This window comes from Dasypus novemcinctus, chromosome 8 (genome assembly GCF_030445035.2).
Source record: "Dasypus novemcinctus isolate mDasNov1 chromosome 8, mDasNov1.1.hap2, whole genome shotgun sequence".
Taxonomy (NCBI): Eukaryota; Metazoa; Chordata; class Mammalia; order Cingulata; family Dasypodidae; genus Dasypus; species Dasypus novemcinctus.
Genome location: NC_080680.1, coordinates 37679118 through 37823296, shown reverse-complemented (window position 1 = coordinate 37823296; position 144179 = coordinate 37679118). Strand labels below are relative to the sequence as shown.

The 144179-nt window shown below is 39.8% G+C and overlaps 1 protein-coding gene across 2 annotated transcripts; it reads right to left on the bottom strand.

Annotated features, from left to right (window-relative positions):
* Nucleotides 1–51630: 51630 nt before the first annotated feature.
* Nucleotides 51631–133344, bottom strand: CEMIP2 (cell migration inducing hyaluronidase 2). 2 transcript variants are annotated; one of them, XM_058301673.1, is made up of 24 exons: nt 133182–133344; nt 114992–115334; nt 108452–108592; nt 107122–107683; nt 103259–103428; nt 97369–97557; nt 95658–95827; nt 93831–94040; nt 93304–93509; nt 93094–93163; nt 90255–90383; nt 87414–87502; nt 80318–80449; nt 79123–79158; nt 78255–78410; nt 75156–75333; nt 72749–72964; nt 68948–69156; nt 64939–65121; nt 62348–62567; nt 59185–59283; nt 56268–56422; nt 53943–54046; nt 51631–53626 (listed from the first exon to the last, which is right to left on the bottom strand). In XM_058301673.1, exons 2-24 carry the CDS (start codon nt 115320–115322, stop codon nt 53430–53432), a joined length of 4152 nt encoding a protein of 1383 aa, XP_058157656.1. In that variant the 5' UTR covers nt 115323–115334; nt 133182–133344; the 3' UTR covers nt 51631–53429. The 2 variants fall into 2 exon arrangements, with proteins under 2 accessions (XP_058157656.1, XP_004464997.2); XM_004464940.5 differs by lacking the exon at nt 133182–133344 and adding an exon at nt 132136–132682.
* Between the last annotated feature and the right edge of the window lie 10835 nt (nt 133345–144179).

Here is a 144179-nt window from a genome sequence, read left to right as displayed (position 1 = left end):
AAGGGGAAATTTTAGGATGTATATGTATTACTAGAATAAATTTTTTAAAAATAGGATTTTACAACACGGTGAAACTTATGTAGGTAATAGTACAATTATAAAAATATTCTTTTGTGAATGGTAACAAACATGCCATACTAATGTAAGGTGTTAATGATAGGGTGGTATATGGGAACTCTGAAATTTATATATGATTTTTCTGTAAACCTACAACTTCTTTAATTAAAAAATAAGAATAATCTGAGAAAGAAAGAGTGAGAACATGGTGATTTAAGACATTCCCTGAAAAAACCTCCCCAGAAATTCAATGACTAAAAGGACAAATTTCACTAGTTTAGAATTCTAGTAGACAGTAGAGGCTGGAGAAGGACTCCACAAACACTGAATTGAAGGAAAAAAAAAAAGATCAGGCCTGTTCCCATGACCCTCCCCCTCACTCAGTCCCTGCAGTTGGGAGTTGCTCAGAGGCAGCAACCCAGACCCCTCCCACCGTGGACCCTGACCATAGAGCCACTCACAGTGGCGAGTGAGATCCCCACACATACCCAGGAACAGGAACCCAAATCCACAGAGACCCTGGATGGAAAAATAAGCTGCTTAGGAGTGCCACATACAAAAGTGCTCCCCGGAGGAATTTCTTAAAAAGAGACCACGGTAAAATGACTGGCAAGTGGTGTACTCATTCTACCCAGTTTCTTTTGACTGGACCACCTAAAGGCAAAACAGACTTTTCTGGAGTGACCCACATTTCTGGATTTACCCTATCTGGCTCCATGGGGCAGGATACAATAATGGGGAAGAAATCAGAGACAGAAAAGCCTCACAGAGAAAAATAGCAAGAGAGGGGTAAAACTGAGCTACTCTAAGACAGGAGGGTCCCAGAACCAAAAAGTGTAAGGAAAACAAGGCAATGAGTGAAGGAGAAAATTTAAACAAATTATATAACTGGGGAGAAAATTGTACACAAAAACAAACAACAGATCAAAATTCCTGAAGAAGGAACAGAGGAAAAGCAGCTTTCTCCCCTAAATGTGAAACAATTGCACAAAAAGAACAGTCATAAAAATTTTATCATATATTCAGGGCAAGAACCAAATGAAGAAAAGCTGAGAAAAACTGATCAGTTAAACATAGGCTATTCTAGAGATCTGGAATAAATTGGACCAAGCATCAAAGAAGAGCCTTTACCCTAAACTAATCAACAATAAAACTCTAGACAAGGGAGAAACTGACCTTCAAAGTTAATTCATCAAGATAACCAGATGCCTAGACATCAACAAAAAATTATAAGCCATACTAAGAAACAGGAAGTTATGGCTCAGACAAGGGAACAAATCAAAAGTTCAGAGGAGACACAGAATTTGGAAGAACTACCCAAAGAAATTCAAACAACTCTTCTAAATCAATTCAAGGAAATGAAGGAAAACATGGATAAAGAGATAAAGGTTATTATGAAGACAATATGTGAGCATTAAAAAAAAATTTGAAAGTATAAAAAGAAATTTCTCATAACAGAAATCATGGAGATGAAAGGCAAAATAGTAAAGATTAAAAAATATACTAGAAGGTTTTATGTATGTTCATGTATGAATGATACACTTCAATAAAATTATTTTCAATTTTTTTTTTTAATTTTAAAAAATATACTAGAGGCAACAGCAGACTTGAACAGGCAGAAGAAAGAACCAGCAAACTAGAAGCCAGGACAATTGAAATCACACAGTCAGAAGAACAAATAGAGAAAAGAATAGAAAAAAAAAAATTGAGCAATGCCTCAGGGATTTGAATGACAGCATGAAGTTCACAAACTTACATGCCATGGGTGTCCCAGAAGAAGAGAAGGGAAAGGGGACATAAAAAATGTCTGAGGAAATAATGGCTGAAAATTTCCCAACTCTTTTGAAATACATAAATATACATGTCCAAGAAGTATGACATATTCCAAACAAAATAAATCCTAATAGATTCACTCTGAGACACATTAATAAGAATGCCAAATGCCAAAGATAAAGAGAGAATTCTGAAAGCAACAAGAGAAAAATGATTCATTATAAGGGATCTTCAATAAGACCAAGTGCCAATTTCTTATTGGAAACCATGGAGGCAGAAAGGCAGCGATGATATGTTTAAGGTACTGAAAGAGAATAACTGCCAGCCAAAATCTCTCTCTTTTTTCCCAACCAAATGGTCCTTCAAAAGTGAGGGAGAGGGAAACGGACTTTGGCCCAGTGGTTGGGGCGTCCGTCTACCACATGAGAGGTCTGCAGTTCAAACCCCGGGCCTCCTTGACCCGTGTGGAGCTGGCCATGCGCAGTGCTGATGCGCGCAAGGAGTGCCCTGCCACACAGGGGTGTCCCCCGCGTAGGGGAGCCCCACGCGCAAGGAGTGCACCTCTAAAGGAGAGCCGCCCAGCGCGAGAGAAAGTGCAGCCTGCCCAGGAATGGCGCCGCCCACAATTCCCGTGCCGCTGACGACAACAGAAGCGGACAAAGAAACAAGACGCAGCAAATAGACACCAAGAACAGACAACCAGGGGAGGGGAGGGGAATTAAATAAATAATAAATCTTAAAAAAAAAAAAGTGAGGGAGAGTTTTAAATATTCACAGATAAACTGAAACTTAGAGAATTCACTAACAAAAGACTTTCCCTACAAGAATTACTAAAGGGAGTTTTGCAGGTTGAAAGGAAAAGACAGGAGAGGGTGACTTGGAGTACTGTGAAGATTATCAGTAAGGGTAACTAAAAGGGTAAATGCAAAATCTAGTAGTATTATATCCACAATATGCAATTCTACTCTTTAATTTCTTTAAGAGTCAGAATATAATTGAACAAAAAAAGGCATATTTCCTGAGAATGGACATGGAAAATATAAAGTGGCAAAGTGAGACATACACAACATAAAGAACGTAAACAGGGATGGAAGAGCAGAGACCATGCATGCTACTGAAGTTAATTTGGTATCTTTTCAAATTAGTAGGTTATAGGTATAAGTTGCATAATATAAATCCCAGAGTAAACACAATGAAAATATTTTTAAAATGTACAGAAAGAGAGATGAGAAAGAGATCAGTCAAAAACATCACAAAAGATAAAACTGTACAGACTAAAGGAAAAGAGACCAAAAAAAAAGGATATGACATGAAAAAACAAAGGACAAAATAGCTGAAGTATTGCCTTCTAGATAAAACATCTAGCAGAAGATCAATAAGGAAACAGAGAACTTGAAAAATATGATAAATGAACTGGATTTAATAGATACATTCAGAGATTAGCACACCAAAAAAGCAGGATGCACATTATTCTTAAGTACATTCTCCAGAATAGAACACATGTTGGGACACAAAACAAGTCTCAATAAATTTTAAAAGATTAAAATTATACAAAGCATTTTCCTAACCATAATGGAATGAAGCTGGAAATCAGTAACAGGTAGAAAACTGGAAAATCTATAAATGTATGGAAGTTAAAAAATATATTCTTAAACAATCAGTGGGTCAAAGAAGAAATTGCAAGAGAAATCCATAAATATCTTGAGATGAATGAAAATGAGAACACAACATATCAAAACCAACAATATGCAGTGAAGGCAGTACTAACAGGGAAATTTATAGCCATAAACACATTAAAAAAGAAGAGCTTAAATCAACATCCTAACTACACCCTGGAGAAACTAGACAAAAACAGCAAACTAATTCCAAAGCAAACACAAGTAAAGAAATAACAAAGATTAGAGCAGAAATAAATGTAATTGAGACTAAAAAAACAATAAAGAGAATAAACAAAACAAAAACTTGGTTTTTTGAAAAGATCAAAGTATTAGACAGCCAAAGGGGTGCTAAAGCACATTCTACACAAGAGAGATGTGGATCTCGTGATTTATGCAAATGCTTTACAATTGTTGGAGTAGCTGCAGCAACAATTTCATGGATTTCCTTTGCTTTTCTCCTTACATACTTTACAGTCGATTCATTAATGCCATAAGGACAGCTAACTGCAGTTGTGGTTTGCCTGTATAAGGCATATCTAACAACTCCACATTTTCCTTCAAGTTCATCACTTTCCTCTGTTTCTTGGGAGCACTTTCCAAACCACTAGGAACACTACATCTGAGACCCATGATTTTAATAGAATTTATGGTGTTTAAACAACACAAGATACAAGAATCTCGAGATGCAAAGATCATTGTGAGATCCCCACAAGATGCTACACGAGAGATTGCCATTAACATGCTTGACATCCACAAACACTGCATAGAATTTTACTACAAATTTAATTTTAAGAAAAATTTGTGTAGCTGTTCATTTATGTTATTGAACAGTAAAATACACACTGTAAAGGTAATATACCTAACAGCATATATGTTTTGTGCATTTATGAGTTACTAAACTTTTTAAGAAGATATCTCTATATCTCTAGACTTTGTGTGTCATCTGTGGCTTCCACAAAACTCCCAAAAAATTCCCATTTAATTTCTTATGCTGACCCATAATGTATTGAAACTGCAATGGAGAAAGTCCTGATGTGGAAGAGATAAATGTACAACAAAAGAAAATTACAGACCAATATTTCTTATGAATATAGATGGAAAAATCAACAAGATACTTGCAAATTGAATCCAACAGCACAAATGGGTTTTATCCCGGGAATGCAAGGGCAGGTCAACAAAAGAAAGCATTAATGTTAGTGTAATGCATCACATTAATAAAGGAAAAGACATGTGATAATCTTGATTAACACAGAAAAGGCATTTGACAAAATCCAGAATCCTGTCTTGATAAAAACACTTAGAAAAATAGGAACAGAAAGAAACTTCCTCAACATGATAAAGAGTATGTGTGAAAAACCCATATTTAACACCATACTCAATGGTGAAAGACTGAAAGCTTTCCCTCTAAGATCTGGAACAAGACAAGGGTACCCACTGTCACCACTGTTACTCAATATTGTACTGGAAGTTCTAGTCATAGCAGGTAGACAAGGAAAAGACACTGACATTGGAAAGGAAAGAGTAAAATTACACTATTTGCAAATGACATGATCCTATCTGTAGAAAGTCCTGAGAAATCTACAACAAAACTATTAGAGCTAATATATGAATTCAACAGTTTTTATTCATTCGTAATGAGAAATCTGAGGATATAAAGAAAAATTCCATTTTTAACAGGAACTAAAAGAATCAAATATCTAGGAATAAATTTAACCCAGGATGTAAAGGATTATACACAGAAAACTATAAAACATTGCTAAAAGAAATCAAAGAAGACCAAACTAAATAAATGGAAGGATATTCCAATTTCATGGATTGGAAGACTAAATATTGTTATGATCTCAATTCTGCCCTAAATCATTTACAGATTCAACACAATCCTAATCAAAATTCCAATAACCTACTTTGCAGAAATGGAAAAGCCAATTTTCTATTTTATTTGGAAGGGTAAGAAGTCCTGAATAGACAAAACATCTTGAAAAAGAATGAAGCTAGAGGCCTCATATTTCTTGACTTTAAAACATATTACAAAACCACAGTAGTCACAACAGCATGGTACTGGCACAGGGATCGATATATTGATCAATGGAATGACATTGAGACCTCAGAAATAAACCCTCACATCTATGGCCAACTGATTCTTCTCCCTCCTCCCCTCACACTGCTGTTTTTGTTGTCTGTGTACATTCGATGTGTGATCTTCAGTATCTATTTCTCTTTTTGTCTTCTCTTCTCATTTTTTCTCCTCTGAGATTCACCTGGATTCGATCCTGGGCACCTCTGATGTAGAGAGAGGTTCCCTGTCTCCTGCACCACCTTGGTTCCTGGTTTCTGCTGTGCTTCACTTTGACTCTTCCATTTGTCTCTCTTTTGTTGCATCATCAGCTTGCTGAGTGACTCACTTGCATGGGCATGGGCTCACTGTGTAGACACTCAGCTCACTGTGTGGCCACAGGCTTGCCACACAGGCACTCACATGGGCACTCAGCTCACCACACAGGCACTCACAGGGTCGCTCAGCTCACCGCACGGGCACTTGGCTCACCATGCAGGCACTCAGCTCACTACACAGGCACTGGCTTGCCACGGAGGCACGCTTTCATGTTTTCCTTTTTACCAGGAGGTCCCAGGGATGGAACTCAGGTCCTCCTATATGGTAGGCAGAAGCCCTATCACTTGAGCCACATCGTCTTCTCCCAACTGATTTTTGACAAGGCTATCAAGTCCATGCAATTGGAAAGGATAGTCTCTTCAACAAATGGTTCTCGGAGAATTGAATATCTGTATGCAAAAGACTGAAAAAGGACCCTTATTTCACACCAGATACAAAAATTAACTCAAAATGGCTCAATGACTTATATATAAAACCAGGACTACAAAACCCCTTAGGAGAAAACGTAGGGAAGCACCTTCACAATCTTGTGTTTGACAATGGTTTCTTAGACCTTACACCAAAAACACAAGCAACAAAAGAAAAAATAGATAAATGGGACCTCCTCAAAATCAAATACCCTGTGAAAAGACAACCTACAAAATGAGACAAAATATCTGCAAACTGAAAACCACATATCCAATAAGTGTTTAATATCCAAGATATATAAAGAAATCCTATAACAACAACATAAAGACAAACAACCCAATTAAAAAATGGGCAAAAGTCTTGAATAAACATTTCTCCAAAGATGATATACAAATGGCTAAAAAGCACATGAAAAGATGTTCAATATTACTATTGGGGAAATGCAAATCAAAACCACAGTGAGATATTATTTCACACTCACTACAATGGTTACTTTTTTTTTTTAAGTAAACTACAGATATTGGAGAGGATGTGGAGAAATAAGAACATTCATTCATTGATGGTGGAATTGTAAAATCATACAACCACTATGGAAGACAGTTTAGAAGTTTACTAGGTATATGCTGAGAACAATAGAAGCAGGAACTCGAACAGATTTGCACAACAATGTTCATAGCAGCAAGCAGCATTATACACAATTGCCAAAAGGTGGAAGCAACATAAGTGTCTGTCAACCAATGAATGGATAAACAAAATATGGTGTATGTGTATATACATATATATATATATATGTGGTGGAATATTATTTAGCCTTAAAAAGGAATGAAGTCCTGATGCATACGACAACATGCACGAACCTCGAGGACATTATGCTGAGTGAAATAAACCAGACACAAAAGGAAAAATACTGTATCATCCCACTGATATGAACTAATTAAAATAAGCAAACTTATAGAGTTAGAATCTAGAATACAGGTTACCGAGGTCTGGATTGGGAGTAGAGAATTGGGATTTGCTTAATTTATACAGAATTTCTATTCATGTTGACTGTAAAGGTTTGGAAATGGATGGTGGTGATGGTAGCACATTATTGTGAGTGTAATTAACAGCATGGAATTACATATATGGATGTGGTTAAACGAGGAAACTAAGTCATATATGTTACTAGAATAAAAATTAAAAGATAAAACAGGACTGTATAACACAGTGAACCCTATTGTAGACAATGACAATGGATGATAGGTAGCATAAGAATGTTCTTTCATGAATTATAACAAATGTAGGACACTAATACAAGGTGTTAGTAATAGGGTATTATATGAGGGAGAAATGCACTTACTTTAAACTACAGACATAGTTAATAGTACTATTTTATAATCTTTCATTAACGTAACAGAGGTACCACACTAATGCAAAGTGTGAACAATGGGGGAGGAGTATATGGGAACACTGTATTTTTTACATGACTTTTCTGTAAATCTACAACTTCTTTAATTAAAAAATATAGTTTGTGGTGCTCCATGCCAGAGCCACCCTCCAGGCCATGGTTTGGGTGCTGTGGCTTCAGCCGTGGGGACCTCGGTCACAGAGTGAGGACCTGGCAGGCTAAAGGGCAGTAGTGCTTCTGGACCCAGCACAGCACCACCGACTGCCCTCGGCCTTCCACATGCTTCTCTCCTCTGGCCTCACGCTCCCACTCCCCATCCTGCGGCACCCCAGGCCTGGCTTCTCTGTGCCCACTCGTGCTTCTGGCCCTTCCAGAATAAGCGATCCCCTGTGGAGCAGTGCGGATCATCCCTGACCCAGATCAGGGCCCCACTCCCAAACTCTGGTCCTCCCCTTCTGGGTGAGAATCTTCCAGGTGCTGCGCAGCAGTGGCAGTGTCCTGCACTGGACCCAGGTGTCCCCACGTGTCCCCGCAGGTCCCTGTGACCATGGAGTTGATCCCCAGCAAATGAATCCACCTGAGGAAAACTGTGATGACCTGGCCCCTGAAGATGCTCTTGTCTGACCTCACTCCATGGTGGCCTCGGCAGAGCCCTTGGTGGCAAACTTAATGTAGGCATAGCCCTTGGGGTGTCTAAAGAAATGATCACTTAGGATAGTGATGTGGTGGATGTCCCTGCAGTGGTTAGTAGAACTCCAGCTCCAAGGCTGTGCCCCATAGTCCACGCTGCCCACTAGATGGATCTGTGGTCAGCATCCACCTTCTCCAGAGTCCCAGGGAAAAGGCAGCCCACCTCAGAGCTCAGCAGCTACCTGGCCAGCGCCAACCCAGGCCGTGCTCATCCTCCTCCACTGATGAGCAGCTCCCCTGACCTCAGCCTCAGATTGTGGGCTTTGAGATCCAGATCAGCTCACTTGCAAAATAAAGTCAGTGAGAAAATCTGTACTTGGAGCTTCTGAAAGAGGTGAGGAGCAAGAAGTCATTGGGAGGTGAATGGTAACGGCTGAGTAATTGGAATGTCTCTATCTTATCCTGCTTAGCAAATTAGAACTGCTTGAGAAGTTATAGTCATTGACTGATGATTGTCTGGGTCTTGGAATGAACATAATATGACCAAGCAAATATGGTAGCAGCAAAATCCTCCTGTAAAAGGACATTGTTGTTGCTGAGTTATGAATGATAGGAGAACCTGGTGACTGACTAACTTCTTTGGTTGAATTTTCGTATGACACAGAGCTTTTCTCTTTTGCATGACCACAGACTTGCCATTGGCCATTCTGGATATCAGGATTTGGCAAACACTCATCTAATCAAATGTCCTATTGCCTAAGAAACACCTGAACTCTGGAGTTGTGAAGCAGCTTATCCTAGGTCACACAATTGACTAGTTGCCCAGCTATATCAGCAGTTCAAATGTCTCAACTCTGTTTAGTAATCTTGCTCCTATACTGCACCGCTTCTGTAATGTGCCAAGATATAATTGACAGAAAGAGATGTGAATATGTTAATTCATTTGCACTCTCAGAGCCAAAGTATCTGCTCTTTGGTGGTCTAGAGTAAACATATCTTTAAATAATTTGGGGATTTTGAGGGCAGACCCAAGTTAAGATTTAAAGGCCAATGGACCTTGTTGGTAATATCATAGAAACAGGTGGCACATACGTTGATAGCAGGGCTGTGTTTTGGGGACTTCCCTTGCTTTTTCCAGCTACAAGAGGCTACCCACATTCCCAGACTTGTGTTACCCTTCCTCTAGCTTTAAAATCAACAACATTGTATTTCTCTGACCATTTTTTTTTAGTTACATCTCCCTCTAACTCTCTTCTACTCCCTCTTCCAATTTTAAGGAACTAGTGATTCCATTGGGCTGACCTAGATAATCCAGGATAATCTTCCATATCAAAGTCTTTAAGCTTAATCACATCTGCAAAGTCCTTTTGCCATGTAAGATAAATATTCTTACTGATTCTGGGGGTTAGGATGTGGAATCTTTGGGAAGGGGGTCATTGTTATATCTACCCCAAGTGATAGTGGTTAATATTACAGAAAATTATTTGGGTCTCTGGTCATGCATTTAAAAATGACTATTTACATATGGTTTAAAATTTAAATAATTAACTTAAAATTTTAGTACCCTACCAACTGATATCATTCTCCAGAAGTTACCACTTGGTTTTTAGTTATTCTGGTAATTACCTCCACATTTCCAAATAAGTCATAAATAATGCTATTTCTTTATTTATCAACCCCAGGCATTTTCTAGTAATGTCTTGCTAATGTAAAGCAGTCAGTCCTTCTCAAATACCTTCCAAAGAAAGGGAGTACAGGAAGCAAATTTGTCAAGGCTTGCAAGAATGAAAAGTTCTTTATCATTCCCTCTCACACAATTAATGGTTTGGCTGAAAAGTGCTTCCTACAGAGCTTTGAAAACATTGCTTCTAATATTTGGTATTGCTAATAAAACAGCCAAAAAAAGGAAAAAATTATATAATGAAAAATAATAATAGGATATATTTCACAAGCCTGTGAATTGGGTGTTTTAAGTGAGGTTATCATGTAAATTGTTTCACATAGTGCCTAGAACATAGAATCTCTCTGTAAATTCTGGCTTCTACTGTAAAAAAAAAAAAAAGTATCATCAATTGTAACAAATGTCTCACACCAATGCAAGGTATTGGTGGTGGGGTGTACTATGGGAATCCTGTATTTTATGCATGATTGTTCTACAAATCCACACCTTCTCTAATAAAAAAATTTTTAAAGAAGAGTGAGGCTAGAAGACATGATGAATAATGAAAAGTATTAGATCAGTGGAGTAGAAGAATTTGTAGGGCATGAACAAGTGAGCCAGTAGACCAGGCGCTGGTTAGACTCGCTATTTTGATTGCTTTCAACTCATGCCTTCTTCCTTGTATTCACTGCGATTAACTTAAGCTTTTTTTCTATGTAAATAATTTGACTTCCAGCAGTGTGTACTCTCCTTGTTGTTTCTAATTTATGTATAAGTTTTGTAATGATAGCATTTTGGTTCTTAATTTGTTCTCTAGCTCAGAAATCTTTTTCATTTCTTTGTTATTTTTTCCCCATGCCCTCTTTAACTTCCTATTTTATAGATTCCCTTTCTTAATAAGCTATCTTATCACACAAAATGGAAATGTGGACTGAACTATTTATTTGTGTTTTCCCTGCTATATTCCCTCTATTTCCTTATTTCCCTCCATTCCTTCCTTCCTTCCTTCTAATCTGCCTTCTTTCCTTCTCTCTTCCTTTCTTCCTTTCTTCCTTTCTTCCTTCTTTCCTTCTAGTCTTCCTTTTCTCCTTTCCTTCCTTTCTCCCTCCCGTATTCCTTCCCTTCCTACCTTTCCCTTCCTTCCCTACCTTCTTTCCAATTTTTCTTCCTCTTTTCCTTCTTTCCTTTCTCTCTCCCTCCATCCCTCCTTTTCTCCTTCCTTTCTTCCATCCCTCCCTCCTTCCTTCTTTCCATCCCTCCATTCCTTTTCTTACACAAGCTCAAGGTAGGTAGCTCTAGCAGAACTTCTCTTAGATCTGATGTAATGCAAGCCAGTTTCTGACACCCTTTGCAACTCTTCTGAGACTGCATTGTTTTCTCCTCTGAACTGAAGGTCAAAAGATGAATATTAGGTTAGATTCACTTGTCTATAGTCTATGATGCAAAGGAGAGGTGAGAAAGTTCCCCTGGGGCTCTAGGTAGCCTTAGTTTGAAGATAAGGGTTCTACTATTTCTTCTGAGATCTTCCTGATATCCTGTATTAGAGTTCACACATCACCTAGTTATGGGTGCTATCCTCCTACAACTGTTCCTGTGAGGGGAAAGTACCCACAGTATTCAAATTATTGCCCAATTTATTGTGAAGCTCTGAAAAACACAACTCTGGAAGTCTTTCCTTTCTCTCCTAAGATTCTGTGATGGTAGTTAAGGATTTCTCTTTACTTTTCCCTAAGCTGCCTACTCACCTCCTTGGTGAGCTTCTCCATAAATTTGGAGATATTTTTAAGAATTTTTCTGGACTTTGTGGGCCTAGCCTCTCTCCCTGGGCTGCTTCAGGATGGTGGGAGTGGGCTAGAAGCCATGCTAAACTCAGCACAATAGAGTCTTTAGAGTCTTTCTTTGATTACCAGGCTTTCACAGAGAAATAAATGATAACCATTTCCTGGTTTGATTGCTACCGGTGAATTTACTGCTGGTTTTTACTGTTGTTTTACTGCTGGTTTATTTGTTGTTGATGAACAGAGACTCTTTTTATCCTCTTTCATTGTGCTATATAACTGGGTGAGCACCAAAAATGAAGTTTCTGCCTTCAAGGAGCTAACATTTTAATGAAGGGATACAGATACAACAAATAAACATGCAAGTGTCAAAGTACTTCAGGGGAATTAAAATGTAAGGAAAACAACATTTTTGTATGGATGTCTTACCAATTTTAACTTTGTTACTCTCTGGATCTTTTATTTATAGGAATCCAGCCCTAGAAAAGAACACATTCCTTTTGATCAACATGTTAAAACTTTCAGTGAGGTTGCTCTTAAATGAGTTGTGATATAACATTTAATAGAAAGTCTGTTATATGGGATTGTTATGATGGCAATGACAGGTCAGACATACCAGTGCTGTAAACTGGCTCTGGGGAGGTGAGGGAATCTGATTTATAGCATTTGCCAATTTCTGTGGTGTAAACGCTTATACCATGCTGATTTCAAACTCATAATGATTTGATAACCACCTTCAAAAGTCCTGAATATTTAACAATGAACTCTTGTGAGCCAATTCAAGACAATGAAAGCCCAGCCTTCTAGCCTGTGACCACTAGGGCTGCTGCTTTGGAACCCAAGCTCCAGGTCCCATTCTCAAAGTGGCTTTGAGCAAGTTCCTTAATCTCTCTTAGTTCCAATATTTTCATTTTTATACAATGATCAGTGAGACCTACCTCAAAGAAATTTGTGAAGGTTTAATCTGCCAATGTTGTAAAGCACTTGGCAGAATGCATGGCACATATTATTAGTTCATCAAATCCTCCTAATTCATCAGTGGTGGAGAAAAATGGTGCCCACTGGGACATGGAGACTGATATGACAAGAGGCAGGAGATTTATTGAGAAGCATAGCAGTTTGATATGGTTATGAATTCCAAAAATAGATATTGGATTATGTTTGTAATCTGATCTGTAACCTGGGCATGATTGAGTTACGATTAGGGTGTTGAGTCTCCACCCTTCGGTGGGTGGGGACTCACAGATAAAAGGCATAGTAAAGAATAGAGTTGGGGGTTCTTAATGTTGGAGTTTTAATGCTGGGGGAGTTTGATGATGAAGTCTTAAGCTGGAACCCCGGGGAAAGAGACAGAACTGTTCGCCTGATAGTCTATGACTGATCTTATGCAGAGAGGCAAAGCCTAGATAGCCTCATAGTCTACAGCTGTCCTTGTGGAGAAAATAGGAGCTGAGCCCAAAAGGAACCCAGGAAGCCTGAACCCTCGCAGATGTCGGCAGCCATCTTGCTCCAACACATAAAAATAGACTTTGGTAAAGGAAGTAATTTATGCTTTATGGCCTGGTGTCTGTAAGCTCCTACCCCAAATAAATACCCTTTATAAAAACCAACCACTTTCTGGTATTTTGCATCAGGACCCCTTTGACTAATATATCTCCCAATGGAAGGTATCTGAAGAATAGACTCAGCCAGCTTCTAGAAAAGGGGGATTTGAATTTATATAGTACATTCCTAGGTGGGGAAATGATAGTCAGTGGGAGGGGGTTGAAGGTCCGAGTGAGGTGCAGGGGCCATTAGAAGCCCTAGAAGTGAAAACTGTCCCTTGTATGGCTAGAGGGTATTTGATTAGAGAGTTAGGTTTTCTTGGAAAGCTGGAGGTACAGGCGTTCCTTTGATCTGCATAGAGTGAAGGTCTCTAACTCCCTGTACTCCCATTTCCACGTGGTTTCTTTGTTCAATCTTCGGGGAAGTGGCGTGCTTTCAAACACATAGGCTTACAGGGGGGCTTGTCTTTCCTCGATGCATGTCAGGGGGAACTGAGTCACAGCTTGTTAATTATTGCAAACCTAGTGAGAGGAAACCTCTGACAATCAAAGACCTACATCAGGGGTAGGTGAGGATTATAACGTGATCTCTGAAACCAAAGGTTTTGAGGAGCCTCAAAATAAATGAAGACAGGTGTCTGCACTCAGTCTCTATATGACTCAGTTGTGAGATTACATTTCCACTGTCTCCTACACTTTTTATCCCACATATACATTTCCACTTTAAGTAATTATAATGCCCAGTAGTGAAAATTGTCTCCTACTTTAGTCCCAACTTCCTGGGGAGTTCTCACAAGTTATACTGGCTCCTAGCCCTGCTACTTCCTCATTTGGAAAAGGAAGTTCATTGTCAGCACTCACACCCACAGACCACACAAGGAAACTTTCCATGGTAGGTAGCATTAAGTAAAAATATTTACCTCCTTCCATTGCCTCTGGCCCACTATTATATGTGACCTTGCCAATCCCTTTCCCCTAAGGCTCCCAAGGAGGATGGAAACGTTCCTTCACGGTGGTTCCAGCTTGTCCAAGAACTGATGACCAGGTGGAAAACACAGTATTGTCTGGAGAGCCAAGTTCTGTCCCCTAAGGAAATAGCCCACTCCTTGGGAGGCAGAGAACACTGAGTTTCCTGGCTTATACAAAGACTTCAGTTTTCTCATCAGTCAACTCAGCATTATAATTATATATACTTCATAGTGTTATGTAAAGAGTAATTGAGACAATGCCTTTAAAATGCTCAGCGTAGTATCTGACACATAGAATATGCTCAAAGTGTCAGCTAAAATTATTATTATTATTATTATTATTATTATTAAATATACCTAAGGATATATTTCTAGTCTTTGAGAGCCTTGCCTCTGACTTTCTGAAGACATGGGCCCTGTAATAAATCTCAAGCTCACTAGACAGGACTTTTTTCCTTGCATTGCTACAGTTTAATGTATCCAAAAGACCTTTTATGGTCGTCTCTGCCATTGTGTCCGGCAGGAATTTTTTTGTGTGGTTTTGCTTAGATGTCTGTTTTGACTGTTAAAAAAAAACTGATTCAAGATTTATTTCTTCAACAAACATTTATGTAAAACTTTATTGAGAAATCTTTTTACCATATTTATATTATTTCCCTTTTGACATTATTTTTTAAATGTGGACTGAGAAGGAGCTAGTGCTGGAGAATTGGCTATGGGAAGAGTTCTTAGTGAAGGCTGGATCCACTTATTCATTCCACAGATATTACTGAGCACATGTTTCATATCTATATGTGTAAAACATTACTCTAGGGATGGAGGCAGCCGAAAACAAAATACACAGAACTCAGAGACTATGCGGAAGATTACAGGCAGGTAAACTGGCTATAAAAATACAGTGTTATAAGTGTGAGATACAAGAATTCATATGGTGTTACAGGAAAATCTACTGGTCAAAATAAGCTAAATTGAGAAAGGCATATAATAGGGCAGAATTATTGCACTTTGGAAGTGACTACTGAGTGACTGCGGTATAGTCAGTCAAGTAAACAAAGGGACAAGGAAATCCCAGGTAGAGGGAACAACATATACATACACACAAAACCATGAGAGAGACTGGTATGCTCAGGGAACCCTACATAGTTTGATTTGTTGAAAAATAGAAGCAAGGTGGAAAACTTCCAGAGTTAAGTCCTCATGTGCCAGGTCAATTGTTTATATTACATTATGACGTGAATTGGCATAATCAAAGGATTTTAATCAGGGGAGTAAAGTGACTAGATGATGCTTTGAGCCATTACTCTCGTAGGGATGTGGCAAAGATACTTAAAGGTGAGCAAGCCTAAAGGTGGGCTGACCAAGTAGTAAGAGAACGCAGCAAGCAAAGAATGAAGAGAGTCTAAACTAAAGCCGTAGCAGTGGGGATATGCAGAGAAGTATTTGGCTACAATAAATGTGAAGTAGCCAAATCAGTAGCTATTAGTGACCAAATACACATGGTAGATATGGGGGAAGAAGAGTCAAGAATAACCCTTAAATGCTTGGCTTAGTCATACAGACAGATTATGGTAGCATTCACTGCTAGGAAACACAGGAGGAAGAATAGACTTAAGGGGTTAAATAATTATCAATTTTAGGTGTCTTAGGTTTAATTGTCTGTGAAATGTCCAAATCAAACGAAATGTTTAGGAGCACTGTGATATTTCAATTTTAGTATTTAAGAGATAGGTCTAGGCTGGATATAGGTGGTAGTCGAAGCCATACACTTGTTGAGGGCAAATATAATGAGAAGATAACAAAAAGCAAGGAGAGAATATCAATATTGAAGAAGAGAGGTGAAAACAGAAAGCTTGAGACAAAGAAAATTAAAGAATAGAAACCATAGTAATACTTGTGTTGAAGGCTCAGTTCAGGTGCCATCTTCTCTAGAAAATCCTTTTATGGTATCTCCTGGCCTCACCTCCACTAACTGCTTTACTTTTTGCTCTTAAGCATAGTCAGTCCAGCATCCACAAAATTATATTGAAACACCATTTACTTGTTTCCTTCTTCCCCTCCACTCCACCCAAGCCCCAGCCTATAAAATCCTCAAGGCAAGGACCAAATTTTACTCATCTCTACATCTCAAGCACCTAGAATGATTCTGGGCCCATTGTATCTGGTCCATCAATTAAATGCTAGAAAAAAATTGAAATCAAGGAAGAAGAGATTCAAGTAAGAGGAAATGATCAGCGTCAATTGATTTTTGAAAAGGGTGTCAAGTTCGCTCAATGCTAAAAGAAGAGTTTCTGCAACAAATGGTGCTGGGAAAACTGGATATCCTCCATATGCAAAAGAATGAAGATGGACCCCTACCTAACACCATACATAAAAATTAACTCAAAACAGATCAAAGACTTAAGTATAAGAACCAAAACTATAAAACTCATAGAAAAATGCATAGGGAAACATTTTCAGGACTATGGGTTAGGCAACAGTTTCTTAGACTTCATAAGAAAAGCATAAGCAACAAAAGAAAAAATAAATAGAACCTCATCAAAATTATACTTTTGTGCCTCTGAAGATTTTATCATGAAAGTGAAGTGACAATCTACAGAATGGGAGAAAATATTTGGAAACCATATCTCTGATGAGAGTTTAACATCCAGAATATATAAAGAACTCCTAAAGGTAAACAGCCCAAATTAAAAATGGACAAGTGTCTGTAAACCAAAAAATGGAGAAACAAATTGGGGTGTATACACACAATGGAATATTATGCAGCTGTAAGAAGAATGAAGTCATGAAGAATATGACAACATGGATGAACTGGAGGACATTATGTTCAGTGATACAAGCCAGATACAAAAGGACAAATACAGTATATTTGAGTTATTATGAACTAAATATACTTTGTAAACTCATTGAATTAATAACTAGAATATAGGTCACCAGAAAATAGCATGAGGTTAGAGAATGGAAAGTTGAGGGTTAATCTGTGAAGAACTGGCAAAAAAGGTTGTTTATAAATCTTTGGAAATGAATAGAAATGGTGAAAATATGTCATAACCATTGTAACTAGCAGAGCTACTATATGGATGTGACAGTGGTTGAAAGGGAAAGTCTATGGCCATCTATATTAGTAAAAGAAAAGCTAAAAAATATAATATGGGACTGTATAGCATACCAAAACCTCTTGTGAAATATGAATATGGGTAAAATTGCATATATAAAACTGTTTTTCTTTGAAACTGAACAAATGCATGTTAGTGTTACAAGATGTTACTATCAGGTAACTATCAGGTTACTGTCAGGTAAAAATACAACCAAAGCATGATATGGACAGTGGTGTATAGTAATATATTAATAATCTTCCATTAAGGGTAAAAAAAAAAGGAAATATACTAAGTGAAAGAAACAATAGTTACTAAACATTGTTTGATTCCATCTATACAAAATGTAAATACAAATAAATAGATGGAAACAGAATACCGGCTATGGACAGCAGGGGAAGCATAGAGAGGTTGAGAGGTGAGTTTTAAGGAGTAGAGTTTTTGTTTGTATTTTTGTTTATTATTATTATTATTATTGGAATATTGAAAATGCTCTAATAATGATTGAAGTGATAAATGCACAACCATGTGATTATACCAAATACCATTGATTATACACTTTGGATGGATTGTACACTTTGTTACTATATTTCAAAAAAATTGATTAACAAAAATAAATTGGCAGAGAGGGACAATGAAATGATTAAGGACGTTTATCATAAAATACTTTTTGGACTCTAATCTAAGAGATTTGTGAAGGCTGCAGAAAATTCTTGTACTAATGAAGTCTTTCTTCTTTTAGGAATGTTTCCAAGCTTGAAATAATTTTCTTGAAGTTAACATGTATCATCATATTGCAAACTCCAAGATTAGAAATATTTGAGTGGTCTGGGCCCTGTACTAAAATACTTCATTGAAACTATAAAACATATATATTACTTGTAACTTACGTAATTTTGTTTTCATTATTCAATATATTTTACATTCAGTGAAAATTGTTTGGATATCATGAGTTTGAGTGGAATTTATCAAATTTTTCCCATTAAAATTAATGGGAAATTTTTTCTTCATTTAATGGATTTTCATTTAGCAACAGGGGAGCAGGTGGTGTACCTCAGTGGTTCAGCACCTGCTTCCTCTGTACAAGCTCACGGGTTCAATCCCTTGTACATCCTAAAAAAGAAAGAAAAGGGGAAGAAAACAACGCACGAAATCATTTACCACCAGAGTTTTCAGAAAAGAGTTTAACCTGTTAAGGTGTCGATGTACTGGAAAGAAGAGGATAACAGAAAGTCAAGAGGGATATTTTTAAAGACAGAAGCTAGTTAAGCATAATTATATACCACAGGGACAAAAACGAGTAGGAGAGAATGAAGATAAAGGAGTCAGAGGGAATTACTAATCAAGTGATATTCTGAGAAAGAAAAATGAAAAGGAATCCAGAACCCAGTGGACAGATTAACATAGAATGAGGGGCATTTTTCTTGAAGAAACTTGAGGTGAATGGAGGGAATAAAGGCTGCAAATTCAGAACAGTGGGTCAGGAAGAAGAGGAAGAAAAGTTCAGGGAGGAACGCTTAGTTTCCCAGCTCTGACGACAAATACCACTCGATGGGTTGCCTTAACTGGAATTTTATTGGCTCCCGGTTTTGAGACTAGCAGGCTTTCTTCCTCCGGGGCCAGTAGCCTACCAGTGCTGGCCTACTGCAGTCAGGGTTCCGAGGCTGGAAGCCCTGCCGCGGGGCACATGGCCACGTCCTCTCCTTTCTCTTCCGGCTTTCGTAGACTTCTGGCTTCTGGCCCCTCCCCTAGATTTCTTTCACTCTGGCTTTCCCGTTTCTTTGTCTTTACAAGGCCTCCTCGGGTGACCCACATAAAAACCCAAGCTCAGTCATTTGGGCCACAATTTAATTTAAAACAACATCATTAAGAGATCCTATTTATTGTGTGTTCACACCCTCAGGAATGAGAACCACTATAAAGAACATACCAACATCAGGGTACATAATTTACCACAAATGCCTGCTCTCTTCTGTTTCCCAGATTAAATGGTAAATGGCATCATCTGCTGAGAGTTTCAGGTACTGCCCAGGGAGACTGGTAAAGGTATGTGTAGCAGCTGTGGACAAGCAAAAAGTTGCTAAATAGAAATGTGCAAAAATGTTACTGGAACAATGCTGGCACAATGTTTCTAATAGCAGAAAACTACCTCCATATAGCCCGGGTACCTGGAGTTATATATATTTCCATGACATCTATATGAATATACATAGACCTGATTTTTGGAGGGTAATGGGAAGTATATATTACATGAGAAAAAATAACACGTTTTTCATTTATTTATTTATCCATATTCTATTATCTGAATAAGAATGCATGCTGGCTTATTCTTTTAAAATCCAAGTGTCCAAATAGCCAGGTACCCACCACCTATGTTCAACAAAATATTAGATTTTGCTATATTTTCATCCAGATCCTTTTGTTTTAAGAAGTAAATATGAAAAGGTTGGAGCCTTTTAGTACCACTTCCTGATCCCACTCTATCCCTCTCTCCCCAGAAGTGAGTAGTGTCTCAGACTACCCTCTACGTTTTCATACTTTATCACCGAGCTATATTATCCATTAGTAATGTTTATATTTACTTTACACCAGAGTGTCTGGTTAAGTATATTACATGGACTACATATAGTATTGTTTTGAATGTTTTAAATATTTAAATAAATGGTATCGTACCGTACATAATATTCAACAATTTGCTTTTTTTCACTCTACTTTTTGTTTCTGAGATTTATCCATGTTAATACATGTAATAGGAAAAATTAGATTTAGTGCTATACTTCTAAGTTAGTGCTAAAATCATTGATTAATGTTACTGGGTAAAAAAAACACACTTTTGCAGAGAGGAAAGCTTTCAATTACTCATTCTAAATTTAACTAAACAGTTTTTATATAGTTTGTATTAGGTAAAACAAGATCAAAATGATATCATAGTTTATTCTTGTAAGTACAAAACACAATTCTTTATTCAGTTTCCTAAAACAAACATTCATTGTCTCAAGTTTATAAGTTAACAATATTTGTACACTAGCTATTAAACTTCTGAATGTTATAGGGAAGTTCTTTGCTCTTTTTGGTAAACAAGCTTATATAAAATAATTTTATGAAGACAAAATACAAAAGAAGCATAGTTTAACTTAAAATTTATGATAAACACCAATTGAAGTATTCGCCAACCTTCTGCATTATCTTTCTAATATAAAGAAAGAGCAATGACTAAGCCAATATTTTGGATTCTCAAAAAACATGTATATACTGACTGCCACTGTAAACAGTACTCAAGCAGGGGAGCTCCTGAGGGCTCTAGAGCCATCTGGACACTATAGGCAGGGCAGATAACCCCAATTAATTGGCACCTCTTTAGTGGGCCTTGCCTTGGAGTATGATAACCTGTCTCCCCAATGTATTAGAGCTAGATTTATTTATAATTTTCCTACACATGGTTCATCTGCCCCATTTATTTGAACCTGTAATTAGCACTATGCACAGTAAATATATGTCCCAGACACTTAAATCTTCAGTCTGTTCATATGCCTGTTGAGCCCTGAATTTCAGCAGAGTTGCAGCCAACACCTACTCTCCGGTTCATTGGCCTTGCCCAGGACAACTAACAAAAGAATGATGATGGACAACATCCATCCCAAAAAACAGAGAGTATCTACAACTGCAAGCAAGACAGTACTAACCACTTGCCCCATGGGATCTAAGCTCTGTCTCAATCAGAAGCAGAGTGGGCACAACCATCCAAAATTCCTCAAGATTGAGGAATGAACAAACCTAAGGGCGGAATGCAACTATGGTCTAAAGTAGACTTATTAGTATTCTAATAATGGAAGAACTTGTAACATTGATATAGACAGTGGTCCCCAGAGGTTCTAAGGGGAGGGAGAGGGAAAAATCAGTATAACATGGGGCAATTTTTGGACATTGGAATTGTTTTGCATAACACTGCAGTGATGGATACAAGCCATTATACATTTTGTCAAAACCTATAAAACTGTGCAGTGCAAAGTGTAAATTATAATGTAACCAAGAGACCATGGTCAGTAGCAGTCCTTCAGTATATGTTCATAAATTGTAACAAGTGTACCACAAGAATGAAAGATGTTGTTAACGGGAGAAAGTATGGGAGGGGGATGGATGGGGAATATGAGAATCCCCTATATTTTCAATGTCACATTTACGAATTCTAATGCTCCTTTAAAAATAAAGAAGAAATTCCAAAAAACACTTATACCAGTAACTTTGTTAGAGTTCATTAAATATTACTGAAATGTGTGACTGATAACTTTAACAATAATTTTAATGAGGCTGATTCAAAGTATTTGGGGTTAATGTTATGTAATATATAGAACATTATAGAATCTATTTATAGAAGTTTTAGTCCCATAACAGCAATTCATTTTAATTCATCGTGGTATTCCATTATATGGAGATCTACATTTTTATCCACTTCCTAACAATAGAGACTAGGTTCTTTCCAGTTTTTTCTTTTTTCAAGTAATGCTGCAAGAACATCTGTGTACACATGTGAGACTCTCTTTATGCTTGAAGGTGGGTGGAATCTCTTGTTTTCTCCCTTTCCAGCCAGTCTCCCAAGTTTGAGCCTCCCTGAGCCCCAAGGCCTGATGATGACTCACAACGATCTCTCTTCTCCCATGTGCTGGGTGCTGTTGCAGATGTTGAAGACCTGCCACCCTGTGGGGCCAGGTTCAGGTTCTAGTCATGAACTTGTCCAGGCTCTTCCTTTCCTGAGCACAAAGCTTCATAGATGTAATAGCCCTAACAAACGATCATCACCAGCTTTCCAGCCTTCTTTCCTAAGCAGGAGATGCTCACTCCAGCCTATAATTTCAGGATGCCCTTGGCTGCTTTCAGATCTACAGTCCAGCAGGTTCAGCACCAAGCCACACTATCCATAGCTCTGTGTTTTTGTTGTGTTTCTGGCTCATGAAGATGTTAATCTTTTTATTAAAATAATTACTGCTATTATTTTCTTTTTTGATACTTCTTTGCGTTTAAAGCAAAGGTGGAGCTTCAAAGAATAAATTCATAATGCAGCCTTGACAAGTCCTGACAAGCAATCTACTTTCTCAAGTTTTCAGGACCCGGGAAGTTAAACAGTGCGATGTATAATAATCAAGTCAGCAGCTATATGAACAATGAAATGTCCCCTTATAAATAGTTCTTTTAAAAGATAAGACAATGATTCTCACTATAATTCTTTGTGAAGTTCCTTCATAACTAGTTTATAAGCCACACCAGAACAGCAGCCCATAACTTTGAAGTCACACTTCCTGTGCAGCAGGTCTCAAGGTGGAGAGTAAAGAGCGTCCCCCGCAGTAGGTCTATGCAAGGGTTGGCCGAGCTCAGTCCACAGGCCATGCATACCCACTGTGCCTTGACCGCACTCCATGGCCCTTCTCAATGCGATGCACCAGACAGACACTTCCAATTTACTGGAGGTAGCCGGGAGAATGAATTCTGTGCACTGCCTTTTCCTAAGGTGTTGCTGTGGTACCTTCCTCCTGTGAAACATCAATTGGTGGATGAAGTAGCGGTGCGAGGGCTGCTGCCCAGATAGCAGAGCCGCGGTGGGACGGCTGCGGGCGCCCGAGCCAGCCGAGTCCAGCCCGTCCCGGCCGGCCCGGCAGCAGCGCGTGGCGGGTGGAAGGCTCCCACCGACCGCCTCCTGGCGCATGGGACCTGTCAGGACGCGGCCAGCGCGGGCTATCAGGACGCGCCCTCGGTCTGGGCCGCCGTCCCAGCGACCACCTTCGCCAACATCAGGCCAGCTGAAGTTGGTGTCCTGGTTGGCAAAGGCCAGTCAAGTTTTCTCGTGAATGGGCTGACACTTGGGGGTCAGAGATGGTCTGTGATCCGGGGGTCACTGCTGCAGGACAGAGAATTCACCATGCGCCTTCGTCAGCAGGGCCCCGGCGGAGCCCCCACCGTCCTCCTCGCTGTCACCACGACTGCCAAGGCGCTAGTCCTGCTGAGGGGTGAGGGTTTCCACGGTGGTTGGAGCAACAAAAATGTTATGAAATGGTCTCCCACTTCCTGTGTTCCCAGGACTGACCTCGACTGTCCCTTCTCCTCCCTGTGCCCCACTGCTTTTGCTCCCCTCTCCTTCCCATTCACACATCATTTTTATTTTGGGGGCCATTACCCCATATCCCTTACTGCTGCCAAAACCACATGGGGTGGGGCGGGATCCTGTGTGTGGTTGGAAGACTTCATTTGTCTGTTTTGGAAGAACAAAGAGTCTGCTTTTTAAAAAATTAATTGGTGATTTTAAAAAGACTAATGGGGTCAAATAAATCTGAAAACACTAAATAAAAGTTATATAGTTTTTAGTTTTGATTTTAGCTCTCAGACTTCAAAATTCATATTGAAAGTCTCTATTTTCTGAACTTTCTAAACCGGGTAGAGGCAATTCATAGAACAAGTGCTCTGCGGAGCATACCTTGAGGCTGTTCTGGAAATATTATTTAGGGGAAGTAGAGAAGTTTGTGGAAGTGTGCCTAAATTTTTAAGGTTAATGCTCTAGAGTAGGGGTCAGCCAACTCTCTCCACAAAGGACCAGAGAGCAAATATGTTAGGCTTTGCCGGCCATATAGCCTCTGTTGCAACTACTCAAAAGCAACCACAATCAATATATAAATTAATGGGTATATCTGTGTTCTAATAAAACTTTATTCACAAAGAGGCCTGTGGGATTCCTATACGAATATGGAGCTTTCATATGGCCTCTGTGAAGCATGGGGGAAGGGAAAAGTTTTCTTTCTTAGAGATTTTATGCTAATCTTTTGAAAACATTAATGGCATATGTCACTTTCAAAGAATCAAATTGCATTTTAAGGCAACTAGCTTAAGTAGAAGGCATCAAAGAATGCATTAATTTTTAGAAAGCATTTTGACATATGAGAAGTTTCCAAATTGAAGGAATTATGCTGTAAGCAATAGCTAAGAAATTTCATTGAAATTACAAGGCAGTTTAAAAATAAATTGGTAAAAATGACTCTGCATTATCTGGTGGGGAATAATTCAAAACAAGAAGAGATTCAAGTGGAATAATATTTATTTTGTAATATTATTGGTTAATGACAGTGTCTATTTGTGATCTTGATTATATTAATAGATTACTTTCTGTTGGTATGCTCTATATTATTAAAAATGAACAAAATTGGGGGAAAAAGAGGCCTATGGGCTTTAGTTTGCCTGCCCCTACAATAGAGAATAATTATGATGCTTTACCACAAAACATGCTTTCATTCAACACTAACTAAATGCCTACTAGGTATGTTTTGGTTTCATAAATATTGTTGGATGAATAAATAGATGAATCAACATGTGGAAGAGGCCATGATTTAGAGCACAGACTATACAAAGTCCTGGAATATTTACAGTGTATATTTACATACAGTTTTCTGTTGGTTTTCTGTAAATTTGAATGTTTAGTATTACCACTGCACAGAGGAGGAAACTGAGACTCAAACTTCCTTTGGTAGTCATGGCAGAGACAGCACCTAGGAATGCCCCAGTATGGCATTTCTAAGTCCCTTAAGCTTTGTGTGTCAACTTGACATTGCCCCAACTTACAGTTTGTATCCTACAAACATTGAACCACAATAAAAACATCAGGAAAAAATAACTAATTTGCTTTTTTGTCTTAGGCAATAGAAATAAATCCAACATTGCAGCGCTAATGTATTCCAGAATGGGATAGATTTTTGAGTCGTCTAAAAAGACTGGCTGCATCTTTCCCAGCTCCTAGTCCTCTCACTGAACCCAAAACCTGACAGTAGCAAAGAAAGAAAGAAGCACCCTCTGTCTTTTGCAATCTTTTGTTTTGAAACCCTGATGGAAAAGCTTTATTTATATCTGGCTAGCCTTTGTCCTGTAAAACTTTCCAAACAAAGGCTTCATGGCTTGGTTCTTTTCCAGATTCTATTGGTTCCTGTAAATCAAGCTAACTCCAGGCATGTTTGCTTTGTGCAAATTGCGACCAGCTTCCACTTCCGTGCCTGTTTCCCATGCCAGCTACTTAGCTGTAGCATTCAGAGATCCACTACCCACAGTTACACCATGTCCTTCCAAAGAAAAGAGAACCCCAAGGAGATGACAATATTTAGCATCTCTCCAAGCAGGAGAGAGGAAGTGATTTATAATGAAGGGGGAGCTTGGTGGCCATGTTTACTTTCTCAAGCTCTCCTCCACCATCCTTTCTAATTGTAACCTTTTGAATAAGCGCTAGGAGTTAGCCTGTTTCTGACAAAAAGCCATTGAAGTCACCATAGCATATACCAAGATGCTGATACAAAACAGTTAGTATTATCTCCAGACATAGGGCTCTAATTCACAAAAGTGCTGTGTTCCTTAAAATTCCTTAAGCTTGGCTGCCCTGCTGGCCACAGACTCAGCCACTGGAATGTTTGATGGAGCAAATGTTGCTCTTCGCCTAGGCCATTTGTTTCTTTTCCTGGAATTCCTATGGAAATTTTCCTATGAATCAGATCCAAGAGCCAGGATGAACAAAGAATTTCCTTTTGAACAATTGTCTTCCACTCACTCTCCCACCCCTAGCCAGATCAGATGAAAGCAGAGAATGTTCTCAGATTGCACAAGCAAAATATGGGCCTCTGGAGGGCTTATAAGGGCTGGAAGAAATGGGAACCATCCTTCAATTGGTTCAAATGCCTAATCTAAATGAAGGCAGATTCCTGGGATTTCCTTTCAGCTGGCATCATTTGATACAGCCAGTTCTCAAACAAAAGTATCTACCAACCCGGATTGTCACCACACAAACATCTACAGATTTTATCTCTGAAGAATGGAACGAACATCTAGGCATTTGTCATTTCCACAGGACAAACCAACCTTGACCCAATGAGGGACTGAAACAAAGCAAAGCAAAATGAATTGCCAAGAGATATAATAAGACTGACAGAAAGCAGCACATAGATATAGGGGAAGAGGGCTTGTTCTTGGGAATGTGTAATATACAGTAAAGAGCACCCGACTGGAATTTAGAACCACACCTTCTAAGCACAATTTTTTACTTACTAAAAACTCCAGGTTGGATGCTTAATCCTGGGTTGGGTTGTTTCCCCACACCAAAGAATCACACATTTGATCATAGCTCATCTCTCACCTGTGAATTTTATAACTAACTGTAAACCTGGTATCCTATAACTTTATTTCTAAGATTTCCCAGCATGCAATTCTATGAATAATTTTGACATTTAGAGTTTTGGAAAATTGTGTCTTTTCCCTTCCCTAAGGATTCCTGAAAAGAACACACAGAAATCAAAGCAGACCTCACCTAGGAGTAAAACTTCACCTGCATGGATTCTAATTAATAGTACAATTATTAAAATGTGCTATCATCAATTCTAATAAATGTTCCACACCAATGCAAGGTGTTAAGAGCATGGTATGTGGGATTTCTGTACTGTATTTTATACATGATTGTTCTGTAAACCCACTATTTCTCTAATTTAAAAAAAAACCTCACTTGCTATTGCCTGATCCAATAGATTTGTTTGAGTTATTTGGGGACAAAATAAATATTTATTTGTCCTCCTTTTCAGAGGACTGACTTCTTGGGCATTTCAGATTTCCTTCAGGGATTCACAAAAAAAAGAAAAAAGAAAAGCTAAGACTCAATTCAATTCTAATGCAGTATCAATTAACAAGGCTAACTAAGGTAGGTAGCAGAGTTTGATCATAGTTAAATTAGGTTTATCCATGTATTTCAATTATTATATTGTTGTACAGTTTAATTTCCATATTGCATCAGTTCTAAGACATACTTTTTTCCCCCACATTTAACTTGGTCGAAATTGTTATTCTATTTAATGATCCTTTGTCAGGCAACACCGTGGCGTGGTTACCATTGTTGGTGCATATGCCACCCTGATCACAGCCGTTCATACGAATGTCATGTTGAGTTGCCTGCAATGTTAGTACAGTGTTGAATTTAACTGCTATGTAAATGTTCTCAAAATATTTCCCTACAAGTCAGCATTTAAACAAAAGCTTGTAAAGAATGCAGAAAGGCAGAGAAACAAAGCCGGGGGTAGGGGGGCATTAATTTGATATAAGTGAAACAAACAGTCTAGTGTGTATGAAGAAAGACACAGGAACTTAGCAGAAAATATCCCTCATGGATATGGAAGTGTGGAATGACCACACTTCCATATTTTCTTGTAAATATGGAAACCAAGTGCTTTACAGGAACTAATAAAGATGATGCCCACAAGTATATTGTTACTGATATATGTACAAAAGAATTGCCTTTCACAAGCCAAGGAATGCATCTAAAGGCAAGGGAAATTGCCAAACCTTTCAAAATAGCTGAGAGACATTTCAAAGCAAAAAGAGACTGGGGTGGCCAATTCATATAGGCATGTTTCCCCACCCTACCCCCCTTTTTCTTCTATAGTAGTACATGAAACAATGGTGTGTTTTAAAATCGATAGAATCTCAGAGTTGATGAACTATATCTTCTTCATCGTGACTTATTGAATATCATATAGACTTGACAGGCTCTTGAAATAACGTGCTATTGTATGTGACTCACACACAGAAACTCATCAGAGTCTCCAAGATCATTACTGCTTGTTTTAGTCAGCCGAAGGTGTGCTGATGCAAAATACCAGAAATTGATTGGTTTTTATAAAGGGTATTTATTTGGGGTAGGAGTTTACAGTTACCAGGCCACCAAGCAAAAGTTACTTCCCTCACCAAAGTCTATTTTCACATGTTAAGCAAAATGGCTGCTGACGTCTGCCAGAGTTCAGGCATCTTGGGTTCCTCTGGGCTCAGCGCCTCTGTTTTTTCCACAAGGTCAGCTGTAGCCTATGAGACTCCCTAGGCTTTGTCTCTCTCTACAAGGTCAGCTGTAAACTATCAGGCAAAAGGCTCTGTCTCTCTCCCTGGGTCTCCAGTTTCAGCATCAAACTCCAACATCAAAACTCCAACATTAAAAGCCCTTAACTCTGTCCTTTCCCATGTCTTTTCCCATGCCCCACTAGCACAAGAGGTTTACATAATTACTTAATCAAGTAAACCTATGAACCCAATATAATCTAATATGCCCAGGGGAAAAGATCAGTTTACAAACATAATCCAATATTTCTTTTTGGAATTCATCAATAATATCAAACTGCTTCACTGGTCCTCCCAGCTAACTTCACATCCGTCCTCACTCAGCCTAGGCTCCAAATAGTAGTCATTTCACCATGTTTTAACCAATACCTTATAATCCAGTTCTTTCTGTATGATTTCCTGTCTTGACTTATAGACTCTATCTATACCCATCCTATCTTAAGAAAGAAAACCTTGTGGCCCATATTAGATGCTCAATAAATACCTACTTCCTGTATCATATGACCCCTTTCCCAACATTTCAAATTCCCTCCTCTGGATCTACCCACCCTCAGTTATCTCACTGTGCTCATATAGTCATCCCTCCCCTTCACCAATCATGCTCACACTCAAGTTTTCCTATTCTTAAAAGCCTTTGTTTCCAACCTGACATCCTCTCTAGCAATTTGATAAAAATTCCTAGAAAATATTATTTTTATTCTGCTTCTGTTCTCACCACTCTACTCAAACTGCACATTTCTGGTTACAAATCACAGGGGAAAAAAGTGATAATGGAATTCTACTATCTCTTTTTAGTTCTCATTCTCCTGAACCTCTTGACAACATTTGATAGCATTTAAAATTCCATCCTTTTTGAAATTCTCTCCTTCACTTCTCTACCTCTGAAATGCCATTTTCTCCTGACTTTCCTCTAATATCTCTGAAAACTTTCTCTTAGTCACCCTCTCTGGTATGTCCACCTCCTTTTGGCATTTAAGGTGTTTCCTTACATGAAATAATTAGAATATGAAAATTCATAGAGTCAGAAATTAAAATATCGCTTACCAGGGATGGGGTACAGAGTTTCTGTTTGGGGTGCTAAAAGAGTTTTAGTAATAGATGGTGATGATGGTAGCACAATATTGTGAATGTAATTAACACCACTGGATTATATATTTGAAAGTGACTAGAATGGGAAATTTTAGGTTTTATATATGTTACTAGAATAAAAAATTTTAAAAGCCCATAGAACTATACAACAAAAAGAGTGAAACCCAACGTAAACTGTAGACTATAGTTAATAATCTAATTATAATATTGTTTCATCAATTGTAACAAATGTACCCCTAATGCAAAATGTTAATAATAAAGAAAACTGTTGGGGAGATGGACAGGAATGCTGTACTTTCTGCATGACTTTTTTTGGTAAACTTACAATTGTCTAATTAATTTTGAAATTAGGCATTCCTCTTCATATGCACTTCAATATCATCTCATCTCAAATCTATTAAGTACACCTCTATCTCTAGCCTGAGCTCCAAACCCACATTTCCAATCATCTCCTGGAAATCTTCATCTAAATAACTTACAAGGGCTTCAGTCTCCCATATCTCAAACTAAAATAAACTCCCTTCCATTCTGGCAGCTCTTCCTTTACTCAAATCCTCAGTTAAGAGCATCATTATCTACACAGCAATCCAAGGGAGAAACCTCAGTATCATCTTCCACTCTATTCTTCCTCAACCCCAAGAGATAATCATTACCCAGTCCTGTTAAGTCTGACTCTGGAGTGTCTCTTGAATCTGACTTCCTTTTATCCCTTTTTATTTTAAGTCATTTCCACAAATGTTTAATGGGCACCTTCTTTTGGGACTAGCACTTTAAGGGGCCAATTACACGGTTTCTTTCCTTCTATATTTGAAGCTGAGACGCTCATTCTTAAAATAGAGGTAAGAAAGTGTGACTTAGTCTGTAACCAAAGTGGGGTTCTCTATCCTGATAAATACTTGCAATGTAAACACAGATCTTGCAGATTAAAGTTTACATTCTTTAGAATGGCACATCAGGCTCCATAGTATGATCCCAATCTCTATTTTCATCTCCATCTCTCACTCCTTCATTGTGACGTGTGCCCCAGCTACACTAACTTTGACTACTCAAAATTCCCCGCATGTCATGCCCTCTTGTAGCCTACAGGCATTTGTTCACACTCTTCCCTCCACCTGGAACAACTTTTCCCCTTACTCATTTTCAAGTTTATTTTTTAAAGGTAACTTCCTCTTTGAAGACTTCTCCCCGGGAAGAATTAATCTTTCCATCTGTGATCTTATTTCACTTTTACGTAACTTGATTGATTGGTTGATTGATTGATTGACTCAAGACGCCAACCAGGTGTCAGTCAGAGTACCATAAGAGATTGGTGAAAGGACAGCATCCTTGTCCCTTGAAACATTATAGTCTAGTGTGGAGCGAGGCAATTACAATGCTGAATTAAACTTACCACTGTTTGGGAAATATGGGGTGCTATGGAAGCCCATGGCAGAGGGGTGACTTCTCAGAGGATATGACCATTAAGCTGAGAGGTAGGATGAGGGGAGGAAAAAGGGTGGGAGGTGGGGGGGAGAAATGAGCATCAGCTAAAAAAAAATGGAGTGGTAGCAAGAAAAATCAGGATAGATAGGAAAGCATGTACAATGACCCACAGAGAATTTCTGCTGAGTACGGAGAACTGAAAGTGTGTACTGAAGAACTACAGGAAAAATATGTGACACCCACAGTAAAGCGAATTGAAGACTGAACCATACACCTCAGACTGGAGAACAAGGGAGTGACTACTTCCTACTTTCGGACTTTAACAGAGTAGCTGGTTCCTTAATTTGGCCCCCTTGATCTATCAATTTCCGAAAGGAGTATGTTCCTCTTTATCTGTTAATGTTGCCTCCTATTATTAGGTGTTGTCCTTTTTCCTTATGCATTTTTTTTACTTAATATTCTACTAGGTATCTATTTTATTAGATAAAATATGAATGTTATCTCTATTTTTTATTAGTATTTTCCTGATGTACCATTTTCTCTCCTTTCCATTTTAATCATTTCTTGTCATTTTGTTTTAGGAATATCTATTAACAGCTTATAATTCAATTTTACTTTTTAATTGAAACAGGGATTTTTTTATCCAATATTTTAAAAGTAAGTCTAACCTTTATGTATTGTGATTATTGATATATTTGTATTGATTTCTACCATCTTACATTTTTTTTTTACTGTTTGTTCTTATTGCTTCTTTTTCTATCCTCCATTAAATTGGTCAATTCCTTAAACTTCTTTCTTTTCACTTTTCAGTTTGGAAGTTACACATTTTTTGCTTACTTTTGGCATACCCATTTACCTTTGTCAAAGGTGATGTTAATCAGTATCTCTTTTCTTTAATTGAGAAAGACAAGGAGTTTAGCACATAGATAACTTCCTCCAAACTTCCACTGCCTCAGTGACTTCCAAGTTATTGTGGAATATTTCATTTTAGGCTGGTTTTCAAACACAAACTCAAGTATTATTATCCTTTTTATTTTAAGAAAAGCACCTATTTTAATTTTGTTTCATGTTTGATGATGTCCTTTGCTCAACATTGCTTCTTGTACCTCATTGCTTCACTCTGCAATCATTTTCTTTCTTGCTAGAGTATATTTCCCATTGCTGTTTAGTGTTCCACCTCAGACCCTGGCATCTGGGCCCCAGATTTGAGACCCAGTGCTTTAGATAGCCCCCTGGCCCTTCTACCGACAGTGCCCATCCCCTATAGCCAGAAAATCCAGGAGCCCAAGAAGACATGTCCACTTGATCCTGCATCTCTTGTCCTTTTCTGGACTATGGTCCAAAGATCAGGACCCTGGAATTTTCTGAACAAGGGACAAGTATTAGGGGCAGGCTCTCAATATAGGTTTCTGTTCCACAGAACTTTAGCTCCTGTTCATTGATACTAGTTCCCTCCTAATTTCCAACTTGTATACATTTTCCTTTATTCATTTTGAGCTCAGCTCTGAGTACGTATGTGTTGGTGTTAGTATGTGTTCAAGTGTTTCAAGTTGAAGAGTTGCAATGGTTAGGGAAAGACAGATTTCATATTCTACGCCCACTGCTTAACAGTAATTTTACATGCAAATTAAATGTAAAACTAAAATTAACAATGTAGGAGGGAAGAAAAGATGGTGACAGGGTAAGGTGCTCCTGGAGTCAGCTCATGTTACAGGGCAGCTAGTAATCACCCAAAGCTATCTAAAGCACCTGTTTGGGGGCTCCAGGAGACCAGAAGAGCATCCTGCAACATCCTTGAAAGTATGGAAGGAGGAGACTGTTTGCAGAGAGGATTCGTGAGTGCAGCCCTCCACGTTGTGGAAGCTGGTGCCTGTAGCGCAAGCCATCTTAGGAGTTATTCCACGGCTGGAGTTGGAAGCAACATATCCCAAAAAAACAGAGGAGAAAGACACAGTGTGGCACCGACTTTAGCTACTGATTAGTAAATTCAGGGGGCTAAAGTATGATCCAACAAACAGCTAAACTTTGAGCCTTCCAGGTCAAAAGGAGGCCAGTAACCCCATTTTGACTCTGCCCTCAGCATGAGGTGAAGTGGGGCTGATTGAAAAATCACAGTGCTGGTAGGAATGGGCATCTTTCCACCCAGATCAGTTGAGAGCTCCAGCCTAAATCTCTGCCCCACCTCCAGCAGAGAAGAAGCTGGGGGGACCTGCACCACCTCTCTGGGAAACAGCAAGACACACCACAGAGGCTGGTGCCCATCCTACTCTAGCAGCATAAGCCGCCTGAGGAACTATTCTGTGGCTGGAGTTAGAAGCTCCATTCCCCATAAACAGTGGAGGAAGAGACAGTTCTCCACCAACCTCAGCTACTGATTAGTGGACTTGACTGCCTAAAGCATAATCCTAGAAACAGCTAGGGTATTACCCTGACAAGTTGGAAAGAGTCTGGTAGCCACCATTTTGACTCCAACCCCAGTATGAGCGGAAGACTAGCTGATTGAAAATCCAGTGACGTTAGGGCCTGGCTTCTTTACACCAAGATCAGATTGTAGCCCTGGCCTAGGCTCCAGTCCTACCTCCAGCAGAGAGGATCCTGGCAGGACATGCACCAGGTTCTCCAGGCAATGACAAGAGCTCTTTGCTGGCACAGACTAAACAGTTGATCACCTGGGGCTGCTTTCCCGCTCCCCAATAGAATAGGAGAGGAGCTGGGTATCCTTAGCCTCTCCAGGCAATGGCAGGCATTTTGAACCCACACAAACCGGTTTGTTGAGAGCTTTTGAGTCCATCTCTACCTGTGGCCTCCCATAGGATAGGAGAGGGCTGCTTTTCTCTCAGCCTCTCTGGGAAACTGCAAGCACTTTTGGCCTGCAAAAACCCAACCATTGAGCACCTGTAGCTCCATCCTCATCCCCAGTAGGACAAGAAATGGACTGTGTTTGCCCAGCCTCTCTGGGTAACTACAGGTGATTTTGGCCCACACAGCCTGGACTGGTGGGTACTTGTGGATCCACCCTCACCCCCCAACAGGAAAGGAGGGTGCTAGTATGTCCAACGGCAGACACTTATGGCCTACAGAGACTGAACTATTGGGTGACAGTGGATCCAACCCCATGCCTTAAGAAGATAGAAGGGGGTTTCTGTTTCCTCAGCCTCTCCAGGCAACAGCAGTTATTCTCAGCCTAAAGGGACTGAACTGTTGGGCACCCATAGAACTACCCCCACCATCCAATAGACTGGGAGGGATCTAGTGTTTCCTCAGCCTCTCCAGGCAACAGCAGGTACTTTCAGCTTACAGGGACTGAACTGTTGAGTATGGTGGTTCCATTCCCACTCTCTATGAAACAGAAGGGACAGTACTCCTTTAGCTTCTCATGGCAACTGCAGGTATATTTGGCCCACCAGATTAGATTGCTGGGCATGCCAGAGGGTCCATTCCCACCCCCGGCAGGGGGGGATGGTCTGGTGCTACATCAATTTACCTGGGCAACTGTGGTCATTTTGGATTCCTACAGCATAGATTGCTGCCCACAACTATAGCTCCATCCCTGCCCAAGGTAGGGGAGAAAGGGGTATGAATCTTCATCAGTCTCTCCAGGCAACTACAGACAGTCTTGTCCTGACCAACTTGAATTACTATACATGACTGCAGCTCTGTTCCTACCCTTGACAGGAGAGAAAGGTGGGAGAAGCTTCATCCATTCCTGGGTCAAGGTGGGCAGCTTCAGTCTCCATAGCATAGAGTACCAACTACATTCTCAACTCCTACTACACAATAAGCATGGGAGAAAAGACAAGAAAGCCCTAAACGAGGGAGAAACTGCACCCAGCATAAAAACATCTAGCAAGCCAGAGGTGAAAACACCAAAAAAAATTATAATCCATAGTAAGCAACAGGAAGATATGGCCCAGTTAAAAGAACAAGATAGGCCTCCAGATGACATAAAGGAGTTGAGACAACTAATCATAGATGTTCAAACAAATCTCCTTAATAAATTCAATGAGATGGTGACAAAGATTAAGGATATTAAGAAGACACTGGGGGAGCACAAAAAAGAAGTTGAAATCATACATAGAAAAATAGCAGACCTTATGGTAATAAGAAATGCAATAAATGAAATTAAAAATACACTGAGGGTAAGTAACAGCAGATTTGAAGAAGCAGAAGAAAGGATTGGTGAGCTTGAAGACATGGACTCTGAAAGCGAACATACGAAAGAACAGATGAAGAATGGAAAAATTTGAACAGGGTCTCAGGGAACTAAATGACAGTAAGAGACTTGCAAACATACAGGACATCAGTGTCCCAGCAGGAGAAGAGGAGGGAAAAGTGGCAGAAGGAATATTTGAAGAAATAATGGTAAAAAATTTCCCAACCCTATGGAAGGACATAGATATCTGTGTTCAAGAAGCACAACATACTCCCATCTGAATATATCTGAATAGACCAACTCCAGGACACATACTAATCAGAATGTCAAATGCCAAACAAAAAGAAAGATTTCTGAGAGCAGCAAGAGAAAAGCAATGTATAATATATAAGGGATACCCAGTAAGATTAAGTGCTGATTTCTCATCAGAAACCATGGATGCAAGAAGGCAGCAGTGTAAAATATTTAAAATACTGCAAGAGAAAAACTGCCAGCCAAGAATTTTATATCTGGCAAGATTATCTTTCAAAAATGAGGGTGAGATTAGAATATTCACAGATAAACAGAAACTAAGAGTTTATAATAAAAAGACCAGCTTTGTGGGGAATACTAAAGGGAGTGTTACAGCCTGAAAAGAAAAGATAGGAGAGAAAGACTTGGAAGAGAGTCTAGAAATGATAACTGTATCAGTAACAGTAACTAAAGTGTCAAAGGGGTGGTGAACATAAAATGACAGATAAAGTACAAAGATCAAATAGATGAAATAAGAATTGCCTTTAGAGTGATAACATTAAATGTTAATGGATTAAATTCCCCAATCAGAAAACATATACTGGCAGAATGGATAAGAAAATATGAGTCATTGCTGTCTGCAAGAGACTCACCTTAGACCTAAGGATACCAGTATATTGAAAATGAAAGGTTGGAAAAAGATATTCCATGTATGCAGTAACCAAAACAAAATTGGGGTAGCTATACTTATATCAGATGATATAGACTTAAAAAACAAAATTGATAATAGAGACAAGGAAGGAGATTACATATTCATAAAAGGGATGATTAGCCAGGAAGAAATAACTATCATAAATGTATATACACCTAACCAGGATGCCTCAAGATACATGAGGCAGGGGAAGCAGCTGATCCAAGCAATTGAGCTCCCATTTACTATATGGAAGATCTGAGTTCAGTCCCCAGGACCTCCTGGTAAAAAAGAAAAAAGGCATCCCAGACCTGTGTGGCTCGGAAAGGCACAGGCCCCCACATGGCAAAGCGATGCATCAAAAAACAATGATGCAAATAGAAAAAAAAAAGAATAAAGAAATTAGAGATTCTACACTTTAGATGGATTGTATGGTTTATGAATATGTTCCAATAAAATTGATTTGAAAAAGAAAAAAGAAATTGGGAACATAAAAAAGAATTTAAAAAAGATATATGAGGCAAGCACTGGCAAAACTGAAGGGAAAAATAAACATCTCTACAATAATAGTTGGAGACTTCAATACACCACTCTAAGCACTGGACAGATATCTGGGCAGAGGATCAATACAGAGACAGAGAGCTTGAATAATGATAAATGGACTAAACCTAATAGACATTACAGAACATTGCACCCCAAAACAGCAGAATATACATTATTTTCAAGTACTCATGGATCTTTCTCCAAGATAGATCATATGTTGGGTCACAAATAAATCTCAATAAATTCAAAAAAATCAAAATTATACAAAGCACTTTCTCTGATCATAATGGAATAAAGTTGGAAATCAACAAGCAGCAGAAAAAGGGAAAACACATATATATGGAAATTAAATAACACACTCTTAAATAATCAGTGAGCCAAAGTAGAAATGTCAAGAGAAATCAATAAGTATCTTGAGACAAATGACAATGACAACACAACATATCAGAAACTTTGGGATGCAGCAAAGGCAGTATTGAGAGGAAGATTTATAACCCTGAATGCTTCCATCAAAAAAGAAGAAAGAGCTAAAATCAATGATCTAACTACATAGCTGGAGGAACTAGAAAAGAGCAGCAAACTAATCCCAAAGCAAGCAGAAGGAATGAAATAACAAAGATCAGAGCAGAAATAAATGAAATTGAGAACAAAACAATAGAGAAAATTAACAAAAGTAAAAGTTGGTTCTTCAAGAAGATTAACAAAATTAACAAACCCTTAACTAGACTGACTAAGAAAAAGAGAGAAAATGCAAATAAACGAAATAAAAAATGAAAATGGGAACATTACTACTGACCCCACAGAAACAAGTGAGATCATAAGAGGATACTATGAACAACTTCATGCCAAAAAAACTAGACAATGTAGATGAAATGGAAAAATTCCTAGGAGTGTACAAACAACCTACACTGATCCTAGGAGAAATAGAAAACCTCAACAAACCAATCATAAGTAAAGAGATTGAAACAGTCATCAAACAGCTCCCCAAAGTGAAAAACCCAGGACCAGATGGTTTCACAGGTGAGTTCTACCAAGCATTCAAAGAAGATTTAAAACCAGTCTTACTCAAGCTCTTCCAAAAGATTGAACAAGAAGGAATGCTACTGAACTCAATCTATGAAGCCAACATCACCCTAATACCAAAACCAGATAAAGATATTACCAAAAAAAAAAAAAAAAAAAAAATTACAGGCCCATTTCTCTAATGAATACAGATGCAAAAATCCTCAATAAAATACTTGCTAATTGAATTCAACAACACATTAAAAGAATTATTCATCATGATCAAGTGGGCTTTATACCAAGCATGCAACAATGGTTCAACACAAGAAAACCAATCAGCATAATACACTACATTAATAAATCAAAGAAGAAAAATTACATGATCTTATCAATTGACACAGAAAGGGCATTTGAAAAAATACAGCATCCTTTCTTAATAGAAATACTAAAAAGATAGGAATTGAAGGAAACTTTGTCAACATTATGAAGGCCATATATGAAAAACTCACAGCTAACATTGTACTCAATGGTGAAAGACTGAAAGCTTTCCCACTGAGATCAGTGAAAAGACAAGGATACCCATAGTCACCACTGTTGTTCAATATAGTGTTAGAGGTACTAGCTAGAGCAATTAGGCAAGAAAAAGAAATAAAAGGGATCCAAATCAGAAAGAAAGAAGTAAAACTTTCACTATTTGCAGATGATATGATCCCATATCTAGAAAGTCCCAAAAAACCTACAACACAGTTGCTAGAGCTAATAAACAATTTCAGTAGAATGTCAGGATACAAGATCAATATGAAATTGTAATATGCAATCTGAGGAGGAAGTCAGGAAAAAAATTCCATTTACAATAGCAACTAAAAGAATCTAATATTTAGGAATAAACTTAACCAAGGATATAAAGCACTTGTATTCAGAAAACTATAATGTATTGCTAAAAGAAATCAAAACAGACCTAAGTAATTGAAGAACATTCTATGCACCAGATTGGAAGACTAAATACCATTAAGATGTCAATTCTACACAAATTGATACACAGATTCAATGCAATCCCAATAGAAATTCCACCAGCCCTTTTTAAACAAATGGAAAACACAATTATCAAATTTATCTGGAAGGGTAAGAAGCCCTGAATAGCCAGAAACATCTTAAAAAGGAAAAGTGAAGTTGGAGGACTCTCACTTCCAGACTTTAAATCATATTACCTAGCTACAGTGGTAAAAACAGTATGATATTGGCATAAAGATAGATACATAGACCAATGGAACAAAACTGATGATTCAGAAACAGACCCTCACATCTATGGCCAAGTGATTTTTGACAAGCCGGTCAAACCCACCCAGCTGGGGCAGACCAGTCTACTCAACAAATGGGTCTGGGAGAATTGGATATCTACAGCAAAAAGAAAAAAAGAAGACCCCTATCTCACACCTTACACAAAAACTAACTCAAAATGGATCAAAGACCTAAATATAAAAGCAAATGCCATAAGGTTCCTAGAAGAAAATGTAGGGAAATACCTTCAAGACCTGGTGGTAGGTGGTGGATTCTTAAACCTTACACTGAAAGCATCAGCAACAAAAGAAAACACGGATAAATAGGACCTCCTCAAACTTAAACACTTCTATGATTCAAAGGAATTCATCAAGAAGGTGAAAAGGCAGCCCATTCAATGGGAGAAAGTATTTGGAAACCACCTATCTGATAATGGATTGATTTCTAGGAGATCATACAGCTCAACAATAAAAGAGAAAGCAATCCAATTAAAAAATGGGCAAAAGATTTAAATAGACATTTCTCCAAAGAGGAAATAAAAATGGCCAAAATGCACATGAAAAAATGTTTTCTATCACTAGCTATTAGGGAAAAGCAAATCAAAACAACAGTGAGATATCATCTAATACCACATAGAATTAAAAAAACAGACAACAATAAGTGCTGGAGAGGATGTGGAGAAAGAGGAGCACTCCTTCACTGTTGGTGGGATTGTACAATGGGGCAACCTCTGTGGAAGACAGTTTGGTGGTTCCCCAGGAAGCTAAATACAGAACTGCCATATGATCCAGCAACTCCTCTACCAGAAATATATCCAAAAGAACTAAAATTTATGACATGACCAAACACCTGCACACCAATGTTCATAGAGGTGTTATTCATACTTACCAAAAGATGGAAACAACCCAAGTGTCCAACAACCAATGAATGGATAAACAAAATGTGGTATATACATATGATGAAACACTATGCTGCAGTAAGAAGAAATGAAATTGGGATGCATATGATAACATGGATGGATCTGGAAGACATTGTACTAAGTGAAGTAAGTCAGACACAAAAGGACAAATATTGCATGGTCTAACTAATATGAACTAAATGTATATAGGGGTTCCCATATGCCCTGCTCTCCATACCTCCCACATTTTCCCACATAAACAGCCTTCATTAGTATGGTACATTCATTGCAATTAATAAATGCATTTCGGGGCATTGCCACTGAGCCTGGTTTATAGTTTACGTTGTAGTTTACACTCTCTCCCACACAATTCTGTAGTTATAGGAAGGTATATAATAGCCTATATCTGTCATTGCAATGCCATTCAGGATGATTCCCAAGTCCTGAAAATGCCCCCATATTACACCCGTTTTTCACCTCTCTTTGCCCACAGAGCGTGCAGTGGTGACCACTGCCTCCACATCAATGCTGCAATTTCTTCCATTGCTAGAATCACAATAAATCTATAGTATAATACCAGTAAGTCCACTCTAGGTTCTGGATGGTGATGTACCTCTGCTCTAGCTCACAAGACACTCTTGCATTTATGCATTTATACCCTCAAGCACAATTCTCATCCACCTCTGGGTTCACTGTGTTATTCAGTCCCTAGATTATTCTCTAGCACTCTCTCTCTCTCTATTTCTTCCTTTCTTTCTAAGATTTATTTATGTATTTCTCTCCCCTTCCGGCCCCCCCCCCCCCCCAGTTGTCTGTTCTCTGTGTCTATTTGCTGCATTTTCTTCTTTGTCCACTTCTGTTGCTGTCAGCGGCACCGGAATCTGTGTCTCTTTTTATTGCATCATCTTGTTGTGTCAGCTGTTTGTGCAGCACCATTCTTGGGCAGGCTTCACTTTCTTTCACGCTGGGTGGCTCTCCTTACGGGACGCACTCCTTGCGCATGGGGCTCCCCTATGCGGGGGACACCCCTGGGTGGCATGGCACTCCTTGCACGCATCAGCACTGCACATGGGCCAGCTCCACACAGGTCAAGGAGGCCCGGGGTTTGAACCATGGACCTCCCATGTGGTAGACGGACGCCCTAACCACTGGGCCAAGTCCACTTCTTTTTTTTTTTAAGATTTATTTTTTATTTGTTTCTCTCCCCTTCTGCCACCCCCGCGCCCCGGTTGTCTGCTCTCTGTGTCCATTCGCTGTGTGTTCTTCTGTGTTCTTCTGTGTCCACTTGAATGCTTATTGGTAGCACCGGGAATCTGTCTCTTTTTTGTTGCGTCATCTTGCTGTGTCAGCTCTCCATGTGTGTGGAGCCACTCCTGGGCAGGCTGCAATTTTTAGTGTGGGGTGGCTCTCCATACGGGGTGCACTCCTTGCACATGGGGCTCTCCTATGCGGGGGACACCCCTGCATAGCACGGCACTCCTTATGCACATCAGCACTGCACACAGGCCAGCTCACCACATGGGTTAGGAGGCCCTGGGTTTGAACCCCGGACCTCCATGTGGTAGATGGATACTCTATCAGTTGAGTCAAATCCACTTCCCATCTAGCTTTTTTTCAATTGACATTTCCTTACCCAGACTACCCTTTTTAGCCACAATCCCCTTTATAATGTATTACCCTCAACTCTATCCACTTCCACATCAGTAAATACAAAGAATAAGCACATGAGTTAAAACCTATGGTATAGGTTATTAGGAGATAGGTGGAGGGTTGAAAAGAACTATTGATGCTTAACATATGTATCCATAAATATCATGTTATCATGATGCACTTAAACATATTAATTCATTTTAACTGGGGTGGTTAAAGAAACTATAAAGGTTTCTTCCTTGCCCATTGGAACAAAATTTTCACAACAGATTCAGCTGAGATGCCTTTGATTAAATTATGTTAAGATTAGAGCTGTCATTCAACCACCAGTAGGGTATAACTCAATTTAAGTCCCTTGGAGGGCTAATATAAACAGGCACTCACTGAAGAAGACACAAAAGAAGGCATAGGGAAGAGAGAGAGAGCTCCATAGACATGGCAGAGGAGAGAGCTTTGATCCTGGAGACCCAGGGAATGATGATGGAAAGTAACAAGCCCTATTCCAGCACAGAGTTGAGAGGGAGGAAGGCTGAACCCTTGCAGGGATTGGCAACCATCTTACGTCAACACGTGGCAATTGACTTTGTGAGAACAGAACCTTGAGTTGGACTCTTCAGGGTCTTGAATGGCAAATTTTTATCCCAAATAAATACCCTTTATAAAAGCCAATAGATTTCTGGTACTTTGTGTCAGTACCCCTTTGGCTGACTAATACAGCATGCTAGTTTCATTTTCTCTACATACTGATCAACACTTTCAATTGTATCTCATTTTAAAATTGGGTTTCCCCTGAATACTGTTAAATTTGAACATCTTTTCGCCTGTTTACTTGCCATTCATATCCCTGTCCGATTAATTGAATATGATCAACATTTTCACATTTTCCTTTGATTTGCTTTTCTTCCCTTAGCAACTTGTAAAGTCCTTATAAATTCTTGATACTAATCCTTTATTGGTCATACTGTGAAGATTTTATTCAAATTTGTTATTTGTCTCTTGATTTTGCTTATGGTATCCCCTTTCATAAAGCATTACATTATAATGTAGAATTTGTCTACTGATTTTCTTTAGTTTGTGCTTTTTATGTATTTAAGAAATCCTTCTCTAGTCCAGAGTCAATATGATACTTTCCAATATTTTTCCTAAATGTTTTTAAATACTACTTTTCATATTTTAGTATTTAATACATATGGAGTTTATTTTTGTTCAGAGTGTGAGGAAGGGATATAATTGCCTTTTTTCCCCATGTGGAAAACCAATTATTCTCACATCATTTATTGAATAGTTTTCCTTTTACCTATTGATTGGTAATGCCACCTCTGATCTCAACCCTTTGATTCATGCCACTTGTAAGGTTACATATTTAAATGCAGATTAATTTTGGGCTCAGCCCAAAAGATTCCAATTCATTTCACCAAGAATGGATCCAAGAGTTTGCAATTCTAACAATAAGTCCAACGGTTCTGATGGAAGTCACCCATAAAGTGCACTTTAAGAAACATAGCCTTAGGCTTTTACAAACAAAAGAGAATAGCAGAGTATAGAAGATAATATCTTGTAATACAGAGATTCCTACCCTTCCATCCATCCTTTTTTCACGTGGTACCTGAAACCTATCGTCCAACTTTCTGACAGCTCATTTCAAGGCAATTTGACTCACAGAAGTCTAACCAGATGTTGAACCCTCTTTTCCTCTAAAACTTTAGGACCTCATACTGAGCAGGCAGGTACATCAAAATAGCTAACTTTTCAATGATAATTATCAGTAGGCTTAATTTCATCCTTGAGGCAGGACTCTACCCATCAGGCACACCAGTGTAACATTATCTTTGTAGCCCTCAACAAGATAATTTTATCAGTATAACAAACTCTCAGACATACATTACACACCAACAAAAGCAGGATTTACTTAAAATGGTATTCTCTTACTAAGCAAACTCAGAAATTCAATGATTAGGCAAGACCACTGTGTTCTGACTTTCAAATTGTAGTATGGAAATTGTTGATGGGAAAAGTTAAAGAAAATCAGGGTTTAGCCATTGTCCTTTGAACTCATCCTTTACTTCCAACTTACCATTCTTTTAGATTTTAGTTAACTTTATGCTTCATATAATCACTTGTCTTCTGTAAGCAGATAAATGACTTGATAAAATTATTAAGAACCTCTTATGTTATTTCAGTCAAGTAGGTAGTAGCAATATAGGTTTTGATAATTTAAAAGTCGACTAGCCAAAATATCCAACAAAAAGTGTACTTGTCAATGGATTTTGAATCGAATTATTTTAGCTAATATTATATTTAGAAGTTTGCAAACAAATTAAATCATTTCTGAAACAAGAGCCAGAAAATAGATTATTAATATAATGAGAATTGCCACCTGCCCTCCCAAATGATTTTGGTTTTGAAATTGACCTTCTTCCTCTGGATAAGAATTCACAGGAAGCCCCTAATCCTTGTGATTCCTCAATTTTGTTTATGTATCATCTATCTACTTGGATCCTTACATAACTTTGCTGGCATGTGTTTTCAATATATAGCTGGAACAAAGGAAAACTATAATTACCAAATCTCTTCTTTTCAGTTACTGAAATAAGACGATTTACAGGAATGCAAGACACTACAAATCAGATTTCCCAATGTTCACAGAACACAGCTTCCAGAAAGAGGCTGGGATAAAAATGCTTTCTTGTGGCCAAGACCCTGTGCCTGGAATCCAAATGGGTTAAATGTTTCAGAGCTAGGGAGGGTACTCATTAGATCTCCATTCTTCAGCAGGAAGAAAATTACAGTATTATCCATAGCCTTCCTAAAGGTGATCAGAAGGGACTTCATTCAAATACACACACATCATAGATGGTATCATCAATTCCAGTACCCAATGATTGATTATCCAGCTTACGGATTTTCCAGCAATGTAGCTTTTTCTAAGCATAGATGGCTTTGGTCTCATATGTAGGTGAAGTATGCTGGAGGGCAAAAAAAATTGCTTCAAAACCAACCAACAAATCAGATAAATAAATAGAATTTCTGGTAATACATTATTATCACTGTCCTAGGCAGTAGGGACAGATATTAAAATCACATTGTGGTTTCCCTACACATGGCTCTTCTGTCCCTTCTATTTGAACCTATAGTTAGTACTTGAGTTGACAGGTGCATGTCCAAGAGACTTAAATCTTTGGGGTGTCCATGTGCCAGCCGGGCCCTGAATCTCAACATAATTGCAACACCTACTCTCCAGTTCATTGGACTCACCCACGACAACTAACAAGGAGATGATGATGGACCAAGATTATCCTGAGGAACAGAATCTGCAACTGCAAGCAAGATAGTCCCATCCATCTGCCTCATAGGATCTAAGTCCTCTCTCAATTAGAGGTGGAGTGGGCATCACCAACCCAGAATCCTCAGGATTAGGGAATGAATGATTAGAGTAGACTTACTGGTATTCTACTATAGACTTATTGTGATTCTAGCAATGGAAGAATTTATATCATTGATATGGAGGCAGTGGCCACTGGAGGTTCAGAGAAGAGCAAGAGGGAAAAACAGGAGTAATATGGGGGCATTTTGGGGACTCGGGAGTTTTCCTGCATGACTTTGCAATGACAGATATAGGCCATTATATATCTTGCCATAGCTTTACAAAATTGTGCAGGAGAGAGTGTAAACTACAATGTGGACTATAATCCATGCTTAGTGGCAACTCTCCAAGATGTGTCCATCAATTGCAACAAACGTACCATACTGATGAAGGATGCTGATAATGGAAAAATGTGGGAGGGGTAGGGATCAGGGCATATGGGAATCTCCTATATTTTTAATGTAACATTTATATAATCCAAGTATCTTTTAAAAAAATTAAAAAGTATATGTATTTTAAAAAATCACACTGCTGCTCAAGTAGGAAACTTACTTTTAACCATGAGTTGAACTTGAATTTGTTTACTGGAAATCTTGGGTTGGACATGGAACATGTGAACAGGAAGATGAAAGGTCCCAAAGAAGCCTGGGAATGTAGCCTCACCCAGGACCATGAGGGTCCCTGCAGTGGGCCGGGGCAGTGGGAAGGTGGTGGTGTGATTAGGAAGAAACGCAGCACAGAAACACGGGAAGAGTTGCTGCCAAACGCACTCATTTCCCAAGTCATCTAACTTGGCCCCAGCTTGTCACATAAACCTGAGCTTTAAACCATTTCGTCGCATGTTAGTTTTTCCTACTTGATTAGAGTGAAAATGGAAGTGTTAAAGAAATTAGATCATTAGGAATGAGTTTTTTCTTTTTTTTTTAAAGATTTATTTATTTATTTCCCCTTCCCCCGCCCCCCACCCCGGATGTCTGTTCTCTGTGTTCATTTGCTGTTTCTTCTTTGTCCACTTCTGTTGTTGTCAGCGGCACGGGAATCTGTGTTTCTTTTTGTTGTGTCATCTTGCTGTGTCAGCTCTCCGTGTGTGCGGCGCCATTCCTGGGCAGGCTGCACTTTCTTTCACGCTGGGCGGCTCTCCTTACGGGGCTCACTCCTTGCTCACTCCTTGCGCGTGGGGCTCCCCTACGCGGGGGACATCCCTGGGTGGCACGGCACTCCTTGCGCGCATCAGCACTGCGCATGGGCCAGCTCCACACAGGTCAAGGAGGCCCGGGGTTTGAACCGTGGACCTCCCATGTGGTAGACAGACGCCCTAACCACTGGGCCAAGTCCACTTCCCTCTTTTTTTTCTTAAGATTTATTTTTTTATTTGTTTCTCTCCCCTTCTGCCACCCCTCCCCCCCGCCCCGGTTGTCTGCTCTGTGTGTCCATTTGCTGTGTGTTCTTCTGTGTTCTTCTGTGTCCACTTGAATGCTTATTGGCAGCACTGGGAATCTGTCTCTTTTTTGTTGCTTCATCTTGCTGTGTCAGCTCTCCATGTGTGTGGAGCCACTCCTGGGCAGGCTGCAATTTTTAGTGTGGGGCAGCTCTTCATACGGGGTGCACTCCTTGCACATGGGGCTTCCCTATGCAGGGGACACCCCTGCGTCACATGGCACTCCTTGCGCACATCAGCACTGCGCATGGGCCAGCTCCACCTGGGTCAAGGAGGCCCGGGGTTTGAACCACGGACCTTTCGTGTGGTAGACGGACGCCCTATCCACTGGGCCAAAGTCCACCACTGAATGAGTTATTTTCATTCCTTGTTAGTATAGGATGAAAGGATTGGAAGAGACCAATTATTTGCTGATATGAAGTTTCCTCACAAAGAACAGGGAGCAGAAAACTATACCCACAGCTGTGGGACAAGATACAGCCACAAGCTTTCATTTCATCATTTCCTTTCTTCCTTTCATAGCTTTTGTCTGCACACAGCTGGTTTGCGGAGTTACGGTGTTAGCGCAACTGAGGGTATACGTGCAGAGCTCACAAGGACCCCTCAAACCATTCTCTAGACCTGTATTGCCTGGCCTGAGATACCGTTTTCTCTAGAACTGGAGGTGTATCAAAGCCAGGGCAGAATGGGTAAGAGACTTCAAATAGAGTCATCATTCTGGAGGTTCCTCTTCTGCAGATTTCAGCCACATATTGCAAACTGCCACAGCAGGCAAAGCCCTAAGCAACAGTGTTCCTGAATGCCACAAGAATTCCAGACTGTATCTAAAAATCTATAAAAATTATTTCCCCAGTGTAACATAGTTCTACTCTTTTTATTTAAACCTATTATTTCTCAATTTACTGATTAAGTTTACATTTCAAAGACTCAATGCCTCTGGATTGTTCCTGCAGTAGATAAGCCCTGAAAGTCTGAGGCACCCATCTCTTCAAGAATGACAACCAGGGAAGCAGATGTGCCTCAAGCAGTTGGGTGCCTGCCTCCCACATGGGAAGTTCCAGGTTCGGTTTCCAATGCCTCCTAAAAAAGATGAGCAAGACAGCGAGCTGACGTGATGGGCTGGCATGGTAAGCCAATGAGGAAACACAGTGTGAGATACAAAAAGGTGGGAGTGGAGATGGCTCAAGCAATTGTGGGGGGCCTCTCTCCCACAGGGGACATCCCAGGTTCAGTTCCTGGTGCCTCCTAAAAAGAATACAAGCAAACACTGAACAGACACAGAGAGCAGTGTGCACAAACGAGTGTGTGTGTGGGGGAATAAATAAAATATCTTTTAAAAAATGATAACCCCTTTCATTCCTCTACCCTATAATGTCAATGCCCCTTTTCAGCATGAAGAAGTCAGAGTGGTCATCATCCAGATATCCCCCAAATTGTAACAGAGGAAAGAACAAAAGATTACAGTTACTGAAAAAACAAAAAATAAAACAAAAGCAAACAAAACTAAGAATAAAAAAAGAGCAGAGGGAAGCGGACTTGGCCCAGTGGATAGGGCGTCCGCCTACCACATGGGAGGTCTGCAGTTCAAACCCCGGGTCTCCTTGACCCGTGTGGAGCTGGCCCATGCGCAGTGCTGATGCGCGCAAGGAGTGCCCTGCGACACAGTGGTGTCCCCCACGTAAGGGAGCCCCATGCACAAGGAGTGCACCCCGTAAGGAGAGCCGCACAGCGCAAAAGAAAGTGCAGCCTGCCCAGGAATGGTGCTGCACACACAGAGAGTTGACGCAGCAAGATCGCGAAAAAAAAAAAAACAAAACACAGATTCCCGTGCCGCTGACAACAGAAGGGGATAAACAAGAACACGCAGCAAATAGACACAGAGAACAAACAACCGAGGGGGGGGGGGGGGGGTGGAATAAATAAATAAATAAATCTTTAAAAAAAAAAAAAAGAGCAGAGGCTTTTCATTGGGAATTCTCCTGAGTTCCTAAACCTGCCATTATTTAGGAAGCTTGTTTTAAATATTTTTTAAAACACACACCCACATAGATTAATCCCTAGTCTTTGCAAAATTCTTTAATTCAAATTCTCAGGAATCAGTCTAGAAATCTGAATTTTTAAAACAATCCACATGGTATTGCCAGTGACCAGCCACATTTGAGCACCACAGCCAATTCTCATTTAATCCCCCCTGTAACTGTACACAAGTATAGTAGTCCCATTTCACAGATAAGAAAGATGAGAATCAGGAGTAGGAACCTGCCCAGAGTAACATGACAAGTAAAAGCCTTGGTTGGTACTAAACCCAGGTTGATCACCAGAACTCCCCATTTCACCCTGACGGCATAGAAACACACCCAGCCTTGCACTGTCTCCAACCCAACTCCTCACTAAGAGACATTCCCTTAGAAGACTCGTGGCATGCATTTCTGAATGAGGCAAAAGTTTTGATGTGGCTTTTCTTTCCTGTCAGAACGCCCCCCTTCTCCCACCCGTATTGGGAGCTAATGGTGCTCCTTGCCAGTTAGAACTTGAAAATTGTTCTTTCTCCTACATTAGAAACGTACCTGGCCTAGGTCCTCTTCCCCAGGAATTGGTTGGGAGAAGGCTGGTGGGAGAAGGCCCTGGACCTGCCACCCCCTCCCACAAGGCATCCCGTGCCTCTTCCACTTTCATTAACCCCCGTCCCCACCCATCCACCCACCTCTTACACTCTCCATAAAATTCACGTGTTAAGTCTTCTGCTTAAAAAAACAAACTGCTTACCGAAATTATTCATTCTACCTTTAAATATGCATAAAAAGAAACTATATTGTTGTTAGTCTGTGCAGCTTATTGTGGCTAAATGAGCATTTTCCTTTTGACTCCTTAAAATAAAATGAGCTTTCAGGAAAAAAAAAAAAAAAAAAGATGGCTTGGATTTCAAAGTAGGAATAACCAAAAGTAGCCAAAGCAATCATTCTAACGGTGAGAATTTCAGACAATGGCCGGGGGTGGGGGCAGGTGGGGGGAGAGTTGCTTTATCATTTGGCCCCAGTAACAGCCATATAATCTGCCATGCATCAAACCTGCCTAGTGTCAAACAAAGAATACTCTGGGGAAGACAGCATAGATGGAGCCGTGGTAGGGAGGGGACACTTCAGATTTGTTCAGATTTCTCTCTATTGAAAGGAAAGGGGGAGAGAGGTAATGTGTTTACTATGTGCTACGAAGGTTTTCAAACTTTAGTGTTCAAAAGAAACCCCTGGGGAAGGGTACTAAAAATTCAATTTCCAGCTCCAGCCCTAATTCCGTGATGCTGATTCTCTGGTCTGAGCTGGGGCTTGGGATTCCACATTTTCATCAAGCACTTTGGGTAATACTGATGCAGGTTTTTTCCCTTAACTATTTTAAAATTCTCAAACCTTCCAGAAAGTTCCAAGAACAGCACAATGTGCACCAGTAGAACCTTCACCTCTATCAAGGGACAGCAAACTTTTTCAATAAAAGGCAGAAGAGCAAATATTTTCAGTTTTGTAGGCCACACGGCCTCTACTGCAGCTGCTCTACTCTGCCCCTGCTCCTCGAAATCAGCCACGACAGTACATGAACAGTGGCTATTCCAGTAAGACTTGATTTACAGATGCTGAAATTTAAATTTCGTATCATTTTCATGTCACAAAATATCACTTTTGACTTTTTCTAACATGTATTTAAAACTGTAAAAAAAAAAAAAAAAACCTATTCTTAGTGCAAAATTGGTACAGAAACTGGCAGGGAACTGACCGGGTTTGAGCCACAGGTCATAGTTGGCCAACCTGATTGTGAACATAAATTTCAAGGATTTCCGAGGATAAACTTCAAATTTGTTATCACTTATCATATCCAGACTAATCATACTGTCCATCTTAGCAAAATGACCAAAACAGGTCTAGAAGACTGACACACCCTGTTTTATTTTCAGATATAACCTTTTTCATAACTTGCTATGGCTGGTATTTTTGGATTCCCTGTGGGGCATGGTTCCTCATTTAGAAATCTTCACAGTTCAGTCAGTCATTCTCTAATTTTATCACACAAAAATAAAAAGGGTGTGTGCCTTTTCCCACAACACCAGAGCCTAATTAAGCGTCCTTTCATCAGTGCCTTTCTCATTTTGAAGATAAAAGTGAAAAGCCCTCTATTTCCTAAATGACTCCAACAGCCCAGCAGGGTGTGAGCCGTGTTTCATCTCTGAGGGGAGAGAGTCTGGGGATCCCTTTCCTTATTTTTCCTCCCTGACCTTTGGTTGAAAATTAGCTCCAGCCCAATGATCTGCTCACATTTCTACCAGACTGGATTCTTACCAAGTAAGACCAGCAGTAATGATACTAAGCCATTACCCAGCCATGCTCATTAAGGGTCTGTGCCGCCAGGGAATTTCTCAAGCTAACATAACAAGGTTTAATTAAGTATCTCAAAGCTAGGCAAGAACTCTGGAGTTTTGATAAAGCCCAACACTGCCTCATGAAATCAGCAAACACTGTCATAATGGAATTGAAGTACTTACCTACCAGGAACAACTAAAGAACAAAGACAAAACTACTTGAATTAACCAAGCGCATTTCCTCTAAGTGAAATGCCTTTCCACTGTATTCATTCAAACATTGCCTCATCTCTTAAGGAATGAAAACCTAGTTCTCTTAAGCATTCCCATCTCTGCTCATCACCTCGGAATAAAGTAATCCACCTAATGGCAGAGAATACAGGCTCTTCTGATGAAGTTAGATAACAGAGGACTGATCGACCTCTCCTCACCCCGAGACTCAGCACCACCTCTGCAGCTGCTTTCGAGTCGTATTCCACAAGGCTGTGCATCTGCCTTTCCCTCTTCTCACAGGCACTCTCTTCCAGCTTCTAAAGATGTCTATGGTGTGCTCGCTCACGTAGAGGTGGAAATCTCACAGTGAGGACTGAACATCCACATCTGTTACATTTGAGAGCCCCTGTGTTTCCCATCAGCAGGCTGATTTGTGGATGGCCACATTTCTGGAGCTCAACCAATTGCCCCACCTGATGGAAAATGCTTAGGAGCTTAAAAATCATCTTTGAATATATTTTCTCAGTAGAAATAGAGCAGATTACTAGCTCCCAATGGCCTGGAAGGTGTGTATCAGCTTATATGACCAATTTATTTGAGAGGATTAAGGACTAAAACTGGTATTAAAAAGTTGTAATTAAGGAGCCAATAGTACAATGTTTTGTTTATGACTAGTAGTTCTGTAAGTAATACAGACTCTCAAAAGGAAGAGATAAATGTAATTTTCAATTCATCACAAACTTATAGACTGAAGTTATACAGTGGGCCTAATATATTGAATAGTGGTTCTTAGAACTGGCTGCTTTAAAAAAATATTCAAATGCTCAGGCTGCACCCCCAACCAATTAAATCAGAATCTAGGTGAAGGGGGTGGTAGTTTTTAAGCTTCCCAGGTGATTCCAATGTGCACCAAGGTTGAGAACCACTCAAATGGAAAATACGGTGGATGCCCTTCTGAAGCTTAGTTTTATAAAATCTACTTGGTGGACAGTTTTCCTTCCTCATTTGTGCCAATAATTTCTTTACAGTCAGAACCTGGAATAAAAATAAGCACAGATGACAGACACACACACGTATAAAATACATGCACACATATCTTTATTTATTTAACTTAGGCCCTGATAATTAGTATATAAATCAGAAAAACCTAGTGCCTTGGAACTTACATCTCCTCTCCAAATCTTTAAAGAGCAAATTCTAAAAAACACACATAAAAGATATTTAAGTCATAAAAACACACGCAAACTTTAATCACCTTCAGGAACCATGATCCAATAATATATTTACTATGTGAGATTTCACTCATCAATATACAAAAAAAAAAAAAAAAAAACCCTAAACGTTGATGAAGACATGTGCCCTTAGCAAGAGCACTTACAGTTAGAAAGGTTGATTGGTAGCACTTTGAGGTAGCATATTTTGTAAAGTAACAGAAGTCACAAAGCTGCTTGCTGTCTCTGGACTAACAGGCCATCAGCCTTTGTTCGCCCTTGGAAGAGGAAAGTGAATGTCTGTTTACTCTGCCAATCTCAACCTGAACACACCTCCCACCATCTCTCCTTAGCCATTCCTCCACTATATTTCAAGCATTGTGGATTTAGAAAAACAACGACATTTGGGTGCTTCTTTCCTCTTGGCTTGGTGACATCCCAGGCTGGGGGAATCAATCCCCTTTGCCATGTGCAATCTGCCTGGCAGCAGAGTCATGCCCCCAGTGGGAGGGGGCAAGACAGTGTGATGGCACCTTTTACTAATTTGCTCTACTAATCTAATGAGGCACGACCCATTCCTCTAAGGCTATTACGAAGTTCATTTCTGAACATTCCTCCCATGATTCTTCTTTAAAAGGCTCTCCTCCCCTTTTTATCCACTGGGTACAATCATTTTGGGGTTTCACTGAGCTTTCTACAATCTTCCTGGCAGGACTGTGCACAGAAAAGCTTTAAAAAAAAATCTACATTCAAAAACAAACAAAAAAACCCCAGTACAGGAGTACCCAAGAACAGACTTCCTCTGGACAAACTGAAAGCGACCTAAAGTTACAGTTCAGGAAAATGGTCTGTGTCTTTGGGGGGGAAAAAAAAGGAAATATTCATCTCAGCTCTGCATTTTATACACAAATATACAGTCAGAACAGGTTAAAGATTAAAGCTGCAAAATGGTCCCAACCACCTCAAACCTTGGAGCAGGTCAAATTTTTGCCCAACAGTTATGGGTTAACAGGATTTCTAACTCCTAAAGCCCTTTTGTTCACTCAATTTACTCTGTTTCAAAGTTGAACTCTTAGAAGTAATCAATATACAAATGAATAAAAATAGCACATGTCCAGGCAAAAAAGGGCATGAGCTGGGCCTGAGTTGCCATTTAAAACTGTCATTCAGTATCATATAAAATCCTCAAAGGCTGCCCAGAAATAGGCCCAAGGCATCATGGAACACACCAGCCACCCGAGTCAACTGCCGCACGACAGGACTGAGCGTAGACTTCAAGTATCCAAGGTGCTACAAGAGCTGGTCCTCTACAGAGCTCAGGTGGACTCTCAGAAGCCCCCGCTCACCTCACCACGTCCCCAGTACAGAAAAAGTAAAACCTGCTTTCAGTTACTACCAAACCCTGGAGTGGAAGGAGAGGGTGAGAGAGCTGCTCTCTGAGGATACCAGCCTTAGAAATACAAATAAATTCTTGAACATTTTGTACAACTACAAGGTGCGTAAGTTGGTATTCAAGCAATCATTTTAAACTCTTTCGTTCCCCCTTTCTCTATCAAATAGGAAAATGGTTCCATTGGGTTAACAGTGTCACTTTGAAATGCCATAAATTAAATAAGTTAGTTCACATTTTTTTCTCTCCCCAGCACTTAAGTTACAGTTAATCTCTAATGTGCTTTCGAAGCTTGCTTTAAGAATTCCAGGTCTCGTCTGCGGATGGTGTCAACGCTGCGGCAGCCATACTCGGCCAGCTGCAAGGGAATGAACTGTTCAAGCAGTCCCAGGCCCTGTCCAGCAGGACTGGTAAATAGCTTAGTCCATGATGGATTCGAGTCTCCTCTGAATCCCAAAAACACGGTACTCCCTGAAGAGGGAAAAAAAAAAGTCAGCTTGTACAGTCACTAGTTTCACAGCAAGATAATGTAAGGCATGAAGTCAGAGGTGAGCAAAACAACAAGGGCTGTAAAAAAAGATGACTCCACTCCTTACGTCAGCAAACGACCTCCCAGCACCCACCTCTTGCCCCAAATAACATATCCCGTCCCAACAAACTTCCCCTAACACTGTCCCCCTTATCTAAGGAATTATCTTGAAACCCACTCATGAAAATGGTATCATCAAAATCCATATGGTGCTGACCTTGTCTTGTAAGCACCTCAGAGAACGAAACAAATACAAACCTTTGTTATAAAGATGAGCTGGTTTGGCTAATCCCAGAGGTACTAATGAATCTGAAATATTCAACTGCTTTATTTCTCCTCTTGTGCTCAACAGAACAATTGATCTGTATTTAAAAGTGATAAAACAGAGCAGATTTTAATAATCTGGCTTGTGTTTACTAAGTACCTTTCTGTATTAGACAAAAGCACTACTCAAAAAGGAAACAAGCCCAGATGCTTTCTCATCCCTGCTGATACCAGTTCCACAACCCTGCCTCACCTGGCACTTACCGTGCTGCTATTCTAATGGGTCCCTAAACATAGGGACACCACAGGCCACTTAGGTAAAAGCTGACCTAGAGGACAACCTAGAACATGATAGTTTAGTCCATACGAGAATTGTCACATGGGAGTTTGTTTGGTTTTGTTTCAGATGCCCTCTTTATTTAATAAATAGATAACAGAAGTGAATAAACGGCAATTCTATAAAAAATAAAATCTATTCCCCATGGTTTGGTTTAAATTGCCATCTTTATCATATAGTAAATGAACATATTTACTCAAATCTGCTTGTGGAGTCTTTATTCTCATCCTCTCAACTTTTCCTCTGTCAACACTATGCTGGCTTAATTGCTATGGCTTCATGGTTTATTTCAATATGTTAAGAAAACCCCTTTTATTAATTTGTTTAAAAATGTTTGATTACTCTCCCCATTTATACTCCCAAACGAACTTTGATATCAATGTCAAGTACAATAGAAATGTAATCTACTGGGATGTGCTCAATTTATATTTTAATTTACATGGAATAACATCATTATGGTATTAAGTTTTCCATCCAGAAACAGGAAGGGCTGCTCCTATTCAGCTCTTATTTGATATCCTTTAGTAAAGTGTTTATTCCTTAATGTGCATCTTGAAATTTCTTATTAAATTGATTCTGAAGTGTCTTGATAGTATGGGTTCTTTGTTGTAGTCTTTCTCTCTAAAGCAGTGGTGACTCAAATCAGAATCAGAGCAGAAGTCTGACGGTGCCCTGACCTTGTCCACTAGGTCAATTACTCAGACCATTCCCATGAGTCCACTTTCAGGTTGCCCCCACCCCCCACTGCCAGTTGCCCCATAATTTCTTCACACTTTGTCAAATCCAACATACATACCGAACAGTATTCCTAAGTGCACAGCACACTGAAATTTTACAAACTAAACATACTTGTGTAATCAGAACCTGGAGCAAAAATCAAACCTAATTAGCATCTCAAAAGCCTTTCTCGTGTCCCTGTTCTAGAAACAACCCAGGGACTTTTTAACTAGTTGGTGTTAACTCTTGAAACCTGTACGGTAGCTTGTAGGATTACTATGTTGTCTACGTATTTGTGGTGAGATTTATGTCCTGGATTGTTTCAGGGGACGTGAAAATCCTGAAATCCTTAAAAGAAATTAAGGCCTCAAAGGAATTCACTTACAAGTGTCTTAAACCAGAAGACAGTGTTAAACATACACATTGAATATTACACCCAAATAATCTAATGACGTCATGGGACTTACTGGAATCTGTAAAGAGCACAGATCAACTGAAGATGATTCAAAAGCTAGCCAGGCCTTTACTCCCTGCGAGGCTTATATTCTTCCCTTAACTGGCTTCGCTAAAGGAAAGCCGGTGTGTAATCAGTATCTACAGCACAGCCAAGAGGCAGAAAGGAGCCTGAGTTCATTCCCTTGCCTTCCTGCAGAGTCCGACCAACCCAGAAAAAGAAAGGTTTCTCTCATGCACCTCCTTCCTAGGAGACGAACAAAGAAAAACTCATCAGACCAGTGCTCTGAAAAGAAAAACCAGATACTCATCCCACTTCATGCATTTACTTTGTCCCCGTCACTTCCAAGTGACCCAGTTATGACTTTGAATACCAGTCAGAGCACAATACAGTCTGAGAGTGCATCGGTGTGGGACAGGTGGCCACAAAGGCAAAATTGCCTTTAAGTTATTTCAAAATGGCAATGAGTTTTCTGAGTGAGAAGGGTCAAAGGTAGATCAACATAATACTAAAATGTGGGACAGTGAAGTTCCAAAACATCATGTTTTTCTCCTAAGAGCCTTCCTGCCATTTGCAAAGTCTAACACTCAAGCTCGTACTATTGTTATCAATGACAAGCTGCTCAGACCTACCTGGCATTAATTTGAGGTAGGGAAAGCAACAAATACCTTTCACAGAGCCCTCAATGGCTGCAGAGTATGTAGGGTTGGGTAGACAAGCCAATACTCAAGAGTCAACCCCATGTCACCTCTAAAGAGGACCCTATGCCTTTAAGATGCCTTGTTGCTATTACAGAGCAGATTTCACCTACCTTGGAGCAATCCCTGTTTTTAAATACTCTTTCATGCGACTGACATCATCGAGAGAGAAAATGTTTTTGCCTGTCAACCGGAACGGAACGCTGCATGCATCCACGGTAAGGAGGAGAACGCCTGCGCTTTGGAAGGAAAAGTCTGTGCCATTGACCTGAGAACACAAGAACATCTTCTGTTATCATCACCATTTCAGTAACATTCCCAGCATGACTCGCCTTGCCAGCCCCTTCCCTCTGTCTTCTAAACCCTATCATTCAAATTACACTTTCAGGACATTTACTCTGTCCCTGCAAAGTTTGAAAATCATGCCTGTGTTTCCACAGACTGTCTAGGCTGATCTTTACTGACTGGTAAGATGCTCTGAACAAATGGTAGCCCACTCTGCTCGGCTGGTGACCCTCTGCTGTGCTCAGTGCCCTATTATTCCACAAGCACTTTGTCTTCAGGGTCAGAACTTTCTAAGTCAGATCAGGCAGCTGCAATGCCCAGAACAGCAGGTGGCAGCCTCTGCACTGCAGCTCTCAGCTCACTTACTGTCACACTGGTACGTACACAAACACACACACACACACACACACAGAGCATCCCCTGACCCATAAAAATCTCCATTAGAGTTCAGGGTTAGAATTTCATAGAAGCCAAATTACCTCATCATCTTTGCCCTCAAATATAGCTCTTCTCTTAAATCAAAATGGAAAAGTAGTGATTTTACCAGGACTTAAGCCACAGGATATTACTATATTTTGTTACTCAAGTATTGTGGGCTGAGGCTTCCATAGTCAATCTCTTTAAATGCATGGTTTGTGGCCTTTTCAAGAAAAAGGAACTCTAGATATTTCCAAATATCATTAATTCCATAGGTAAGAAGAAACAAGAACTCACTAGGTTGAAATGATTCAACACTCAATTAAACCCATAAACACCGTTTTTGTTTATAATGTATAAAATTACAAAGTATGCTAAAGGTTCACAAAGGATAAAATGCTCTCACCACAACTGCCCTCCTGCTTGGGGAAATTATGATATTTAAGTTTTATTTCTAATCGCTACTGATATCTCATGGGAGTTAAAAATGGCTTTTTAGCTAGGTATAAATTGCTCTAATCCAGTGAATAATTCTGGAACTGCTTGAAGTGCCACTTTATATTAGGAAAGGTTGAAAGTGATCCCTTATTTTTTAAAAACCCAAATTCTTAAATTTGAAGTACACTGAAGAAAACAAATATAATGACCCTCAAAACATACAGAAAACATTAAGGAAAAGTATAATGACCCTCAAAAGGGCCCTCCTGAAAAGAACTCTCAAAACTGTTGCTTAAAGGAAACACAAAGCTTTCCATAAAAACTAAAGCAATGTCATGTACTAGGAAAGATTTTTCAGATGCTGCATATGAAGAGCATTGAAGACAAATATGACTAGACCTGGTGTTCAATGACTTCGCTAGGATCCCAGGCACCCAAGTGCAGCAACAGATCAAACAATTGTCTTCAGACCCTGGGGCACAGCCTGCCTGAGATTTTTTTTTTTTTTGCCAAATACTATCTTCTTTAATTATCTAGTGACTCAGTACCTCCTACTTCCCTTGCAACTGACCCCACCAGATGCCAAGCTGGCAGGCTGAGATCAGGTTCTTCATGTGGCTGACGGCATTAAGATGCTGAGCTAACAGATTTCATGCCACTAAGATTATATCCTGAGTGTATTGCAAAATAAAGGATTGCTGACACGGGAGAACAGGGGGAAATATGTCCTTAGGAAATCTGTGAGCTGCACTGAGGTAGGGATATTCTTAATTCAGACTTGTTAAAAAGTAAAATTTAATCCTGCCCACACATATATGGATTAGTGATTACGTTGCCCCTCACTGAAAAAATCTCCTAAATGGACTAGAGCCCAGGTCCTGGCTCAACACCTATTAGCCAAAGAGTTCTCTATATGGCACACAGGTCAACATGACTTTGGACAGGTCACATGCTGAGAACTGAACTCCAGTGGCTAACTTGACCCTACACTCAAATTCTAGATTTGACACTGAGGTTCAGGCCAACACTTCCATTAAATCAGTTAAAAAAAGACGATTAACACTTTGCATCTTCAATTTCCTTCTCTGAAAAAAATGGAGGCCAGGAAACCTTAAAATAAAAGAGGCCAAAGAGATGTTAAAAGCTCCATTTCTTCTATCTTTCAACAAACAACTAGGGGGCTTAAGTTTAAAAAACCAAGGCTTAACACAGCTTTCTACATATTGATTGCCTATGGCAAGAATTTTTTTAATCAAAAACACCCTCTATCTCTTATGTAAATTAATTCTGGGTAATCTGTAGGACTTACTCTGAGTAAAAAGTAATGTGGACAGTTTTGTTTTGTTTTTAATTAAGGAGTTGTAGATTTTCACAACAATCATACATAAAATACAGGATCCCCATACACCACACTATTATTAATATCTTGCATTGTGTGGTACAGTTGCTACAATTGACGACAGCACATTTTCATAATGGTCTTGTTAACTAGAATGGTTTAACTTAGGGTTTGCTGTTTGTGTTGCTCAGTTCCATGCATTTTTAAAAAAATTTTATTCCAGTACCATATATACAAGCTAAGATTTCCCTTTTTAACTACATTCAGACATAAATTTCAGTGCTGTTAATTATGTTCACAATGTCTTGCTATATGTGAACAAATTTCAACATTAGCCTAAAATTTGTAAACACAGTCTAGTGAGAAAAAAATTAATAAATCTTTATTAAGTCATTCTAATGCTTAAGAGGTATTTATACTCTGTCATATTGCTTGCCACCAATAAGCAAAATGTAAATATAAACATGACTATTCCCAGAGACGACAACTGTTGCAAGGAGGAAACACAAAAGCACACAGCCAGGGCAGCGCACATGCTGGGTAGTACTTACGGTGACAACAGATGGCTCTCCACGCTGAGTGCCCACTTTACTGGGGGACTGGAATTGCACGGGGAGGTAGCTTCTGTGAGGATCACTAGTAAACACCACCTAGACAAAAGGAATTCCCTATTTATGTTAACTGCATATTTCTCCAAAAGAGTTCCTCAAAATAAACTCAGTTAGGCTTGTCTTAGAATTCTAAAACATTGATGTTTTCCTTTATCTAAACTTTTATATACCTTTCATGACCTAGAATCCCAACTTTTGATGTAGGCCTAATACAGCAACTATATGGTTCCTGATTTTCTAGAACAGTCCCAGTTTCAAATAATTAATCTTGCTAGTAAAATAAATCCAGTAAATAACTACATGGTTTCTATTTGAATCTTTGTAAATGTTCATGCAAAAACAGTCACAAATCTTTTCAAAATGTCCTTTTTAGACCAATTGTCCTGATTTGGAGCTCAGGTGCTACAGGACTAAGGGAAGAGGTGTAGAAAACAAGCATTGCCCATTTAAAAACTCCAGACCTAAAACACCAGACCTAAACTCCTCCACCTGACCTGCAAGCACTTCATAATCTGAGGCACATCTCATAAGCAGGACCCATTTCCCACTGCCTCCTCACTTTCTCACAAGTGCCTCATCTCCTTTCCTGCCACTAGGCCTTTGCTGACGCTGACCCCTCACCTATAGTGCCTTCCCCTTGTCCCCACTGACCCTCCAAATTACTCCCAGTCTCGAGGCTCCCTCTCCCTCTGGCTACTCTCACACAATCCCACACTTAAAAGTATACTGTCCTTATAAATCAACAACAATCTCACTGCACAAGGAAATAACAATCACGGCTCCAAGCATTCGCAACCTAGACATTCTTTCAAGCCTTCAGTTTGGAGCCAAAATTTCATGTGACTCTTGCTCCTTGATACTAATATGCAGGCGTTTGTTTTTTGTTTTAAGGAAGAAGTATCAGGGATTGAACCTGGGACCTTGTATATGTGAAGCGGGCACTCAACCACCAAGTTACATCCACTCCCCAAAGCATTTTTGATATAAAAAATTAAATTCCCCCCAAATTTGCAAGTAAAAGTGATGTTTCCAATTCTTTGCCACTGTACAAAATAAGCAATTTTTTACAAAACGAATTCTGATCAATGTTTCCATCACAAAGAATAAAGACTGTGGAACATCATGTATGGGGACAGGTGGTGTAGCCCCATGTGGCACACTGGACTTCGACTCCTAGCCCACATATGAACAGGTTTCAACACCATGCATGGAGACACTTAACAAAAGAAACCTAGGATATACCCAGTGGTGAGTAAATTAATTTTAATAAATTAAAATATTATAAATTTAGTGTCATTATAAATTATATAAAGCCTCTTTATTTAGTAATGAAGGACTTTCTTGACAAAGCCAGCTTGAAAATTAGAGGCCAGAGAAGTTACTTCCCCACAAAGATTATCTCAAACCATCATTTCTAATAGTGAAAAACATTACATGAAACAGGCAACGGCCCAAAAAGCCTTCTTCATATACACACATCCTTTTTGGTTTTAGCTATAGAAAAGGGCAAAAGTGGTTCAAGGATATGAAAGACCAAGACTGTGAGTTGCCATTTTAAAAAGACTATATATCATAACTGGAAACATGAACCCATCTTTCCCTGCTGTTCTTGCTACCAATTGACAGAAGCAAATGAGAAACTTGAGAAATAAAGACCTTACACAGTAGAAGAGTTTTTAGTTTTCTCAAATCACTTAGAATCATAAGAAATGAGAAGACTTAGAGCTTTTCTTCATATTAGTTGGCAGTATGCATTTTGTGGTAATTCTTGCTTTTAAAAAAATGCACTGACCCAGTGGAACTCAAACATGAACCCGGTGAAGAGCCTGTGAAATCACAGAGAGCAGGAAGCCTGGGATGGGTCCTGAGATCCTGCATCTCTAAGGCCAGGTAATGCCAGGTAATGCCCATGCTGCTGTTCAGGGGCCACACTTCGAATATAAAATATATATTTTTATATATTAAATATAACTTAGGGCCCTTAAATATAAGTTAGGGCAGTGTTAGCGCTATACTTCTTCAGGTGAAACTGGTCTGACTTCTTTTGGAACCTCATCAGTATGCCTCACTTTAGCTCATACTTGGATTTATTTTATTGTCCTGTTTTCTCAACATCCAAAAGAAGACCATCTAAGAATGACAAATCAAGAGAAGTATTTTTACTTCTAGCCAGACTCAGTCTGTATTCGTAATGAAAGGCACATAATAGCACATGCTTCAAAATTAAATGTTAAGTTTCCACTTTAAATAAAGGAACGGCTTTTCATATGAGCTCTGTGATGGTTCATTTTACCTTACAATTTGACTAGGTCATGGTGTCCAGTGGTTTGGTCAAACGTTGGCCTAGTCTTTTGCTATGGAACTATTTCCTTGATGCAATCAGCATCTACAATCAACTGTCTTTAACTAAAGGAGATTAATTACCCTCCACAATGTGGGTGGGAATCATCTAACCAGTGGGAGATCTCAACCTTTAAACTGAGGTTCTGGAGATCAGAAAGAAATTTTTCCTCAAGACCACACCCTCTACTAAATTCCTGAGTTTCCAGTCTAAGGAATTTGGACTCAAAATTCAACAACATACTCCACCAGAATTCCCCCCCTACAAATTCAGACTTGCCAGACACCACAACCATAAGAGCCAATTTCTCATAATAAATCTCTTTAACATACACACACATCCTATTCTCTGGAGAACCCTGACACAAGCTGTGCTTTCTGAAGAGAAATTCCACACCACAAATTAGAGAAAATATTTCTCACATCACCGACACATGTAAACCAAATAGCGATATTGTAACAGAGTCACACATCTGAGAAAAAAAGATGCCAACCTGCATGGCAACTTCTAATTTCAAATAGTGCAAACCCACATTCATCCAGGATAAATGAATGTACCAAAGGGGGATAATGTTTCCTTATAAATTTGGACTACAGTTTGCTTTTGATGAGCATATTCTAGAATGAACCAAAATTCAGGAGAAAGGCATCCAAAATTTATAAACTGGCAACACAGATGTTTAAAAAAAAAAACTATTCCTTATTGCAAAGAACGTTTTGACTTTTTCTCCCAGTCTTCACTGCACTTTTCCTCCTGGTTTACCTGACTGGAGCCACAGGCTTGACAAGATCCAGTGAGCATGGCGGGCATTTGCCTGACTGCCGATGGCTTTCGGAAATACTGTGGGTAGGCTCTCGCCATGCAGTTGCTGATGTCTTTTGAGTTGGTTGTTGCCTGGATCTTGATCCTTTCGCATCCCTCAGATGAACAGTAGCTGTGGCCATCTCTGTTACTTGTAGCTTTGAGATACAAAAACAGCAATCTGCACAAAACAGAAAAGCAATCCATTCGGTTTTAGACTGACTCTCGAAAAAACTTAACAAAATTCCCGAAATCAACTGATTACCTAAAGGGATATTCCTCCAATAAAGTAACTTTTCCCTCAAAGAAAAATGTTACAAATGAATATGAAGTCTGCTTATCTTTCCTTTACTACTAGGTCCAACAGCAAATTCAATGCCATATTAGAAAATGTCTTCATATCCTGATTCAGTCTGCAAGATAGCACAGTTGATTTCTGGTTTGAATTAGTTTAATAGGTAATTTGGGAAGATGGAATTTGGCTTGGCTCAAAGATTCCTCGGAAAACTTTATACTTGGATTGAGTTTAGGATTCGGTACATTAGTGTGGTTTTTATTCTTTTTGGTTCAAAAATCATTTTGGTTTAAGACATAAAACAGGAATAAAAAAAAAAAAACAGCGACTCTGACTTGTTTGATTAAAGCCAAAATTGGGCTCAAATCAATTCCTAGTGATGTTTGGCACAAACAGATGGGCCTGGGGTCCTTCCGTCTCTACGTGGGCCAAAAACAAGCAAAATGAACTGTCCCACCCGTTTCTGGATTATTCTCCTACTGCCAAGACGAATGGAAAAGTCTGCCTTTCAGGCAGCAGCTCAATGTCGGTCGGTGAATCCAGTCCCTCTATGCCAAAAGAAGACAAGATTCTAAAGGACAAGATCAACTGTGATTACCAGAGACTAAGAATTCAAATTTTAATATGAGGTCAATGAGCAATGCAAAGTTACAAATATGAGGTAAAAAGTCAGCCACTGTCCTGACATTCGGTAATTCCAACATACATACTTAAGGAATGGCAGTAGCCTGATTGCAGAGACATTTTGATATATAATTATAATAGTCAAATGAATAGAATGCATAAGAATTAGAACCTCAGAGGCTGAAAGATTCTTGAAATACCCTAGACTGGGAAATACTCCCCATCTTTTTTATACAGGTAATCATTAACTCAACATCCCCTGTTTGTAAATTTGGGTGTTCCATTTACTTTTTTTGGGGGGGGGGTTATTTTTAGGAGGTATCGGAGATCAAACCCAGGACCTCGTACATGGGAAGCAGGCACTCAACCATGTGAGCTACATCCACTCCCCTCTATTCACTTTTGTAGAAAACCAATTAGGAATGTGGAAGTTCTGGAATCTACAGAATATGTATCTAGGTAGGTTGTTGGCTTAAATCTGATTAGAAAACAAATGTTAGAAACTTTGAGAAGAAAAGATTGAAACTGCACTCACTGGCTGTTGAAAGGGACACCAGGGGGCGTATGACTTGTATGCTAACAGGGCATTTAACTGAACCCCAACTCCACTCTCCCCAAATAGTTCTGCCACTCTTCTGCCCACTCTGAAGTGTCTTTCCCAAACATGCCATGCCATGTTCTTCATGCCTCCATGCATTTGTACATGTGGTTCCCTCTGCCCAGAACACACCTCTCCCATCCCTTTTTCTATCTCCTCTTACTCATTTCTTGAGATTTAACTCCACAGTCACCTTTTTGGGCCAATACTGGTCACCCCAAAAAGCACACTGAATATCCCACCCCTATCAGACTTACAGCATTTAAACCTTTGCTGATTACTTGCGTTACATGCCCACATCCGTCAATGGACCGTGAATTCGCAGACCCTAAGGAGTGTGTCTTGGTCCCAATTATGCTCTCTGATAGTATCTAGACAATGGCACACAGTTGGGATGCCAGCTGTAGGGATGGCTATTGAAAGAGCATGCCAGTTGTGGAGGAGTACAGGAGACAGAGCCTACCATAGTCAAAGGCTGAGAGACTGTAACTGGTAAAAGGCAGACGGAGCCAACAGGACCCCAGGAGAACAGGATTAGAATTTAAAAAGTGGAAAGATGGAACCTAGAGAAAGTTGAAAGCAAATATGCCATGATTATACAATGGTTCTTACAAACTCCAGGTCAACCTGAGGGACAGCCTTTAAATCAGCAGGAAAAGAGAAATGAGTTTTCACTAAAATATGAACTATAATCTTATGTAAATCATCATCGTAAGAGTTGTGATAGGGAAAAATTATTTTAATTTTCAACTTGGCCTACTGGTTCTTTATTGAAAGAATAATTTCTCCCTCTAAATTGCCTTAATAGGTATATGGCAAACATTTTCACTCAAATCCTACTGCCAACTATAATTACAAGTCATTTTAGTTCTCCTCTAAACCCCTAATAGTGATGTACATGGAATTATCCCACAGCAGCTGCTTTTCTAAACAGCCGTCACATCATAGCCTCTTCTTAGCTACTCAGAAGAACCAGTAATTTCACCATTAAAGAAAAATAGCAATAATTCTCATTCCCTGCTTCCACTGAATTACCCCGTGCTGGAGTCAAAATAGAAACTCCTCTTAGACTGTTTCCTCTGCAGTTCTTCCATTGAATGTACAGGCTCGTAGTCCTCCTTTTTGATTAATGAGCTATTTTGCCGCAGAAAAAAGCCAGAAATAATCTGAAAACTTGCATCTGATGGGTAGCAGAGGCCAACTCGAATCCAGTCATTTCTATAAAGGAAAGACAACAAAAAAAAATTCACATTTGAGCCACTATCTTTTGAGTATTAAAGTAGGTGGACGTCTTTAGCTTTTTCTCTTCCTTAAATTTCTGCTGTGTTCAGCCTCATAACAACATTGGAAGTCCTGACCCTGACATAAAGAATCATCCACCTTTACCCATTTCCCAGATTTCTTACCAATATTTTGAAACATTAATATGCCTACAAAAAAATTCTTGTTTTCAACAGGCTTCAAGAAAATATGAATAGTAGTTGGATAAAATGGGCCCATTGGATGGAACATGGGAGAGTATGGGCTATGATGTGGACCACTGACCATGAAGTGCAGGGATGCCCAGAGATGTACTTACCAAATGCAATGGATGTGTCATGATGATGGGAGAGAGTGTTGCTGTGGGGGGAGTGGTGGGGTGGGGGCGGTGGGGTTGAATGGGACCTCATATTTTTTTAATGTAATATTTTAAAAAAATGAATAATAAAAAAAAAAAAAGGACTTAACACACTACAAATGGATAGTAAAAGTAAGTGAACTTGTTGGATGCAGGTGCACTAAGATGGAAACACTAATAACCTGATAGTGGAAGTGTATGCTGGTAAAATCTTTCTAAAGAATTTTTAGGCCCATGCGCAGTGCTGATGCGCACAAGGAGTGCCCTGCCTCGCAGGGGTGTCCCCGCATAGGGGAGCCCCACGTGCAAGGAGTGCGCCCCGTAAGGAGAGCCGCCCAGCGTGAAAGAAAATGCAGCCTGCCCAGGAATGGTGCTGCACACACGGAGAGGAGAGCTGACACTGCAAGATGACGCAACAAAAAAAAAGAAACACAGACTCTCGTGCCGCTGACAACAGAAGCAGACAAAGAAGATGCAGCAAATAGACACAGAGAACAGACAACCGGGGTGGGGGGGAGGAAGGGGAGGGAGAGAAATAAATAAATAAATCTTAAAAAAATAATAATAATTTAAAAATAATATGTAACAGGATGTACACAAGTCCTCAAAGTTGTTTACAAGGTTTTCACCCAGTAATCCCACTGAAGAATAACTGGAAACGCAGGCTAAGGGTGTTTTATGCAGTATCATATACAACAGCAAAAAAGCAAAGGGAAAATTATCCAAGCATTCATGCAGGGAGAGGTGTAGTAAAATCAATTACAATATATCAATACGCTCAGTAAGGATGGGGAGAGGGGAACACTCAAAATGTTTATAATGCCTCACTCTGATTAGTAAGACTACAGATCATTGCAATTTTCTTTCTTGATATTTTTCTGTATTTCCTTATTTTGTACAATCAGTACTGCTATTATAACTTTTAAAGTGTTATTTTTGGAAGCAGCACAACAACAAAATCTATGACCTCCCTACAATTATATTAAATTCAGAAAAAATTACCTATCTCCTCCTCTTCTTCCTGCCTTTATCAATCATGTAATGTTTAAAAATTTTGAGCTAATTAACAAAGAAAGCACAGTTGAATATCAAGCTATGTGGACTTTAAGATTTATTTTTTTCCCCCTTTCCCTCCCCTTCCCCCTGCCCTGCTGTTTTTGCTGTCTGGGTCCATTCACTGTGTGATATTCTGTATCTATTTCTCTTTTTGTCTTCTTTTATCCTCTAGGATTCACCGGGATTGATCCTGGGGAACTCTGATGTGGAGAGAGGTTCCCTGTCGGCTGCACCACCTCAGTTCCTGGTTTCTGCCGCACTTTACCTTGACTCTCCCCTTCATCTCTCTTTTGCTGAGTCATCATCTTGCTGGGTGACTCACGTGCACAGGCACTGGCTCACCACACGGGCACTCAGCTCTCCACGAAGGCACTCAGCTCGCCACGCAGGCATGCCTTCCCTTCGGTTCCCTCACCAGGTGGCCCAAGGGGTCAACCCTGGGTCCTCCCACATGGAAGGCAGAAGCCCTATAATCTGAGGCATATCTGCTTCCTGAACTTTTTAAATAAGCATTTTATGTCTGGGCTCAGCCTTGCCCAGTATTTGTTCAAAAGATATACAAGGTACTTAGGAGAAATCTGCGTGCCCTTTGATCATATTTCAAATTCATAACCTTAGTTCCTCAAATTCATAACCCTTCCAGATATAACTTCTGGGATTGTTGATCACTTTTTCACATTTCTCCTCCTCTTCTCTGACAATCATTTGTTTCTTCAATTGACTTCTCCACAGCTCACATATGGAAGTGATACCTTCAGAGTGTGCTCTTAGAAAACAATCCCTGGACATAATATGGACTAAGGATTCGAGGTACTGAGACCAAGAAAGAGGCCACTACAGAAACGCAAGTAACAGGTGATATGGCCTGAACTCAGTCACAAGTAGTGGGGGAAGAAAGAAGCAGTGAGATTTGAACTCCATTGAGGAGCCTGAACCAACAAGACTTGGTTACTGATGAGAAGCAGAGATGAGGGAAGGGGAAGAGTCAAGGATGCACCCTAGGAATTGTGGCATGAGTAGGTAGAGCTGCTCCAGAGACGTAACAAAGTACACAGAGATGCAGCAGCAAGAGTGACAGGAAAATTCCTATAATGGTTCAGTTTAGAGCATGTGCCATAGACCTAAATATCTTAGAATGAGGGCATCTACACTAATGTTCACTTATCCTTGGAAGTAACCTACTTAGAGCTGAATTCCTGTGTGTCCTATGTCTATCTCTGGTCATTTGAAATGGGAATTTTTAAAGAGCTGTGACAAATCAGAGGTTAGGACCAGTCAAGAGGACAACTCATTTCTGTTTTTATGCACAGTCAGAAGAACAAGTAATTTCAGTTTTCAGATACATATCTGAGCATGGAATCCAATGGGTTAATAGTCACACATATCTAGATTGATTTATTCTGCCTTTCAAAAAAAAAAAAACCCACCCCTCCTTTCTAGTTTTATCTTCTGTCACTTTCCCTGATGCACCCAATGCTCCTGTCACACTGAACAAATCAATCTCTGAGCAGAGTTGGTCCTTCCCCAACTCTGTGCTTCTGTAACAAGACTGATCACATAACCAGTATTTCCTCAGTGCAGCCTGCCCTAACTCCCTCATGGCAGGATTAGTTGCTCTACCCTTTTCCCCCTAAAAAGTCAAATATCTCTTTACTTGAGTTTTGTTTTTTGTGGGTTTTTTCCCCCTCTACCTCTATATTGTGAGCTTCTGGAGGGGAAGTACTTTCTCATTCATCTTTATATAACCAGCAACCAGTACAGTAAGCATTTGAATAACTTAATGTGAACATAGAAACTTGGATTGACTATGATATTGTTACAAGGACTAGCAAGAAGGATAATTGAGAAATTATGAAGGAATAAAAAGATACTGTAAGGCAGGGGTGGCAAAACCCTGGCATTCATGCCATAACTCGTCCACCTCATGATCATGGCAGATATTACTAGTCAAGCACACCCCTCTCTTCTGTCAAGTCTTGCCCAGAGCAGACATTACTAATCAACCACACCACTCTCCTCTGTTGAGTCTAAACTTGGCCTCAAAAATATTTCAGTTTTCCAGGTAATCACGTGATCAATTCCAACACCATATAAATCTCTCTTTCCAACCCTTCTACAGGGCAATCACAGCATTCTGCAGGCTGTATTAAATGGCTTTCTGCAGACAATACTCACTTCCACAGTACCTTCCCCATAGAGAAAATCAGGTGTTTTAAAAATAACAAGGTACTATTTGTACAATCTCTTAACTCCATCCATATAAAATATGCAAACATGCTCTACTTTCTGCCAATTTGGTAGAAGTTTTTATTTTTCCTCATTAAATGACTACTTCCTCACCGGTTTGAAATAAGAGTAAAAGAAACATACTTGTTGAAGTTTATGAGGTAAAGGAAAGTGGTCCGTGGTGCTGGCCCATTCCAGTGGATGGTGTAGCCCTTCTCCAGCATGATGACCGGCTGGTACTTGGGAAAGGCAGCCTTCTGGTTAATGCCCCGGAGCACCATGGGGTGGGAGGGATACTCGTCTCGTGTGATGGTCATGGTCAGGTTCTGGGTGCTCTGTGTCTGCACATAGACCTTCAAAACATACTCAAGAATTAAAGGAAGGGAAGGGAAACTTAAATAGCTAAAGAAACAGTTCCAGCACAAGGCCGTGCGTCCCTACTTTGAGAAGAGGGAGTCTGGATTGTGAGAGCCGTGCCAGGCCAAATGAGCAGCGGCCAACTACACAGGAAGCTACACTCCCAAGGCAGCCTGCTGACACTGAAGCGGTAAAAACAGACGTGCGTTCTGCTAGCCAAGATCATCATAATCTCTTCTACCACAGTGGGCCAGCTTATTCATCAGAATATAAAACATTTGTGGTTTATATAGCTTATCCAAGAAATCCCCCCATCTGAAGAACACACATACCAAAAAAATCAGCTAACTAAGGTGAAAACTGATACCCTCTGGCCAAATCTGAGAGACTTTCCTCTAAACCAAGAGATGGAAAGTTTAAATATCATAGAGCCCTGACTTTCAATTTTCCATGACCTACATCAGCCCCAAAAGTCATTTTTCATCCATCCAAAAAAAAGGGAAGGCGGGTGGTATAAAATCCTCTGCAAAAACTGGAAGAACATATTAAATTGAGACAACTTTGAAAGTCCTGAATTTATTCCACTTGCATTTAAGCCACTTGCCATGCCAAAACAAAATCTTCTCCAAATGTGTTCTCCAAAGACAGACCTCGGATTTCCAAAAACATCTCCTTAAACCAGTATTCTGTAACCAAATTCTCCAGAAGCATTAAAACACTAGCAGAATATTGACATCAAATCCTCAATACTTTTAAGCCTCAACAATCCACTCACAAGATATTTTTCTACATGTTTCTCTCTAATTTTCTCTTTCTGTCATTTCCACCATCTTGTCAAGATTGACATATCAATTATATGCTCTTTGGGCCAGAAAGTCTTAACTCTCATTCATGTTTGACTAGTAAAGCATTACTTTCTTCCTAGGCATCACATGAACAATTCAAAATAAAGATAGGAAATATTTTGGGGACTCCTATTTTTAACATGTACATATATATATGTACATTTATATATTTGTATCCTGCCTTCTTCCAAATCCAAAGATGACTGGAGGTGGCACATGTAACCTTAATTCTCCCTTCGTTACCACCTTCTTTCCGATCTTAATCCTTCCTATCAGCAAAGAACAAGGACTGCATTAAAAAAATATTAGCAAACAGCCAAATAATAACTTCTTTTATCTTGTGATCATTACTTTCATCTCTTACCTAAACTATATTATTTCTAGGCAATAACAAATGGCTGAAAATCTGGATTCCTAGCCCCAATACTAAATTATCAGGAGAAATTTTCTGATCAGTGATTAGGTCTCATTTCTAACAGTCATACCATTCCCAGAGCCTGCTGGGAAGCATCAGATGACTTGTAGTATTTCTTTCCTCATTTACAAATAAAAATAATGTTATTCCTCTGCTTTATAATATAAAAGAATCAGGTTCACATTCTCAAATGAATCAGAAATCAAAAAGGGTTGAGTAACTTGAGTGAATGTTGAGTGAATGAAAAAAAATTATACACACACACCACACTTACTGTAACTATGGTTTATAAAAATTGTTATCATAACCATGTAATTTATTGACACATTTATAATAATTTTAAAATATGAATTTTTCATTAATGAGCACCTGGTAAATTTAACCAAAGCTAAAAGGGGACTAAAAGCTTTTGTTGATTTTGATTAATTCTAGAATCTCTTTAGATTCCCAAGTATTGGCAGATCAACTTAATTCTGAGAGGCAATTCTGATCAAAAATAAAATGAATGAAAAAAATAAATCATGTTTAAATTCACATTCTTTTTTTCTTTTTTAAACTATAACTAATTCTCCATCCTCTCCTTATCCTCCCTGGAATTAAACCAATATTACATTTTTTTGCTCATAAGAATCAGAAATCCCACATCAAAGGAGCTAATACCCCATAAAAGCAAATCAGAAACTCTCTCCAGTGTTCTTCCCTCTTACACCCTTTGTTTTGTCTATAGATAAAAATCTAAACATTTTTAAAGTGTTTTTTTTTTAATTTAAGAATCATGGCATTCTTTAACAGTTATGACTCAGAGTCAGAAGAGCAATCAAAGAATTCTGCTCCAAGAAGCTCCAACTGTAGAAAGCTAAGGTGGTGGAAAACAGAAAAAAAAAGTTAGGGGGCTCAAAGAAGTAGAAAAGCAAGAGCCCAGGAACACACAGTTGACAAAGTAACCAGTGTTCAGCAGAGGGGCTACATCACAGAACTGGTCCTTTCCCAGGAAGAACCCACCCTACAAATGAGAGCATCTGGCATCAGTTCAATAAGAGAGGAGTCTCCTTCCTGCCCTTGGGGCTATCAGAGCCCAATTCCTAGGAGGCGATACCTTGTTTAATTTGCCTTTCCTCTAATTCTCCTCTCCACATTCTAATCACTTATTATTTTATGTTTACTTATTATTTTATCTCCCTGATAGTACACTATTAAATCCCACCTTTTAGTTATCTAAAATATGGAAATAAAATTCTGCTCCATTCAAAATTCTAGGCAACTGGAACCTCCATTCTGCAATCTCTGCAACGTATCCAAGTATCACTATTAAAATCATCTTTGCAACTTAAAAGCTTTTGCTCTTCAAATAATACAAATAGCAACAAGCACTTAACTATGTGCTGGGCCATATGCAAAATGCTTTACATGTATTCATTCGTTCAGTCCTCACAACAGCCTCATGAGGGAGAAACTTATTACTCTCACAGTGCACACCAACAGAGTAGTCAATTAACTTGCCCAACTCATATTTTAGGAAACAGTAAAGGAAGGATTCAAATATACCCAGGAAGTGAGATCTAGGGTCTGTGCTAGTAACCATACATATTACCTTCCAAGATTAGTGCAGCCTCTTCTCCTGAGCATCAGGTTAATCAATACACACTGGGCTCCATGTTTATAAGGAGGTATTTTCTAATCTATATAATCCCCCTTCCTATTTTCATAGATATCTTAACAGAATCACAAGTTTTCTTTGATTACTTCCTTGTCCTCTTGTTTTCAATTCCCAGCTCTGTCTGTCCTTGCTTTCTGGTCACCTCTCACACCTAGAAGAAAGTCCATCTCACTTTCCAAGTGACCTCTTGATATACTGCCTTGAAAGTCAGGCTTCCTGGTTTGATAGAACGCAAAGAATAAAAGTGCCTCTCAGGGAATGGAGCTGCAATGTGGGAAAAAAAAACTCTGGTCTGAGAGTCAGGAAACATGGGTTCTCACTCCAACTGTATCTCAGCCATATTTAACCAAGGGCAGATCATCTCACCTCTCTGGGACTCACTTTCCCACTTGCTAAATTTGGTTTGGGGTGGGGCGTGGGGTGGAATTGAACTTAAAACTCTATGGGTATATGATTCCTGATGTATTTTCCTTCCCCCCTTCTTCCTCCTTCTCTCACACCTTCTTTTCTCCTCCCTCTTCCCCTTCCTATTTTCCCTTCCTTCTCTCCCTCTTTTCTTCCTTCTTTCGTTTTGAAATCCACACTCTGGAAAATGCAAATCACACTGCTAAGCTGCAAAGCTTTCCCCACTGAAGCAGTGCTATCAGGCACGTGACGCATTCCACACCCACCTGGGCATAGGCGCCGCTGCAGACCACTGCATTCCACTTGGTTACGTTAACACAGCTGGGATGGCGGATCAGGTAGTTGTCAAGTCTCCCCACGTAAGCATCCTTGTATCCTGTCACAGAGCCATCAACGTCATGGAATATGGAGTTCTTATCACCATCCAGCTCACAATCTTCAAACCAGGGGCCAGGCTTTCCAAAGAAGACATTCAGAGAGACCTGACAGCAATAAAAAAAAACAAAAACAAGGATATCACAAAATGAGGGCTTCTGCCATCTTATCCAACATGTCCTGTGAGGCTCCAACTGCATGTCCATTACAACTGCACAGTTCTGAGTTATAGTTGATAGTTTATCAAATATATGGCATCCAGTCAAGCTGGATTTCCTATTTAATGAACATGCTTGGGGAAAAAAAGACTTATGGAGTCCAAGTGGCCAATGCTAAACTACATTTCAGTTTGTACCGCTCCTGCCCTCCCCTTAAAAATTATTACCAGTTCTCCAAGCAAAACTTATCTGTGGTAACAGAAATCAGGACATTTGGGAGAGGGTCTATGAGTTGCACATATTTGTCAAGAGTCATAAACTGTACACTTAAGATCTGTGCATTTCTCTGTATGTAAATTGTTGTAAGTCAATTAAATATAGTATCTATTAGAAGTTCTAACTTAAACACTAAGTAAGCAATTTATCTCACTCTAAATGCTTTAGGTACTTATTCAACATGACAGCCCCAACCAAAAAGTAAGTACAGTTCAAAACTGACACACAGTTTAAGTTTTGAATCACTGGGTTACTACTGAACTCACAAGAATCTGTTGAAAAGTATATGCTACTAGCTTTCTCCTCAACCAGAAAAAGCCCAGCTCAATAATTTTCGTGTCAGGTAAAGTTAGTCTTTATTTAACATATAACATATGGCGGCTTCAAAGTGGGATGTAGTTGATGTGCTTTATGGTCTCTAGCTTCTTATTGGGAGTAAATTACTAATGTTATTCAAGGCATCAAAATACACCCTCTAAAATGCTTTTATATGCTCGTAACTCTGGGATGTTCTGAAATCAAGTGACCATCTGAACGATAAGCAACTCAATGGAAAACAGTAAAGTTTAAAACAAGCAGCTCCAAATTTAGTTCTAGACTTTTCCTCTCTTCTTATGTGTTAACTTCGGTTAAATCTGAGATGTCCGGGCGCATACTTTCTAATTTTTTGGGTAGAAAAAATTTTTACAAATCCATTTCTTTATAAACTGTTCTCATGGTGTCACTCATGGTGACCCACTGGACTTGAACAGTATGGATTTTCCTATGCTTCTAATTTTAGGAGTTAACCAATTCAACATCTAACAAACTGTTGGTCAGAATGGCCATGTCAGTGGTCACTGAACTATGCATGGGGACCTCAGCAAAGTGCATGTGAACAGTAACTGGCCAGCCACCCTTCACAGTGAAGATAATGTGGGACATCATCTACTAGTTTAGCCCTGAACCATTACCTGGAATCGTGTGGCTGAAACAGAACTACTCAGCCAAGCTGCCATTCCAAGTTGCACCTGCAGCTCTGCTGTTCTATAAAACCAGATCTAGACTTGTGGTCAATCTATCCCCAAGTTCTATTTTTTAAAGTGAGCAAGCACCAAGTTTGCCTGAGGAGGTAGTTGAGAGCCTATGAGTCACTTTCCAGTTGCAGCTGCCTATGGGAGCCATGAGCTAGACCACCTGAGATGCACTCTCTCTCATGCCACTGTCATCATGGAATGGGCAAGACGGGGGGAAGGGTGGGGTAGACAACCAGACTGCCCACTATATTAAGGGTAAAGGAAGCATAGATGAAACTGCTAATAAAATTATTTCTGGGAGCTACTGAATTGTAAACAATTATTTCCTAACCCTCTTTGCAATTTTTATAAAAGCTTTTACTGGTTTAGACCAGAGATAACCCAAATTGTATCATACCCTCCTACTTTTCCTCTTTTTCCCCAACCTTTTATCCTCTAGTTCCCCGAAAGAAGGGGCCCCAGACAAGGGAAATAGCCAAAGTGAGAGACCTAAATCTCCTACTGGAGGTGGGATACCCAACAGTTTATTACAAAGAATGACCCCAATCCTCTTGTTTCTGTGAGACTTTACAACCCCCATGTCAGTCCCTTCAAGTCTGTTTCCCTTTTTAGATATCACCTGAGTGTCAAAAACTCCCTAAGTTATCCCAAGTAAGATGGGACTTCTGTTCTCAACTTGAACTCAATGGGAGAGAGAACACGGAAGGATGAATTTCTTTTGTATATATTTCTCCTCCCAGTCATAAAGACTTGCTGTGATTCTGTTGTTTATATTTTTGTCTCTGGGAACATGCTATTCCTCCTTCTCCCTCCCTGGTCACTAGATCGGCTCTAAAGCAGGTACTTACATGCGGACCAAACTTCACGAGGGAGATGTTATTCCTGGGCGTTATCTGCCAGGAATTCTTCATGAGGAAGCCGATTGCACTGGTGTACCTATCGGGGGTTGGCACATATTTTTTGAAAGTGCTCCTGGTGAGATGAATGGGCCCGTCATAAATCTGAAAGCCTCTAATTGGGAATGTTCTGTTGAAATATAAGATTTTGTTCAATGAACACATGCTGGCCCCATTAACAGCACTTCATTTACTTATTTATTTTATAAATACCGTTGAATATCCCCCATGCACTAAGCACAATTCTAGGGTATATGGATACTCTGGTAACCAAATCAAGACCCCCACCCTAATGAAATGTATATTGTAAGGGAAAGAGACAAAAAAAAAAAAAAAAACACAAAAAGGATTACTTCAGGTAAGTGCCATAAAGAAAATAACACACAGTAATAAAATAGTCTTGTGGGGAGATGCTATTTTGGATGGAAGGGAGGTCTCTCTGAAGGGGTGACTTCTGTACTGAGACATTAAGGGGAGAAGGAGGTAGGTAAGAGACGTTCTGAGCAGAAAGCATTCTGGGCAAGGAGCAAAGGCCCTTGGGTAGAAACAAGCTTGGCATCTTGCAGGGAGCCCAGGAAGGCCTCGTATTATTCCACAAAAAGGAATTCATATGATATTCTACATTGGGCAGGAAATCATTGGAAGGTTTTGAGTAAAAGAGCAACATGAATTTTTTTTTTAAAGATCCCTCTGACTCATGTTGGGCAAACAGAATGTACTGGGACAACAGAGTAAGTCTGGGGAGCTGGTAGGAGGACTGTGGAAAACTGGGCATGGTAGAGGACCATGGCTTTGGACCATGAGAGAAGATGGGGTGACAGAGACAAGAGGTGGATCTGGGGTAGGTTTGGAGAGACAGAAAATGTTTGCTGATAGACTGCTTGACAGGGTTATTTCAACTGAATTTTCCCTTCGTTTTGTTTTGAACTTAAATAGCTGGGTGGACTGTGGTACTATTTACAGAAAAGGAGATAATGTACAAACAGTACACTGTAGTTTCTTCAAATGCATTTAGGAAAAGAGAAAAGGCAGCTAGAAGACAATTGCAAGGACACAATGAAATAATTTTGCTAACATGAACCAACCTGGTTAAGACATTTTATTTGGGAATTCATATATTTTAGTTCTAGCCCCAAAACCTCTAGGCATTGAGAACAAAAGACAAATCTGTGTGTAAGCAAAGAGAACCTACTTTCACACCACTAAAGGACAGTAAAAAGGTGAAATGATATGCTTGTGTACTTCTAAGTGTAAGTTGTCACAGTTTATTCTTTCACAGGGCTAGCTAGATTAAAAAACACATTTATTCATTCATTGTCCTCCTTTCTGTTCAAACACAAATTCATTAGACTACTAATCATAAATCATCCAAATTTATACACAAATCTCATAATGTTTCTTAAGTTTCTCTCTTTAAATTCTTTAATGGCATTGCAGATGATAGCTATAGCAACTAGTTTTCAATGAATATTTTATAATAAAAGCATATATGCTAGAAGAAAAATAAAAAGTCTCATTTAAAAAGTTATGCATCATGATGAATTTCCATATAGATAACCCAAAATGGTTCTCCCTCAAAGAAAAGTTTGTATAGTAAAATAAAAACCGGAACTACTGACCAATCAGAAGTTTTTGTTTTGAAAAATTCTCATGAGCAAAGCAGCAATAAGCATTTTGAAACAAAGCTGGAGGCCAATTTAAAATGAAAAGAGAGGAAATGATTTGGCTACCATCATACTGCAGCCCAGATGCTAGCAGAGTATGTTTTTGTTTTAATATACACATTAGGAGAAGCAGCTACAGTATAATAACAAAGACCACAGCACTGAAGTCGATCTAAATGGGTGTGAATCCCACCTCAGCTACTTATGAGCTGTGTGACCTCCATTTGACAAGTTATTCATTTGTAATGATGACAGCACCTACTTCGCTGGGTTTTGCAAGGATTGAGTGAATCAATACATGTAAAGTATTTAGAACAAGGTCTAGTATATCATACACATTAATCAACATTAGTTATGAAAAAGCCATAAAGTTCTTTTCTCCCAGTAGCTTACACAGACTGACAATTAGGTGCCTTCTACACTGAGCACAGCATGTAAGGACGTTCATTATTTCACAGACATGCAAAGTAGGAGAAAAGCCAAGCACAAGTAACCCTTTGCCAGAAGCTAGTAGGGCCCCCTATCCACAAAACTAAGAGTCTGTTTTCCCCATTCCCTTGACCTGGCCCAGCCCAGTCTAGAGGTAGCATTCCTTTAAAGGAACAGACGTGTGATGAAATGGGCCACTGGCTCTCATGTGTGGACTTCAGGACACTATTTAGTTTTTCTCGGCATGGTTTTCTCACAAGTAAAATGAGGACAACCTCAAACTGCTGCTCAGAACTGAAGCATAAATTAATTAGCTAACAGTTCCCTAAAAGCTTTGAAGAATCTCCCTAGTGCTAAGAACCATTTTTATGATCCTGTGATTATGATGAAAGAAAGCATGCCAAAAGCTCCCCCCGATCTCCCGTCAACATCTGAAACTTAACTAATAACACAGCCATGATTAAATTTTGAGGCAGCTTTGACATCAACCAACTCTCATTTTCTAGGACTCTTTTCAGTAGGTAATTTCCTTTTCCAGTGGCTATTTCTGAAAACCAACATAACAAGTTGAGGGAAAACTGACCTAATGTCATAGTTATGGTTTGGCAACTTTCTATGATTTCAGAAAGAAATAAAGGGAAAAAAAAAAAGCCCAGCTTATATACAGTCTTATGCAAGGATAAGAAACAAGATTGGCGTTCTGTTATGAGATTGAAAGTGAAATCTATGAAGTTTTTAAAGTAAGTAACACTCCAGAAGTCAAGGAGGATAACACACACAGCAAGAAGGGCGGGGGGCGGGGGGGGGCTGGCGCGCGGGGAGGAACTGGGGGAGAAGGAGGAGGAGGAGAAAGATAAGGAAGGGTAAGAGTCACAGGATGCAGGAGTATTATGGAAATCATTTGAGGGTTAGTTTTTTACTGTTTAAATCTAACACTCCACTATTAAGCAATGCTTACCTGTTCCTAGGTAAAGTTCGAGGTTTTTGGTCTATTCCTCCAGTACCCACATACTTGTTCTGACCACCCTGAAAGCCATAATTTCTGCTCTCCCCAACAAAGAGAGATTCAGAGACCTCCTGGCTAGAACCTTCGTCACTTGGGAAGCTTCCATCACTGTTAAAGTGAGAACAAACATTAATCACAATTCTCTAGTAAATTAAAATTTACCCCCAAATGAAGGTAAGCTATACTTAAGTTAAAAATTTTAAAGGAAGCAGGTAGCTTTTTCTACTATAGACTACCAAGTCATCAGAAAGTTTCTAAACTGTGAAAATACCTTGTAGAAATTAGTATTTTACAAATTATATATAAACTAGTGGAATTTAGTGGAGTATTCTAGTCTCAAACAACAATTTTGCAAATGGGGAGAACAATCTTGCCCTGAATATAATTAGATGACAAACATGTTTAAAACGGCAACTAGATAATAAAAATATTTTAAACTTTAAAGACTACTGCTAAATTAGAGCAGCTTCTAGGAAAGAAAATGATCTAATCTTCTCCAACATTTTACTCCCTTTCTTTTTCCCCTACTTTAAAAAAACCTATAGACCAAATCTCAAGTGTTTTTTCCTAAGCAAAAAACATGATAGACCTACCCTTCTGTAGAATTCCAAGTATATTAAAGCAACTATTTTGTTATGAATTCAATTAACCAATAAAAATGTTATTTTTAGCCCTCTAGTGGTACCAGGAAGAGGATGCCAGTATATTTAAATGCTAATAAATGATGATAACCTTCCTGTGTATTATCCAAAAATCCAGGGTTATTTTATCTTACAGCTTTCAAATGGTCAAGTAAGTATTTTTTTAAGCAATTACAAACCTTGCAAAGGTCAGTCCTATCCCATTATCTGCAAATCTGCAAGAAAAAAGAGAATGAGGGAAAATTTTTTAATTCACCAGTTCAAATCCAGGAGGTCCCAAAACATTTACTCTATTCAAGACCACAAAAAGAGTTTTACTTCACAATCCCTAAGAGCACAGATGCCACTGTCAGCATACCTGGTTCAAATCCCATCTTTGACAATTACTAGCTGTGACTTTGGGGTAAGTTATTATGTGACTTTGGGCAAATTACTCAACAACCACTCTCTGCCTCAGTTTCCTCATCTATAAATTGGAGCAATGATATAACTGTCCTCATGGGAATCTTGATAGCATTAAATGTTGCAATTTATTTAAACCATTTAGAAAAGCCTGGCTCATCATAAGCAGCATAAAATGTCAGATCTGGTGGTTATTATTTTTAAAAAACAACTAGATTATGATATTCCTTTAAAATATTTTTCAACATTAATTGTCAAACTATTTCTACAGATAGAATATCAATTATTTGGATCACAAAAGTCAGAGATGATGGTGAAATGCCAAGAAACCAGTGTCAGTGCCAGAAGAAATATAATTTTCTAGAATCCTTAACACCAAATCTTAGACCAATATACATCAGATCTCTCTTAAAATTAAATGAATGGGAAAAAATATAAGCTGCTGACTGCCTCAAGTCATGTTAAGACGCTAAATCAACAGGCTTATTTAGGCAGAATTACACAACTTTTGTGTTGACTGGCAATGGAAGAACATCAAAAAATCTTCAAGGAGTTTCTAAGACAAAGGGAAAAAATTCAGATTTTTCAAAATTTTTATTTAGCTCTCTGACACAGACCATCTTTGTACTATAAATTTCCAGTTTCTGTTCAATCTCATCAAAACACTCTCATGTCACCAGACAAGTTCAGTTCCAATAAAACCACCAGAATGAGACAATTCCAAACATTTGCAATCTATTAACTCCGCATACTTCCACATAGCTTATCCTGTTTATTAGTATTATTAAAAATAATTGATTAAACACTTTGGAGAGATCACATGGTATGTGAATATAACTCAATAAAACTGCTTAATATAATGAATATATATATGATTCCAGAAGCCACGACTGTTAAAATCATTCTACTACTGTTACTTTTTTTAAATAAACATCATTGACATCAGATAATAACTTTGTAGAAAATACCCACGCTGAATTCTGAACGATAATATCTCCTCCTCTGACCCAAGCTCCGTTATCATTATTTTTAAAAGCAATGAGCCTGTCAATTAGTGCAGCAACACGTGGCTTTTCAGGATCTGCATTCTGATGAGGCTGAAACCTTGGGGTTAAAACAAAGGCTTTTTTAAAAAGACAATGGAAATTAGCTATTTACAATTGTGAGCTTAAATGCCAAGAAACAGGGCTAATTTTGACTTAAAAAAAAAAAGACAAATATTTGTATTTCAAAAATTCAAAGAAAAAATTATATTTTTTATGCAAGTATCCAGACAACTGTATTCATAAGTTCTGAGTGATTTTTTAAAAATCAACTTATAGTCTAGAATGAATATTGCAGAACATTCTAAGCATCAAAACCACTTATAAAAAAACAATAAAAGAACTTCTCAGAATAGGAAACACGGCATGGCATGTTTTCACAAATTCTTAAGTAATTTGATATGAATATAAAGTTAATTAATCATATATTTTGCTACACAAGTGAACTGCAGCATTATTTGAGTTGTGTACTCATGAAATGCTCTAGATATAAAGACAAAACAGGAGTATCTCAAAAATGCCTAAATTTAAAATGCAGTGTATTTAATTGACTTATTCATTATAGTGCTTACATATTACCTTTTTTTCTCTTCCCTCTAAAACACTGACAAGGTCAAAGAAATCAGTGTCAAAAACTACCCACTATAACAACTCAAATAAATAATCCCATAAGGCTAATGTAGCAGTTTGATATTGTTTATAAATTCCAAAAATAGATATTGGATTGTGTTTGTGAACTGGTCTGGGCATATTAGAATGTATTGGATTCAGAGGTTTCACTTTTACTTGATTAAATAACGATTGGGGCTTTAACTGGGTCACATCAGTAGGACGTTGAAAACTACAAGGTACAGGAGTTAGTTGGAGTTTTAATGCTGGAGCCCTGGGAAGTAAGCACATGGAGGAGTAGAGCAGCTGAGCCCAGAGGAAAATAAGCCCTGGGAAGAGAGAAACCCAGGAAGCCCGAACTCTTGGCAGACATCAGCAGACATCTTGCTCCAACACATGGCAACAGACTTTGGTGAGGGAAATAATTTATGCTTTATGGCCTGATAACTGTAAGTTTCTACCCCAAATAAATACCTTTGTAAAAGCCAACAGATTTCTGGTATTTTGCATCAGCACCCCTTTGGCTGACTAATACAGCTACCTACTTAAAAAAAGAAAAAAGATAATGTCTATCTTAATTTTACAGAGCTAAGGAAAAAAACTAGACAGCTTTTCAAAAATAGGTTCACCAGGGTGAAATTTTCTATCATACAACCAGGACATATCATTTGCAAAAATGCTACTACCACAGTTGCTGGTATACAGTAGGAACCTGATAAATGTATGTGATGGGAGATGGAGCCATATCAAGAGATAGCACAGAGAAGAGCAAGTACAAAGATCCTTAGGCATGAGTAAGCTTGGCATGCTCAAGAACAACAAAATAGCCAGCTGGAGATTAAGAAACAAAAGGGAGAGGATAGACAATTGGACAAGGAGATGATTCTTTTTTCTAAATGCAATGGGGAGTTCACTGGAAGCATAGAATCAGAGAAATGATATGACTAGACTCACTTTTTTTTTTTTTTAAACAGGTTGCTGGCTACTACTTGGAGAATGAACTGAAGGAAACCAGTCTGAAGGCTCTTGATGTATTTCTGGCAAGTGATGGTGAATAGTGGTAGTGGAGAAAAAAAATGTTATATCCACCCTTAGATTATATATTTAATCCAGATCTCCTTACCCTAACTAGCTCTGACCCAAGGGGTAAAAAGTCTGACTTCAAACCATCATCTACTTTTCTGACTTTGTAGTTACTGACAAAGAGTTTGCAGTCATTACATAATATCAAGCAGATGGAAGAGGTTCTGGGAAGGAAACTCTACTATGTGCTAAATGAAAGCCAAAAATGAGGGGGAGGGAACTAAAGTAACTTCTAATTCTCTGCTGTAGCCATCTCTTTTTAAACCTCGTATAAATATAAATCAATTGTTGACCACTTACTTGGACATGCTTCTTCATCCTCTTTCCCTCTTGGCGTGCAGAAAATACAGTTAATTTTCCCAATTTTTCATCATCTATGGGCTTTCAACATCCTTCTGAACTTTCCCTTAATTCTCTGTTGCTTTTACTATACTAGGTTGGGTCTAGCACTTGTACTCTTTTAGAAGGAATTTCCCAGTCTCAAATCAATAACTTTCTTGAGTTACAATTCCCCATCTTTGGGCTCCATTCAAGATAGCAGAGTGAGATGGTTCAGGGCTCTGAGCCCCCCACAGAAGCTTTGAAAAACCAACAAAAGCTGGCAGAAATATCTTTCTCAAAGCTACAGAAAACAGTTAAAGGTCTGCAGTAATGAAGCAAGTACTGAATTAAGAAAAAGCTACCTAAAAGTTGTAGGATCTTGTGGCACCTTGCTTGCCCCTCCCTATTCACATGGGGCCTGGCACAGGGCTGGCTGGCACACCTAGCATGGATTCCTTGTTCATTTTCCAGAGGGAGCAGAGTTACTCTCATACACATACTAGGAGTACATAGGTCTGTCCAATCTGTCTTGTGGTGGAATGAGGGATTCATCATCTCAAAACTTGCCCTGCATGCAGAAGGAAGTTCACAGAACTCTTCTACTTAAGGCTGTGGGACAGCAGTCAAGTGTCTAAACAAGGGAATTCTTGGCCACATGCACATACCCAAGACAAGATGCATGCAAAGAAAGGCTCAGGGTAGGCACCTATGCTTTGGTCTCAAGCTATTCTCTAAACTCACTGTATGGATAAGTCCTGAAGGAGAGCACTAGCACATGTCAATCTGCAAAGAGTGGGTAAGGTTTGGTTTTTTTGTTTTGTTTTGTTTTGTTAGTACCTAGCATTCAAGGAAAGCTCTGTCATAATACCAGCTGGATAGCTGGATACAAACTTAAGGAACAGGCACTATAGAGCCTAAATTCCAGTGATAACATACTAAAATATCAAAATGTCCAGGTTTCAGCAGAAGATAACAAAACAAAGAAATAAGAAGTGATGGCCCAGGCAAAGGAAAATATGAAAGCATAAGAAACATCAATGAGAAGGATCAGAACTGGAATGTATCAAAGTCCTTGAGAAAATGGTCCTAAATATGCTCAAATAGCTAAAGAAAAACATGAAGACCTAAAGGAAATCAAGAAAATGATAGATGAGCACAAAAAGAATATCAATAGAGCAATGGAAATTATGAAAAGGAACCAAATACAGCTGAAGATCACAGAAACAGAAATTAAAATTGTCCTAAAAGGTTCAACAGCAGATTGAGTTGTCAAAAGAATCAGTGGAGCGGGTATGGCTCAGTGGATGAGTGTCTGCTTCGTATGTATGGGGTCCCAGGTTCAATCCCTCAGTACCTCCTAAAAAAAAAAACACTTCAAGGTAAGACAATCAAAATCATTCAGTCTGAGGAGCAAAAAGAATAAAGAAAAGTGAACAGGGAAACGGACTTTGGCCCAGTGGTTAGGGCGTCCGTCTACCATATGGGAGGTCCGCGGTTCAAACCCCGGGCCTCCTCGACCCGTGTGGAGCTGGCCATGCGCAGTGCTGATGCGCGCAAGGAGTGCCGTGCCACGCAAGGGTGTCCCCCGCGTGGGGGAGCCCCCACGCGTAAGGAGTGCACCCGTGAGGAAAGCCGCCCAGCGTGAAAAGAAAGTGCAGCCTGCCCAGGAATGGCGCCGCCCACACTTCCCGTGCCGCTGACGACAACAGAAGCGGACAAAGAAACAAAAGCAGACAAAGAAACAAGACGCAACAAATAGACACCAAGAACAGACAACCAGGGGAGGGGGGGAAATTAAATAAATAAATAAATCTTTAAAAAAAAAAAAAAAAAAAAAAAGAAAAGTGAACAGAGCCTAAGAACCTGTGGGATACCATCAAGTACACCAATATATGCATTGTGGGAATTAAAAAGGAGAAGAAACAGAGAAAGAAGCAGAGAGAATACTCATGACTGCTTCCCAAATTTAATGAAATGAAAGGCATGAATATATATATCTAAGATGCTCAATGAGCTCTAAACAGAGAACACCCAGAGAGACCCAGACCATGACATATTATAATCAAGCTGTCTAATGCCACAGATAAGAGAATTCTGAAAGTCACAAGAGAGAAGCAACATATCACATACAAGGGAGCCCTAAAATAAGACAAAGGGCTGATTTCTCATGCAAAAAATGGAGGCAAGAAGGCAATGGGATGACATTTTTAAAGTGGTGAAAGCAAAAAATCGCCAACCAGTAACTATATGTGGCAAAAGTAGCCTTTAAAAATGAAGGAAAGATTAAGACAGTCCCAGATAAACAAAAGCTGAGAGAGTCTGTCACCACTAGACTGGCCCTACAAGAGATGGTAGAGTACTGCAGGCTGAACGGGAAAAACAACAAACAACATATCTAAGTTGCAAGAAGAAATAAAGATCTCCAGTGAAGGTAACAACACAGGTAAATATAAACACCCTTACTATTGCATTTTTCAGTTTGTAACTATACTTTCTCCTTCCTACAGATCTAAAAGACAGACGAATAAAATGTAATGATAAATCAGCGCTTTTGGACTCAAAACAAAAATATGTAATTAGTGACAAGAACTATATAAAGGTGGAGGAAGAGGAGAGTACAGGATCATAGTTTGTGTATACTATTGAAATTAAAGTGACATCAAAACAAATGAGATTATTATAAACTTAGCATGTTAAATTTAAGCCCATGGTAACTACAAAGAAAATACTGGCAAATAGGCAAGCTCATAGAGACAGCACTTAGAGTACAGGATGCCAGGGGAGGGGGTATGGAGAGGGAATAGGAACTTAATGCATAAAGGATATAGGGTTTCTACGTGGGGAGATGGGAAAGTCTTAGTAAAGCAAGGGGGTAAAAGGGGGTAAAGGTACAGCAATATTGTGAATGTGATTAATCCAACTGAAAGGTATGCTAGGGGGTGGTTGAGATAGGAAATTTTGTATCGTCTCACAATTTAAAAAAAAAAAAGAAAGAAAAAGCAACTAAAGAGATGATGACAATTAAATGCAATATGTGATCCTGGATGGGATCTTATAAGGGAAGAGAAAAGGCACATTACTGGCACACATGAAAAAAACTGGAATATAAACTGTAAGTTTTATATCACTGTTAAACTTCTTAAATTTGATAACTACAAGTAGGGTGGTTACACAGGTGAATATCCATGTTCTTCGGACATGAACAGAGCAGTATCACATGTCCAAGAAGCATGATGCATAGAACCTACACTCAGGTGTTCAGAAAATGGATTACTAGATAGCAAGAAGGACGGACAGAAAGAACAATGTGGCAAATGTGGCAAAATGTTAAAATGGGTAGATCTGGGTATCTGGGGGTTGTAGGGATATGCTGAAATTCTCTGTGTGGAGTTTGAATTATTTTTATAACTGTTCTGTAAGTAAGTTTTAAAAAAATTCCCATCTTTGGATTTCTCAATAATTTTATATTTTGAAGATAAGAGAAAGTTCATCAGGTTAACTCTTGAGTCAACTTCCCCTGTGATGAAAAGGCTAAGCATCTTCTTGATCTCAAAAACCTAATGGTTAATTCATGGGATGGTTTATTACTCATTTATGTTTTACCATTTATATTCATCTGAATTACATGTATCCAGGTGGGCATACTACATACTTTAGGTCATATAAAATTAAATGTATAAGCCAGCTGCCCAAATGGCTTTTCTCTCTTCTTCTTTTATGAGTCTCAAAACAACATCTAAATGGAGTTCAATTCTCTGCCTATATGTAATGCATTTACAAACGGTATAAGAAATAATGGAGAAGATGATCATTACCTTAATATTATTTAATACATACACACATCTGGTAAAGAAATTAAACCATTATGGGGAAAAAAAACCATTATGGGTAAATTGTTTTATTGTTTAACTTGTCAAGCCTAATTAAAATACCAATGGATTTTAAATAGTTACTCATTTGTCTATTCACTATTTAAATAATGCCCTGAGTTTCACAGCTTCTCAACTGCTATTTGATCTTCACTTCAAAATATTTTGGACTCAATTTGATCTGAAAGGAGCCCTGATGTGTAAATTTACCCCAGTTTTGTCTTGCTCTCAGGCCTTATTAATGTGTCACAAGGATCCTGTCTCACACGTAAGTCAGACTCACCAAACTATTACATGGTTCCTACTTTATTCCCTTATGAACAACTAGGGGCCTGGCATCGTTTTCCTAAGTATTTATCAGCAGAGTCTACGTTAAATCTAGCACCTTTTGAACTCCATAAACTCAGCAGAGTCTACGTTAAATCTAGCACCTTTTGAACTCCATAAACTGGTCAATCAACTTGTGGCATAGAAATATAAGTTCACGGTTTCCACTGAATCTGACTTTCAGTTTGCCATCTTTTCCAGAAAATTTATTCCCCCATGAGACCTTTTATTTATTTTGGCTCATGCAGAGGATGTAAGAGAACTCTGCTGAAATGCCTATCCACATCCTAACCACATCTTGCAGTTATGAAGGAAAGTAACACAGAGCCCATCTATGATGTGAATCTGAGGCTACAAAGTCTGAACCAGAACTAGCTCAACTGTCAGGTTGGGGACCCTTCCCTTTGAAAGAGATTTAATGCAATGTTCCGGTTTGACCACAAAGAATCAATTCGATACGCTCTGGATTTCAGGGTCTAAGCTAAAACAATCGCAGTTTAGGTTGTTTATCAATTAATCACATGCTTCTATAGGCACATTTGGGCCCTTTCCCACAGATCTCTCTCCTTTTACTCTCTTTCTGCAACCTTTTTTACAACTGTCAAAAAAAAAAAAGGTGAAAGGCATCCATTTTCTCTTTGGCAAATCAATAAGATAAAAAAGCCCAGCCCAGAAGCCTGAGAACAGCGGAATAATTTTTCTAAAACCCTCATACAAGCTTTAAAAACTTCAATTCAAATGTGTCACTGGAGAAAAGTACACAGTTTTGCTTTGGTTGGATATGCCCTGAACGCGATCTAAAGGAACATGCGCTACCTTGCACTGTTATCCAGACAGAGGTATTCTCTTGGGTCAGCAGCACTAGCATTCGTTGTTTTGACACCTTTGTCAATAAATAAGCCAGCCTGAAAAATATAATTATGGACTGAAATTAATATGAATCCCAAGTTACATCTACATATATAAAGATTAATAAAAAATATTAGTTCCTCATTTCTAACAAAAAAAAGGGGGGCTTGAGGGGGAATAAACAGCAAAAATATTGTGGAAAAGTCTACTTTTCTGCTAACTTTATAATTATATCCATTTAGTCATTCAACAAGTACTTATTTAGTGCCAATTCAGTGATACTGTGGTAGGCACCAAGTCTTATATGTTAATAACAACAAAAAAAAATTGCCCTTGCTTTTACTGACACATGAACTGATGGGAAGAGATGATAACGTGAGAAGGCAAGGATGTGATACTTTGGATACACATAAGAATGGCACATAAACAAGATCCTTTATTCAGGGAGAAGGTGGTGGCAGGGGGGCAGTGCACGAAATGTCTCCTAAAGGAAGAGACCTTCTAAAGCTGAGACCTGAAGAACAACAGGAATTAACCATACAAAAGAAGGAGTTGGGGACTTCGGGCACAGAGTCTAGGCAGGAGACAGCTAAAGATCCCAGGGAAAAGTACATGACGGAATAGTTTGTACAAAAGTCTGAAGATGAGGGGATCCTGGCACATTTGAGAAGGAAAAAGACATCTTAGATGGGCTTTCAAGACTGTTTGAGGGAAGCAGACTTGGCCCAATGGATAGGGCGTCCGCCTACCACATGGGAGGTCCGCGGTTCAAACCCCGGGCCTCTGTGACCCGTGTGGAGCTGGCCCATGCGCAGTGCTGATGTGCGCAAGGAGTGCCCTGCCACACAGGGGTGTCCCCCACATAGGGGAGCCCCAAACGCAAGGAGTGTGCCCCATAAGGAGAGCTGCCCAGCGCGAAAGAAAGTGCAGCCTGCCCAGGAATGGTGCCACACACACGGAGAGCTTACACAAGATGGCGCAACAAAAAGAAACACAGATTCCCAGTGCTGCTGCTAAGGATTGAGGCGGTCACAGAAGAACACACAGAGAGCAGACAACTGGGGGTGGGGGGGTAGGGAAGGGTAGAGAAATAAATTTAAAAATTAATCTTTGGAAAAAAAAAAAAAGACCGAGAGGAAGGTAAAGGAGAAGGTTAAAGAAGAGTAATCACCAGGTCATACAGTATTGATACACTATAAGCATCAGGACAAATCATGACAATGGGACTTTTAATGAAGGCGATATACTCAATTGCATTTTTAGAAAGGACACTATAGCTACAAGATGGATAATGGATTGGAAAGGGGCAAAAATAAGAGGCAAAAGATGAAGATGGAGATGGTTTCAGCAATCCAGAAGTGAAATAACCTGGATTTGTGGCAGCAGTAATAGAGAAAAGTGAATGGGGTAAGAATTCTTCGGTAAGTAGAATTAAAATCTTTCAGTAATTAATAAAATGGGGGTGAAGGAGAGGGAGCAATAAGGGCTCATATATTTCTTATTTGGGCAACTAGGTGGCCAGTGTTTTCAGTCAAATATAGGAACAGGCCTGGGGGTAAAATAAAGATTTTAGTGTTCAACATGTTCTATTTATGAGGCATCCAAATGTGTTCAAGTTGGCAGTCATGTAAATGTGACCGATTTGGACTAGATAAGGGTTTGGGAATCATCCCAACTGAAGCCATAGTGTGTGTTTTCATTTATAAGCCACCCAAAAATTGTGGGTTACTTTTTTTTTTGCCTCCAAGGGTTCAAATTTCTTTGGGTCTCAAGTATCATTCTGGATAATCATTTCCAAAAGTTAACAAATTAAAACCTAATCATCCACTCACATTATTTAGATGTAATAGTCTTACAATTAGAATAGACTACTACCTGTCATCATGGCATATAACATTAAAAAACAATTAATTAGGACAAGATGGTTTTTATACCACCTTACAATTAGAAAACGCTGAGGATTTCCACTTCGAAATGTTACTTTCAATAATTACTAGCCTTAATCAACTATTCAGCTCACAAAACACATTTCATACCTCTCTCTGTGTTAGGGAAATTTTTAGAAATTTTCATCTCTCAAGTCTTTATCAAGTGATTCTAAGCTCTTCAGGTCATTAACATACTTAAGTTTCTAAAGGACTCTCTGAATATCAAAACTGGAAAGTATTAATTGAACTCTGATGTTGATCACATCAAGGCAAGGATAAGGGCTTTCAGAACACATAGCCAAAGTATTAAAGTGTCATGCGAGCACAAAATGAGTCAGATTTATCACAAGTTTATCATGTAAATCAGAGCCCCTAAATGGTCTTTAATATATTAAATGTATATCATTTTCAACTAGGTCAAATATTATCAAGCAATATTTCATTTATTTACAGAACTATTTTTAAATGCCCAGCAGTATATTCTACCAGTCACTGTGAACCAAGAGAAGAACGGAAGCATGCTCCTTAACGACCAGAAGCTTTTAAGCCAATGTGTGCCTTCCCAGAAACACTTAATGAAATTAAAAGATTTGAAAGATGGTGAGAGAGGAAGAGAATGAGGACACATGAGTCAAGTCCATAATATTAATTATTCAGAAAGCATGTGTATGTGTGTGCTGGCATATATTCATTTATGTGTGTTGACGGAATTGTTCTTTGTCATGAGCATGGAAAAGTTGGGCATTTACTTTTCAATCACAAATTTACCTTCTGTCATGACAAGTTCTACCCAAAACTGCCATTTCTTGGTTGAAATCACAATAATCCATCCTTTACCTTCTAAGTCATATATACCAATTATTAAAACTTAGGAACCTACCTTAAAACTTGAATGGACCCTGTTGTTATAAAATATACCCAATGGGGTAAGTTCTGATTTTGCTAAGAGCTGTAATCCACTGGATTCCCCTGTAGGTTCCTTGTGGAATAAATACCATATTCCAGCATCCTATAATTTAATTGAAAGAGCAAGATCATTAGAAGCCTTATTTTATAAAGCCACTCTATGAAACATCCTTATTAGTAATTGTTACACAGGCAAGCTTAATCTTTTTCACACTTATTTTTGTTTCAAGCTAAGAAACGTCTATAACAAGTCATGCATACATCTGGCACCCTCAAAGCAGTTATATCATGCTTTTTTTCCTTTGGAAAAGTAAATGTAATATTTTGCCTGCAGGGTTAGATTAAGAGAAAGAAACAATTAGCTCATACCACAATATACTTTGAAAAGAACCTTCTCAGCATTATCAAAAGTTACGCAGAAGCTAGAAACAAACGAGCCTTCAATGTGACCAGGACAGATAGCCTTTGAGCAATATGGTTTTTCTGTTTACCTCCAAACCTGATCAATAAATGAGTCATGCCTATTAAACAACTATTCCGCTGACAAGCAGAGCTCACTGACTTCTTTCAAACAACTCCAGTGCCCTTCCTGTCCTGAGGCAAATTTTTGCCAAAGGGAAAAAACCACCGCACGCATGAATCAGGATGCTGTCTCTCTCTGGATCCTGCCAGTTCAATTTCTGTGTTCCTGACCTCAACAGGAGCAGAACAGCTTACAATTTGTTGACACCCAAAATGAGAAATGAAAGTGGAAATACATTTTCTGAATTCTTGTGACAATCTGTGTTACAATTTAAATTTTAATTAAAGATGAGCCCAATGTGAAAGACAACTTCACATTATGCAAAGTTGATTGAACTTAAATTGTTATTAGAACTCAAGCATACAGTGTAAAAGGACAGAATTAATTCAAAGTCCGCAAACACTTCTTTAGTGCCCTCTGTGTGCCAGTTGCACAGTTAAGACATTCCCAAAGATTTCACAGTCTAATGGAAAATACAGATGACTAAAATGTATGTAACACGTACTACGTTAGATGTAGTGAATGAAGGCCTTTGGGACCAAAAAGGAGAAATGAATTGTGGAGAGCAAATGAAATGCAATATTTAACATTTTTCCATGATGAAATCTTACAGATAGATCTCAGTAATAAACTATTCTGAAAAATGTTTGCCACATCAACTTTTTGGGCACAAAACAGACAGCTCAATGGGAGAACACTTAAAAGTCTGGCGAGACGGCTGGGTACACTGAGAGCAGAGAGCAGCCTCCGAGGCTGGGGTGGGGTTTGGGAAGACAGGAGGGGGTCCGAGGGAAGACCAGCTGTTTCCTCTTAGACTGTGGTGTAAAAACAGGTAAAGCTTTGTAAAAGGCCACGGAAAGGTACAATGAAGAAAGGATTTGATTTACTTTGGGAAGCGAAAGTCTACCAAAATATTAACTTTACTGGAATGGTTTTTCCAGAGAGAAAAAAAGTTTACTGAATGAACAGGAAAAAGAACATACATGAGATGGAAAAAGCAGAGAGCTGGCTTCTTCCTTTCTCACAGGTAAGCCTCGCGTCCCGGTGAGGGTGTGTGTGACTTCACCTCACATTCTTCATGCACTATCTGCCATTTGTTTTGATCTTTAACCCACAGCTTCTGAAACCAGCTGAAAGAAATCTCTGCTCTGGCTGCTCATTTCTAATAAAACATATTTTGGAAGATGATATTGAATAGGCCTCTTGGTTCATCTTTACCCCAAAATTCATCTTCAATTAGAAACTCTGAGCATGAACCTCATAGCTGACCAAGAAATATTTGATGAAAAAGAAATGAATGGATAAACAGAAACTTGAAATGATTATGTGTCCAGGTCTCTGCCCTCTCCAATAAGAATCTTTCACCAACAGGGACTTCCAGGTTTTGTGTATGTCTTTAACGAAAATCAGAGATCTAAGTTGAATCACCTCTCTACCCAGTGATGCCTAGATGGTAGTTACCTCAAAGAAATACTCCCTTCAGCTAATCTTTTAATTCATTCCTACGTAGCAATTCCGGGTATTTCTTTCCCCTTTCAAATTTTAATAGCTATGATGTACAAATACAAATAATTAAACATCACTGCAATCTTCAGGTTTCCGTACCGCAGTTTTCGGCACAGAGATAATCTTAATAGTATAGTGTCTTAAAAGATTCATTTAGATTATAAACTAGCAGCTTTAAATCACAACCAATTTTAATATACATTTCTCCAAGCTTACCAGGGGGATATTTCTGCCATCCAAAAATAGTTCTTTTATTCCCTTCTATTCTCATGTGTGCGTGTGTTAAGTAATTCAAGACACATAGTTGAGTTGCTTTACCAAGGAGAAATCCTCACATTTAACAAAAGGATGTGTCCCTCAATCAAAATGACAATTATCACTGCATTCTACAGAACAATCCCAAAAAGAAAAAGCTAAGGCCTTTCAACACGAGAAACTGAAATGACTCAGCCTTACTTAAATATGAGACTCCATAAAGACTGTACATAATACACTAAAAATGTGCTCTGAAGAGGACAAGATAACCCTAATTAGCCTACCCCTTTCCTCCATTTGGCATTTGTCTTCCTGTGCTCATAGACACCAACTGCCATAAATCATTTACAAGAAAGAGTAGAACCATCTCAATTCTATCCTGGCCCCAAATAAACAAATAGTATCAGAAAACAATGCCAACACTGGCACACCCAAAGGAGTCACCATCAGGTTACATTCCTATAAACCAGAATCTTTACAGACCTGACCTATACAACAAAAAATCTGAAAGCACTTTAATCTTATTTACCTGTGAGCCTGCCGCTGCATTGTTAATCAGATGGTTATTGGGATGAGCAATCCAGAAAGTTGAAACAGCCCTGCAAGGCATTTTTTTAAGGTGATTTAAACATTCTTCATGAAAAATCCCACCCACGAAACACCTCCCCCAAAACCTATTCCCCAAGAGACAAAAGCTTTGACCTTCACACATGAATTTTTCTCTCTGCCAGCTACTCACATGCAGTCAGTGGCAGGCACAGGCACATAATTCCCAAACACTTTATCTCTCATGGTGGTACACATGGTGTTATTCCTGTCCGTGGGGAGGAGAGTGCCTGGCTTGGTGAGGAGTCCAAGATTGTGGAACAAAGTATTTCTCTGTTCAACCCCATCTTCCAGAAAGAAACAATGACCTAGTGTGTCAAATCCAATGGTGTCTTTTATCTGCAGAAATACAAGTGTAAAACATGATTGGTACCAAGATTGATTGTGATTTAAGTGACATGTGCTATTTAGTGTAGCATGCTCAGGACAAATGTAAAGAGAAGTTTTAATTTTAGCAAAAGGGGCAAAGCCAAGTGTCAGGTTTTACGCATCTCAGCAGAGGAGAGTTGGGCAGGTTAAAACAGTATGCTGCTTCCTTCAGAGAGAAAAGCAGCAAAATTCTCAGTAGGAGCAGGATAGAGGAAGGCATGTAATGAACGAGAGAATTAAGGAGAGCTAGCCATTTCAATAATGTGCATCACCATATCATGAGCTCCTTACCAGCAAGCCATTTGTCCCGTGCACAGTAATGCACCTTGAGAAGCTGTGATGAATAGCAAGGCCATCCACAAAAGTCCCATGTCTATATCCTCCTTTGTGATCCACATCTCCACACAAGTGAAAGTGAACAGGATACCGCCCCAGCTGCTGCTGACCCAGGTGTTTCAGTTCCACATAAGAAAGATGGACTGAAGTGAAATTCTTCATTATCTACAAGGCACAAGATAACCAAAATCAAACTGATACTTTTCAGAATAGGAAAGTAGCAAAACAGTGTTTCAAGAGAAAAGGCTGGAGGCAGGATACATATTAAAACATTTACATTCTTTTGCATCTTGTTTTCCTGGATCCCTAGTGAATAATTTAGCAAATGCTTCTTTATATCAGTGAGTATTTTTAAAAGTCGTAAATAAGTGGCGGACTTGTTCCAGTGGTTGGGGCATCCGCCTACCACATGGGAGGTCCGCGGTTCAAACCCCGGGCCTCCTTGACCCGTGTGGAGTTGGCCCGTGAGCAGTGCTGATGCGCGCAGGGAGTGCCCTGCCACACAGGGTTGTCACCCGCGTGGGGGAGTCCCACGCACAGGGAGTGTACCCCATAGGGAGAGCTGCCCAGCGCCAAAGAAAGTGCAGCCTGCCCAGGAATGGTGCCGCACACACAGAGAGCTGACACAACGGGATGTCCCGTGCCGCTGACAACAGAAGCAGATAAAAAAAAAAAGGAAGATGCAGCAAATAGACACAGAGAACAGACAACAGGGGGAGGGGGGGAGGCGGGAGGGGGGAGGGGATAGAAATAAATAAATAAATAAATCTTTTTTTTTTTAAAGTCATAAATAGTGTCTAACTAGGAAAAAGCAAATATAATCAGGGCAGTAGCAAAAACAATTTCTACATAGGTGTTTGATTGGTTCAAATATTTTGGTCATTCCCCATCTCAGCTTGTTTCAATTCTATATCCTACACCAGCGTGACTAAGAATTAGTTCTAAATCCTCCCGCAAAGTTTTAATTAGGAGATAGTCTTGTTTGTTAAGGTCTTGGTTAAAATTCCTTTGTGATCCCAAGTTTAGGCACTCTTAACATTTTTAAACCCTGGATTTTCTATTAAAAACCAAGGAGTGGTACTGACAAAAATCTCAGAAATTAGTGCAACAGAAATGCTGCTAAAATCCAATACCTACTCAATGCACAAAAACAGATTTGAAAACAATACATGTAGCCCTCTTGCAACCCAGCAGTCCAGATATTAGAACAAACTGTACTGCCTACCACACAGTAAGTGCTCAATACATATTTATTGAACAAGACAGATAAAAATCTGCATAGAGGGGAGCAGGTGTAGCTCAGTGGTTGAGTGCTTGCTTCGCATGTAGGAGGTCCTGGGTTCAGTCCCCAGTATAGTACCTTCTTTAAAAAAAAATCTGAATATAAAAATACTTTTATAGAAGTGTATTATATATGTGCATGCTATTACTCCTCCTTTAATAATCATATGCTTTAAAAAGAACCATTTGATTCTTTCAGAAACTGCACCAATGGAAACCAAGATCTTTCATAATTTTTGTCTCTATATGATTGGATCTTCACAATATAAGTTAATTCTGCATGGCACAATTCTTAAGAGGTTTTCACTCTTAAGTCCAGGTCAACTACATAAAGCTACATCTTTCTCTTTGAATTATTTAAATTCTCCCTGCTATCATTTGGATAGAGAAATAAGATTTATAATTTACATCCATTTACATCTCATTCCAAAACTTCAAAGTTTCTTTCAGCATGTATTAGGAACTGGAATTTCAAAGTAATCATCAAATCCTTTTGCATACCAAAACATGTCCCCCAAAGGTATCATAATCAAAGAACTGGCACTGGTTTCCAGCATAGCATGAGTCCTCCATTTCTCCTCGGATCACAACATTCCGGGTGAGAATTCCAACCTCAGCTCTCATGTCTACGCCATCTACAATTTCCCCCATATGCAGGAACTGCGGGGTTTCTGGTCAATATAGGAAAAGAAAATTAGAAAAAAGAAAATGTAAAACTTACTTCAAAAAGATATTCTCTTTATTCTACACCTCCAGGGCTTTATCAACAACTTTGGCTTCTGTTCCCATTCTCTAAAATCTCAGGATCACAGAACCTCAGGGAACAAGAATTTTAAAGATTATCTGGTCCAACCACCAAATCCAAGGCCTGAATCCCTCACTGCCAACTCCTGTTCTACCTCCCTGAAGGCATATGAAGAACCACACGCATGATGATTCAGAGAGACAAATGGTTTCATAGATGATGATGAAAGAGCCTCAAATTTGCTTCTATTTCAAGGCTGAAGCAATCTGCATTTGGACACTAACTGTAGAAAAGTTCTTTTTTCCTCCCCTATTCTAACTTTGTTTTATGCATTCTTTTTTAAATTTCTTTTCTTTTTTTTCTTTTTTTATATTTATGCATTCTTTTTATTTCCCAGGTTAACTGTAAGTTTAGAGGCACTTAAGTAAAGAACTCTTCTCTGATGCTCACAATATAAACTTAGGAAAGAAAAAAATCCAAGTAAATCTTGGGAGGTGAGATCATGGATACTCATTATCATGCAGACTTACTAACAAGAGAGGGAATTAAAAAAAAAAAAAAATCAATCCCAGATGGTAACATATTTTCCTTACGTCTTGTATTATCAAGAAGGAAAAGTACAACCCTGAAAGAAACACAGGAAAAGTGCCAAGTGAGCCAATCAGCCTTTTTTTATCAAAGCAGAAAACTTTCCCTTAAATTTCAAAGCTCTAGAAGTTAGCATTTATTAAATAGTTACTGTAAACACTTTGTTTGTACCCTAATTGCATAATCTCAAATACAGAAGCAAAGAAAGCAATATGATGAATGAAATGCACAATGAATTCCCATGACTGAGGTAATTCATGGAAAGGGCTTGCCAAGTGCCGGCTCGAAAGTAAGAACCTGGCAAGTTATGACTTCCAAGCACAGCTTAGAGTACAGAAGCTCACTGTGCATTGATCTCTCAAAATAAAAGGAATAATAATAAAAATCAAGATTATGATAGGAAAGATAATCTTAGGAAAATAACATTTTGTTTCCATTTAAAATATTTATGATATCTGCTTTTTGCCAAGCAAGTAGGCACTCAGAAACCATGGGAATTTTTTCTGAGCAAGGCAGGCTTCTGTCAAAAAATGGATCTAGTCTAGTGAAAGATGTACAAGAAAGATGCCAGAAAGGACCTTGGAAAAAAACCAGTCTGTCTAGACTCCATCTTTTTTTCCCATGTCAGCATTTCTGAGGCACAGAAATGCTGACATGACTGCTACATATCACTAACAGCAAAATTATTGCTCAATGAACTACTTTCATCTACTATCCTCTGGAATCTAGTGTTCACTGCATTACACTGCTATCATCTTCAATATGAAGTTGATAATGAGGATGACTACACCACCATAATGATTTGGGGTGGGGGGTGGGGGGAACAGGAATTAGATAGGAGTGTGTTTTCCCCAAAAAGCACTCTGAGCAGTCTGATACCTTTGACTTTGACCTGAAAGGGGCTGCAATCAGGACAGGGAAGAAGAGTAAACTCCTCTGCTTGGTACATAGAATAGTCTGTACTTGCGACCACAATCTGGTCTCCGGGTTTCCAGCTACTAACATCATCCAGCAGATGAAGCTTCACTCCATCCACAACCTCGACTCGGAAACCTGAAAGAGAAACGCCTACACCAAAAAACAAGAAAGTGATTTATTAACAGGAATTTTATTTTTTAAAAATCCCCCTCCCCCTCACTGATTCGCAAACAAAAGTTAAGACAAACACAGCTCAGCAATTTTTTGCTAATGCTAACCATATGCCAGTCACTCTGCAGATTCTAATGATTTTTTTTAAAAAAAGCATAAATCCTTGTTCTTACGGGAGAGAGCCCCAGGCACACATCATCATGATGGGATGAAAGATGTCACTTTAAAAAACTATTCTTTTATAACTTTGAAGAGGGATCTCAATCCCCAAATCCCTTGCTGTAATTCAACTCAAGGTTAAAAACTGTAATACCATCCCCAAATGATTTTAATACATAATAAAAACATATCACGCTCAGGGAGAAGTTGCCAAGTACAGTATAGGTCTGTAATAAATACCCAATGCTTCAATTTGGTCCAAGTACAGGATAAGAGATGGTCATCAGATTTTCTAGTCTCATACGTAAACGTACTAAGCATAAAAACTTGCCTCAGATGATCCCTCACTACTGTATCTTTACTCATGCTTCTTCTTTACCTAGACTGTCCTTCTACCCTTACCAAATAAGATACTGTCGACCGTAGGATTCATCCTCAAAGGCTTCCCAAATATCCTTGGAGGAAGCAATCTCTATCATACGGGTATTCTCTCTCCTATTATTCCTATCATTCCAATGGGTTCCCTAGGATAGTTCACCTCCTGGGAGGTTAATCAGTGAAAGCAGAAGAGTATCTCCATAAGTGTATTCACAACAGACGTCTGCTGAATGGAATGAATTGAAGAATGTTCCCAAATAAAGATCTGGAATGTGATCTGAGGCACATGTGATTATGTCCCTCTCCAACTCAGCCATTTTCCTGGGATATCAAACTATGTAATCCACTGACTGCTAATTACTGATCTCTTTCAATACTTCTTTTTAATACTCAAAAGTTGGTTCCCAATTGGGCAGATAAAACCTGAATTCCCCATAATTTACACTTTTTACTTACAACCAAATGGTAGAAACATTTCCTACTTCTAGTATCGTATGTGGTATATAATATATACTTTTGAGTCAAAAGTTGATTTCATGGAAATACGTGTGGATTTGATGGAAGCTAATTCATCTAATTCATATCACCAGTAGAGAAGGAAAAACTATACATTTCAAAGGCATCTGTTTAATAAGCATCTGCACTTCTCTATCACCTTTCCTTTAATTAATTGGGACTCTAAAAGGAAGATGATATAAGTGAAAAAATCACATTTATTTACTTATGAGAATCAAAAGGAGAGAAATTCAGGCAAGGCACAAGGGATAATCTAGATTATTCTGACATCCTTGAGCCAACTATTCTGATAAAAACTAGTCTGGGCAAGTTTGGATTTTGATTTTTTAAACTCTGATCTACCCCCTTGCTTTTCAGTGTCTACAATGCACAAAAATAAACATCTAATAAATATAAAGTGCTTTTATGATTATACATTTCTTGAATCCAGTTACTTAAACCTTTAAATGGACTCTTGTCCAAATATAAATAACTATATTAATATAATAGTTAACAGTTGTTAGGACTTCACGTGCATGATGACTTTTCTTCCTCAAAACAACTTTGAGAAATAGGAACTATTATATCAATTAAAGATGAAGAAACCAAAGCTCAGAGAGGTTATATAACAGCTAAAAAATGGTAGAACCCAGAATTGAACACTAAACTAATTCCAGAGCCCAATTTCTTAACCTCTGTATTATAGTGCCTTCCCAAGAAACAGGTAAGTTAAGAAAAAAGATCATCAAAACACATAGATACAAGAGCAATCACTACATAAAATTTCAAATTTTGACCCAAAAAAAATCATCATCCCCTTTTTAAAAAGGGCAACCAAAAATTATTAATTTTTCCATATGAAATGTCAATAATGATTTTTTTTTAAAGATGACCACTAGGTAAATAAGTTTTGACTTGAAGGAGTATTAGAATTTGCTTCTTCCTTTTGAAAAAGAAAAAGGGGGGCAGGGTGGGGAGTCAGGTTAGCTATGGGGAAGATCTGTACCAATCAGTAATTCCTCACTTTTTTCTGCCTTTAGAGAAAATCCTGACTAAGATGACCTCCTGTTTGCACTACTGAATAGGAAGTACAAAAGGAAGTAAGTTCATTCTCCCTGCTTCCTGGAGAGAATTTCCACCTCTTCCAGAAAGCAGGAGTCATTGAGAAGATGCCTCACAAATAATACCCTATATGCTACAGATAACTAAAATCTACCCACTTCCAGAAATGAGCAGTCATCAGTAATGCAGGAATGAAAACAGCATTTCCAACAAAGGAAATGCAGATTTGAGGTCTATCGGTAATTATCTTCTGCCTGGAATCTTATTTGAGGATCTAGACTGATAAACTCCTGCTTTAAAATGCTCGTCCTCTACCTCTGCTTTTTGTCAGAGGCAACCATGGTGTGGCTTGAAAGAACACTCGTCTTAGAGGCATAAGGGTTTAACATCTAGATTTTATAAAGAACTTCTACAACTCAATAACATAAAAACAAACAACCCAATTAAAAACTGGGTACAAGAGAGAGGATGTGATTCAAGAAACTGAGGATCTCCCTCCCACATGGGAGGTCCTGGGTTTGGTTCTTGGTACTTCCTAAAAAAAAGACAAGCAGACAGAGAGCGCGCAAACAATGAAGGGGGAAGGGGGAGAAATAAATAAATCTTTAAGGAAAAAAAAAAGCTGGGTACAAGACTTTAATAGACATTTCTCCAAAGAAGATATATGAATGGTCAAAAAGTACAGAAAGAGATGGTGAACAGCATTAGCCATTAAGGAAATGCAAACCAAAACCACAATGAGAAATTCTATATTCACTAGCTTGGCTACTATTTAAAAATGAACAATAACAAGTGTTGGAGACAATGTGGAGAAATAGGGACAATGGTTGATTGTTGGTAGGAATGTAACTGAGGCAATTCCTGTGGAAAACAGTTTGGCATTTCCTCAGAAAGGGCACTATAGAATTACCAAATGACCCAGGCATTCCAATTCTAACTATATACCCAAAAGAATTGAAAGCAGGGACTCAAACACTTATTTGTTCACCAATATTCATAGCAGCATTATACACAATTGCCAAAAGATGGGAGCAACCTAAGTGCCCATCAAAACATAAACAGGGAGCGGACACGGCTCAAGCAGTTGAGCTCCCACCTCCCACATTGGAGGTCCCCAACTCCATTTCTGATGCCTCCTGAAAAAACAAAAACAAATGAGAAAACCAACTCAGGGAAGCCAATGTGGCTCAGTGGTTGAGCACCAGCTTCCCAAATACGAGGTCCCAGGTTCAATCCCCAGCCCCCAGTACCTCAAGGAAAATAAATAAACGGACAAACAAAATGTGGTGTATACATACAATGGAATACTATTCAGCTGTGAAAAGGAACAAAGTTCTGATACATATGACAACATGGATGAACGCTGAAAATATCACATTGAGTGAAATAATCCAGACACAAAAGAATATTATATGATCTCACTGATGTGAAATAATTGGAATAAACAAAAGTCAGAGTCTGAAACAATACAGGTTATCAGGAGAGTTAATGATCAATTGGTACAGAATTTCTGTCTGGGTGATGGGAAAGTTTTAGTAATGGATAGTGATGATGATAGCACAACATTCTGAATGTAATTACCACCACTGAAGGATGTATCTGAATGTGATTTAAAGGGGAAATTGTAGGTTGCACATATGTTGCTAAAGTAAAAATAAAATAAAATGAAAATCCACCATAGGACTATACAACACAAACAGGGGAAGAGGGAACTATGGATTATAGTTAATAGTACTATTATAATATGCTCTCACCAGTTGTAACAAAGGTACCACACTAAAGCAAAATCTTAATAATGGGGACGGGTATATCAGAACTCTGTATTTTCTGCATTATTTTTCTGTAAACCTAGACCTTCTCTAATTAGAAAAAATAAAGTACACGGTAACTTCTGTAAACCTAAAACTGTGCTAAAAGTAAAGTTAAAAACAAAAACAAAAAACTTAGAGGCAGTTTTAGATCAGGTTACAGCTTGATCCCAGCTTCTCCATCCATAAAAAAGATACTGCCTCCTCATCCCAAACCACATTTTACTTGGAGGCAAAATGTGAAAATCCCCATTAGACACGAAGAACTCAATTTATTTACTTATTTGTTTTAAAGCAAAAGATTTCTCTAATCACAATCATACAGAAATATCCCATTCTAAGCCAAACCAAGTCAAGTTTGCATCATTGTTAAAAAAACATTTAACATTTATTAAGTGCTTACTACAAACATGCTAAAAACTTCACATTTTTCACATTTGATGCTCAAAGCAGTCCTATGTGATAATTTCTATTGTTATCTTCGGTTTTCAGTTGAGGAAACAGGTTTAGGAAGGTAAAGTCACATGCCCACAATTTTATAGACGGGAAAGAGCTGGAATCTGAACCAGGGATTCGGTCTCCAGAACCGTATTATAATAATCAATAATTTGCTACATTGCTGCCTGAAACACAGGAATATTCCCAGTCTGAAATAAAGTTTTCTGGATAATTACAAATATAATAAAGCATTTCTTGATTCCCCATTTCACATTAATTTTGGTAAATTTCTGGCTGAGAAACAAAGGTGGTGGGCAAGCAGAGATAAAGAGCTGCAAATCCACTCCTAGAACTACAAAATCTGGCAGGGAGGTGGGTAAATTTAAAATTCTACAAAAAAAAAAAAAATTCTATAGTGAACTTCCTTAAGAGGAAAAGACGTCAGAAGCAACATTTGAACAAATTATAGTTCTCTTGTAAGATAGCGTACCATAAAAAATTATGTTGAAGACAATTTAAAGGCATAAGATAACTTGACAATAAGTTACTTAAAGAGAGAAAAACAGGGTAGTGTTTTTTACCAAAATAATTAATTATCTCTGTGACAGGGTTAAAGCTTAATTTTCTTTCTTCTTTGTGCTTTTCTGTGTGTTTCGCTGGAAGATCAGGGGAAAATATTGCTAAGAAAATGAGAAGTTTATTTACACAGCATGTACATTCTACAGTGTTAATTCTCCTGAAAGCATGTGTTTGAAAGTCTTGTTTACTGATATGTCAATAAAAAGAGAGCTACAGTACGAGATCATGTTCGTCTTAAGGAACATAACCAAAGACAGTTCACACGGATTTATCCAGTTGGTACCAAATCTAGAGGGACAAATCCATTTCTACTAGTTAACCACACCATATGATTCAATAATCAGGAACAAAATCTAGTTGAGGATACCCAAACTAGAATAGATCATTCTCTAGTTCAGAAAAGAGCCTTGAGTCTATAAGATCAAGAGAGTAGGAATGCACAACTATGTGATGATACTAAATACACTGATTGTACACTTTGGATGAATTTATGATTTATTAATATGTATCAATTAAATTGATTTGCTTAAAAAAAAAAGAGATGTAGCTCAGTGGTTGAGTGCCTGCTTCCCATGTATGAGGTCCTGGGTTCAATCCCTGGTACCTCCTGGGGGAGAAAAAAAAACAATAGGTTTCATCTTCAACTGGTTGAGAAATCTAACCAGGCAGACTGTCATTTCAATACAATACCACTTTAAAAAAAAAAAATCTATCACCATACTTACCAGTCTCTTACAAAGGTATACACTATACTTGCCTACCTTCAATCCATTCACTATAAGCTGTCACAGCAAACTTCTGACCATCCACGGTATAAAATTCTCTTTGGGCAAGAGCCTTCCCTCCACTGCTATGATTTTCATAGTTTCTCACAGATTCGTTGCATGAGGTACTTCCACCATCAAGGACACCAACTAAAGCCCAAGCCTGCCTGCAAGGAAAAGGAGCATGTGCACTTGATGGTTGGTCATGGTAGAGAACCCAATCCCTGACACAGGTGTTGTGGCAGGTACCATTTAATTCTCATATTTCATTTTGGCCAATCCCTATTCCTCTTTTTCCAGATTCCCAGGAGGTTGCAATTCCAGACCCTGACTGAAGTAACCAAGGCCAGAGAAGGAAACTCATCTGGCTTTTAAATACCAGCTCTGTGGCAAGTGAAACACAGATGACTTAATATGTCAATTAATCATTAACTTCCCTCCTCAATACACACCCATCTCATTCTGACCATAAATCCAGTTGGTTTCCTTATTTTAAAATGATTATCATCTGTACTCTTTCAAACCATCCTCTCTGCAATGCTCTCAAATCTAGCCGTACAAGAGAATCACATCAGGAGCTTTGGAAATGTATCAATGCTGGGACCCTAACCCAGACTAACGAAATCATAATCTCTAAGGGAGGCGCCTGGCACTGGCTTGTTTTTAAAGCTCCCCAGGTGATTTCAATGTGCAGGCAGGCTCGACAACCACTGCATTAGAGGCGTGGTTCTCACACTTTAACAGGCAGCACCATCACCTGGAGGGCTTGTTAAAACAGATTGCTGGGCCCCACCTCCTGGGTTTCTGATGTGGGGCTTGGGACTCTGCATTTCTCACCAGTTCCTGGGTGGTGCTGGTGCAGCTGGTCTACAGGCTACCCTTTGAGAACCCCTGAGTTAAGGGGGTTGAACCTCAACTACATTTCAGTCGCCTGAGGGCTCTACCTTCCACCCCTAACCCCAGTGATCCCATTGTAATTGGACTGAGTCGAGACCTGGAAACTGGAACTTCTGAAAGTCTTCAGGTGTGCAGCCAAGGTTGCGAACCACTGGGTTAGAGGTTTCTTAACATTCTCAAATCAAAGCTGTAGAATCACTAGCCAAAAGATTTTAAATTTCATGTTACATCAGGGGTTCTTAATCAGGGGTCTGTGAGCTTGAATCGAAATTCAAAAAAACCATTATTCTTGTGGGGGACGTGTTGGTACGGGTGTGATATTTTTATGAAATAATACACAGTACAGTGTGGACTTAGTAAGGGGTCCATCGCTTTCACATGACTGGCAAAGAGATCCATGGAACAAAGGTTAAGAACCCCTGCATTACATGTTTATTTACTGAAAACCCTGCATTTGAAATGCCATTTTATTTCTGATACTGCACATCCCAGGATCTTACTCAAACTTGTGGCCAAAATCAATTAAGGAAAAATAGACAACGACAAAAAGTCAGAAAACTTGCCTTAGGACTCCTGGTTTAAAACATGAAAAGAAAAACGTCAACTTCCTATTCCAGAAAAAAAATACCAATGTAATCTTTGCCAAACAGATGGCTGGATAGTCACAGATAAAAGTCCACCACTAAAGCATGTCTACACCATTATAAATTCCACACCCGTCCCTGCACGGATTAGCTACTTTTTGGCTGACAATGTTTTACAGCCCTATTTATATTCCTTGACAGAACAGAAAGAACCAAATGAAGAATGTCTCATATTATCTCCTGACTGAAAGAGAAGAAGAATATCAGAGGCTTCCTTTATTTACTAGAACTGTCTCAGCAATTGTGGGACAATGTTCTATTCTATTATCTCCAAAACACTCCTACTTCCCTCCTCCACTTGAGTAAAATGCCAATGCCCTGGAACATTATCTTCAAAGGGGTATGTGTTTACGTACACTGGAGATAATGTCAATGCTATGGAACACTGGCAAAGGATCACAAATCTAATTCCTTTGCCAAATCAACTCAGTAGTTTAAAGGGAATTCCGAAAACAGTAAGAAGCAAATAACCAAAAGAAGAAATTCAAACAGAATATTCACAGCTAATGATTACATAAATCGAGAAAAAAAAATATCGTAAAGAAACTGAAGTTGTAATCCTGGCACCACTGGGAACAAAATTAAGCACGTCCCCCACTTGGAAGAAACCATGCTCCCACTAGGTATATAATTTATAGTAATATTAGTACATGTGCACAGAGATAAAAGAACAGAGAAACATCTTTCATAATATATCCAGACTGGAAAACAACCCAGAAGTCCAAGAGTAAATAAATCATGTTCTATTTATAGGGTAGAAAATCTATAGCAATGAAAACAAGCAAGCATCCCATGCAACATGAATGACATTCAATACCGTAACTTTGCACAAAGAAGCCAGACATGAAATATCATATATCGTCTGATTCCATTTAGGCAAACCTTAACTTTCTAAACAAAACAAAACAGGCAAAGCTAAACTATTCTCCACAAATGCAAGGGCATGGTTACCTTTAGTGAGGAGAAGTGAACAGGGCAGAAGAGGGGGCAGAAAAGGGAAGCAATATTCTATTTTTCCTGACCTGGGTGAGTGCTACCTAGATGACACTTTGTGCCAGATCGCAGAGCTCTACATTCTTGTTGTCAGCACCTTTCCCTATGTGTATTATATTTCATATCAAAAAAACTTTTTAAAAAACAGCTTGTTCCACATAAACCTGAGGTTCTGCATACGCTGTTCCTCTGTCTGAAATATGCTCCTCCACTGTCTACACAAAACACACTCCGAAACGTCCTCCAGGCCTCTGCTTTTGGGAAGCCTCGAGTGGCCAATTTAGGGTGCCCTTCTACTCATGCTCCCATTACAATCTGTAGTTGTGGCAAGTATCTTGTGATATGATCATTATCTATTTAGGTCTCTTTTTAACCACTGGATTAAACTCACTGAGGGCTTGGAGTCAGTGTCCTTTTATCTGAGCATCTACTATACCGAGCACTTAGTAGCTCCTAAATATAGGTGAATAAAAGGCATTTTATAAATACTAGTCTCTTTCTTCATTAATTTTTGTCTTCTCTACTTTCTCTAAGATTTCTGCAGATAATATTAAATTCCAACAACCTACCCAAAGGAAAAAATCGTAACTAGATCATTTCAGCACATGGGATTTGGAGTCCTCTTATTTTCACTGCAGATATTCCTTGACATTACCTGTAACATTAAGCAGTAATAAAATTCCTGTTCTCAGAATTAAATGTTGACCAACTACTTCCCCAGACTCAGGTCTCCATCAGGAAATCATGGTTAGCTAAATTAGGGCAAATGAACCATAAACGATTATTCACCTGTCCTCTGAGCTGAATTCTACTATCTGGATGGCTCTTCTACCAACTCCAACTGCTTCCTTCCTCTCATAGGCCAGAGCTCCAAAGACCTGCACCAATCACCCGTTCCAGGGCTGTTTAACCAAGAAGCAGATTCAAAAAATAAAATAAAATTGTGCAAATTCTGTCCCCTTGGGCTTTTAAACCATGTTTTAAGCCTTAGCATGGAATCTGTGCCCTAAGCTCTCAACTCCTAAGTTGCCTCAATTAGCCTGAGTTACCTTCAGAAGGTAGTAAAAGGAGGAAGTATCTTCAGAGGTAAACTGTCTTTAGACTGGGGGAAGAGTTTTGGTTCTCAACTCTTCACAAGTCAAACACTGCCATTCACAAAGGGCTTCAAGAACAAGGTCAAGAACAGAGCTTTACATCCCATACCCTGTCCTCCAGGCCCACCTTTCAAAGCAAGAAGCCACTCAGGGACCTGAGTCTGGCTGTGATGTGCTGTGGACTCTTTCTCCACACGGACTTGGACTCTACCCCATAGCCTGATGTGCCTACCTGTAGCTCAGTCCTTTGATCAGGTTACTTCCCAAGCGATCCTGAATCATCTCTATGGTTCCTTGTAAGAGACTTTTGGCTGCTGAATCTCCGACAGCTATAGCAACAATCCGTCCTGGGTCCTGGATTCTCAGAAATTCCTCAAGTCGCCTGCTCTCATTGTGGTACTCATGGGTATCAAACCTCACACTTTCCAAAATCTGGGCCGTGTCTTGGTCGATGACCCTTACATTGAGGCCCCGGGAAAAGTTCTTTTCAAAGGCATAAGCTCCAAACGCCAAGCCCGAGGAATGCAGGGTCCTGGCCAACAACGTCCACGATGTCTTCTGTGTCCCGTGTAACTCTAGTGTCCCGCCAGCTGCCACGCCAATAAATTTTTTGCCAAATGTTGGCATACTTTCACCTTCATCTGACTTGCCATACAAGGCAATTGTCGCTTTGGATTTATAGCGGCATTTTTCTGCTCCAATATGAAGCGCCCCACCATCCTTGATCAGAATGTAACGAGTCCTCAAAGTAATATTTCTGGATCCATCTTTATCATCCCCAAATACAAGCAGTCCTGCAGGGAACAATGCTATTATTGTAAGCCAACTTATAAAACATCTTTCTGAGAGACAGATAAATAGATTTCATATTATGGGGGAATAAAAGTATTTCCACAATCAGGTTGGGAAGAAGAATTTACTTTTGAGTCTACTTAGAAAATTAAACTGGTTTCCAAACGTGGTAAAGGAAAAAGTAAAGCCTTCATATCTCAACACACTAAAAAAGCCCTTGTATATGCATTTCAATCCATCACTTTGGAGGTAGATCATTCAGAATATGTTTAAGTGCCTACACATTTGAATCTCACTGTATATAACTCATCACTTTCCATCTGTTGTAATGAAGATCTAACTATGAAACATCCCTTATCTGCAATTTTCCTCATCTACAAATCAAGGTACTTGACCTGAGTGATTTTAAAGGTCCTTCTACTTCCTAAATTCTATGGTATACCCTAGGACAGGGGTTCTTAACCTTTTTGTTCCACAGACCCCTTTGCCTGTCAGGTGAAAACCACAGACCCCTTACTAAGTCCACACTATACTGTGTATTATTTAGTAAATATATCACACCCGCACCAACACGTCCTCACAAGAATGTTTTTTTGAATTTTAATTCAAGCTCATGGACCCTTGCCCTAGGAACTTCTCACGTCTTTATAGTTAGACACCATGAACTAAAGATTATTTACTTTCAGAACAGTGTTCTACATAAAGAGTATCTACTGCCTCCCACAGTCAAGAACAACCCTGCAGCCCCACAGATAGGCACCATGACCTACCTCCATCCTGAATGACTATGGAATTCACGGTGACATCTGAGGTCAGACGGAACAGATCTCCCTCCTTGATAACAACTTGTTTTGAAGAATCTTGTCCTGGATCCCAGTTCCTGAGACAGGGGTTTTGATCTGGGCAATTCTCTATAATACAAGGCAGCATTGATATCCCATCAGATCCAAGAAAAGGCAAGAAAACCATCAGTCAATTCCAAGCCCACTACCATCGTTTAATGTAGATCTGCAAACATGTCTTTATCTGTCATTAGGATGGGAATCCCACCCAGTTCCACCTAGCAGAGAAATGTCAAATCCTTTACTTCCCCCACACACAACTGAGTTGTTAACAACTAGTTCAGGTCAACCTTCACAAGGTAAACATGGATTCTCCCTGAATCATCTATGCTGGAAATAGTGGTTGAGGAATACGGATTTTTAGTTCTTTTTATTAGACGGTACGTTCTTTTAAATTGTTTTTAAACAACAATAAAAAAAGGGAAACGGACTTTGGCCCAGTGGTTAGGGCGTCCGTCTACCATATGGGAGGTCCGCGGTTCAAACCCCGGGCCTCCTTGACCCGTGTGTAGCTGGCCATGTGCAGTGCTGATGCGCGCAAGGAGTGCCCTGCCACGCAGGGGTGTCCCCCGCGTGGGGGAGCCCCACGCGCAAGGAGTGCGCCCGTGAGGAAAGCCGCCCAGCGTGAAAAGAAAGTGCAGCCTGCCCAGGAATGGTGCCGCACACACAGAGAGCTGACACACAAGAGGACACAACAAAAAGAAACACAGATTCCCGAGCCACTGACAACAACAGAAGCAGACAAAGAAGAACACACAGCAAATGGACACAGAGAGCAGACAACGGGGGTTTGGGGGTGGGGGGGGAAGGGGAGAGATATAAATTAAAAATAAAAAAATAAAAGTGAACTTCCTTTCTAAAAAACCCTTTAATGGTGAAAGAAATAGACTCACCGTGTGAGAAAGATAGTTGGGTCTGCAAAAGTCCTATCAGCTTATTCTCCAAATCATGATGCTGACTTCAAAATGAATTCATCTTTGGAATGAATGGCTTATATATTATATAGAGTTTAAGTACTTTAGGTTGAAGTTATAATTTCATTTAGTAGTTTTTTTTTTTTAAGGTGATAACTATCAAGAAGTACTAAGATAATATTAACTAATTCTTCACTGGGAAATTTGGGGATCTGTGGGCTAAGGGCTTATTATGTTCCCCTCAGTTTTAGAACATCCCAGATGATGCAAAATCTCTGGCATCATCAGTTCATTCTTCCAGAAATAGCCTCCAGGTTCACAATCTGGTACAAAACCATATCTGAGGTACAGTTATTGGCCAGTAACCGCTCTCATCTCACATGTGCACAAAACAGTCTGCTTTTACCAAAGGAGGCTTCAGTTATACTCCAGGCTCAAGTTAAACAAGATTAGCTGGGCTCTTAGAACTATACCTGCCCCAGTCTTTCTAGTCTTTAGAATTTTAAGTGATTCAGCCAGGAATCAATTCGATGAGGAGAGGAGACTAAAAAATTAAATTCCAATTACCATGAGACCCTATTTCTTTTTATTTCTTAGGTCTTATATAGAGAACTGCCTGGGAAAAGTGCCACACACACCCAGCTATTACTTTAATACCATCTGGTGCTAAGAAGGCTAACAGTGATAATGACAAGCAGTAGTAGTGCTAGCAGCTACAATTTATTATCTACTACGTGAGAGGCAAGACATTGTGTTAAGCACTTTATATACAGTGTCTCATTTAAACCTCATACTATATTGAGGGAAGTACTTTTTTTTTTAGGAAAGTACTTTTAATAGTCCCATTTTACAGATGAGAAAACCAAGGCTCAGAGAATTAAATAACATGGCCCTCGTAAGGAGGAGCCAGGATTTGAAACTGTGAGCCCATGTTTTTAACCACTACCTCACAGGAAAGTCACAGTACTATAAAGTCCACAAGACCAGTATACAAATTGTTTTAATAGGATACGAAAAATACATATAAATAGACAATCGAAAATTATACCCTAATTCGCAGTCTAGGGGATTCTATTAACCATTGGGAAAAGCAGGCTAGAGACAGAACATTATATGGAGAACTAAGAACACTAAAAATAAAAAAAGAAATGCTAAGACTCCTAAGATAACTGAGCCACTGTAGCTATTCTAACAGAGTTTAAAGCTTGCAGGGCTCCATATAAATACAGCCCAATCACAGACCATGATCTCAGATGAGACAGTCTCCTCAGGCAGAAGCAAGGAAGTCTAACATTACAAAAAAGAGAAGGAAAAAGAAAGAGGGAGAGAGAGAAAAGGGAGGCAAGAAGAGGAAAGAGAAGAAGGAAGGAAAGGGTCGGTGGGTTGAACCATGTACCCCAGGTTGGACATGTTCTCGGTTCCGGTTTGCTTTCTGGTGATGTGGACCCATTGTAAATAGCTCTTCAAGATGTTATTTCAGTTATGATCTTGTCTCAAGTGAATCAGTTTGGGCTTCAATCCAGATTACAGATTATAAACTGAGTGGAAGTCAGAGGAAGAAGTCACAGGAAGCAGCCTGAAGCCGAAGTCAACAGGGCCCGGAAGAGAAGGGAGAAGATGCTGCTATAACGGAAAAGCCAAGGCACCTGAAAGATTGCTGGCCAGCCAGAGTACCCAGAAGATATCAACCCAAGAGGAAGCAAGCTTTCTAGCCTCTGAACCTTGAGCCAAGAAATTCCTGTTGCTAAGCTAAACCACTGCATAGTATTTGTTTTAGCAACTAGGAAACTAAGACAGAAGGAAAGAAATGAAAGGAAGGAGGAGAGAAGGAGAAAGAGAGGAAGAATTTAAAATCTGAAAGCACAAAAGTAAGCACGGCAGCCAATATCTTGCAAGATTTCTACCTACAGGTAGAGACATAAAGCTGGTAATGAAAAGCACTGAATGTGGCCATTGAAAATACCATTCTTCCTTTAAATCATCCAAGGCTTTGGTTCATTTCGATTTCCTTTACTGAACATCAGAGAATCACCACGCTTATCCTCAAATACAACAGTGTCTCCCACAGGTAAAGAGGACTAACTCTGGAAGGAAAGTTAGGTGAACTTAGTACAAAGTGACAAAGCAAAGTCCAAAGATGCTGCAGTGGCTGCAAGGAAATAATACATAGAAATACATAGAAATATAAAATAATAAGTCTTATTAGAGAGAGGTAAGTACTGCCAAGATTCTTCAAAGTAGAATCATGGGAAAAGGCTGAGAATAAGAAAGTTTTAAATTGGATAATCAGGAACCTTTTTATTCCAGAATAATAAAATCCATTCAACTGTAGAGGGGTTTCTTTGGGAAGGAGCAAGAAGTCCTACTACAGGAAAAAATTCATTAGAGTCTAGAGTGGAGGTGTTAACCTTAAGTCCTTAGAATTCTTTCCATTTCAAGATAATGTTTCCTTTGTAATACTGGATATTTTGTGCATTTAAAAAATAGTATTCTGGCGAAACAGAGACTTTACCAGATACCAAAGAGGTCTGTGCCACTTTTCCAAGTTTTGGAAATCCAAGAAGCATTACTGTCAAACCCAGCCCGTAATTAGAAGAATGGAGTGACTTCACAAGTTCCTTCCTATGAACAGGACAGTGAATCACACAGGAGGTGCTAACAGAAGGCAGTGTGCCCCCTCATTCTTTTCAAAGGCAGAGGCTGATAAATATCGCTATCTGTAGACATGAATACTTTCCCAGCAAAACTGCAAAAGGCAACTGGCCAAAGACATGACTTCTCGTTTTTGGATATGAGGAAACTGCAGATTAAAGAAGCCAAACCCAAGATTACTCAGCACGTTGAGTGATAGGGAAGTTCCTCCATTGAGAAATAAGTTACTTAACTTGTAGTGCTCCTTTTACAGAATTAGAATTTGCCAACTGAATAGGTGATGATTAAAAGATAAAAGTATTCTGCATTGCCCCAGATATTTGATGCATAAGACCTTTAATTTTTGCCATAAGTTGGAAGAGGATGAAAAAAAAATCACACTTTCAATTTTGATAAGTTAATGACCTATTTATTGAGGATCAAACTTATAAAACATGGAATGAGCTCCCAGCCCTCAGAGCTTACCATCTAGTTGGGAGAAAAAGCCACCATGTATGATATAAATACGGAACAACATGGTAATTACCTTAAGTGCAAAAGAGCTCAGAAAAAGAAAGGATGGAGCTGCAATAACTGAGGTAGCTTCATGGAACAAGTGACATTGAACCTGGATCCCCAAAGGATGGAAACAGTATTTAAGAGGAGAAATGAGGGAAGAATCCCTTGCTATCTAGTCCATTTGGTTGCTCAGAATAACAAAGGGCAATGTATTTAAACTAGGTAATGTAGGAGTCAGCAGGGTATGTTTGGGAACTCTATGAAGAAACAGGATTCATTAAGGTGGAAGGTACATACTGGAGAATATGAGAAAAAGAAGAAAGAATGGGAATAGCACAAAGATTATTTTTTATAGAAAAAAAATTTTTTTTTTTTAGTTAAATTTTCATTTTAAAGAAGCTTTAGATTATATAACCGTTACATCAAAATAGTTAAAATTTAGCCTTGCTAGTTAAGTCACTGGCAATTATATCCACGGAATTAATTCTTCTCACAACAGAATCTTAACTGTTGAAATTTAATTCTTCTGAGGAAAACATTTATCATCACCATTATACTAAGAACAAGCTTAAACTTTCCTTCTCATCTAAGAAACAAGAAATCTCTAGATTTTGTTCTGGTATAATACTGTGACTTTCTTGACATTTTCTTCTATCTTTTTTCTCATAAAACATCTAGATGGAATTTGTTATACCAGAAGCAAATGTATACCCCACATAACAAGTACTGTACCTAGCTACATAGAAGGAAATCCAGTCTTTTTAGAGCTAGAGCCTACCATAGCTATACAGTTCCTCCTGTTCATAATTATTCCTAGGAGAGCATGCTTCATTAAACCCATCGCCAAAAATTTCAGTCAGTTTCCTTCCAGTAAAACGTACTTAAAGAGAAAGTCTGTGGCCTGCAGAAAGTACTGAAAAATAACTAAGCCAGGTCCCCATTCCTGGCTATACCCACTTGTAGAATTAAGAGAAGGCACATTATCAGAGTTATGTAACAGCAATAACCAAAATGAGTCTGACCTGGAAAGATTTTAGCATACCAGATTTTTCCACTGATATTCTGCACTTATACTGCCAAAATGTGAAAAGAAAGAATGTTGACTCAAAGAACCACATCAACAATTCAAAGTCTTAGAAGGAATAGTAAAACACCAATAAAAACCAGACTTTGGCTCTGATTTCCCACTAACATAAACATCTCAGGAAAAATGAATCAGCAGCAGTAAACTTGATTATTCTGCTATGGAAAAGGGGAGAGGAAATCAATATTATTTATAATAGAAAGCAATATTAAGAGTTAATAACCTGTTCTACTAGCTTGATCAACAAAGATATTGGCCTGCCCATCTTTTACTTCAGGTATATTTTCTTAGAAGTAACAATATTACCTCCCCCAGGACCTAAAAAATCTGAAATCCCTAATGGACCCAAGAGAACCAAATAGAATATATTTTTTTAAATTTTGTAAGTGGCAAAATTCCTCTCAAATGTTATTTCCATTTAAGGAGGCATCTAATTCTACAAAAATCTGTAGACTTTTTAAAAAACTATACACAAATATGGGCCCAATCTAACTTGCTATGGTCTTCTCCTTTCCACAGCCCTGAGCCCTCTGATTTTCAGATAGATGGATAGGATTCTTTTAGAAAGCAAGTCTTCGCTGGTATTTTAATGAGGCAAACTGACAACAAACTTCTCCAAAACCGTTCAAGTATTTGAAAAGCAAAGGCTATTTAAGAACTCAAAACCTCCTTCCATGATGTAGAACCATAAAGAAATGAATGAATTTTAGACAAATACACATCCTAATGGATGTTTTCTTCAAAGATGAACAGTTACTTCAAAATTACTTGGAGCTTCTCTTTTGGATTATTTCCCAAGCAGTTTTGAACCACAGAGCATGAACCTTTATTCTTTTTATTCATTTATTTTTGTAAAAAAAGGTAAAATAAAATTTAGTTAAAAAAAAAAAATTTAGTTTATCACTACATTTAAGAAAAAAAACAACAAAAACAAAAACTATTGGCAGTCCAAAAAGCATACCTACTATAAAGGATGAAACTGTGCTGCCTCAAGAGTTCAGTAAAGATTCTTTAAAGCATTTCCAAAAAGAGAGGCTCTAAGAATTTCCTGAGCACTGGGCCAAAGCAACAAAATAAAAAGGAACAGTAATCCTTTAACTTTATAATTTCCAGTGGAGTCCCTTAAAAACTGATCTCATTCATAAGAACTTACACCTCTGATTACCTAATTGTATATTAGTTTAGCTAGAACGCAACATTTGTAAATGTTAATATGTTATAAAAACAACTATTATTTTCTCCCCTCCCATCTTCGCCTAGAATTTATTCTATGTGCTTGCACAGGCACACAGATACATACATACACACACACACACTTACCATCTGGAGCATATTTTGAGGATATTCCTAAAATAACTGCAAGTGCAACAAAAAATGAAAAACTAGTAATAGCAAAGCAAATGAAAGTATTTTTATGTCTTTTCTGCTTTCGGCTTTCTCTCCGGACTTGCTGTTCTTCAGATGAGACAGCGAGGCTTGTCTGGGCTTCTTGTCTGATGGAAGTAAATTTGGCTGAAGCTTGGCTCTTTGGAAGAGGAGGGGGACGCAGCGGAACAACCTTCCCTGGAACATAACTAGATGGACGATGGCCGTTCCCATTCTGAGGCTGTAGGAAAGCAGGGGAGCGTCCCCTGGAATCAGCGGCATACATGATACACCGTCACTGCAAAAAGAAAAAAAATCAAGGTTCAGAGATATGTGGATTGTAAGACTTTTTTAAAAAGTCCAATTTATATCTCTACTTTAGTAAACTATGTGGGCAATCACCTTCATTAATGGTCTTCTAATACCACTGCTCCTCAACCTAGCTGCACATTATAACCACCTGCTAATGCTAATGCCCAGTGCCATACCCCAGGACAATTAAATCAGAGCTGAGTCTAGGATCACAGCGTAAGTATCTTTTACATGCTCCCCAAGTGATTCTAATGAATACCTTGGTTGAACACAAGTGTTCTATGCCCAACTGTTCTCCATTTTCAATTTTCAGTGTGTAGGGAATGGATGTGGCTCAAGCAGCTGAGCACCCACCTGCTACATGGGAGGTCCTGGGTTTGGTTCCCTGTGCCTCCTAAAGACAACAAAGAGCAGACATGGAGCAAAAACAACAAGCAGACAGTGAGCGAAAACCAAGAGCAAAACAATGAGCAAAAAACAAGCAGGGAGTAGATGTGGCTCAAGCAGTTGAGCACTTGCCTCCTACATGGGAGGCCCCGGATTCGGTTTCCCCTGCCTCCTAAGAAAAAAACAGACAATGAGAGAAAAAAAAAAAAAAAAAGCACAAACAGCAAGTGCAAATGAGAAAAAACAACAACAGCAGCAACAATGAGCAAAAACAAGCAAATAGGTGAGGGAGCCATTGGGGAAGGGGGGTTCAGTATGTCTATAACCACCACCAGGGAAACTTGTTTAAAAATGTGGCTTCCTGGACTCTTCTCCCCAGTGTTTTGGTTCACTTGGTGCAAAGAGGGCCCAGGATTTAATTTTTTTTAAATGTACCTTACTTTGGTCACACTGATATAGGCAGTCACACTTTGAGTATCATTATTCTAAGATTTTCAAATTAAAGTTAAATCCTCTATGTCATCTAAGGACCATAAAATGGTCCTCAAAAGTTCCAGGAGATGAGCATTTATGTTTGGGTGTTTAATTTCTCTTGGTTAAGCAATTTAAATTTCTCTACTATATTATCATTTACCTATATAGAGACTGTGAACAACTCCTTCACTGGGAAAGTCTGAAGACTATTATCTCTTTAAATCCTCAAATTTTGTTTGAAAAACAATAGGCATTCAAATATTGCTAAGATGATAAAAGTAGCTAAGGAAAGAGCACTTACTGCCAGGCATTGTTGCAAATGCTTTACATGCATTAACTTGATTAATATAACTAATAAAACAAGTCCATGAGGAGGTATTATCATCCCCATTTTACCCGCAGGGAAAACCAAGATTTTAAAAAGTTACACAGCTTAATAAAAAAAGGAAAACCAGGGTTCGAACTTCCGTATTTTGACTCTAGTGGTCAGGCTTTTATCAGTTCCACTACTCGTCTTTCAAAACAACTGGGAGGTGCTCTTTCTCTGAAGATTCGCTCCACCCTTAACACACAGCCAAGGCAGGTATGAGGAAGGCAGGTATGAGGAAGGCAGGCACCGCTGCTGGAGGCGTAATGGACATCAACACCGCTTCACCAGAGGTGCTGCCGACCTCCCTCCTCCGCGATGGCCCACCGTGGCACCTACCAAAGCCTTGGACAGGCCCCAGGCCCATTTTAGTGGGCTTGAATCCTACTGTGATGGACCTGTGTGTCAAGTTGGTGGAGGTCCTCTGTGCTCAGTGCCAAATCAGCCCAATCAAGGTTGACAGCCAACAAGAAACTAGGGGAGTGGTAAGCGGACTTGGCCCAGCAGTTAGGGCGTCCGTCTACCACATAGGAGGCCCACAGTTCAAACCCCGGGCCTCCTTGACCCATGTGCAGCTGGCCCACACGCAGTGCTGATGAACACAAGGACTGCCCGTGTAGGGGAGCCCCACGCTCAAGGAGTGCGCCCCACCCCGTAAGGAGAGCCGCCCAGCGCGAAAGAAAGTGCAGCCTGCCCAGGAATGACGCCCCCCACCCGGAGAGCTGACACAAGATGACCCGCAACAGAAAGAAACACAGATTCCCCTGCCGCTGACAACAACAGAAGCGGGACAAAGAAGAACAGATAGCAAAAAAATACAGAGGACAGACAACTGGGGTGGGGTGGGGTGGGGTGGGGTGGGGCAGGGCGGGGAAGGGGAGAGAAATAAATAAATAAATCTTAAAAAAAAAAAAAAAAGGAAAAAAACTAGGGGAGTGTACAGGCCTCTGTAAAATCCACAGAGGGGAAGCCCTGTAAAGTGGTTGGTTGCAGTTGTATGGTGGCTAAGGACTATGGTAAAGAATCCCAGGCCAAGGATGTCATCGAAGAATATTTCAATTGCAAGAAATGAGCAAATAAAAATTTTGGCTCTGAAAAAATAAATAATCAAGAGGCAATAACTTCAAAAAATGAATTTAGCACAGGTGTAAACAACCGGACGGAGCATAACTAGAACGGTACTGAGTCAGAGAGGGCAGATTAATTTGCTCAGGAATTCTTCATGCAGTTTACTATACCACGTGTGATTCTTTTTTATCTAAGAGAAGCTGACGCCCAAAAATGGGAAGTCAGTTTTTTAAAAATTTTTTGTTCTATAATAAGCATTTATAAAAATAAAGCATTTGTTTATTTTTTGAGGTACCCAGGACAAGGGATTGAACCTGGGACCTGGTATGTTGGAAGCCGGCACTCAACCACTGAGCCACACTGGCTTCCCTGAGTTGGTTTTTCCATTTGTTTTGCTTATTGCTCATTTTGTTTTTTCAGGAGGCACCAGGAACCTGAATACTCCCATATGGCAGACAGGAGCTCAACCACTTGGGCCACATCTGCTCCCAGCATCTGATTTGAATGAAACTTTCCTCTGTTTTTATTTCAATGACTGGATAAATAAGAGGTGCCCAGTGGCTTTAGAAACATGCTGTCTAAACTCCTATTGTTTCCCTTCCTTAACTAGGGGTTATCAGAGTCACCTGACTTCACTCGAGACTTGACAACCCCTCACACAAACTTCTGCCAAAACAATGAATAAGATTCTAGCCATAATGATACCAAATTGCTCTGAACTACAGCAAATCCAATGAACACAAAATGTTGTCATTATGAAGCCACAAATAAGCATTCCCATACGATCTGGAAATTAATGCAGACAGACAGGGAAACTAATCAGGAATTGATGTTGATTTCACATGGGGCAAAGCACATTCTCAGAGTCATTGTGCCTGTCAAAAACACTTGATTTGTGGGATCCGATTTTAAACTGGATCATGAAAAATGAACAAAAGTAATTATTTAGATGAAGCTTAATCTTCATGACAAAGGAAAAACAACAGAAATCAAGGTACTATTGAAGGAGAAGCTGCATGTGCCTAGCAGCAGAACAAAATAATGGATACATCCTGCTGGTACGAGTGGGAGAGTATAACAAAGACCCCTTTATGATCCTTTATTAACAAAGAGGGGACTAAACTAGATATTCTTGAGTGCCAGGCTCACTAGGGCGGGAGGAAAATCACGACTATAATCTGCTCTGAAAGGGAGTAGGCAGCTTTTGTTTCCAAGGCTGCAATCATCTGATACTTCATTGTTTCCGGGTGAGAAAGGTTGTTATTACTTACCAGGCTGGAGGGCTCTTTTGTGGGAGATAATGTGTCTTCAGACATACCCACAATAAAATAAGACAGTGAGAGGCTAAATAAAGTCACCAGCCCACTGGGAATAATTTGCACCTTCAAATTCACATAGTGGTATCCTATGTGAAAATTCAGATGGTTATCTACTACAAACTAAAATTGTCAATAAATAAATATTCATGCTTGTGTTTTCCTCATAACTCTTCCACAAAACTATGTGTATGTAAATACACACACATATAATATACATACATATACACACAAGATTCTGAGGCCGTTAGCTATATTTTACTGAAGAACATGTAAATGCATAAACGGCAAATACAATCATTCTTTTCCAAAACACAACTATTACAACCAAATCTTAAAAAAAAAAACAATTCCCTATATTTTAAGTATATTTCCCCTCAATTTATTAAGATTTTTAAAGATACAAATGTATTGCTTTAGGATTTCACTTTACATTTATAGCTGTACTTTAGGAGTATACTATGAATCAATTATTTTTAAAATTTATTGATTACTCGCTACAGATCGAAACTACTCACAGAAAAAGTAGTATTGACATTTCACTCATTAAATAAGCAATTTTAAGCTCTTGCTGAAGCTAGATGACTGTGGTAGGAATTACAGGTATTAGACAAAAGAAACACAGGATCCCCAAGAAATGCAATTTCTATATTCAATTTTAAATCACTTGTTGGAAGACAAAATGAAAAGACCAAGGATATACTGTTAAAATGGTGGTCAGGTTCTCAGGCTAACTGAGCAAGGGCCATTTAATACAAGTTGTTAGTACTCGTGGTCAGCTGAATTATATACCCTAGAAAGAGCATGTTCTTAATCCACTCCTTGTGGGACCTTTTGAAGATGTTATTTTAGTTAAGTGTGGCCAACTCAATCAGGATGGGTCATACTCTGAACTAGGGTCCTTTATAACAGAAGAAATTCAGTATAGTAAGAGAAAGCCACATGGAGGGGCAGAAGCTGGAAGCCTGTGGAACCCGAAAGAGAAGGGAGAAGATACCGCCATGGGCACTGCCTCAGGGTGGGAAAGCCAAGACCGAAGGATTGGCAGCAGCCAGCCTTCCAGGACAAAACATCGTCTTGCTGACACCTCAGTTGTGACTTCTCCTAGCCTCAAATCATAAGCCAATAATTCTCATTGTTTAAGTCAACCCACTGCATGGTATTCATTTTATCAGCTAGGAAATTTAGACGGTAATTGTGGCATTAGCTTGAGTTTAGGTTCTCAGACCTACCCAAGGAAGAGGAGGAAGAGCTTCCTCGGGCTTTCAAGGTTTCTTTGTGAGCAGTAGGCACTATTTTACAAATTTTACAGACCAATGTTTTTACTTCATAACCTGTTTGTTCTATTACATGTCATTTTAGAAAGGGCTGTGTTTCTAATGGAAAACGCACATCACATAGAAGCAGCACATGAGAATTTTATGATACAGTTTATGTAGTTTAGGGCCTATCACAATCTATGAAACCCCCTAAAACAAGACAAATAATCCAAAATGGGAGCTAGCCCAAGTCATTCATATTGAACTTAGGAAAGCACTCCACAAAGTTTCTGAAGCATTAATTTTTGGTATTTAGGAGTTGTTTTAGGAGTATTTACTGGATAAGAAATGTTAAGCCCAAAAGGCTCGGTTATATAACCAAAAAAAAAATCAAACATCATGGAATCTAAAATTTTCAGTTAATTCAAGCATATAAAGCAGGTAATTAAAGAAATTACTACGTGTAAGAAAATATCACATCAACTTAAAAGATTTAGATACAAATGCTGAAAAAAGGGTCAGCACTCAAAACACAGTACTTTTGGTCCTTCCCACCGCACCCCACTCCACCATCCCCAGCCTCTCCTGCGTTGTACAAGTTCCCTGTCCCCAGCAGCACAAGGTCCCTCCTCTCTGACCTGAAGTGGGGCATGTGGAGCTACCATCCTTTACCCTGACCAGATCAATTTGGCTTCCGGGAGACTGGCCTCAATCAGATCTCTTCTTCAGTGCGTTTGGACCCTTTCTGCGGCGACAACTAACAAGGAGGAGATGATGGACAAACAACATACCTAGGAACCGAAAGTGTCTATAACTGCAAGCAAGAGAATCCCATCCATCGAACCTATGGGATCACAGACCCCTCTCAATTAAAGATGGAGTGGACATCACCATCCAAGAATACTCAGGATTGAGGAATGAACTATTGACTAAAGTAGACTTACTTGTATTCTAGTAGAGACTTATTGTGATTCTGACAATGGAAAAAAATATTGATATGGAAGCTGTGGCCACTGAGGTTCTGAGGGTAAAAAGAGGGAAAAATGGGTGTAATATGGGGGCATTTTCAGGCCTTGGGGATTGTACTGAATGACAGTACAACAACAGATACAGGGCATTATGTATTCTGCCATAACCTACAGTATTGGATGGGAGAGAGTGTAAATTACAATGTAAACTATAATCCATGCTTAGTGGCAATGCTCTAAAATGTGTTCATCAACTGCAATGAATGTACCACAGTATTGAAAGATGTTGCTAATGTGGGAAAATGTGGGAGACGTGGGGAGCATCCCCTATATAGTCTCTGTAACATTTATGTAATCTAAGTATCTTTTAAAAAATATAAAAATGAAAAGAATAAAAAAATAGTTATATAAATTCCACCAAAAAAAAAAAAAAAAACACAGTACTTTTGTCTAATTTTCAGTTGGCCCCACAAAAAGAAGATACTTTAAAAACTGTTATTTTAAATAAAATTATTTTCTTAGGGCAAAAAAAAAAGTGTATAACCTGAAACTGTGGCTCATGGCTCAAAGGGGCAGGGGGAATGGGGGCTCAAACAGTTGGTAAGAGCAGTCAATTTATTAAGTAATAACCTGTAGTAACTGATCACAGAAAGTAATTTGTTTTGAAAGTTTAATAACATTAAAAGAGGTCATGTTTTGTTTTGTTCTATTGCTTACAAAAAGGGGCATGATTTTAAGAAAACAGATATTCCCACAAAGTTACAAACACTGTGCTATCTCATCAATGACATCTTCTCCCAGCTCCACAAGAAATTCATTTTCTTTTCTTCCCTGTATTCTTAAATCTCTTTAGTGTTAAAACACTTAATAGTCATAAGACCATCTTACTTATGTTTCAGTTAATTTATGTACTTGCCTATCTCCGGCAGCAGGCTACAAGCCTCCTGAAACCCGGGATAATGTCTTACTACTCCTGGTACTCACACAGGCCCTAACACATAGTGGGTACTCAGTAAGTACTTGTCGGTAGGTCCCAGTATTTTTCCTTCTCTCTCTCCATCCTTGACGCTCTGGGAAATTTATTTGATCTCTCTATATCAGTTTCCCTGATTTGAGAGAAATTGACAACATTTAATATTTCAAGCAAATAACCCAATGCATTAACTTTTACAAAAGGCAATCCTAGTATGAAATCTTGTGGGGGTTGAAAAAGTAGATTAACAGCAGCAAACAGGAATCCTAAAAGATAACCAGCAACAAATAGACAAGTGCAACTTTTCAAAATATTTTGTAATAGTTTTAACAACATACTGTGGAATATAGTTGGCACATTTAAAAAGGGGAAACATTACACTCCACTTTATATTGTTATGCTGACAGCCAATTAATGCTGCATTCAAAAGGGAAGTCTTCTCAATATAGAGGTAGCAGCAGTAATTCAAAATTAAGAGCTCTTAAGGACATTAGGATAGCAGGATTTTAATGTTCTTTCTACTGCTGAGATGCTAATACAGAAATAACTTTACTACCACAACCCTTGTCACTTACATGATGGCTGAAGACACTTGCCCTGTAAACCATATACTCTCTGTCCACAAAACTGTCCAGCTATTACTATTCAATGCAAAGGGAAGCCTACGGTCCAGTGCTGTAACATGCACGCTGGCCCCATATTTCACACCTAATGAAAATATGATACCTTTGACTCATTTCAGCTCTTTTATATCCTACATACACTTTTTATGAGAACTTATTTTTGAATGGAAAATCCAGGCCTGTAGGAACAGCCAAGAAGCTGGCATGATCTAAGCAAGTTTATTCTTTTTTCATCAAGAACCGTTAATTCTTGAAACAGAACCCAACTGAAGGCTCAATTCTACAAGTTACATTCTCTGCTTTCCAAGACTATCCGTACAACTGGCCAAAAACTTGGCTAAGGAAATTTTTCCTTTTCTTAAGATCTTGGAAGATCTTTATAATCCACTGACTGGTATGCCCAGTCACAGCAAAATGTAAAATACTCCAGGAAAGAGGGGTGTTCATGAATTATTATGAGAACAATTAATAGATTTTACCTAAAGTATTGGTTATTTTTGACCTAATAAAATCTTTAACCAGCTCCTAACGGCCTTGAATGTTCAATTCATGGCTCCATACTCCAACCTCCTATAGAGAATAAAATCATGGTCTTTTTCAGAACGTTTTATGGGGGGCTAGGGTGTTTTGTTTGTTTTGTTCAGACTCGAATATGTCTGGAATTCATAAAACAATAAGCTTAGTACCTCAACCTTATAAAACTGTTCAATAAAAAAATAAACTTCCCAAAGTTAAGTAGGCCCTTTAATTTTTCACCAATTATCAAATAAAAATTTAACTGTGATCCACATTCTCATGAAGACAGGTTCATATATTTAAATACATATTATAAAGATTATCAAAAACAAAAGCTGAAACAGAGAGTTTCTGGTGGGGGGGGATAATTCACACCCACACACACATTTCTAAGAGTATATTTTATTATATATGCTATTCCTAGAACATAAGGATAATTGCATTGTTCTGAAACCACTGGGAGTAAAGCCTTGACAGACAGGAACCAGCATAAACAGTAAGTCTATATATCTATTAATATCTTTCTACCTATCTATCTATTAATAACTACTTGGGAGAAAACTGATAGATGGTTGAAAAAGTTAAGTCGCTTTTCTTCTGGAGAGCTGCTTCATTTTGTGTAAGCACACTCCCAAACAACTGGTCACCCTAAGACCTCTAAACAGGGCAGCACTTTCTACTGCACAAGGCATGTCCTCCATTACAACCCTGCGCTTCTCAGAGCCCTGTTTTACTTCTCCTTCAACTCTCAATTATTATGAGTAGTCATACAATCACCTGCAATTGCCTAGCTAGCACCTTCTCAAGAAATAGGAAACTGCACAGTTGGGTTACTTATATTGATCCTGGTTCACTTCAATTTTGCTAAGGTGATCATACCCAAAGCTAATGTTTAGAGGTAGAAGGGGAATGCACCAACCCTCAATTATGAATCTCTCCCTATGAAGTGAGATGATAAAGGTGGAGAAACTTTAATTATACTCTCCTCCCTTTCTCCACTTGGTCAATTTAGACAATGAATGATATTCACAAAATTAAGCTACTATTTCAGATAAACACCTTTATACACCAGACTTCTAGTTTGAAACCGTGTATTGTTCACATTATCTCCTCCCTCAAAAGGAAGTAACTACCCAAAAACATACTAACACAAATTAAACTATAATATGCAAAAGGATAATAAGGGACATTTCAAATATATACTCCTAAAATAACTAAAGTCACTAAAAATTTACTAAAAATGACTTTTTTGCCACTAGACATTTGAATTGGAATACATATTATTTAAAATTAAGAGATATTTGGTTTCTCCTGCTTAGAAATTCACTGTGCCAGAACACTATTAGATAAGTATAGTTAGGAAGTAGTAAGTCCCTGGAAAAAAAAAATTAACTAAAATATTACCTTGAAAACAGCAAAAGCTTCTGAGTCTGTATTTAAGGAATTCAGATTAGCAAATAAGGTACAAATTCACTAACTTAGATATATCCTTGGCAAATTATATTGGAATCTTCTGTTCAAATTATGGATCACCTGCCCCCCCTCACAAAACATACACAAGGGTCCCTAGTATAATGTTTAATGCCTAAACTAAATGAACACTTTTCTATTTTAAAGTGAAGCAAGTGACCTTCAAGAAACATTTTTAATTCATTCTTATACTCCTGTCATTTATGCAAAGCCCAAGAGACAAATGTCTGATCTTTCCGCCAAATCTACTAATTAATCCTGCCATTTTCCAACTCTGCTAAACACATTCATAAGAAGCAATGCTTGACCCTAAAGCCAAGATGGCTGACAAGACAAAAAGGCTAAAGAACATTAGCGTGGCCAAGAAAAGAAAGTAAGTGGGGAACATGCAAGGGAGGAAGGATCACAGAAAAGAATAGCTAACTTCCGTTGCCCAACCAAATAAGAAAGGAAAAAAAAAAGCCAAGTACACAGGGCTGTGTGTGGAAGTAAAGAACTCAAGGATAAACGGAGAAACAAAAGTGCACGAAGACTGTTCTTCAACTAAGAAACTGAAGAGGAAGAGAGAGAAGGGTCCTTTTACAGTACCTACCGGTCCTTCTATGCTGTTCACTTGTTTCCTTTCTTCCTATTATTATCCCTCAGAATTCTTTCCTCCTTTCACAATTATTTCTTTAGAAAAGCTATTCCTGCTCTTCTCCTTTACTCCCCTCCCTCCCGATGCTCCTTAGACCACCTCCGTCTGCCCTTGTTCTCCAGCAATCACAGGGTTGGGAAGACACAAGCCAGGCTCCCAACCAGCAGACAGTGACAGCCGGCTGGAGAGAGGCACACAATGGCAGGCGCAGACAGGCCATCAGCCTTGCAGCTGGCCTTGGAGAGAAAAAAATCAAAGCCAGAGTCTGACCAGAGGGAGACCGATTTAATTAAGGTTAGAGCAAAGGGCAGAGCTGCTGGACTGTATTCTCTGCAGTGTCAGGGACAAAGCTTTAAACTGCTTTAAAGGCCCAAGAAAGCTATGTTGGTAGAATGTTCAAAGTTGGGGAATGGGAGGTGGGAGACAACAGAAATATGTCTCATAACAAGCAGAGACCTAATAACATACAGGACCTAATAATACACAAACATCAAAATGCAATGACCCTAGGAAACATGGAAGGAGCATGTTATGACAAGCATTTCAAACTAACATTATTCTAGATGAATAATGAGATACCCAGACTGAAGCAATTCCAGGCTGCTCAATCCTGTCTCAAAGCAAAGTTTCAGTTAGTGGCAGGGGCAGAAGCAGAATCCAAGTGTTGTACTGCTTTTTACTACATTACATAGCCTATTTGTAAGACAACTTTAACCACTGAGAGTAAAGCCTTGACAGACAGGGAGCAGCAGGTTCAGGACTGAGTACCTTTCTTAGCAATACAAAAAAAAAAACTTGTCCCTTCTTTCAAGAAGCTCAAAGCCCAGTGCTGGAGGATAGGAATAGGGGAATAATATAGATAAATGAGTAATTACAAATCATGATGGGGTATAGGAACTGGGCTGAGGGTCTGAAGAGATGACGGTTCAGTTGATTAAATCCTTGTGAATGGAATAAGGTCAAACGTTTCTGAAAGCCCCTGCAGATTTCTCCAGCCAAATGTGTACCATCAGAAGAGCACAGATAGCTTCCTTCATGGGTATAAACTAAAATCTTGTGTGTGGAACTAAAATCTACCACTGAACTCTGCTACTGAAATGACAAATGCTGTCCAATAATGACCAACAAGCAGGGAAAAGGGAAAACAGACTCTGGAAGTCTTTCATGTTCTCTGGAAGGAGGGCAGGAAGGGTGTCACCTGTGATGAGGTCCTGGCCAAAATATAAAATGGTTATACCCTCCTTCTCCTCTTAGGAATATGGGACCTGGGCATACCAAAGGGACCATGCCACATCTCCTCCTTGATGTTCAGCAAGAATCAAGGCAAGACCTCCACTGAACAAGTCCATTACTTAGCACTGGAGAGATGGCTGGACCTTGTAGAAGAGAACAGAACTAGAATACAGCCAGCTACAGGACTGGTAAACAGGGGCTGTGTAATGGGCTTAAGTGCCACAAGCACCAAGACAGAACCAACAAGCTTAGAGTCAAGCTCAGACAACATGGTAACCAGTCAGCTGAGGAAAGTTAATTACGACCATGCCTTGTAAAGGGTTGCCATTCACGAAGGACAGGCAGTGTCTCAATCAGAACAGGCACTCGAGAAAGCAGCAACTGTCAGTAATAAAAACATGTTGTTAACCATGCAGAAAGGATTATTTTTCCCTTCTTTGGCCTTTTGAGATATACCTTCATACACACCCTATTTCCTATCAAGTGGCAAGTTTCTCAACATTTGTAACACTTCATCTGTGATTGAGTATGCCCAGGATGGCTTAGGAAGGCTATCAGTAAGCACCTATTGAGCCATTAAAGCCACATCTTTTCCATTAATAAAATATATTTTATAGCAGTGATGCTGGTGGTATCTAAAAACAATGACTCATTTTTCTCATTCCTTCTAAAACAGAAATCAAACATCTGTCCTTGTGCTAACCTAATTTTTATAAACCCTAAGAAGTTAATAATTAATTTTCCAGCCTTCTTATACGTGAAAAAAACTTCACTTTTCAGGGAAGGGAGTCACCATTAGCAGACCATTAAAACAACAGAAGGCCTGCCTTCTCAGAGGGGCCAGCCGGTAACTAGAGAAGGCCCCAAAGCAATTACAATCTCACTCTTAAGAGCAAGACTTAGGAATCAGACCTGACCAGGATATCTAGTCCGTGGAGATGTGTTTTAAGATACTAATATCCCACTCCAAGTCAATGAGGACAATTATTTTCTCAGTGGCTAAAAAGAGATTGTCTTAAAGTGCAACCCTCAAGCAACAATGCCCCAATCACACCTCTATATATGGCATGAAAGCCGTATTTTAATATTAAACTGCTGAAACTTTTCCTGAGCAAACTTATTGTCCAAACTTATTAGGTGGAGCCCTGATACAAAGGTAAAGCCTCGTCATTCCTCACCATGTCATGAAAATAAATGTCTTGTCACAGATCTGGTTACAAGGTTAGTCTAAGAACAGTAATTTCAAAGTTGATTTGATTCATAGATCAAAGGGCTGACTTACCGGGAGCCAGTGTTTCTGTTCTGTATTTTTAGACATACACAGTCTCCCAGACTGCTTCACTTTTTAATTTTTTTAGGAGGTACTGGGGAATTGAACCCAGAACCTCATATAAGGGGAGCAGGCAATGAGCTACATCTGCACCCCTGGTTCACTTTTTTAAAGAAGACATTAAATTAAAAAACAATAACAACAACAAAACCTATACTTTATCTTTGAGTTGCTCACAGCAACCAGCCCAGTGCCTTGCACATATGAGAAATGCAATAAAATATTTGAACACTGTTCCTGACAACCAAAATTAAAGGCTTCACAAAGTGAGTAGGGGGAGAAACAAAAGAACATGCAAACATAATTCTAGAATACCTTTATGATTTAACACAAATCTGAAAAATGTTTTCAGAAACTTGCTTCTTTAAAAAAACACATACTTCTATACTTCTACATTTTTTAATCATTTATAGAAAATGCAAGTAAAGCTGATATTATCTTCACACTTACTTCCTTATTTGCTAGAAATTTACTGTAAATACCACCACCCTACTATGTACACCATATCGTATGTAAGTGCTGTGTAAGGAAAAAAAAGTGTCTGCCTTAAACTTGGGTGCACAGGGTTTTTAACTCTAAATACAAATTACTTGACCACTACATTAAAATTAGTAAATTGCTAATGTAGCCAAATAGAGTCAAATTAATGTACATTGGGATGAGGGAAGGGAAGCTAACTGGAAACAAGGACAAAGGGGTTCCTGTCCCTGTTCAGCCACTAATTTACTATATGACCTTATCTAATTAGTCTCTCTGGTTCTTAACTTCCTTGCTTTTAATATTATTTTTATTAAAGTCCCTTCTAACTATATATCAAGAGTCAGCCTCTGTAGCACTATTATGAAATCTGATTTATATGAATATACGCTGCCCCCCAAAACGGTAACATTTAACTTGATAGTTTTATATATCTGAGTTTGGATTTCTGTTAAATGCAATTTATTAAAAATGTCAGATGAGCCTAAGTCCATTTCACATGGAGAATTAAAGCAAGTACTGTTTACAGATTCAAGTTTCACCTAAACAGCAGCTGCTGCTAGTAAGAGAACAGCCTTTCTTTAACAGTACAGTTGAAAATCACACTACTTTACAAATGGAGGAAAGTAGTGAGAATGAGTTTCAAGTTCTCAAAAATGCAGATACACAGATGTCTTCTCTTTTTTTTTCCTTTTCCATATCCATCTTGTTGAGACAGAGGAAAGCAAGAGGATTAGCTTGGTTTGGGAGGCAGGAAGATGAGTATGAAATTTATTGTTCAAACCCAGACAGGCCCCTTGCTAAGTGATGCACTGTACTAGACGGTCCATTTTTCTGTTCTTTTAAATAATGCGACAACACAAACAAAGTAAAAGATTTGCAGTGGCTGGATTAGGCAGAACCTGGACAAGTGAGGAATGCCAGATGACAAGAGCAAACCTAAAAAGTCTGCAGACGCGCACACTCAGGATGGGTTTCAGAAATTCTGGAAAGGGACAGGAAAATGGAAATCTGTGGCTGAGACCAGTTAAATCAAGCTGTCCTGAGTATCTAACTATTAATAGTTTTAAAATATTTTGAAAGTATTAATACCAAACAGCACTCGCTTGTACAGTACCTTATCATATACAAAGCCAAGTAAACTGAATCCTCAAAAAAAATTCTCATCCATTGTTTTTACACGAATTTAACAGTTGAAGAAGTCTTGTTTTTAAAATTTCAAAGTGGTACCTCTGACACCAATTTTCAGTCCCCACTATTCTGTCTGATTTAATTAGTGCTATTTTTCACAAAATTGCTCCCTCCTCCTTTCTGGGCATCCTCTGGATTCTCAAAGCACCCTGTGCATAATTCTCCCAAACACTGACTGGGTCTTCTCATTGTTAAGTTTCCTTGTCTCCCTGGCTGGACTGAAATCAAGGGCAATGATGATCTCATCATCTATAAAGATGAAATTAAATAATTTCATCTTTATAGATGGAAACCACTGCACAGGGATGGTCCCTCCCTGTAGTTTTCCCAGCTGTAAACCCCTTCACCCCAACCCCTTCTCCAACCACCATGAACAATCCACAAAGGGTTGTGTTGAGGCTGCTTCCAGGGGGCCTGGCACACAATTGGTGGTTAATACTTGTAAGCTGAACAGATGGTAGATGTGGGGGAATGGATGAAACAATACACATAAATATTTTAGAACACTCTATAATGTACAAACTTACATACAACACCCAAAGTGTCTAACACTGAATCTGATAATGACTACTGTTTTCTCTTTCTGAAATGTGACTCATATTTCTCAATTTCAGAAACTTGCCCAGAGGCAAATAGCTAATAAGTAGTAGCCTTAAAACCTCAGAAATGGCCCACAAGACTGCCTTACTCCCCTGCTTTGTCTTTTCTTTATTTCTACGGTAGCTGTTGGGGAACAGCTTTGATTAGGGCTACAGGAACTTGAATGAGGTGTTGCCCCATTCTAGTTTCCTGTTGTGAAATCTGAAACATCTGAAAATTCATGGGTTTCAGGCTACATCAAGAAAGGAGCCTTTATTCAAACAATTAGCTATGACAAAGGAAATCTAAACATGCACTATGTAAAAAATTGCTGATTCTACTTCCCTGTCCAATCTCATGGTTAGCCAGTCTTACACTAATTCTCTCATTCACAAGCTGCTAACATGTAGAATGAGTGGTGACTCAGAATTTACTTCTAACCTTACTTTTCTGAGCCTGAAAACACACATTCATCAGATAAACCAGACATACCTACTGAAGACAGACTTCCAGGTCCATCCACACACAAAAGTTGCAGGAAAAAAGTGATTTCAATGTAAAAGGATAAAGCACCATAAGTGCTACCAGGTGTTTACTAAGTTAAGCAAATCTTCTGCTTTGCCCAGAAATGCAAATTCAAAAGAATCATTTGAACAGGTAAGCAAAGGCACACAACCAGAGTATGATGCCCACACCAGTTTTTAAAATGGCAAGCTTCCTTCAAGGGTCAATCATTAATAGCTCCATTCTAGCCAACCGAAGAACCATAAGGCTAAATATTTCAAGTGTGTTTCTTTTCAACACAAACCCAGTTCCAACAGGTGTGGCTGGCTGCCCCGAGGTTGCACGCCTCCCTCGACTCTAGTGAGGACTCCCCCCATGCGTCCACTAAGTTTTGCTCACTTTTTACTGGGAAGCATTCACTAAAAAGTCCTCTGCACACCCTACACCTGTGCAGCGGTGCAGCACTGCATCACGTCCTCGCGCTGAAACAAGAGTGAACGCAAGGCAGACGGTGGTCAGGTGCGGAATGAAATTCTTAACAATTACGAGGCATCTTATCTTTAACCCCAACTGCCGACGAAAAGAGACATAAATCAAAGTTTATTTTCCTAACCCTATGCGGAGATTTTGAGTAACTTCCGCTCCAATGCGAGGTGCGGTGAGACTGAGACAGGACTCAGCAGAGGGCATCCAGGACCCTGGTTTTACTCCTAGGAGGGGATTAACTATATTAACTGCAGCACTTTGGGGTCATCACTGCGCGGGACCTCTCCTTTGCCGGACCAACTAACTCTGCAATTTTGCTGGAAGTCCAGTGCTAAAGATATTCCCCATTTTTAAAGAAGGCTGCACGCGAAATTTAAAGGCTTACTTAACTGAAGGTGCGACGCGGGAAGGTGAGACCCCATCAACCCAGGGGAACAGTAAGGAGACAAAAATCACCCCAAATGCGCGCGCGCACTCTAAACCTACACTCTGCACGCACATTCCACCAGCCTTTCACCGCAGTCGGCTTCCTGTGGGGTTTGTTCCCCCAGCCCAGCCCTTTCCAGAAAGTTTAAGGCGGTTCACACCGACTTTCAAAGGTCCATTGTTCCCTTCCCCGTAAACGTAATGAAAACAGAGCGAAAGAAATCAGGACGCGATTTCCAAGGACCTTACTTGTGGAGAAGACTTAACTCGGGGGAAGGCAAGGACCGGGAGAGGAGGCGCGCGAGGGAGTGGGAGTGAAGGGAGGGTGCTGCGGGGGACTGGAGGATATTTTCCATTTCAGCAAAAATGCCCGGCGGGCCAGGCCGCCACGCGCCTGGAAGGTGCTGGAGACTGGGTTCCGAGCCTGCGCCCACGCCCCGGTAGTGGCCCCTCGGGCAGTAAGGGAGGCGGAGCGGGGGGCGGGTGATCCCGCCGCTTCTTACCTTCCCCTCCCCCGCTTAGCGTCGGTTAATTCAGGTGACTACACAGCGTTCCCGAGAGACGGAGCCGAGCTCCTGGCGTCCCCAAGTTCAGATCGCCTCTCCATAGCCAGGGAGCCCTAAAGCCTCGGCGCCAGACACCGACGCCGCTGCGACTTTTATGCAAACTGGCAGCCACAGCCTCTGCCTGGGGGTGAACTACTCTCCTCCCAGGAGTGACGCGCTTCCCTCCGCCTCCGCCTCCTCCAGCTCCTAGCCTCGGGGGCAGGGGCCTCGCTCTCTCCCGGAGCGGCCGCTCGGCTTTCTCAGCTCCTTCCTCTCCGGGAGGAAGAGGAGGAGAATCGCGGACCGTGGCTCAGGACCGAGCGCCCCCGAGACGATAGGGAAGGAGACCGCGGCGGGCAGCAAAGTGGGGTCCCAGGGGTCGTGCTTGTCCCTGGCGGGACTCGCTCGAGTCGCGCTCAGTCTCCCTCGGCCAGGCGAGCGCCGCGGCTCCGGCGGGCCCCGAGCAGCGACTGAGTGGGCGGGCCGGAGGAGGGGCGGCCGGGGCAGGGGAGGCGCCTGCGGCCGCCGAGGCGGTGACTGCGCGGAGCTCCTCCCGCCGCCCTGGCCCGCCGCGAGCTGCGGGCGCCCAGCGCCTCTTGCTGCTGCGCGGGGGAACGGCGCCCGCAGGCGTCCCCCGCGGCGGCTGCGGAGTCTCTGCTCTCGCCCGGACGTGCGCGCCCGGGCTTACTAACCCTGGCCCCGCACCCCATCGCCCCAAGACTGAACCTGCCCCTTCCGGCCACCGCACCACTGCCCCCCGTACCTGGCTGGCCACCGGCGCTGGGTTAACGCTTCGCCTGGACTCTAGGTAGGGGTAGCTCCAGCACCCCGCTTTCAAGCCAGAATAAATACAATGGGTCCCCTCACGCCCTCTGGCCGCACCACCCTAGGGTAGCTCTCGCGTGCAGGAGCAGCCATTCCCTGACCCACCCCGAAGCCGAAGTATCGCTGTGAGGACACCCGCCCCCCGGCTGGAGTAGCTTTACCGCCGCCACCATCCTCACCGCCCTGCACTGGAGCTGCTCTCACGGGGGAAAATCTTGGCGCTGCCCCGGCTTGATCAGTCAGAACCACGAGGTCCCGAGTTCCCGAGGTAATGACAGCTGCAGGCCTGCCAAGTCCGGGCCGTCGTCATCCTCTATTTAGTTCGGAATTGGACGTTTTCCCGCTAGGAAACGCTTTCAGTGAATATTGTACAAGCAGGATTGTTCAGTTTTCAGGATCCCCGCCCCCCCTTTAATAAATAGTTCAGTCATGCATCCATAACACGCCCAGCAGATTGGAAAGGGAATTCCCTATATCGAGGGTTTTGGTTCAGGACTTGTAGAAGGAATCAGTGTTTCCAAATCTTGACTGATGATAAGAATCCTTGGGGCGCTTATGAAAAAAATTAGATTCCCAGATGTCACCCCAACCTACCAAATCAGACCAGAGTATGTAAGTTTGGGAAACAGTGCTGGAAAGCATCAGCGAATCAATTAAAACCTTGAAAAGTTGGTTCCAAAATGGCAACACAGTCTACTGCTGAGACCTCCTTAGTTTGAGAACCACTTCTGGGTGAGGGAGGGAGGTTCTTAAGTAAGGCAGATGGACTTGAGTGACAGAGTGGAGGGGACAAAGGAGTGTTTTAGTGGTCCAAAGGTGAAATGATTAGGACCATGCTTTATGAAAACAGAACAGGTAGCATGTCACCCTGTGGCCTGTGCAATGCCAACTTTACATAAAAATAACCGTTTTCTGAATCTTTAGTGTCAGTCACTTTACTTGGAGGTGGGATATTTATCGAATTTAATCCTCTCAATAATTATTATTCGAATTCTTGAGATAAGAAAACTGGGACTCAGAGGTCATACTGCAAAAAAACCTATTGAAATCAAGTCTGTCATCCATTTAAAAGTAACCATTAAAAGTTCATACAGGGGGAAGTGGATGTGACTTAACCAATTGGGCTCCCATCTACCATATGGGAGGCCCTGCGTTGGCTTTCCTGGGCCTCCTTGTGAAGGCAAGCTGGCCTGCGCCCACAGAGAGCTGATGGCCCATGCCCGCAGAGAGCTGCTGCAGCAAGATGACCCAACAAAGGGAGACAAGCAGACACAGAAGAACGTGCAGCAAATGGACACAGAGCAGACAGCAAGCTGCAAGGGAGGGTGGGGGAGGATAAATAAATAAAATAAATATATTTTTTTAAAAGTTCATATAGGGAAGCAGGTATGGCTCAAGCAATTGGGCTCCTGTCTACCATATAGGAGGTCCAGGGTTCAAAGCCCAGGGCCTCCTGGTGAAGGCAAGCTGGCCCATGTGGTGAGCTGGCCCACACAGAGAGCTGGCACGGTAAGATGATGCAACAGAAAAAGACACAGAGTAGAGACAATAAGAGACGCAGCAAATCAGGAAGCTAAGGTGGTGCAAGAGAATGAGTGCCTCTCTCCCACTCCAGAAGGTCCCAGGATTGGTTCCCAGAGCTGCCTAATGAGAATACAAGCAGACACAGAAGAACACACAGCGAATGGACACAGAGAGCAGACACTTGCGGTGGGGGGAGGGGGGATAAATAAAATAAAAAATCTTAAAAAAAAAAAGTTCTTATAAATGGGGAGTGGATGTAGCTCAGTGGTTGAGCTCCTGCTTCCCATGTTTGAGGTCCTGGGTTCAATCCCCACTACCTCCAAAAACAAAAAAGTTCATTTGAACTATTTTCATGGAAGTTTTGGTTTTAAAGAGAACTTAATTCCATGGCAAACATCTATTGCCAAAATCAAGGAAAATCTCAAAGGTGCAGCCTACCTTTGAGAATTACATAAACTTTCATCTGGAACATTAGAAAAAAAAAGGTAAATGAATGTGAAAGGGAGTTAGGTTAGAAGGCGACAGAACAAAGAGGGTCAACAGACTTTGATTGATGTTGTCACAGATCAGGTTCCCAGGAAGCAGGCTCTGAGACAGAGTGGGCAGGATGTTCATTAAGGAATGCCTGTGGGGGCAACACCTGTGGAGGGGGGTAGGTAGCAGCTGGAGCAAGAGGGAGAAGGCAAGCTGCGTGCAAACACTGAAACAGCCTTGGTTCACCCCACAGGAGTCTCTGGAGCTAGAATGGCCCTTCAAAATTACTGGGCTTAGATAGCTGGACCTTTATACACCATCCTGTATCAGTCATCGGATGTGGTTCCAACGGCAAGTGACAGGATTTTGGTGATATGATGCTACAGCTAAGGCAGTCCCTAAGAGGGCGGGCTGTGGACAGCACCGCAGAGCTGGACAAGTCCTTCCTTGAAGGCACATCTGGGCGCTTGTGTCAGTGCTGCCCATTCACATGGTATGTTATCCCTTCCCTGTTGTGCTGAACTTTCCGTCTGAGGAGAGAAGGCCCCAGCGTGAGTGGGTGGGGCGCGTGTATTACCACGGGCTTGAGCAGAATAGTGCACTGGCTAAGAGTCGAGGCCCCTCAGTCAGACTGCCTAGTTAGAATCCAGGGTCCACAGGACAAGATAGTAAGACTCTGTGTCTGTTTCTTCATTTTAAAATGGGGTCATGAAGAGAATTAAATATGGTGGTGCTCTCAGGGGTTTAAGAGCATGCCTCAAAGGTGCTCATCCTATTGTGTTATTGATGCGTATGGGCATCACTTCTTTGGCCCTCCATGATTGGAATTTTATATCAGGTTAGAGTGACAATGCTCCCCCTTCCCCCCTCCACCCATGGGAATAAGAAATTGAGTATTCCTGGGATCCAGGAAGAGGTAGAGGCTAAAAGGTAATTAGAAATACAGCGAGTACTGTCCAAAAAGCTGTATTTTCTTTCTAATGGTGAGAAACAGCAGCCATACCCAACACGTGCCTTGTTCTTTCGAGACTCTCTGCCTCTGTATGTGCCTCCCTGCTCCCTTATCTCTGAAATGCTAATACTCCCCTCTCCCTACCCTGGCTGCCCCATACCTTCATCCCAATGGCCAATGTCCTCTTCATCTCCTAAGAATATATTAATTGTCACCATCTCTGTGAAAAACTCCAGGGTGGGTCATAGCCTCCTCTCAGCTCTGACAGCCCAGGACACTCTGCTCCAACCCCTCCATGTTATGATTCTTTAACGGGCTTTATCCCCATCCATTCCCATCCTCCCCACTCCCCCCACAGCTGGTAGAGTGGGCACCTTAAAATCCAGAGATTCAGGATGGAACCCTATTCATTTTAAATCACCAGGGTGCAGAGGGTGTTTGCTGAGTGACACTGCTTACTGAGTGGATACCATTGGAGTCCCCCTCAGGAGAGGGGAGTACACCAAATGCCACAACTTGGAATGAGTTTCCTGTACCTCTGCATCCAGCACTTTTATTGCCTCTGCTTGCTTTGCATTTTCCAGCTCCAAACCCTTTTAAACAGAACCTTAAGAATAGGAATCACCTATTCTTCCCTTTTCTGATTCCCCCCAGGCTGTTAGACAGCAATTCCTCCAAACAATTCATCATACAAGGGTCTAAACAGATCATTTTTAAATCATGTTTTTCTATGCATACTTTTTTCACTGTTACACTTGGCATGTGGGTGTGGAAATGATTCTCCAGGTAACTAATGTTTCGCTGGGAAGGTATTCATGTGTTGTTTGCCATCTTCACCTTAATTAAAAGTCTCAGAAGAATCCACCCTTACCCCCATCCATTGGCTCGATGCGATAAGATTACAGAATGTTAGTGTGACCTTTCACCACTGTGGGACAGCTGAATGTCTGCAAAACCATTTTTTCTTTCACATCTTTCCATCCAGACAACCTCATCTCACACTTCATCAGCTCAGTGTGAAGCCTGATGTTTCCGGTTAAACCCTCTCAATTCTTGTTTTCAATTACAATTTAAGCAACTCAGAACAACTGAAATTTTGACGATCTTTTTAGACAAAGGAAAAATATTTGTTAATTTTATTTGACGCCTCAAATTATATTAGGTAATTAGGAATTAAACTATTTTTTTTTTCTCATTCAAAAGCATGGCCTTTGGGGAGGGGCAAGAAAGCAACAGAGGAAGGAACTCCAAGAGTCAGCTCATTCTACAAGGCAGTTAGTAATCACCCAGAGCTATCTAAATCACCTATTTGGGGGGCCCAGGAGACCAGAAGAGCATCCTACAACATTCTCAGAAGAACACAAGGAAGAGACTGTCCATCTGCAGAGAAGATTCAGGAGTAGAGCACTCCACACTGTGGAGGCTGGAGCCCATCCCCTGCTGACAATGCAAGCCGCCTCAGGAGCTAGTCCCTGGATAGAGTTGGAAGTCCATTTCCCAAAAGCAGGGAAAGAAGAGATGGTCAGGCCCTGACTTCAGCTACTGATTAGTAAATTTAGCTGGTTGAAGTCCAATCCTAAGAACAGCTGAAGCTTGAAAATGTCCAAGTTGGAAAGAGGCTGGTAGCAGCCATTTTAGCTCTATTCCCAGCATGAGGGGAAACAGGGTTGACTGTAAATCACAGAGAAGGTAGGCAAAGGCTTCTGTCCACTCAGGTCGGATTGCAGCCCTAGCCTAGGCTGCAGCCCCACCTCCAGCAGGATGGAACCTGGGGCTCCTGCACCAGCCTCTCTGGGTAACTGCAGGCACATTGGGTCTACATGGACTAAAGTGTTGGGCACTCCTGTGGTTCCATGCTGCCCCTGATGGGGCAGAAGGGACAGTGCTCCCTCAGCCTCTCTGGGCAACTGCAGCCACTTTTGGCCTGCATGAACTAGACAGTTGACACATCTGCGGCCCCATTCCCACCCTTGACAGAGCAGGAAGAGGGACATTTCTCTCTCCCCTCTCAGGCAACTGCCATCATTTTTGGCCTGCAATCTAGATTGCTGGACACACCAGCAGTAAAATTCCTGCCCCTGGCAGGGGAGGAGTGGGGCTGGTGCTTCATTGGTCTACCTGGGCACTGCGGTTAGTTTTGACCCACACAGCTTAGTTTGCTGCCCATACTGTGGCTTCCTCCCAACCCTAGGCAGGGGAGGAAAGGGCATAGAGCATCATCAGTCTCTCTGGGCAACTGTAGATGGTCTTGGCCTCCATGTTGTAGATTATTGCACATGGCTGCAGCTGAATCCCTACCCTTGGCAGGAGAGAAAGGTGGGAGAAGCTTCATTGGTTCCTGAAGCACCACGGGCAGCCTCAGCCTCTGTGGCTTACAGTACCAACTGCATCTCTGGCATCTGTTCTGCAACCAGCAAGGGGAAAGGGGCAAGAAATAGAAAAAAAAGAGCTGAAAAATTTCAGATAGTCTTAACATGAGCCATCATAAATTTCCAAATTAAGTTGAATGAAATATCAAAGAGGGGCTGTAGCACAAAGTTACTCAAATAGAAAGCCCTAGACTAAAGAGAGAAAAAGAGCCAAGAATAAATACATCTAGTAAATCAGGTGCCAGGACACCAACAAAAATTACAATCCATACCAAGAAACAGGAAGATATGGCTCAGTCAAAGGAACAATCTAAGCCTCCAGATAGCAGAAAGGAGTTGAGAAAACTAATCATAGGTGTTCAAACAAATTTCCTTAATAAATTCAATGAGATGGCTAAAGAGATTAAGGACATCAAGAAGATACTGAGTACAAAGAAGAATTCTAAAGCATACATAGAAAAATAATATATCATATGGAATGAAAAGCAAAATATGTGAAATAAAAAGTACACAGGAGGAAGCAGATGTGGCTTGAGAACTTATGCACCCTCCTCTCACATGGGAGGTCCCAAGTTCAGTTCCCGGTGCATCATAAAGACAAGCAAGACAGCAAATTGCTGTGATGGGCTGAGAACACAACATATAAGAACCTATGGGATGCAGCAAAAGTATGCTGAGAGTGAAATTTATTACCCTCAATGTTTACATTAAAGAAGAACAAAGAGCTAAAACCAATGACCTAACTATACAGCTGGAGGAACTAGAAAAAGAACAGCAAACTATATCCAAAACAAGCCAAAGAAAAGAAATAATAAAGATTGGAGCAGAAATAAATAAAATTGAGAATGAGAGAGAATTAACAAAACCAAAGTTAGTTTTCTGAGAAAATTAACAAAATTGAGAAACCCTTAGCTAGACTGACAAAGAAAAAAGAGAGATATACAAATAAATGCAATAAAAAAATGAAAATATAGACATAACTACTGTATCCACAGAAATTAAAGAGATCATAAGAGTACACAACAAACTAGAGAATGTAGATGAAATGGAAAAATTCCTAGGAACATAGGAACAACCTACACTGACCCTAGAAGAAAGAGAAGACCTCAGCAGATCAATCACAAGCAAAGAGATTGAAATAGTCATCAAATAACTCATCAAAATGAAAAGCCCAGTAACAGATGGCTTCATGGATGAATTCTACCAAGCATTCAAACAAGATTTATTACCAATCTTACTCAAACTCTTCCCAAAAATTGAAAAAGAAGGAATGCTACCAATCTCATTCCATGAAGCCAATAGCACCCTAATACCAAGTCAGAGAAAGATATTATGAAAAAAAAAAAATTACAGACCCATTTCCCTAATGAATATGGACGCAGAAATCCTCAATAGAGTACTTGCTAATCCAATCCAACAACACATTAAAAGAATTAATGAGGGGGAAACGGACTTTGGCCCAGTGGTTAGGGCGTCCGTCTACCACATGGGAGGTCTGCGGTTCAAACCCCGGGCTTCCTTGACCCGTGTGGAGCTGGCCATGCGCAGTGCTGATGCGCGCAAGGAGTGCCGTGCCACGCAAGGGTGTCCTCCGCGTGGGGGAGCCCCACGCGCAAGGAGTGCGCCCGTGAGGAAAGCCGCCCAGCGTGAAAAGAAAGTGCAGCCTGCCCAGGAATGGCGCCGCCCACACTTCCCGTACCACTGACGACAACAGAAGCGGACAAAGAAACAAGGCGCAGCAAATAGACACCAAGAACAGACAACCAGGGGAGGGGGGAAATTAAATAAATAAATAAATCTTTAAAAAAAAAAAAAAAGAATTAATGAGGGAAGCAGATTTGGCTCAATGGATAGAGCATCCACCTACCACATGGGAGGTCCAGGGTTTAAACTCTGGAGGCCCATGTGGTGAGCTGGCCCATGCACAGTGCTGATATGCGCAAGAAATGTCATGCCATGTCATGCCATGCATGTGTGTCCCCTGCATAGGGGAGCCACACACACAAGGAGTGCACCCTGCATGGAGAGCCACCCCATGTGTAAAAAGTACAGCCTGCCCAGGAGTGGCACCACACATGGACAGCTGATACAGCAAGATGATGCAACCAAAAGAGACACAGATTCCCAGTGCCGCTAACAAGAATGAGAGTGGACATAGAACACATAGCAAATGGACAGAGAGCAGACAATGGGGGAGCAGGGGAGGGGAGAGAAATAAACAAAAATAAATCCTAAAAAAAAAGAATTAATGAGTTGAAAGGTCATGTTGCTAAAGAGATAAAGGACATCAAGATTACACTGAAAAAATTAAAATTAATAATAATAAATTTTAAAATTTAAAAAAAGATTACACTGAACAAGCACAAAGAAGAGTTTGAAAAACTAAACAGAGTTCATGGGAATGAAAGGCACAATAGGTGAGATTGAAAACACATTATAGGCATGAAATAACAGACTGAAAATGATAGAAGAGAAAATAAGTGATACTGAAGAGAGAACAGATGAAATTTGAGAGAGAAAATAGTGGAAAAAATTGAGCAGGAGCTAAGGGAGTTTAATGACAACATGAAACACAAAAACACAACAACATACATGTCATGGGAATTCCATAAAGAGAAGAGAAGGGAAAGGGGGCAGAAAGAGTATTTGAAGAAATAATAGCTGAAAATTTCCCAAGTTGCATGAAAGAAATGTACTTAGATAGGCATATATGAAAAAACAACAACCAACATTCTACTCAATGGGGAAAAGTTTAAAGCTTTCCCTCTAAGACTGGGAACGAGACAAGCATTCCCTCTGTCACTGTTGTTAAAAAAAAAAAAAGGCATCCAAATAGGAAAAGAGGAAGTAAGACTCTCACTGTTTGCAGGTTCCATGATCCTATATTTTAAAAATCCTGAAATGTCTACAAAAAAGTTTTTTGAGATAAGTAACAAATGAGTTCAGTAAAGTGGCAGGATATAAGATCAACACGCAAAAAATCAGTAATGCTTCTCTGCCGTAGTGTTGAGCAATCTGAGGAGGAAATAAGTGGGAAAATTCTAGTTACAATAGCAGCAAAAAACTCCAATACCTAGGAATCAATTTATCCGAAGAAGTATAGGACCTGTATGCAGAAAACTACAAAACAATGCTAAAAGAAATCAATCAACACCTAAACAAATGGGAATCACATGTCCAATAAGGATATAATATCCATGATATATAAAGAGATGATACAACACAACAATACAAATAATCCAATTAAAAAATGGCCAATGACTTGAATAGACATTTGTCCAAAGAAGAAATACAAATGGCAAAAAGAAAAACACATGAAAAAATTGCTCAACATCATTTGTGATTTAGGGAAATGCAAATCAAAACAACAATGAGTTATCATTTCACATCTATCAGAATGGCAACTATTAAAAAGATAGAGAACTACAAGTGTAGGCGAGGGTGTGGAGAAATAGGAACACGTATTCACTTTTGGTGGGAATGTAGAATGGTACAGCCACTATGCAGGACAGTCTGGCAGTTCCTAAAGAAGTTGAATATAGATTTGCCATGTGACCTGGTGATACCACTATTGGGTATATACCCAGAGGAACTGAGAGCAGTGACACAGACATCTGCACACCAATGTGAATAGCAGCATTATTCATGATTTCCAGAAGTTGGAAACAACCCAGGTGTCCATCAACCAATAAATGGATAAATAAAATGTGGTATATACACACAATGGACTATTACTCAGCTGTAAAAAGAAATGAAGTCATAAAGCATATGGCAGCATGAATGAACCTGCAAGACATTATATTGAGCGAAGCAAGCCAGACACAATAGGACAAATACTATATGACTGTGCTACTATAAACTAAATATACTGTTAACATAGTGTATGATACCATTTATATAAAATGTAAATATAAATCAATTTATAAAGATGAAATTAGATTAGTGATTTTGTAGGGCCAGGAAAGGCATACTAAGGGGTGTGGAGTTTTTCTTTTTGGAGTAATGAAATTGTTCTAAAATTTTTTGTGGTGATGCGTGCACAACATTGTGATTATACTAAAAGCCATTGATTGTACAATTTGGATAGATCATTTTCAAGAAAACTGTTTAAAAAAAGATAATGGTTACCTGAAGTTCTGAAGGGAGGGGGAGGAAATAATAGGTGGAACACCGGGCATTTTTAGGGCATTGGAATTAAGTGTAAACGATGTAACTATAGACCTTGGTTAGTAGCAATATCGCAATATTTATTTACCTATTGTAATAAATTCACCACACAATTGTAAAATGTTAATAGTGGAAGATGTGGGAGGGGGAGAGGGTAGGGTATGTTAGGCCGAGAGTTCCCGTCCTGCCCCTTTCTTCATTTCCCTTCCCTTCCCCCTCTTCCTGCAGGAGTGCATTCTTAAATGATACAAAACCAGAGCCTGGCCTTTGCGCAGTCCCCTTCTACACACTCCCTTGGATAAGGAGGTAGCAACCCGCTTCTGAGGGACGCGAATGGGACCATAGAGCCCATGTGAGTTATCTCGCCTGGACCTTAAAACTGCAAAGCTAGCAGAAACCATCACAAACTAGCCCCTTTGTAGTCTAGCCCCAGGACAAGTTCTGAAAACTCTCTCCCGGCTCCCTTCGGGGCTGCTGTCTAGTAGACAGAGCCCACCTGCTCAAGCTCATTAGAGACTTTGTTTGTATGGACCTTGGCTCTAGGTCTGATTCCTAAAACACTCCCTTCCTCGGCTTCCCTCCAAGCCTAACATTTTGGTGCCGAAACCCAGAAGCCAAGGTCAAGGGAGCCCACTTGTCTGGTCCCTTCTCCATCTGCGGAGGCAGGATTGCTCAGGCTGATGCCCTCCTCCCTTCTCTGCTGTCCAGGACAACTCTCGCGGATAACTGGGTAAGGAGCTTCACCTTTTCCACACGTTGGCACCCTCTTCCCTTTCATTCTCCATTGTCCAGGACAAGTCCCTCTTGAAAGCCCTGGCGCAGGTAGAGGGCTGCCCAGGGTCCTGACCCCCCCCCCCCCCGTTTTGCGGCGGGACGAGATGGAGGGTGCCTCCCTCCAGGCCTCTGCTCCGTGTCCGGCCTGACCTGACCCAGGAAGGGACGCCCCGTGTGATCCGTCAGCGCCTCAGGAACTCGGTGAAACCTCCTTAACCCCACGGGCAAAGCCAGTCCAACCCCGCCCTAAAAACACCCCCCGGGGTGCCTCTACCGAAGTCTTCAAGACCTTGGTCTTGAATCTGAGCTCCGACTGAAAAGGCTCATCTTCTACTGTTACACTGCCTGGCCTCTTTACCTCCTTGACAGGAAATCTGTCTAGCCAAAGCAGTGGAACCCTAAATCCCCAAAGTCTTCCAGACCTCAACAATTATTGTCTACGCTTAAACAAGCAGAGCGAGATCCCAAATGTCCAAGCCGTTTTGGAGCTGCACAGGCACCCCTCCCTCTGTCAGTCCTGTCTCGCTTTTCAGATTCTCCTTCTTCACTCTCCCCAGCCCCCAAAATTCTCACTCTCCCCCTGATGCCTGGTCAGAAAATCCTCGGATCCAGTGAACGACTCTATTCCCTCCCTAGGTGCCCACTCCACCTGCTGCTCCAAGCCCCTCTGCCCCTCCTGCTTTTCTCCATCTCCAGAAACACTCCTGGCCCTAACTCCACTTCCAAATCAGATTGACCTAACCCCGTATGTGTCCATGTTCCCTTCTATTCCTCTGATCCTTCTCATTTTATCAAAGAATTTCAATTCCCAACTGTTTCTTACAACCTTACTTGGCGAAACCTCTACAGCATTCTTTCCACCTGACTATCTCTGCCCCCCACCAAAAGGAGCGTGTTTGGCTTACATCCCAAACTCA

Bases quoted from the DNA above. Each gene is read 5' to 3' on its own strand.
- CEMIP2 (XM_058301673.1), bottom strand. From the start codon at position 115,322: ATGTATGCCGCTGATTCCAGGGGACGCTCCCCTGCTTTCCTACAGCCT. The intron at 80,450-87,413 runs GTAGCGCATGTT...TTTAACCCCAAG, and splicing joins TGTCTGGATAACAGTGCAAG to GTTTCAGCCTCATCAGAATG. The intron at 65,122-68,947 runs GTATGTTTCTTT...TTTCCTTTATAG, and splicing joins TACCTCATAAACTTCAACAA to AAATGACTGGATTCGAGTTG.